The sequence below is a fragment of the Arvicola amphibius genome, chromosome 2, assembly GCF_903992535.2.
Source record: "Arvicola amphibius chromosome 2, mArvAmp1.2, whole genome shotgun sequence".
Lineage (NCBI taxonomy): Eukaryota > Metazoa > Chordata > Mammalia > Rodentia > Cricetidae > Arvicola > Arvicola amphibius.
In genome coordinates this window covers 183,628,875-183,753,466 of record NC_052048.2, presented here as the reverse complement: position 1 = coordinate 183,753,466, position 124,592 = coordinate 183,628,875, and the positions used below count along the sequence as shown (strand labels likewise).

At 40.8% G+C, this 124,592-nt stretch overlaps 1 protein-coding gene across 1 annotated transcript; it reads left to right on the top strand.

The window, feature by feature from the left end:
- The first annotated feature begins 20,098 nt into the window (after positions 1-20,098).
- Positions 20,099-107,802, top strand: Ptn (pleiotrophin). Its single transcript, XM_038320183.1, has 5 exons — positions 20,099-20,395; positions 87,292-87,408; positions 88,300-88,473; positions 91,034-91,195; positions 107,061-107,802. The coding sequence occupies exons 2-5, from the start codon at positions 87,294-87,296 to the stop codon at positions 107,114-107,116; spliced, it is 507 nt and encodes a 168-aa protein (XP_038176111.1). The 5' UTR covers positions 20,099-20,395; positions 87,292-87,293; the 3' UTR covers positions 107,117-107,802.
- The last annotated feature ends 16,790 nt before the right edge of the window (positions 107,803-124,592 follow it).

Below are 124,592 nucleotides of genomic sequence, written 5' to 3'. Positions count from 1 at the left end.
AGATCTCTTAAAAATGAAATTAATGGTTGTGAGCTTCCATGGGTGTTGGGAATAGAATAGAACCTAACTCCTCTAAAAGATCAGCTAGTGTTTTTCACACTGAACCTTCTCTATAGCTCTAGTTTTCAAATGTTTCAACAGATTTTGCTTGAATTTGCCTTACAGATACATGAATCTGTTCCTTTCTTAATATAACTTTGATTGGTGCTTTTTTTTCTGACTTGTTATTTAAATTAGGCAGAGAATATGTCAACATTCTCATTATACTATTCTTTGAAGATGAAACAAAAATTAGTACACATAAGGAAATTTGGGGGCAAAGGTTGCAGGACGGGAGTATAAAATTAGAGGTAGGAAACCAGTGGTACACAAATAAAAACAACAGCAGAATAATTGTAAATCACTGGAAGTAGGGGAGCAATTAAGATACCACTGACCCTCTGTCTGAGTCAGTGTTCTATTGCTGTGAAGAGACACCATGACACAATTCTTATAGAAGAAAGCTTTTAACTAGGGCTTGCTCTGGTTTCAGAGGTTTAGTCCATTATCAGCAAGGTGGAAAGCATGAGAGCACACAGACAACATGGTGCTGGAGAGATAACTGAAAATTCTACAGCTCAGTCTGCAGGAAGGAAGCAGGAAGAGAGAGACTCTGGGTCTAGCTTGGGCTTTTGAACCCGAAAGCCCACCCCCTCGGTGACACACTTCCTTCAACAAGGCCATACCTTCTAATTCCTCTCTTGTAGCATCACTTCCTAATGACCAAACATTGAAATATGGGAGCTGATAGGAGCCATTCTTATCCAAACCACCACACCTTCTCACACCTACAAGCAGAGAGCCAAACGCAAGCAAGCACAGGGAAGAATATTGCCAATATATTAAAACAAAACCCCAGAAAAACTAAAAACATTGAAACTTTAGCTCTTGAACACAGAAAAACATCTCTCTGAAAGTGGCCGTTTGTCATAAAGATTATTAAAAGAAGTGCATGTGTGATGAGTGAGAGAATACAGGGCAATTGGTATGAAAACAAAAGTGAATCTGTGAGCTTTGAGCCAAACTAGAAATAACCAAAATAGTTTGTTTAACACACACATGGATTCTCTCTCTCTCTCTCTCTCTCTCTCTCTCTCTCTCTCATCTCTTCTACCTCTCCTCTCCTCTCCTCTCTCTCGCCCTCTCTCTCGCTCTCATTCTCTTTCTCTCTCCAGTTCACTTTGATATGATAGATCACCAAAGAGTGGTTGCCTCCCTAACTTGGTGTGTTGGATGGTGTTTTTGTCAATTTGACAGAAGTTAAAACCACTTGGGAAGAGGGAACCTCAACTGAGAAAATACCTCCACCATTTTGACCTGTAAGCAAGGCTGTGGGGCATTTCCTTGGATTAATGTTTGGATGTGAGAGGGTGTGGCCCAGTGTAGGTGTCCCACTCCTGGGTTGTTGTTCTAGATTATTTATTAAAATACATTTGAAGTGCCACTACATTTCTTCTTTTTGTCTAAAAAATAAAAAAGGCTATAACTAATATAAGAAAACTATATACAATAAAGCACAATGGCTAATAAAATGTATACAGGTAATAAAATACATCAATAATGTCTAGTTCATTTTGCATTTGCAAATTCAGAGAAAATATTTCATATCTATCCTATCATGGTGAGTCCAAAGTCTTAGACCTAATTTACTTTCTATCATAACTTGCTTTCTGTGTCTAGTAAACTATAACTATAAGCTATCTAATCTTCAACTCCCTCGGAGACCCAAGAAGGAAAATAATATTAACTGAATATGGCAGGAAGTGCACACAAGTGACTTCCAAAAATGTGAGTAGTGACAGAAACAGCTGGCTACCTGGACCATCAACCGAAAGTTTCTCTGCAACATTGGGGCATCCATCTTGGCTTTTCAGGCCTAGCATACAAAAGTAAAACCAATGTAAAACATTGAAAACTAATAGTTGCTTTTTCAAAGTAGATTCAATCATCTACCTTTTTATTTTATCTACATCCTCTATCTTAGCATATTTATATCCCTTTTTTCCTTTTATTCTCTCTCTCTCTCTCTCTCTCTTTCTCTCTCTCTCTCTCTCTCTCTCTCTCTCTTTGTTTTTTAAGACAGAATTTCTCAGTAGCTATGGAGCCCATCCTTGAACTTACTCTGTAAACCAGGTTGACCTTGAACTCACAGAGATCTGCCTGCTTCTGCCTTGTAAGTGCTGGGATTAAAGGTTTGTGCCACCACCGCCTGGCCTTTAAAAAAAAAAAAACAAAAAAAACAAAAAACAAGAACCTTGAATCTAATTTTCTTTGTTTAGCTTCTTTTTCTGACCATTGTCCATAACAATCTGTAACCAATATGTTAAACAAAGAAAACATTCATAATCCACTTTTTGGGAATGTGGGCATAGTTTTCTAGGCTACTCGTTGCTGATTGGGGGCACTGATATTATTATGGGGACCCAAAGAAAATTTAGGATTATGGTCACGTCCTTACTGGAGTATTCTGTGTGGCTGGATCATTTCATCCAGCAGTCTTGAAGCTGTTCTGGATGTAGAACTCAGAGGAAACTGCAACATATGTACTCTGAATCATTGGATCATCTGGGTCATCTGTTCCCATTGGAGATTTTTCAGAGGGGTCTTCCTTGATCAAACCTTATTTTTCTTAACCAACAATGAATCCACAGACTCTCATTTCCTGTGGAAACAAAAGTAAAATTTCTCCAAAGTAACATATCTTTTGACTTAATTTTTGAAGTCAAGGCATTTTGAGCAAACCTATTTTTCTTTTTTTTTCTTTTTTTTTTGTTTTTTTTTTCAAGACAGGGTTTCCCTGTAGTTTCTAGAGCCTGTCCTGGAACTAGCTCTTGTAGACCAGGCTGGCCTCGAACTCAGAGATCTGCCTGCCTCTGCCTCCCGAGTGCTGGGATTAAAGGCGTGTGCCACCACCGCCTGGCAAACCTATTTTTCTTAATCCAGAATGAATCCACAGCCTCTCACTTCCTATGGAAACAAAAGAAAAACCTCTTTTCCAAAGTAACATACCTTTTTGAATTAAATTTTGAAGTCAAGGCATTTTCAAAATATATAAATTGGGTTAAAACAGCAGCCTCAATAATCAAATGTCTTTTTGCAGCTGTTGCTACTTCCTCAGCAGTCAAACAATTCAAAGACAACACAATAACATACAGTATCCAGATTCTCTGTGTATTTTCCATCTTTACATGGAAACTAAGCTGGGGCACATGGGAGCTGGGAGCTTTAGTTTTTCTCCTGAACCCAGGTAGCTAGGTTTGGGTTCTGATTCCTAGAAAATAGCATTTTTGTGAATTTGTGTCACAAATGTTGGGTGCACTAGATTATATAAGAAAGCAGACTGGCTGGGTGATGGTGGCACATTCCTTTAATCCCAGCTCTCGGGAGGCAGAGGCAGGCGGATCTCTGTGAGTTCTAGGCCAACCTGTTCTACAAGAACTGGTTCCAGGATAAGCTCCAAGCTACAGAGAAACTCTGTCTCTCACACACAGAAAGAAAGAAAGAAAGAAAGAAAGAAAGAAAGAAAGAAAGAAAGAAAGAAAGAAAGAAAGAAAGAAAGAAAGAGTCTGATAAAGCCACAGGGAGTAACCCAACAAGCAGTTTTCCTCTGTGGTTTCTGTACCCATTCCTTGGCCAGGTTTCCTGCCCTGACTTCTCTTCATGACTGACAACAAACCATAAGCTGACACAAATCCTTTCCTGCCTTAAGTTGTTTTTGGTCAGTCTTGTATCACAACAACAGAAAGCCAAACTATGACAGTAGGGAAGTAATTAAAAGTCAACCTTTAGCAAAGTTTCTTATTTTTACTCCATTTAAAAGGGCCAACAGCAGTTTAAGGATGGTTTTATTACACTGTTGAGAGCTTCTAACAGGAAAAGGAGCTGATCTAGAAACATTGTGAGTGGACTACTAATTGGCCCACAGTTTTTGAATCATTCATTGAACTTACACATAAAGTGGAATCTTTAGCTGCCAGTTTGTGCTGTGGTATAGTTCTGTTAACTGTTGCTGGACAACACTTTCTCCACCACTGGGATCTTTCACAGACCCCCAGCTGGAGATTACTAAGGGTGGACTTGTTTCTAATAGTCTACTTTTGCTCCTTAACTCAAAGACCAGTGTTATCATCTGGGAAACTGGAGTGTTATAGACTATTCTTGCTCATATGATACTTTCCCACTAATTGCAAACTCACTGCTACTTCTAATCAGTTCTGTGCACCCTAATCTGGTGTCCCTAAATTCTTGTTTACTTACTTAGACTGCTATATTTCCCACAGGAATTATCTCAGTAAGTACATACTGCATCTTTTATTTTAAGTACAGCACACCAGAGTAGGACATTTTAAAAATGTGTGTGGGTGTGTGCGTGCAGGTGTATTACCGTGTGTGTCGACATGGATATAGGTTATAAGGTAGCTTGATGGAGTTCGTTCTTTCCTTTTACCATGCAGTCAGGTCATCAGTCTTGGCGGCATGTTACTTTACCTGTTGAGCCACCTTGCTAGCCCAGAGTGGAAAATTTTAAAACGAAACTCTGATATATGAGGCTTCACAGCTTTAAACTTGTTATGACGCTAACCATACTGTAGAGACAACATCCTCAATGATGCTGGCAAGGCCACAGAGCTGATCCATGTTCATCTATTCAAATCCACTTCCTACAATTTCTTTCTAAGGAAGCTATGCAAACAATGGAGCATCTGTATATAGAGGTCTAGTGTACACTGTTTCAGTTTTGATTTCTCTTTTGCATATATGCTGAGATAAAACAGGATCTATTTGAGCATATATATGTACACACATGCATGCTTTATATGTATATCTGTACTTAACTCTTCAACCCAACCTTTTGATTCTTTTATTATTCATTTCATTTTTTTTCAAATTGCATCATTTCCCCCTTTCCTCTCCTCACACTAATCCTTTCCATGTACCAGCTCCCTTGGTTCACTCTTAAAATCATGAAATCATGGCCTCGTTTTTTTTTTTATGCTGTTGTTTATTTGTTTTTTTTTGTTGTTGTTGTTGTTGTCCTAGCTGTCCTGGAACTCACTCTGTGACAAGGCTGGTCTTAAACTAACAGAGATCCACCTGCCTCTGCCTCCCATGTGTTGATATTAAAGACATGTGCAAAATCATGGCTTCTTTAATAACATATGTGCACATACATGCTTCCTTAATCTATAAATATAACATTTTCAGTCTATTTAGTGTTACTTATATATCTATGATTTTAGGGCTGGCCACATAACCAGTTGTGAAGACTCAAGTCTGGGGAAGACTGTCTCTCGTGCTCTGCTCTCAGCATTCTGCAGTTGCCTATAGCTTTTGATCTGTACATCAGGACACATGAGGTTTTCATGCTATCATGTCTTTTGACATACGTCATACCTTAGATAGCCATATTGTTGAGCTATCATGTGTGACTCTTCCCAGTCATTTCTAGAAGACACATCCTCACAGCGATTTTTCTGTCCCTTTGGAACTTACAATCTTTCTTCTCCCTCTTCTATGACATTCCCTGACTCTCAGGTGCAGTACTTGGGCTTGAGATGGATTAATTTGGGGCTGGCTGCTCTACAATCACTTGTTCTCTGCATTTTGACCAGTTGTGGTTTTCTGTAATGGTCTCCATCTCTTGCAAAGGGAGGTTTCCTTGATGAGGGGTGAGAACTACACTTACTTGTATGTATAAGGATAGATATTTACAGTGCAGTTGGGGATTATGCTTGTTTAGTAAAGTGATGGTTTTAGGTTCTCCTCTAAGATCCATGACCTCACTAGTCCTAGGTGGTTGACTAGGTTTCTACTACTCGGCAGAATCTCTCTCCTGTGAGATGGCCTTTAGGCCAGATAGAGAGCTGATGGGAGTGCTGCTATTGTACCGTAGCATTCTCGTGCCTTGCCATTTGTAATTGTAGTTCATAGGTCTCACAACTGACTAGTGATACTGGTTGCGTTCCTGTCTTGGAAATTTTCATAGCACCTTCTGGTAGGATGGAAAGCCTAAGACCTGGTACTGTGAAAGCTCATCTTCAGGAAGGAGGCTTCATCTTGAGTCCAGAGTACCTGGTGCCTTCAGAAATAGGCATTTAACCTGGGAGACAACCAGGAACAGCAACAAAGGCCTGCATTGTTTGTGGAGTCTCTTGGTTATGGTGTTTTTGTTAGACAGTCTTTGACTCTGGCAGAACAGTATCAGCCCAAGTGGCATAACTTCATTTAAGCTATCTATATGTATAAATGGGTATGCATATATATGTATTTGTATGTATGTATATATACATATATATATATATATATATACTTAATTTACATATATAATGATTCCTTGGGCTTTTCCAGACATCTGTGGTGTTACTTTACTTTCCTCTCTCTCCTACTGCATTGACCTCCCATCTCCCTCCCTAATTAAATCCTCCCATTTCCCCCTGCAAATCACTTGTGCCCTGCTATTTCTGGGTCTAGTGCTCTCCCTCAAGACTCCCTTTTAAAGTTTCCGATTTCTGTTGCATTTAGAGTTGTCATGACGCTGAACCACAGTGACAGCCACCAAGAACAAGAGCTTTGAGGAACAGCAGTGACACTCAGCGGCTCTCTAACTGGCCTAAAGGTCAGCTCAGCAGGAGGGAAAAGGCTCCTCTACCAGGTTGTATACTCACACCTGAAAGTTGGGAGCTGGAACTCACAGGCAAGGAACCATGTGGTGTTGTCTTCCTAGGTCTGGGGCACCTCACTCAGTATAACATTCCACTGTAGTTATCTTCAGCATTGGTCACAGATGTCAATGTCTACCAGTTCATTAGCAAACTGACAGGAGTGTTAGAAATCTGAGTTCTAAAAACCATGACTATCCACTTAAAGTTTTAAATATGCAAAGCCAGAAAATAGTCTGCCAGATTACATCATGACAAGATCTGAAATCTGCAAACAGAGACTGTGCTTTCACTTTTCCAGCCGCCCAGACCCAAATAATCACACAGAAATAATATTAATTACAACACTGGCCAATGGCTCAGGCATATTTCTAGCTAGCTCTTATGTCTTAAATTAACCCATTTCTATTATTTTATATTTTACCATGAGGCTCGTGGTTTGTTACCTTACATCTTGCTTCTCTGGGAAGCTACATGACATCTCTCTGACTCTACTTTCTTTCCTCCTCTATCTCCTCTTTCTCACCTTGTTATACTCAACCCTGTCATGGGTCAGGGCAGCTTCTTTATTAACCAATGGTAATGAAACATAGTCTCAGCAAACAGAAGGGCATCCCACATTGGAAATCAAAGAATGTTGTGATTTAGATGAGTCCTCTACAGTTCCTGTATTTTTCAGTACTCTAATATTGTGTGCTATACCCAACCTAATTTGTGGAAAGTAAGCCCCTCCCCAAAGTATTCTAAACTAAAATTAGCAAGTTATAAGTTACGTGTATCTCTTTTTAAGAAGAGAGTATGAATGGACACAAGAAGCAACTATTCAGCAGATAACTGATTGGCACTCATGTTCCCACTAAATAATTCAGTGTCTCTAATGGAAGTCAGATCCAATGTCTTCCCAGCGGATGAGCGTTATCCAGTATTCAGCTGGCAGTTCAAGGCTTGTAGAGAATCACAGTGAAGCTTGAAGTAAAAAATAAAATATTTTAATGGTGCTCATATTCTCCTGGGGGCTATCCTGACATGAAGTTTCTAGCTTCCTGGGCATCTGTCTCTGCCATGAAGAGATAGGGAGAGGGAGAGAATGAGTGAAAATCAATATTCAAATGTGAAACAGTCAGAAAGTTCAACAAGGGGCACCGGTATTAACAGGTTTGTGTATGTGGTTAGCCTTTCAGAAGTCCCTGGTCTGAAGAGGACAGAAGATGTACTAAGTAAACAACTCATTATGAACCAAATGACCAGGTTTGCTGAGCTCAAAAGGAGCTCACTCAATCTAAGGGAGAATATTCATGTGAGACCATCTAGAGACTTCAGCAACAGAATGAACTGTTGCATAAAGTGCTGTGTTGTTCTCTGCCTTCCCCTCTCTCATTCAAAACAGGAAGAGAATATTGATTTCCTCGTCTTGGCCACCAGCCCCACCTCTTCTCACCATAAGTACTGAGATGAATGAGAGTGAGTATCTCAAAGCACTAAGCAATCTTCAAGAGAGTACCGCCTTATAAATTAAAAAGAGAAAAAAAAGAAAGAAAAGCTGTATTATTATGGGGTAGAAATGTCAGAGAGAAAGTTGGAGCTCTTATCAAAGGCTGTTGGTGCCCCAACATTTGCTGTCAGCCCTGAAAAGGTGGCTGTGAAGCTCATTGTATCCAGTCCTGGTTGGCCTTGGGCCCAGCATACAGTGGGATTTCTGGCCAATGGCCCCTTACAGTGGAAAGGCTGGCGCCTGGCCCAGGGATTAGAGAACTTTCATTTCTTTGTCTCATTGATATTAGTCACAGAATCTCCCTTTTCATGCACAACCCAAACCCATGTGGGGTGGGGGATAGAAGCAGAAATTGCTGCAAACTCTGAGCGCTTGAGTTCCCTAGGACTAAGGAAATTGTCCATTTCTAACTCGCTTATACAACATCTGTATCTATTTTGTTATGCACATTACCAGGAAATGGATAGTATGGAGTGTCCTTGAAAGAAAAATTGCTTTATAGACGTAAGAAACTATAAGTTAACCTTGAATAAACAAAGAAGTCAGTATATTTGGCCCCTTTCCCCTTCTCTGCTTGCCTTCCAATTTCCTCTTTTTCACATTCTTCTTCTTAATAAATTAATAACTATCCTGAAATTTCACCTCAAAAAATTATTTGGTGAAAAAAATTTGTGGACACATTTTCTTCAGTCCCTCTGTGTGTGTGTGTGTGTGTGTGTGTGTGTGTGTGCAGTCTTTTCAAAAGACCACATGTAATACACAGTTGAGAGAGTTCTTGATCCCTTGCACTGCAGAATCCATCCATGTAATGACATCCTAGATTCATATTTTGTTCAAATCTTGGAGAATGTTGTGCTTAGTATCATAGGATAAGGTTTGGTTTCAAATAATAATATGGTCTTAAACAGTCATCTCTAGTGGAAACTAGAAATCCTATCCAAAATCAAATTGGGACAACACTAGCCAGCAACTGATTTGAAAATAAATCACAGAGCTCCAGCATACCATAACCAAAGGACTAAGTTTTTTATTTATTTGCCTAATTCACCTAAATATGCTTTGGTACAAGAAAAAAATTAATGACTTAGAGTAGGTCAAAACTCAGTACATATCATAATCTTGCCTGTTTTCATTATATTGCAAACTTGCTTTTAGTGTGTAGAATCAGTTAACGTGGGCATGGCATTTTATGGCACCAGTGGAGAAGTAGAAGAAATCAAATAAGAACACGCAGATAAAAACCAGTTGCCTCGATGATAAGTTCCCACTGTCCTTAGACGATTCCAGCTCAGCTTCTTTTGAAGTGGGGAGAATGGTGACCATCCTTACAGGGGTCATGATGTGTTCTGTGCTGAATGACAAATATATGGTGGAAACTTTGAGGATTTCCATTATGCTGGTAGACAGAGTTGCTCCTGCACCTGATCCAGCATGGCAGGGTTGACAATCAAAGAAAAAAAACTGCATTCTTGTGGATACATCTTCTCTAAAGACTTCAAAACTCCTACAATTACGAAATGTCCAATTCCCATATCAGTGGCAAGGTAAAAATTGCTAGTCTCCTATGTCAGATGAAAATGAAGGCCAAGAGTCATTGGTCTTCTACCCAAAGTCGGAGCATGTTCCAGCAGCAGAGCAAGGCAACCGACTGCTTGTTTTTGGCCCCTTATTCTATGTCTGCATTTCTTCCAATTGACAGCTGTTTGTTTAAGTCAAAAATTATTGATCTTGAGGAGAAGCGGCACTGTATTGAGGCAGCTCTATGGAGCTGGGTCATCTATGCCACAGTGAGTCAGGAGTTTGTCTGAAGGCAGTGTTTAGGTCTGGAAAGATCTATGACTACAGAAAGCAGCAAGAACCAAGGAGGCCTGAAAAGCATGCTGTGTTCACAGGCCACAGGGAATTGCAACCAGTTTTGACAGATATAATACACTGGGAGCTGGAAAGAAATAGGCACATTAGGAACGGCCAAATTTTAGATGCTGCTTTCCAAATGCATTTTCCTGAAGCTATAGAAGCTTAGATTCACACGCGGAAGGCTGGCAGGATAGCAGCCACTTCTTGCATTTTCATCCTTTGAGGCTGTCTCTATGTTTTATACATTTGCCAAATCTGTCTTTCTAAATGTGATTTGCGACAAGTCCGTCTGGAGTTTGTAGTGTTCCCGGGTCTTTACGGCACCAGTGGTAAAGGCAATTTCAGGACCCACTGCAAAGTGGGCTTCATGATAATCACAGTTCACACCTTCATCGGCACTCTCTGTTTGGATGGCGCCAGTCTCCTTTTGCTTTTCCTAAGCTCCAGTGTGGATGGCTCCCCTGCCCCACTTTTTAACCGATGAAGCATTCTTTGGCTTGAACTCCTAAGCATTTGTTAGTAATGCTACTTGTGTAATCTGGTAGCCAATAGGGCCCGTAATTCAGCTAGTCCTGGGACACAGTCTGAAGTCTGACAGTCAGGTACCCGTAGACTTGATATGTGTGCTTGGTTGACTTTTGTCAACCTGATGGAGGTCCATATCACTTCGGAGGAGAAAATTTTATTTGGTTTGATTTTGATTTTTTTTTCCTTTTTTATTACTTAAAAAATACCAGTCCAAATACCCACTCTCTCCCCTCCTCCCAGTCCCCTCCCTCTCCCTCTACAGACCCTCCCCCTCCCCCTCCAACCCTAAGGGAGTGCCATGCACCCCACCCTGTGGAAAGTTTAAGGCCCTCCCTACTACATCTAGGTTGAGCAAGGTTTACATCCAAAGAGAATAGGATCCCATGAAGCCGGTATCTGCAGAAGAGACACATCCCAATGTCACTATCAGTGGCCCCTCAGCCTGCACCAGCTGTCAACCCCCTTTAGGGGGGCTTGGTTCTTCCCATGTTCATTCACTTCCAGTCCAGTTGGAGTTGGTTGTCTACCATTAGCTCAAGCAGACTGTCTCAGTGGATGACCCCCTCATGGTCTTGAATTCCTTGCTCATACTCTCACTCCCTCCACGCTTCAACTGGATCTTTGGAGTTCAGGCCAGTGCTCCGGTGTGGGTCATTGCCTCTGTGGAGGAGAAAATTGTAATTGAGAAAACATTTCCATCGGATTGGCCTGTGGCAGTTCTGTAGAGCATTTTCTTGATTACTGACTGATGTGAGAGGACTCAGTCCACTGCAGTCATTGCTACACCTGGGTCAGTGGTAGTGGGTAGTATAAGAAGGCAGGTTGGGCTGGATGGTGGTTTCGCACACCTTTAATCCCAGCACTCGGGAGGCAGAGGCAGGTGGATCTCTATGAGTTCGAGGCCGGCCTGGTGTACAAGAGCTAAAGAGCTACTTCCAGGACAGGCTCTAAAGCTACAGAAAAACTCTGTCTCAACAAACCAAGAAAAAAAAAGACAGGTTGGAAAAGCTGTATTGCCTCCACGGCCTCTAGTTCACAGGGAATCCTCTGCTTCAGTTCCTGACTGCAGGTTCCTGTGCGCTTTCCTCAGGAAAAGACTGTAATACATACACTGAAATCAACCCTTTTCTCTTCCAAGTTGGTTTTGGTGAGCATTTTACCACAGCAACAAAATGGAAAAGTAGGGTAACCCTCTTCCTGCTTGACTCTCAATTCACTAGCTGTTTAATGTTAGACATGAAAATCCAGTGTTTGAAAGGAATAAATAAGAGTGAATTGTTAGCTACTTTGGAGAGCCATAGAACACAGTTTTTAAAAAGGAGAATGTAAGTCCGTAAAATGAATTAACATCAAAGAATAACAAATGAAAGAACTCCAACACTTAGCTCAGGCAATGCGACGTGAGTGTTTGCTTGGGCCTTCCAGCTGGGACTGAGGAGAAATGATTCAAAATTAGCAAAAAGTCCACTGAAGTGGTGGCTACATAGGACGTTTGTCAAAAGTCATCAAGCTGTGAAGTTAAAATAGAGTCGTTTGGATCTTAAAGGACATGTCTCTTGATAATGTGTATTTTCATATGCAGTCCTCACTTAATGCAGTATTTGACCCAGAATTTAATGTGATAATTAAAAAAACAAAACAAACAAAAAAGAAAAAAACAACCTCTTTATTATACTTAACCATGTATAATCAAATGAATCTATTTTAACTTTTCAGCTTGATGACATTTTGACAAATGTCCTATGTAGCCACCACATCAATAGACTATTTGCTATTCTAATCATTTCTCTTCAGTTCCAACCAGCAGCCCCAAGAAAATACTTGTGTCTATTTTAGCCACTTAGGTTGAATTTTCTTCTTGTGGAATATCAGACATTACAGTCACATTGCATGTGTTAAGTGTTGAAATTCTTTCATTACATTCTTAAAATTAATTCATTTTGTTGCATGTGTTAGCTGTTTACTGTAGAGTAATATTTAACGGATCTATTGCATTTTCATGATACATTCATCAGCTTCTTGTTTTGAGCTCTGATGAATAAAGATGCTACGGACATTTATACACAAATCTTTCCATGGGACCTATTTTTCTCTTGAGCAGCTACCTAACAGTGTAGAGTCTCATGTATCTAGAAAAGCCTGACGACATGCTAGAGTCATGCTTAATTTATGAGGAGCTGCCACACCGTCTCTCAGAGTTGGTTATACTGGTTTGGATTCCCACCAACTCTTGGCATTGGCAGTCTTTAAATGTTAGCTCTTTGCTGGCGAGTGCAGTGCTAGCTCGCTGAGGTTTTAGTTTGCATCATTGAGGTTTTAGTTTGCATTTCTGAGAGGTTTCAATAAACTTAAGATTTTTTTTTCAGGCACTTATGGGCAATCATTTATTTTCTTTTTAAAAGTACCAAATTCTTTGTCCCGTTTTTATAGGATTGAATGGCTTCTGATTACCAAATTTTATGAGATATTTTAAAAATTTCAGGTTACAATTTTTGCCACACATGTATTTTGAGAACATTTACTTATGCTTCCAGAATTCCTTTATTTTTAATGGTAGTTTGTAATGTGTAAGGATACTTTGCCTGTATGTATATCCAAGCATTACATGCACATATGATGCCTACAGATTTCAGAAGACATCAGATCCCCTGGAACTGGAGCTACAGATGGGTGTGAGCCACCATGCAGGTGCTGGAAAGGGAACCTGGGTCCTCTGCAAGAGCAACAAGTGCTATTCACCACCCACTCAGCCTCTCCCTAGCACCCCTCATGGTCTATTTTGAATAAATTCTTCTCTCTGGTATCAAATCATCCTTCTTCCCAGATGTGTATCCAGGTCTTTGAGTAGAATTTGTTGCAAATATTTCCCCTCTGTCATCAAACTGTTTATATATATATATATATATATATATATATATATATATATATATACATACATACATACATATATATATACACACACATATATATATACTGCTCATATATATATATATATATTGATTACTTTTCTTCATTGATCTACTTTTATACTAATGATTATTTCAACTTTGTAGCAAGACCAAAGAGTTAATTTTTTTTAATATTTATTCTTATTTTATGTGCTGCATTGGTGTTTTGTCTGCATGTATGTGTGAGGATGCCAGATCCCCTGTAATTATTGTTACAGACAGTTGTGAGCTGCCATGTGGGTGCTAGGGATTGAACCTGGGTCCTCCTGAAGAGCTGTCGGTGCTCTTAACCACTGAGCCATCTCTATAGCCTGATGTAGGTGTGTCTTCTATCTATCTGATGATTTCATTGGATAACTAATAAAGAAACTGCCTGGCCCATCTGATAGACCGGCCCTTAGGTGGGTGGAGTAGACAGAACAGGAAGAAGGAAGTGAGGTAGATGGCTCAGTCAGATGCCACGCCTCTCCTAAGTTAGGCAGACTGCCGTGCCTCTCCTAAAAGAGATGCCAGATGCGATGAAGCCAGCCACCAGGTCAGATGTGCTGAATCTTTCCCGGTAAGACACCATTCGTGGTGTTACAAAGATTATTAGATATGGGTTAGTTAAGATGTGAGTAAGAGGCTGGAAATAATGGGCCAGGCAGTATTTAAAAGAATACAATTTGTGTGTTGTTATTTCGGGGCATAAGCTAGCAGGTGGCCGGGAGCCGGGCAGGATGAAAAGCAGGCCTGCCCGCAGCCCCTCACTACAATAGCCCTGAGTGTGAATCTTTCAATCTTGTTTTAATTTAAATAAACTTTGTCTACTCTATATTCTTTGTCCTTCCATGCACATTTTGGTATTAGTTTATCACTTTCTATTAAAATATACAGTGGGGGCCCAAGAAGATAGCTCAGTTGGAGAATTGGTCGCCACACGAGGATAAAGAAATGAGCAGTTTCTACACTCACATGAAAGCTAGTCATGGTGGCATATAGCGATGTTTTATTTGTGTTTTAATAAATAAAGCTTGCCTGATGATCAGAGTACAAAGCTAACCACACTAGTCAGCCATACAGGCCAGGCAGTAGTGGCACACACCTTTAGTCTTAGCAGACTAACTAGTTAGCCGTAGAAGCTGGGCAGTGGTGGTGCACACCTTTAATACCAGCACTAGAGAGGAATATAAAGCAGGATGAGACAGGAACTCACTCTCTCTTCAGTCTGAAGATTTCCATAGAGGTAAGAGCTCTTTAGTGACTTGGCTGCTTTACTTTTCTTACCTTCAGCTTGAACCCCAATATCTGTCTATGGGTTTTTGGCAAGCACTTGTCACCCCAGTGCTGAGGAAGAAATAGGAGAATCTCTGTTCATTGGCCAAGCCGTCTAACTGAACTGGAAAGCCCCAAGTCCCAATGAAAGATCCTGTCTCCTTAACGATGGTAGGTGACTGTTGAGGAGCAGCCTCTGAGGTTGATGTCTGGCTTCCACCCTCTACGCACACCTGCACACAAACACAAATACGCACATAACACATCCACCCACACACAGAGCACATTCGAATTTTGTTTTGATCGTCTTGAATCTAAGTATGGAAAGATTTTACAGTTTTGCAATCCGAAATCTTTGTTTTGAAGCATGGGAATTCTCTTTTTTTCTTTAAATGTGCTAAAACTGTTCTTATAAATTTTGGGTCTTTGTGGTGTATGAGCTCTGAGCATATTTCCCTAAATTTAGTCCGAAGCATTTACACACACACACACACACACACACACACACACACACGTATGTGTTTCTATATATTTCCTGTATATATATATACACACACACACATATATACATATATACATATGGGCTGCCACATCCTTTAAAGAAGACTGAAGCTTTTTTTCCCCCAGGAACTACCAATGGCTACTAGCTCCTCAGAGATTCTCTACCCCACCTGTGTCAGAGTTTTGCCTGGCTTAATTCCACCATGTACAGATAACTCCAGCTGCTGTGAGTTTGAGTGCAGCAACCATGCTCTGTCCAGAGAGTAGAATTCCACAGCCTTCCTCCCCATTTTTCTCTTCTGACGTTGTGCCTCCTCTTCCGTGATGTTACTTGAACTATGATTGGGTATTTGATACAGATGTCTTGTTTAGGGCTGATTCCCCAGTCTAGAGTTCACAAACTTTGACTGTCTCTTCGTCGACTGTTGCTCACAGCAAAAACCTGCTTCTCTGACCAAGGCTAAGAGTATCCCAGGTCTATGGGTATCCATAAAAATGTTTAGATGGGATTTTGACAGCATAACCACCTAGCAAAATAGCAGCAGCAGGGTCTGGCTTAGGGTCTCTGACCACTGAAGCAATGGGCTTTGACGAGGTTGACAGTACCAAATATGAGATTCCCTACTGTGGATCAGGCCTCAAACCCAACCGGAAAACAGTTAGCTATCCCATAATAGTTCTACTGTTATTGCACCTGTGGGTATGACTTGACTGACAATCTGATATAGTATATGTATGATCCCGAACTATGGAAGACTGTTGTGTTTTCTCCTCCAGCAACTCACAGGGTACCTTCAGGTACTATGAAAGCTAGCCGGTGAGGGGGGGGGGGCGGGGATAAGTTTCCTGATTGTTTTGAGGCTGGTTTCTTTCTCTAAGCCCTGTAGCCAGAGTATGTGGTATCCCAACATTGTTGTTTTACGGTATAGCCATGGTGAATGACAACATCCTATTCGTCTGTGGTTGCTTTGACAATCTGGAACCTCGTGTTGACAGATTTCATCAAGAAGGGCAGGCTAGGGGGGCATGAACTGGAGATACTTAAATTCATCAGGTACGGATATGGCTTAAATATATGAAATATAGAAATATAGTCTAAATATAATCTTTCCTCCTCTTCCTCCTCCTCCTCTTCCTCCTCCTCCTCTTCCTCCTTCTCCTCTTCTTCCTCTTCTCCCTCTTCCTCCTCCTCCTCTTCCTCCTCCTCCTCCTCCTCCTCCTCCTCCTCCTCCTCCTCCTCCTCTTCTTCTTCTTCTTCTTCTTCTTCTTCTTCTTCTTCTTCTTCTTCTTCTTCTTCTTCTTCTTCTTCTAAATCTTTCTTAAGTAGTTAATTCCAGTTGATTAAGTAGTTAAGTATCTTTAGTAGTTAATTTTGTCACAGGCCAAAGTCTGATGCATACAATCTGCTTACCTGGTCTCCTAACCACATGAACAATGCTAGCAAAAAGAAGAGGCAAGAATTGGGAAGGACCTAAGCACACTTGCTAGAATGAATTTCTCTAGATGTGTTCCTGGGATTGCCCTCAAGCTGTGACAGATAGCTTGATGAATTGTTCTTTGCATTCTAGAGAGATGGGAGAACTAGAGAGTGGTGACCAAGAATCCAAACACCCTGCCAAGTAGACAGTAGGAGATGTGTTGCCCAATTTTTCATCTGCTTCCTCCACATTTTCAAAGACCCAGCTAGTGACCCATCTCTTTGTATTTGTCACCGAGGAATCAGTAGCCTCATTTTCAAAACAACCGTGGGCCATGTTATAGTTGTCCTGATTTCAAATCACTTTGCGTTAATTGCTTATTAATCTTGTAACAAGCATGCAGAAGGTCATTAATTTCACCTGGAGAGGTTGAACGGGGCAGAGAAAGCTGCGATAGTAACTGCTGATAGGAGCTTCAGAGAACAAAAGCATTTGGAGTTATTCTAGCAATTGGGGAGTGGGTAGGGGGAAACATTCAGTCAAGGAGTAATTTCAGAACCTCCTGCTGGGGGTTCTGTGTCTACTCTCGCTCTCCTGTGGTGTCTGCACCACAGCTTGGGGACCTTGTGAAACCAGTTGGGATTTTTCATTCTCAGTGGCTCCTGGGTCATTTGGAGTAAAATGCAGTTGCTTGTGGTGGACACAAGATGCTGTGAGCTGACTTGAATACCCAACTCTCTAGCTGGGAGTTCCCACCACTGAGCTCTATCGTTCTGCCAAAACTCCAGCCAGCTCAGATGGTGCCCTTTCTGTTGTGGCTTTGCGTGGAGGCTCTTCAGGCTTCACAGGTCAATTTTCTTCAGTATTGTTTAGGTCATCGCTCAAATTTATATCTCTGAAGTTTTCTTCCCAAATGAGCATTTTCTTTTCATGTCACTAATCGCATCATTTCCCCCCTAATTCTAATTTGTTAATTAAGATCAAATACACATGCTTTCTGGATGTCAACATTTTTAACATTTTTCTTTGTGATTCTATCCAGTTAAACACTTAAAGGCTCCCCAAGGGTAGTCAGGTGAGGGCAATGACTAGAAAGCTGTCATCAGTCTTCCCAGGATATGTAGATTTGAGGGTGGGCATCTCAGGTGCATTAATAGTGCTTTACTCAGGCTTCCGTGAAAATATCGGTTGATTTAAAATGCAGCTTATTGCCTTTTAATAGATTTCTACTTATGGAAAAAGCATACTCTTCACTCTTTTAGATTTTCAAAATATCATGGTAAATAATGGCATTAGCATTTCTCAGCTTCGACCCTACTTACATTTTGGAACAACTTATTTGTGTGTGTTGTTCATATGTTAACACATGCTTACATATGTGTAAACCCACATACATGCTGGTATGCATACATATTTGTATGTTTGCCTGTGGAGGCTTCATTCGATCCCCACTTTATTTCCTAAGACAGGGTGTCTTGCTGAACCCAGAGTTTATGATGTGGTTAGTCTAGCTAATTTCTTTGTTCCAACATCCTTGTTTCTGCCCCCCCACCCAAGTGCTGGGATTATAGGCTAGAAGTTGGGCACCAGGGATCCAGACTCCAGTCTTACATTGGCACAGAAAGCACTTGAGTCACTAAGCCAGAGAGACAGGCCTGTAAGGTGTTAATTAACGTAACCTTATTAACGTAAGGTGTTAATTATGCGTAACATTCTTGACCTCTACTTCCTAGAGGGCTCACTAGATAGAATATGTCATATTTTCCTCCAAATTGTGATAACCGAAAATGTCTCTAGACATTACTGTCTCCTAGAGCTTCTCCCCTTTGAGAACCACAGACACAACTAAGTTTCACGTGTGCCTCTTTAGCAACATGTTATATTTTGAAGTGATAAATGAAACAGAGTTGACATCATGAGAATCCAAAAAAGTGCCATAAAAAAACATGGGTTTACTGAACCGACAGCAGCCTATGCCAAACATAAAGATAAAATTAAGGGGTAGTAAGGAGAAGGACAAGCTTTCTGGAATAGTCTTAGAATTCCATCACTACAGAACAGTAGGAAATATTGAGGCGTGTCTTACAGTAAAGGGACTGACAAAAAACAAATCTTGGGAGTAGTTCATAATGCATCCAGGTGAAGCCTGGGGGAAGCCGGCTGACTGCTCCCTGGTGAAAATGAAGACTAGAAAAGGAAACCGAGTCACTGGGAGTCTGACTTGAGGAAGACGCAGTTTGCGCAAGGAAAGGCAGCTGGAGAATAGTCTGTTAGGGAGATAGACTTGGGTGTGCAAACAAAGTTCTGTTGTTTCCGCCTTTGAAAAAAAAAACAAAACTATAGGAGCCACATAAAACCCTCCTGCAGGGTCACCTCTTTTGTCCCCAGAGGACTCTTGGACATTCGTGCAGTAAGCAGTAAACAGAAGAGCCCCCCCCCATCTTTAAAACAACTTGCCATGAACTAATGGCTCTCATTGTAGGATCTGAGTCGTCCTAAGATATGAGGGTTCAAAGGTCATGGGATCCCATAAGCCTTACTAATTAAGTTGAGTCGAGTGGGTGTAATGTCAGAACTAGGAGAAATTGGAGTCCATTTTACATTTTGAACAAATCTGGGTAAATTTGAGTTTTACTCCTTCATCGTTTTGCAGTAAATTTCGGTATGAGACCTAGCGCTGATGCGTCACTTTATCCTCTTCTTGGTTCAAAGGTCGCAGGAAGCAGGGAAGTTCACCCTCTGAGTGTTACAAACCCCGGAGTTTGAGCCGCACTGATTATCCCATGTTCTTTGCCAAAAGCGTGTCAAAAAATGGGTCTCTAGAGGCATCAAAGAAACCCAAAATCCCCTAAAGGAAAGTGACATTTAATTGGGAATTTTCAGAAATCTGTCATTCCCAGTGACAAGCCAGGAAAGGTTCTTTTCAGGTTAGTGGCTGCAGGTGGGCTGCGGCTGGCGGCCAAAGTTAGCTGGACTCTCTGAGGGGAAAGACTTTGGGGGTTGGAGAGGGAGCAAGGGGCAGCTGCGTTCGCACTTAGCTCCCCCAACCCTCTGAAATTCATGCTTAAAAAAAAAAAAAAAAGAAAAGAAAAGAAAGCGTGGGACCAAAACTGCAGTCTAAAATACCATCGGTTTTCCAATTAAGATACCCGACTTGATAAGTCAAGGTATGGAGCCATAAGAGAAAAAAACCATGGTGCTTGGGAATTCGTTAAAGAAATACCGTGAGGGGTGGATGTTAAGAACAAACAGTTTTATACTCCCTCGTCTTTCCGTGCACATTCGTTTGGGGAAAGACTGCCCCCAGAGTAGCCTGCTTTTCATAAGCTTCCCAATCAGATTTCGGGGGCAAAGCACTCCCCCTCCCTCGCACAGCCTGCTTTTTCTCCCCGCCGGCTCCTCTCAACCCTCCCATTCTCCATTTCCCTCCTTGGCAGGGTGTAATTGAGTCAAGACAGGATCAGGTTCCCCGCCTTCCCGTCCAAAAATCCCGCCAAGGAAGCCCCAGAGCATAAGAAAATCCAAAGTGGAGCGAGGGGAAGAAAGAAAGCACTGAGTCATCCATCCAGAAGTGGGGGAGAGCGCAGCCGCCCAAGCAGGAGCAGCAACCAGCAGTACCTGGAGTCCGCTGCAGAAACCTCGCCCTGCACCGTGCAACAAAGGCAGCCTGCAAGTCAGCGAGGACATCTGCAAGCCAAAGTAAGTGCAAGGCACCCTGTGGATTTCTCCGAAGGGTCTCTGGTGAAGTGTGCCTACCCCCCAGGCCACTTTCCTGGAAATCTGCAGTCCGTGGGGGTTGGAGCTTGAGAGGAGCTGCCTGGAGTCGGCTAATGGGACTGATTTTCAAAACGGACTTGCTCCAGAAGGCAAACTAACCGAGGGAAATTTGGGGGGGGGGGGGGGGGCGAGGCACGGACGAGTTCGGCCAGTGAGGGTGTGCTCGGATGAGAGGCAGGAAAACAGCTTTTGTGTTGTGGAGAGTGCGCGGTATGGGATGGCGTTCCTGCTACCTGCTGGAGCAGGCAAAGCGCGGGAGAGAAGGATACATTTGTGCTCTTTGTAAAACCTGGAGCTTCGGTGGGTGTGTCTGGCCTAGTACAGTAGGAGAGAGAGAGAGAGAGAGAGAGAGAGAGAGAGAGAGAGAGAGAGAGAGAGAGAGAGAGAGAGAGAGAGAGAGAGAGAGAGAGAGCGAGCTCTATCAGGCAGCTCTCATTTTCCTACCTCCACTTCTCAGGTTGCCCAAAAGCTTGCCAACTGCCAACTGCTGCCGCTCTAGGTGTGGTACATGCGCGGCGGCCTGCCCCTCCTGTGTCTGCTGACAGAAGAGCACCCCTCCCTATCCTACCTGCCAGCTCAGGAACGGTTCTAGAAACAGCTCAGTCCAAAGTTTCAAAGACGTGCTTTGGATTCTGCCTTCTCTTGGGAGTGCCAATTATACTAACGAACCGGCACATAAGCACTTACGTTTTCAATTTCATCCAAAGAACCCAGGGATGTGATCGATCAAGACTAGTCTGGCAAATACCCAGAATCTCTGAGGTGATGTTTCAATTAAGTTATCATAATGTATTTCGAGAAGAATGTTTTCACTTCCTTTGTGCACAAAACATAGGCTCTCCTCTCCTCTTACACATGCGTGTGCACACACACACACTTCTATGGAATATGCTGTGGCACGTGAATACAAGAGCACACTTTTGATTATATACAGAGAGCTAACTCATTCCCGTCTTCCCTTTAACAGGGACTTTAGAGGTGTAGGGGCAGAGGGAGGCCCTGGAAATCGAGTGTGTGGCTCCTGAAAGGAGGCAATGAACACTTTGGGGGAGAACAAAGTAAGAAAGTTCTTCTTGTTCAGCATCTTTCCTCCTGGGACTACCAAGGATTTTTTTTTGTCCAGTATTTTTAAGAAAGTGTTTTCATCTCCTCTCTCTCTCTCTCTCTCTCTCTCTCTCTCTCTCTCTCTCTCTCTCTCTCTGTGTGTGTGTGTGTGTGTGTGTGTGTATGTGTGCGTGCATGTGCGAGTGTGTGTATGTGCATGCATGTGTTGGAGGGAAGGGCCTGGGAGGCACTTCAGGAACTACCAAAGCAAAGCTTTTGAACTAGCAGCATAATGGAGCACTTTTATGATCCCAGGCAAATGTGGAGCTGACGAAACAGTGGAGCCCACTTTAGCCCTTTGATCGTCTGGGAATGAATTGTTTCATGGGAATATTAAAAGGTAATGAGAACGAAACAGAAGAGTAGTCGGCCAACACAGAACAGAAGGCTGGTGCTTTCCGGGTTCATTACGTCCGCTTTAAAGTAAATTATGTGCCTTCAAGGCGAAGTCATTAGAAACACTTATAGTCCACTTAAATCCAAGGGAAATTAGGGTGAATGTGGTCCCTCACTCCTCTTTGGGACCTGAGTTATTTCAGACTGCCAACAATGGTTGTTTGTCATTGAAATCAGAGGATGTGGTTTTTAAACCATTTTATTTTAAAGCCCCAATACTTTTCTTTCTAACTATAAGAAACTTTGGAATGTAAATTCTCTGATTAAAATTTAAGTCTTTAGAAGAAGGCAATCTTTCTGCTGCTCACGGACCCAGGTCAAGACAGCTTTCTCACTTGGTGAACTGTCTGCCTAATGCTCGCAGTGCCTTCTTTGCCCTCACCTTGCCTTTATGCCAACTGCAGCTCCTCCAGATTTGAATTCAAGGGTTTTGTTTGTGGCTCAAGCACTTTATGTCCTCAGAGGCAGAGCTGTGAGAGACACAGACCCACAGCCTGCATGATGCCTTAGCCATCTGACTCCTAAATGATATCCCATAGGGGATGAAAGGGAATATATTTGACCACATATTGTATTGCATGTTGTGTGTGCCATGTAACAATATAATATGCAATTGTCTGTCTTCCTGGACTGTTTTTTTTTTTTATAACATTGGAAACCAAAAACAAGTTCATGTAGTCAAACTTTTCATTTTCTTTTTCTTTGTTTTTTGAGATATGGTTTCTCTGTGTCACCCTGGTTGTTCTGGAACTCGTTCTGCAGACCAGGTTGGCCTTGAACTCACAGAGATCTACCTGCCTCTGCCTCCTGAATGTGGGGATTAAAGGCATGAGCCACCACCACCACCTTCTTATTTGGTCTTTACAAACAGCAACATATAATAATATATGATTTTTTCCTTTATTTATTTATTTATTTATTTATTTATTTATTTATTTATTTTTGCGATCCAATGATCTAGTTTGCATTTTAGCAAGACCTGGTCACTAAAAATAGCACAAGACCCCTGAATAATTTGCATATATCAACAAAGTTAATCTTAGAAATCAAATATTTTAGGTTTCAAGTTTTTCCTTTCTCTTGGAGATACTCTGGATTTCTTATGTTAGTGGCATTCCCACTCGGCATTTGTAGTGTGCTGAGTCTATTGCTCCTCAGTGTGTTCCCTGGATCACAGGGTTTGCCTGATCTAGATGGCATGGTGTGAAGACAGCAGTAGGTTGAAGTTAGAATTAAGGTTATAAATGGCAGCTTCTCAAACACTTACATTCTTAATATGGCAACATGGTGACAAGGGGCTTGTCCTCGACCCTTGAACTGATGGTAAGGCACAACTGAGACTACTCAGGACCATAGGATAGAAAGCGTGCTCCACACCCCAGCTCCCCTGACTTACCTTCAGTCTGGTTTACACTGGATCATCCAAGACAGAGCCCTGAGCTGCTTCTGATTGTGCTTTGCAGGTAAAGCTGAGCTGGAGGAGGAATGTTTTCTCCTCTGGAGGTCTGTCGGATGCACAAATGGAAATACTTTTGTGTCCTCTGACACAGGCCACTCTTTCTCCCTGGGAGCAAGGGTGAAAGAACGCACACACCCGGATATTGCCTCTTCTTTGGGAGCTGGGCCTGCTTTTTCCACCCAGGTTCAACTAGCTTGAGGAGAATTTGAGCCCTGGCTTTCCATTCTTGGTGTTCAGGGCCTGTCTGAGTTACCATTTGTTGGGCCATTTTTTTCTAGGTACTATAAGCCAGACTTGTAGATAGCAGTTTGCATGCTGTTGTTACAATCTTTCTACATCAATAACTGTAACCCACCTTTTATGATACTGGGAGGTGCTTTTGGTTAAAGGGTAGCTGTGAGCAAGCACTGTCGGAGGAGATTGTAACTATGGTAATACTTGTGCGTTATGAGGCTCACACTCACCGTGATTCCCCATGGGATAAGGATGCGTAAGAAAAACATAGCATAGTCAATGATTCATGCCTGAGACATTTTGAGTAATAAAATTTAATTTTTCTCGGTGCTTCTTGTGTTTAGAGTCTTGTTATCGTAGTGACTTTTAGGTAAGTTCCCATCTCAAATAGAAAAAGAAAAGGTGGGATTCCTAAGAGTAGAAGCCTTAGATTCTTAAACTCCACAAATAGAACAATTACAACAAAAATTGTCTACTTTGTATTAAGTTTGAACAACACGAGTCCTGGTACTGACCATCGGGCTCTAGTTTCATCAAACACACATCCACATGTGCTAGCCTTTGGTTCACACACCCGTCTGCTAAGCAGGGTTAACTTGTGAGATGCTTTATTAGAAATTCATCTAAAACAAATTTCAAGCAATCATAGTCTAATTTTTTTCTGGTTTTTCGAGACAGGGTTTCTCTGCAGCTTTTAGAGCCTGTCCTGGAGCTAGCTCTTATAGACCAGGCTGGTCTCGAACTCACAGAGATCCGCCTGCCTCTGCCTCCTGAGTGCTGGGATTAAAGTTGTGCGCCACCACCGCCCGGCCAACCACAGTCTATTATACCACAACCTGACTCTGGGGAAAGCAATGTTTTAAAGCCATAGGTGATTTCATCCCGTGGCAAATTGCCTTTCTTTGTGCTTAGCACACACCAGCATTGTCAGCTAGCCCCGTCCTCTTCTGATACCCTCTCTTGTGATCCCCATGATGCATCAGTAGGCCACTTTCCCCCCAACCTCTTTGGATACTTTGCCTTCTCTTTGATCCCCTCACCCCCTGGTCAGTTTCCAAAATGTGGACATTTAAAGTTTTCTCTCTCTTCTCTCCTCTGCTTCTCCCTTCATCTCTACTTCTAAATGCTGATCCAACTTCACGATGTCCTTGACCCATTCCCCAGGCCTCACAACAAGCATTCTGTGTTGCTGCTGATACCCTCTGGCTTCCAGAAGGAATACCTCCAAATCTACGGGTCCGCCCGCATCCCACTCCACCTCCTGTCCTTTACATTGCCGTGGCTTCCGGCTCTCGACTGCTTCTAGCATGGAGAGAGGATTCCTGCTCTTCTAGAGCAGCTCAATGTGCTCTTTTCATCACAACTCGAGTCTAGCTGTGAGGCCACTGCTTCTCAGAATTTCAAAAGTCTACTTGCCCCCTGTATTTCTGTAACAATTTATTCATGTAGGCTGAATAGGGTGTGCTTAGTGGAAGCAATAGGGCTTCTTTCAAGAATGTATCTGTGGGCTAGAAAGTTGGCTCCTAGGAGGTCAAGAGCACAGGCTGCCCTTCCAAAGGTCCTGTGTTCAATTCCCAGCAACCACATGGTGGCTCACGACCATCTACAATGAGATCTGGTGCCCTCTCTGGCCTGCAGGCAGAACACTGTATACATATTTTTTTTTTTTAAAAAAAAAATGTATCTGCAACAGAACAAATATCTTAAACTCCCTAGTTTAGAGTTTTTTCCACGTATGACCATCTCTCCTTTTGTTTAATTAATTGAATTTATTTCCCATTATCCTCTCAAATCAGACCTAAAGTCCAATATATATGAGGTCTCAAATAACTGAGAACAGTCCTTTTTTCTTTTTTCTTTTTTCTTTTCTTTTCCTTTTTTTTTTTTTTTTTTTTTTTTTTTTTTTTTTTTTTTTTTTTTTTTTGAGGCAGGGTTTCTATGTAGCTTTGGTGCCTATCCCAGAACTAGCCTCTTGTAGACCAGGCTGGTCTCCAACTCACAACTCCACAACTCACAGAGATCTGCCTGCATCTGCCTCCTTCCCGAGTGCTGAGATTAAAGGCATGTGCCACCACGGCCCGGTTAGTCCTTGTTTTCAGTGTTCATTGGATTAACTTGATGTGTGAGGATTCTGATTTCTGTGGTCCATCCAGAGTTTCTGTGTTAAGAGATAGACTCACACAACCAGATATGATGGGGAGTCTGGAAATGGACAGTATCAAATGCAGGCCTCCCTCTCTGCTGATTCCTTCCCTCTTCTCATCTTTCATGGTCTGTTCTCCAACACTCCCAGCATGACGCTTCCTGCTTCTTCAAAGAATACGCCTTTTTCTTTTCCTAGATTGCTGTCTTATCTCACTAAATGCAGTGCAAAAATTAATCATGCTCAAGGCCTGGGAGATTTGGCAACTGAGATCTCCAAAGATAGTGACTTTTTTTATTAAAATTGTTTATTATTTATTATGTATACAATATTCTGTCTGTATATATGCCTGCAGGCCAGAAGAGGGCACCAGACCCCCATTACAGATGGTTGTGAGCCACCATGTGGTTGCTGGGAATTGAACTCAGGACCTTTGGAAGAGCAGGCAATGCTCTTAACCCCTGAGCCATCTCTCCAGCCCCAAAGATAGTGACTTTTCCCATCCACTTTTGGAGAGCATTTTTCATACAGGGAACTCCTAATCAAAAGCAGAGCCTCCGATTCAGAGGCCGGTATTTGACTCCTGTCCTGTATATTGCCCAGTGTGTACTAATGAATGTGTTACCAGGCTTTTTGAGACTTTTTTTGGGGGGGTGAGGGATCTTGGAGTGGGAGAGGGATGCTGATGACACTCTTTGCTTCCTCTGTGAGTGTAGCTCTCACAAGCTGTAAACCATCCTGCTAAACACGAGCTCATGTTATTAAAACCCACGCAAGCAAATCCTGTCTTTGCCATGTCCCTTATTTGCTGCTGTCATTGTCATTTTCCCAGGACACCTAGAGATTGCTAGAGTCACCAGAAGGTAAGTTTGATTCAGTGAAGTGAGGAGGAGGAAGGATGTGTGACAGAAAACAAGAAAGGGAAATCTGAGTCATAGTCTTAAAAAAAAAAAAATGGGAAGACAATCCCAAAAGAGGCTAAAGTGAACCGGGCATGGTGTCTTGTATTAAATGCTGGGGTTCTGGATCCTTCATAAGAGTCTGGAAGGGCACGCACTAGATTGTCAATTTGTTATTTTCGCCACATTAAGGTCTTTAGAGTTTTTGCACAGCACACGTACACCTAACTTTCATGTTCAGGCCATTTGATAAGGATTTCTCCGGAAGGAAGGTTCTGATGCCCTAATTTTCCTTAGGAACCGTCCATGTCGAAGGACTTCTGGGTGACCACAGTTCTTTGGCCTGGGGATCATACTTTAAGTGACAAGGCGTTTATTTAGGTTCGTGTGACAAATGGCTCTTTTGTCATAATTTTCTGCATATGGCATCCATTGCTTAATAAAACCCATGAGGATCCTTGGGGGAACCTTCTTGCTACATGCAAAACGTGTTTGTGTCTGGCTGTTCGTGGCCAGATGTTTTCAGTGTTTGATTGCGTCTTAGAAGCTTTCCTATGATCTGCTATTGCCTCGGCTGAAGCCCCTGTACTGTCCTAGTGGCCTGGCCGCATGCACAGGGGTTCTCCCGATTGCTGCTTCTGGTGAAGTCCTCTGCAGAGGAAGAAAAGGATTCAAGTGTCATCTCCCAGATTTTCCTTGAAAACTTACTACAAGCATTTGTTAGACTTTGCCCTTATTTTGAAAGTGTATAGAATAGCAGACTTTCTTAGCATTAGTCTCATCTGGATTTGGACATCTAGCACACCATTCTCCTGTTCTCTACTGTATCATAATAGAAGAAGGACAGAAATCATCTTTCTGTGTGACTTCCTAAGACAGTTTCAGATGCCCAGAGAAAAGGCGGCTCAGATTCAAATCGATAGTGACTATAATTTGGTAATAATCCCATGAAACAGAGAAAGTCTTTTAAGATAAAACAAATGGATATTTTCCAAAGACTTCGAACAATGTTTTCAGAATAGCCTACCTCACTCGGGTGCCGAGAATGTGGACAGTGATATGTTCTAGTCATAGGGCTTTGCTTCTGATTGCAAAAGCATTCTTTTAACACAGAGTCTAACATGTAGTGTCTGTATGTGCGCTTAGTGGACAGCTGACCAAGTGTGCCCTATAAGCCATGATTAGAATTTTTGGCCTAAAAATAAGAACACCCTAAAACTCTAGGGAATCGGATTTAAATTTTCACATTTTTTTTTTCTAAAAAAGAAGAAAAGAAACCTTACCATAAAACAAACAACCCAAACTCCGTTCCTATGGGTACTGTAGTTCTTTAGAGGCACTTCGAATGAGGAAGTCTGATGGTTCTGTAGGCAAGAGAGTAGGCAACTCATTAGTTTCAATGCAAAATGCATGCTTAAGTCTTGGAAGAATATCATAAATTCTGTCTTCCTTTTCTCTTTTCTTTCTGCGTTTACCCTAGATATTTAATTATTGAATTGTGTTGGAGAATATGTGAACCATCAAGTAGCACTCAGTGTAGATCAAATTTGTGAGTTGATTAATTTAAACCATATGAAATAAGTTTCTATTATATATCTTTTTTTTTTTCTGAGACATGGTTTACTCTGTAGCTTTGGAGCCTGTCCTGGCACTCGCTCTGTAGAACAGGCTGTTCTCGAACTCACAGAGATCCGCCTGCCCCTGCCTCCTGAGTTCTGGGATTAAAGGTGTGCACCATTACCACCCGGCTTCCACTATATATCTTATCAGGAAAACAGATATACCTAGAGAAATATGTTTATTTCTAGAAGAGCATATTCATGTAGCAGGGTGATCAAATTTTATGACAAAAACTTATATTCTTTGAACAAGTACCATGTATTATCACTCTGATAAACTTGCATGCTTCTGGTATGACTTAAAATAGTTATATGCATAATTGTGTGCCCTTCATTTCTATCAACACTGTAATTGATTCGTGCAATATTTTAATATGTATATATCCATTAACATGTACATTTGTTTCCACCAAATGAGCTAATTAAGATGGAAATTCAATTTGTTTAGCTTGGTAGGGGTAAATTGGAACCGCAAAATTGCTTAGTGAGTTATGGATTCTTATTAAAATGGTGGAAATAGAAAAATTCAAGTCAAAAAATCTGATGTGGTAAACAAGAAGAGTCCCTGTCTTAGACCAGGATACTGTTTTTTAGATGGGAATGAATGATTTTGAAGAATTAGCATGTACCAAATTCATAGTCAAGCTGCATAAACATTGTGTTCCATTTTTACCGGAAGGACCCTTTCCCTGTAGCCAAGACAGAAAGTGGCCCTAGGGAAGATACAGCTGCATGGTCCTTCCCAGGACTCATCTAATTTCTCAGCTGGTCCCTGGAGCCTGGGAAACTTCTGAGCTGCTCCAGGGTTCCAGGGTGGGTCTAGTTCACTGCAGGTGGGTAGGCTCCAAGGCCAGCAGACCTCTTTGATGCCTGTCGCTCCAGGGCTTGGCAGCCTTCAGGGGAGTTATTTATTTGCTCTCTCATTATTTGGAGTGACTAATGGACAATTGGCTCTAGTTGAAAGTGAATTGGATCAAATTGGGATTTGACAACCACACTGTTGATCACAGACAAGGGGTGAAAGTCAAATGCCTTTCTAGTCTAAGCCAGTATTAGGATTCCCACCAACTATATAGCCCCGGTGGTTTCCACTCTTTGTAACAGAGTGTTGTTCTGATGGTGAGGAAAAGATGGTTTCCCTTCTGATATATGATGCCTGTGGATTTGAAGATGGACTTCAAGGCTGTTATAAGTGAATTTGGCTTGGAGATGTAGATCAAAAACAGGCCAGCAGAATAAATGGGTAGATGTGGATTTCTACCAATTTCTTCTTAAACAGACATTTCCCAAGTGTAGCTTGGCTCTGTGGGTTTCTAATGATTCATCCTCTTGCAAGAGGCTAAATGGGAGCCATTGACTTCAAAGACTGCTCAAAAGAAGACACACACAAAGAAAGAAAGAAAGAAAGAAAGAAAGAAAGAAAGAAAGAAAGAAAGAAAGAAAGAAAGAAAGGAAGGAAGAAAGAAAGAAAGAAAAGTGAATTTGAGCAGAGGTCTAAGGGGAACATCCAAGAGTGGGAGAGAGGTCAGCTACAAACCTGTAGAAAGGAACTTTAGAACTCAGAAAAATTCCATTTGAAGAATGTTGAAGGTTCTTCCACATCAGACAAGTGATCTGGAGCGTGCCACTGTGCCCTCTGGGTCTGTCTGCTGTGGTGGTGTTTGTTGGGAAATTGCTCTGGCGCTGGCTTGTTTTGCTCATTTTTCCAATCTCCTGGCTCCAGATACTTCTTGCTATGACAGTCCCATGAAGCCAGGCTCCCACTGGGGAGCAGCCCTGTCCTTTCCTTGATCTTCCCAGAAGGAGTTTTTGAAGACGACGTAGTGTCATCTCTGCCTGTAAGATTCCTGCCTTAATCAGGACACGCACATCCTAGGTGCAAGACTCAGAAGTGGCTCTTGAAGCTGCTCCCCTACTCGTCTTTTTCATCCTTCTGTGTACCCCCTGACCCTCACTAATGGATAATTATGTGAAAGAAGAGTGGGGATCTTCTTCTCTGAGCTGGAGCACTGAGGGGGTCCCCTTCAGCCCAGGGCTCAGATGTACATTAATCTATTACTTTTCTGGCTTTGTTGTATGCCTTAATTTGTATATGCCAAATGTAGTACATAGTGCTATTTTCTTTCTGCTCATAAGTTTATGCTTGGACAGGTTATCAAAAATTCAAATACAAATATGAAAAGCCATATGAAAAGTATGTCTCATTCACCTTTTCATTTCAAGTTGCCTCCTTCCTCATTTGATATAAAAAATCTATACCAAGGCATAGCGACTTTTTGGATTATCATCCACGGACCTTAGGCACCAGCAACTGGAGAGGGATTCACAAAAGAAGATGTGAGTTTTCTTCTTTAGCAAGGAAAATCAGCCTAAGAATTAGAGGCTGTTTATCTCAAACAGGAATGGATGTTGTTGCCCTTGAAACTTGACAGGGGATGGCTTACCTTGATCCTTGGTAGCATTTAAAACAAAATCATACTTTGTTGAGACTATTAGAATATTTGTATGTAGTCTGCATCATAACATGGAAGTTGTACTGGAGAAGTTCTGAACCTAAAATGAGCCCAGAATCCTTGGGATTGGAGAATATATAAAGTTTTTTCAGGATGTACGTGGAGAAAGGGTGAAACTGGTTTATCAGGTACATTTGACTTTTACTGAAATGCAGATGGCAGAAAAACTAAGGAGGGTCATGTGCAGCTGAGGGTCAATCAAGGTCTACACTAGAAAGACAGAGCATAAAAACATGACTTGATGTTTGCTAAAGCCAATTCACAGATCTTGAAATATGTGCCATGACACAGCCCCTAAATGAAATTATTTCCACGTGGAGGTTTCTATATGAAGCACTTTCAGTTGTTAGATTGTCTTGGATACTAGATATTTGTATTTAAGGAAGCCACGCTACTAAGTACAAGTCCCAGTGGCTATGTGTTCTAAAGCTACATTTTGTTATGTCTACCATATGGTTAGCAGCATGTGTTGGACTACTTTCAGTATATCACTGCCTGAGCTAGAATGAAATTGACAGTCTATGCTTGCTATTAGAAAGGCATAGGATCAGCCCTTTATGAAGTTTCTGACTCCCCTATTCACTCATCTCTGGCTGCTTAGGCTGAAAACTGTGGCAAGGATGCTTGTTTTCTTTGCACCTGAGATTTTTCTCTCCTGTTTTATCCTCTGTGCGTAAAGAACAGTCTAGTACCTATGCTGCCCTCACCCAGAGCCCAGCTTCCTACTATTGAGTACAGATAATGGTATCTGGCCTTCACTCTGGCCGCTGCCACCCCTGCTTTCCTTGTTGTGCTCAAAGACACGCGGTCATAAATAGAGATGTAGGCGTTGGGCCCACCACTACCTTTGAGGCATTGCTCCTTGGCACTTCTGTGGCAGGAGTGGATTTTGTCCCTTACCACCAGATAATTCTTAACACCTTGACTTTTTTTTTCTTCTGTCTTTGTTCTTTTTTGAGCCCTCTTTAGCAGCAGCAATCACAAGCAGTACTTACTGAGTGATTTCTCTATAGTGGGTGGCACATACTTAGATCTTTGCATTAAGTTCTGGGCTAAATTCTTCCAACAACCCTGTGGGATAAAGACAGTTCCCAAATAAAGGAGCCGAATCTCAGGTCGGCCATTCTGTAGAAGGTGGTCGGGTAAGCAACTGACATTATAGTCTAAGTCCACTTAACACAAAGACATTCGATACCACTCTTTGGCTTCCATCTACCATTTAATGACAGATATTTGAAGTATTTTCGTTCAGTATTCCCTTCTGCTTCATAGCCAGATCCAATAAAAAGGCTCTCACACTGTTAATTTATTTCTAACTCATTAAGGTTTGTAAAACACAGTACTGGATAATGAATGTTGCTGTTAGCCCAGACCTCCCCAATTGCATATTATGGCATCCAGTTTCATGTTTACTTGTTTTCACAAGCATCCATTTGCCTGGCATGGTAGTTTCAACACGACTGTGTTGAAGAGAGGGCTCATCTGGGACTGGTGGTAGGAGCGTGGCTGGGAGCTGCTGTTTGATCCCCTAGCCCGCTATCACCTGACTCAATTGTCGGACTGCTGTATTCCAGCCACAATGCTGTGCTTGTTTGTGTAGAAGAGTCCCTGGCTTTGATTAGCAGCAAGCTACAGAGCAGCTGAACATACAATGGGGACCAAAGGATGGGAAAAAAAAATCCTGCTACAGTTTCCCATTGGAAAGCATTCACTGTCAAGCTTAGACATCTAACAGTGGGGCACGGACGAACAGAGGCTGGGAAAGGTTAGGCGATGGATTCTCCACGCCCTACAGCCTGTTGTGTGCAAAGAGGTCACTCTGTTACAGGAAGCATCGGGGCTCTATCCCTCCAAATGTCTTTTATGGTTTGGGTTGGAGACTATTATTAATGAGGTTGGAAGAAGGGCGAAGCGTGGAGGGCTGGCGACTGGCAGGAAACCCCAGGACGACAGGAAAGAGGGCAGAGGCATTGAAAATGATATACCCTCCACAATGGGCAGGGCTACACAGCTAATGGCATCATTAATCCGACAGCATGGAAGAGCGGAAGAGCCAGAGCCTTATTTCAATCAATAGAACAAGGAAGTGGGAACTATCTGTAAATTGAGATTTACTTTTTGGCTGAAGCATAAAAACGACACACATATATAAGGCTCCATGTGATAGTTTGGTACACAGACGCCGTGTGCAATGTTGAAATCAGGTTAAACATACTTAGCTCTTCAAATACCTCTTCTTTATGGTGGAAACATTCAAGTTCCCTTATCCTCAGTTTTGAAACATATAGATAGCACATTGTTGTGCTCAGTTCTCACCGCATTGGGCAGGAGCATGTCAGAATGGACAGTGGGAGGATTTATCTCACATCACAGGTAAAGTCAGTGGTTTCTAGATACAAATGACAGTTGCATTTTCATTCCTGCCATGGAATTAAATCTTAAATCTACCATAAGCACCCCTTTCTTCTAGAAGCTATATAACCAAGTATCTGTTTGAAGAACAGAGCTCGGGGGTTATCCTGAAAAGAATGCTTCAGTAAAAAAGATTTTCAACATTCAGAATATTTGTCCAAGCTATTGTCCCTGTTACAAGATCTCACCTGTTACTGTACTCTGTGGCTTCTTAGTGGAGACCTCATAAGAGAAAAGGAACATTTGTAATTAGGAAGTAAAAGCCTAAAGCCATTTAATGAAGGTTTTCAGAGGAGGAAGATCCACCTTCTCTGCAAGAGAAGGGAAGCTGAAGCAGGGGCAATATTTCAAACCAAAAGCAGAGTTGAATCATACACAACATAAAGTCGGGGGCAGAGGAAGGAAATGGCACCAAGTGCTATGATTTGGCTGTGAAATGTCTCCTAGAGACTTGTACGTTTGAACACTTGGTCCTTGGCTGGTGGGACTGTTTGGAGAGATTGTGGGGCCTTTAGGCTCAGGGGTGGGAATAGGCCACTTGATGTGGGCTTTTGAGAGTCAGAGGGGAATTGGGGGGGCAATGTTGAAAAATAACAGCATGGCCTTTTCAGTGCAGGCTAAGCTTGGGTGAGATGTCAAGGAAGCACTGAATGTGCCTTCCAAGGGAAGACACTTGGTCAAAGTCACAGGGAAGACTGTTCCTGGAGAAGGTACAGTGGAGGCGGAGCAGACACGTAGCTTACGGATGGCAGTGATTCGGGCATCACCTTCCAAACCGCTGACTTTGCAGACTTTGGAAATATTGTTCCCATATCAGGCCCTTGCCTAACTTTCATATTTTCCATTAAAACTGTCTTTATTGCCCTGGTGAAAAGGATTACTTCCTATTTTGTCCCAAAACCCGCGCTTTGGGTTTTATGTTTTTCTATTTAGCATGACCCTCCTTCCAGAGCCTCATGAAGACAGAAAAGAAAGGAAAGAAAAAAGAAGAAACAAAAGCCTCCTCGAAATAAACGCAAGAGCCAGACGACTTCCCTCCCCTCTCTCCCTCCCTCTGTCTCCTTCTCCCTCCCTCCCCCTCCCTCTCTCCATCCTTTTCTATCCTTCCCTTCCTCCCTTCTATGTATTAAGTATATAATCAGGCTCTATGTTAAGTATCAGGAATAGTGGCATAAATATATTGATTCCCAAGCCGGGTGGTGGTGGCGCACGCCTTTAATCCCAGCACTCGGGAGGCAGAGGCAGGCGGATCTCTGAGTTCGAGGCCAGCCTGGTCTACAAGAGCTAGTTCCAGGACACGGTCTAGAAACTACAGGGAAACCCTGCCTTGAAAAAAAAAAAAACCCAAAAAACAAAAACAAAAAAAATATTGATTCCCAATCCCCAGATTATATAATCTAGTCATAGGTCAGCAGGTTGCATATCAATAATTCATCAGTGTTATGGTCTAGATATGCATATTGAAGCATATAAGAAAGATATTTAAATTAATAGTATGGATCAAAGCAGGCTTCCAGAAGAAAGTATCTTTTGACTTGTGATTAAAGAATACTGGAGTGGGCATATTTAAGGTAGAAATGGTGTTGTGAACGCTTAATTCATTCTTTTCCGGAAGCTGTTATTTTAATGGATCCTCCCCACTTAACTTGTCTTTTAAGGTTAATGTTTTTCATGATCTCAATTGCTTGTATGAGTGAGCGGACAATGGGATGAATGGCCAAGGCCTGGGTGTCAGTGGTGAGTTAGGATGTATTCTTTCGCCAGGCACTGTAAAATAAAAAAATCTGAAGTGTAAGTACCCCGAGGGAATGTTAGCAAGCGAGAGGTGAATCCAGATGAGATGTGAAGTCAATCAACCTGGGAATTCTAGTGCTATCATTGGAAAAGGGAATCTGTAGGGAAGGTCCATTTGAAGAAGCAGGGAATATTCCTGGTTTAAGGAAGGATGATCACTGGAACTGAGCAAGAGGAGCTGGGCACAGGCTTCCCAAATGTTTCTGAAGTTGTTTCTGAAGTTGTTGTTGTTTTTTTTTTTTTTTTTTTTTTTTTTTTTGGTTTTTCGAGACAGGGTTTCCCTGTAGTTTCTAGACCCTGTCCTGGAACTAGCTCTTGTAGACCAGGCTGGCCTTGAACTCAGAGATCCACCTGCCTCTGCCTCCCGAGTGCTGGGATTAAAGGCGTGCGCCACCACCGCCCGACCTCATCGGTGTTCTTAATGCCTGGGAGTTTCAGGAGGAACCAGCCTCAGACTTGCAACCCCTGGTTGGTGGTAGTCTGGCTGCCAACTATATTCTGACTTCTCAAAGTCATAACTGCAACTTCTTCTTTAGAAGCTCCAGTAACATACTCTGTAATAAAACCACGCTAATGATATTTACTTTCTGGAAGATGTGTTGTATGATGTTGCTTTTCATGTAGGGGTCCCTTGGATCCATGAACTTTTAAGAAAACCCTACAGTCAGGTCTTGATGTTAGATGAATATGAAATCTTCTAGAAAAAAAAAAAAAAAACAGGCGAGATAGGAAAGTCATCTGTCATTCCAGTTCCCACCCTTCAAGTGCTCACTCATGGAGATTTTCATCTCCCCTTCATTTTCCTGTGTCAGAGGAATTTTCTTCTGCTGGTCATGGGCAGAGTCATTACTTCCGCAACCAGCGTGGGAAAGAGAGTCAGGTAATTCAGTCCCGGAATGACAGTGAAAGCCAGACAGTTAGGATCAGTAAGTACTTACAACAATATGTGCGATAAACACTGTTTGGGGCTCTAGTCAAAGGCAGAGGTAGCCCTGATGCTCTTGGGTGAAGGGCTCCTGTTTGGGGAGGATTTTCAACAACACAGTCCCTGTTTTGTGGTATACTTTGGCTCCTCTGCACGCCCTGTGGGGAACCCAAGATGTTCCCTTACTTTCCCCCCCTTTCTTCATCTCTTTCCAGGTTCTTCCCTCTCCGTGAGAGCAGGAAGACAGGGACACAGATCGATTTTATTTTCCTTCCTTAAAATTTATTTGTCCAGTTTGGCTAAATGGGAAGAAAGCTCAGGAAGTAAAAATTGTCTGGATTCCAAGCCTCAAGTTAATCGTGATTCAGGAGGGGCAGGAAGTGTCCTGGGGAACCAGATTAGACAAGGCATTTTGTATGGAAGCCATTTAGCTTGAAATCTGTTATATTTAGTGTGATTGCGGATGAAAGCCCTTAGTCCACAATTTCTGGTCCAAGAGGGTAGAATAATAGATTTCATTGAAGGCTTGCCCCCTCTTTGGTTTCTTTGAATAAGGTAACTTCCTCCAGAGCGAGTATACTAGAGTCTGATTGTGAGTCTTCTATCTATAGTGACCCCCCCCCCCCTTGATATTTTAAAGAGAAGTTTAAACTTTGTTTAGACTTTCCTTTGATGAAAGTCACAGCTAATAAATACACGATGTGGCCGTTGGGAAAATTGCTTTTCCTACATCTTACCTCATTATCCTCCTTGGCAGTTTCTGTGTGACGTGCTTGATTATGGTTGTCTTCACTATGCATTAGAATAGTGAGGTTCTGAGAAGGCAAGAAGGCCATGCCGAGCAAGTGTGAAAAAGGGAGTGTGGCAGTTCTCTCACCTGCTTCTTAGGCCCTTCTGGGAGTCATTATGATAGGCTGTAGAGAGGGTGTGGCTCAAAATATTGCTGACATAGTTCATTACCATTCTTACTTTAAAAGATTTATTTTGTGTGTGTGTGTGTGTGTGCATGGGTGCGTGTGTGTGCATGTGTAGGCAGAAGACAACTCTGTGGAGCTAGTTTTCTCTTCCTACCTGTACCTGGGATCCAGGGATTGAACTTGAATCATCGAGTTTGCATTACCTAGTAGCAAACACCTTAACCACTGAGCCACCTTCCTGGCCCCAAAGCACTGTTTTGTAAAGAGCAGTTTAGCTGGGCATGGTGGCATTGCCTTTGATCCCAGCACTCAGGAGGCAGAGGCAAAGGCAAGACAAATCTCTGTGAGCTGGAGGCTAGCCTGGGCTATATAGTGAGGTCCAGGATAGTCAGGGCTATGTAGAGAGACCACGTCTCATAAACAAACAAAAAAAGCAAATAAAACAACCACAAAAGACCATAATAATCTCCAAAAAAAGAAAGAAAGAAAAAAAGAAAGGAAAAAAGAAAAAAAGGAAGGAAGGAAGGAAGGAAGAAAGAAGGAAAGAAGAAAGAAAGAAAGAAAGAAAGAAAGAAAGAAAGAAAGAAAGAAAGAGCAGCTTGCTTAAATTAAGATCTCCTGGCTGGACTGAAGAGATGGCTCAGTGGTTAACAGCATTGCCTGCTCTTCCAAAGGTCCTGAGTTCAATTCCGGCAACCACATGGTGGCTCACAACCATCTGTAATGAGGTCCTGTGTCCTCTTCTGGCTTGCAGGCATACATACAGACAGAATATTGTATACATAATAAATAAATAAATTAAATTAAAAAAATCTCCTGGAATATATCACTATAGAATCAATTTTACTAAAAGTAAGGGCTTAAGAATATTCATTTTAAAATGATTTATCTTATTTTTGAAATTATAATATAATTATACCCTTTTTCCTTTCCTCTCTCTAAACCTCATCTAACCCTTCTTTGCTCTCTTTCAAATTCATGGAGTCTTTTTTTCATTGTTGTTATGTGAAAATACTTGTGCTTATCGTTGAAAGATAATTCTTCTATAGCAACATTTGGGAACCTGTTGTAGGAATGCACATTATATGTTCGACATATACTCATATTTAAAATAGGGCCTATTACAGTATGAACCATGTTTCAGAATGGCGTGAAGGAGACCACAGGTCTAGATTAGACTTCACCTAGCTTTCCAAGCCTCTTTGTCTTCTCTGGTGACCTTATGGAGCCAGGTGAGACTTCCAGGTCACTTGAAGCTCTTTGATTCCCAGCCAAGCTCTTGCATCAGGTGTGCTGATTCTCCTTTTCCTGGCCCCTAGAATTCCCCTCTGTGTCTAAAACAGAGGGTCTCAACTGTGGCCCCCCGCTGTGATGCTGGGCCACCTAGGAGCTCATTAGAAATTCAGATTCTCGGATAGCACCCCAGTCTCTGAAGGTGGGACCAGAAAGCCTTGTTTTGGTTAGTCCTCATGGCGTTCATTTGTGAGAAGATTAAAAACTGGTAGTTTAAACCCTTGATCCTGCCTAGTTAATGCCAGTGTCTATCCATTGCTGCCCAGTTTGCCATCCTAATTCTAAGCTGCATATGTGAGTGAAGGCTGTTGCTGTGTATACTAGGGAATAGAAGAAAGTTCATCTTTCCTCCCTAAAAGTCACTTCCAAGCCTCAGAACCAATTTTCCTTGTTTCTAAAGTGGCTTAGCTTATCCCGCATATAAAGGGATAAGGGTCACTTGGAAACTTTGACAGAGAAGTGAAATTTTTAGTTAAGGGGAAGTCTTCACTTTGCTTGGATCCATTACACGGCTGAATTAATCGACACTAGTTGTCTAACAACATAGCTCATACTTGAGTGTATGAACTAAAGGTAACACGCACATTTCCCTAAATATGCTTTGCAGTCACTGGCCAATCACATCCTTCCATTATCCATTCACATTGACCACCATGCATCATTTATTCACGTTACGCCCAGACCCCACGGCATGTAGCGGGCTTGTCTTCCTACCTCCCAGTAATACACTGACGAGGCATCTTTTCAGAAACTGGTAATCCGAAGACGCTGGCCAACAGAAAGAGAAGTGCAGACAAAAAGGGGGAAGAAATTTAACGGGAGGTGGAACTCAAATCATAAATGGAGTAAGATTAAGTGTGAGAACATGGGCACTGTTGTCTGTCTGAGAGACCCTCTGTGTGCAGCAAGCACACTTCACAAAGACAGAAGACAAACTAATCCTTGTAAATGTGGAACGCAGGCCTGACAAAAGGAGACGCTTTTCCCAATGGGACTGAAGCTAGCAGCAAAAATCACTTTAATGGGATTTTAGGTCCATTAAACAGTGAAATGTTAGAAGCTGATCCAAGCCTGGAAAGGTGTCTGACAGTTTTCCAAGGAAAGAAAAAGCAACTGTTACATGCTACAAATTTTCCCACAAGAGCAAGAAAGTAATCTACTCTGATCAATCTTGTTAAATTTTCCCAAACCTTCAAATCTCACTGCTCTTGTTTTATGACAGCAGGGTAAATAAATACTAGTTTTTTCTATATCTTAGTTTCTCTATCCTTTTACAGGTAGTAGCAAGAGGGATTTTAGTGATCAGATATAATTTTTAATAGGCCACAGATCAGTTGTAATTTCCCCAGTTGATTTCCATAGTGTCTGGTTGAATCTCACCTCTACTGTCCCTTGTAACCTTGTATATTAACAGCTTCCTGCGGTGGATCTGTTCTTATGCCACTCCTGAAAAGAAGCAGATTGAGTTAGGTTTTATAGTTTTAAAATAGAGTTCAGAGGCCACGAGCAGAACATGTCCATCCATTTAATCTACCCGCAGGCTATTTATGGAATATGCTCTTCCAAGCCTCAAGAACACATGGTTAGAAACATGGAAGGTGCCCGCCTTCATTTTCTGTACATGAAAGGCAAGTGTGCACAGGACTGGCCAGCATGAAGGACCATGGAGAAGAGAAAAGAACGAAGAAACAGAGGGCTGGTGTATGTGAGGGAGAGAAGAGGGTGAGGAACGAGGGTATGGAGAGGTTCCTCAGTCCCAGCCCAACATGTTCCCATTTCTGGGATGAAAACAAAACAAAACAAACAAACCTACAAGTGTTAATTTTATATTATTTCAACATGGAAGCTTAAACTTCTTATTTTGGATTTTTATTAAAATGTTTTTATAACGAAGAAATATCTGTTAATATTCAACATATCATTCTATTTATTCTACTCACCTATGACTTATTTTCAGTAAAACTTTAAAAATGATTAATTTATAACTAGAATATTAAAATTATGATAACTAATAACTTAAGCATTAAAGCAGTCTTTTAGTATTGTCATTTTCATATATTTAAATATAGATTCCTATGTTTTTGTACTAAAAGATATGGTTATAGTTCCACTAAGATGTCAATATTAGACATAATTGAGATGAGAAAAGAATTGTTTTGATTTTGATAAAATAGATAAAGGTCACTCATACAGTAGTCAATGTGCAAGAATACAGCATTGGTACAGATAAATTTTCAATTCATATGCAGGATATCTGTTATCCCTAACTATCTGAGAAGTCAGCATCCATGATGAACACCATGATGAACACTAGTAATGTCTGCAGAAATTTCACCCCTGCTGGTCATTAATTTTATAATTAGCAGCTGGAGATGAGCGGAGACAATGATTTACCATTCTGGGTGATTATATATGGAATAGGACCTCCGAGGAAGTAAAATATATGTCTTTTCCATAAAAAAACAAAAACAGTTTGAAAACCACAGAGAAACCCAATCCGTATTTGATTGAGAAGATGTTATTCTTATAAAGCAAACATCTCTCTGACTCCTAGCCAAGAGCAGGTAGAAAGCTTGCCCTTAAGAGAGTTTGCTAAATGGTATTAACCTCCAAGTTTGGGGCTGACAGCAGGAGGTGACCTCGAAGTTGCTTTGCTTGTTTAGCTGTGCTTAGCTGTGCATGGGTTATATAATTCACTACCATGGAGAGCAGGGTAGCGTAATAGACACTATAGCAAGCGGGTCCTAACAGATGTTCATTAGCCTGGGTGCCCTGAATGGGACACCTGTGGGCACAAAATACATTGTGGGACGAACACTCATTAGAAGATGAGCACATGCGGTCCACCTCATAGCAGGGAATGTTCCCCAAGCCCGGCTTGCTCTGCAAGAAGAATGACCACCTTGGGGTATATGGGGAGGATAACAAGGTGCGCAATGGGCTGGCTCCACGGTGAGCTGTGTGGTCAGACAAAGCAGAGAGCTGGTTTGTGAAAGGCAATGGCTGTTAGGATTGCAATTCAGTCGACAAGCGAATGTCAGAGCACCAGCAGAAAGTGTAGAAGGCAAAGTTGAAAATGAAGGCAAGCCTACAGAGAAGTTTGTTTCTTTTTCTCTATGCCGTGTCCACTGTCATATTTCCCAACAATGCTGGCCCTCTTCTATCTGAAAACCTTTGAAGATGCCCCCTGCCTTTTAGTACTTCTCTCAGCCATTGACTTAAGTTTGATACTGAGCATGCATTCCTCACCTCTGCAATAATACAATGCACTATGTTTTTGGCCATGCAAAAACTCAGCAGTGCTGCTTCATAGGAGTGCGGGAAGGTGCGGTTACAGCTGCAGCACAGCAGATCGAGTAGTTAGAGAATGGACTGCTCATTCACAACGCGACGCTGAGCTGTGCTGCTTCATCCTGAGATGTCAGAGCCACCCTCTTCTCGCTGTGCCTTTTATTGTTTCCAAATGGTTTAGGGGAAGGAGTTCATTGTAGCGTGCAGGCAAGTTTCAGTGAAAAACGAGGAGAAAGAGAAAAGGTAAGATTGTTTCGTATTGTTTTTCATCTTGCTACGGTATAAACCGTCGCAATACAATCGAAGCTGCTGAGTGTTTGGTTAAATATTGATGTATTACATTTATGTTTTCCACAGCAGCAGGAACATCACAGGCATATGCAGACCATGGCAAAGGATCGTACGGCTAAGAAAGCTGTAGGCCATTGCTTTTTGTTTTTGAAATGTCATGGGACACAGACATGAGGACTCTTAGGTAGTGAAGTGTGTTTAGTTGCGGTAGACCAGGGAGCTCAGTGGTTCAGAAGGTGGACTCAACAGTGCCTAGACTTACCATTCCATTTGACCCTTGGATGTCACAGAATCCACTATTTAAATGCTGCCGTGAATGTTGGCAAATGTCCTCACAGTGGGGAGCAGGCCACATGCCTGGCCTATTTGGGCGAATGGCAACAGGTCTTGCCTGCAGCCTTCCCCTCCCCTCAGTCCCAATCACCAGCTCTTGGCAACGTCCTTATTCTCATCCATGCAGATGTGAATATCCTTTGTGGACACCAGGAGACAGTGTGAGCGACAGTCAGGTTCTGATGAAACAGCAACGCAACCCCTTCCCCCAGGGGAGAAATTCTGGATTTTCTAATTCAGTTGCTACAACTAGAGGGTGGAAAAGTCAAATATATATACATACATACACACACATGTATATATATGCATACACATATACATATATATGCATGCACATATATGTGGCTATATAGATATAGATGATATAGATATTGAACAGAGAAGGGCAAGCATGAAGGTACAGAGGTCTTGGGAAAATGACTGAGACATTTGCTTCCAGTTCTTTATTCATCTTGATTCAATGTCTTATTTTTAGCTTCCCCCCCCAAAGATCTAAGTAATGCTATCTCTGGAGTCTTGACAACCAATGCCAGGGAATCAGGGTCTCTCTCTGTAATGCTGAACATCTGGGGGCAGAAGTTCTGATAAATATTTCATATATATGATTCGGTTGTTCCCACAGGAACTTAGGAAAGCGTGGAGATTAATGACCCCCGTGTCAGAGATGCGCACACTGACACTTAGGGGTGTTAAGGACACCGCAGGTCTTAAAATACAACCTCCACTGAGAAAATATTCATGCTGCTCTAGAAGCCATGTGGTAGCCCTTTACATGAAGTCAGAAGGAAAAGAGAGCTCAGTTATATAATTGGGGTGAGCTGGTGAATGAAAAACCAGTGGCTGGGGAGTGTAAGAGCAATTCTATAGGAATATCAAAAGGGGAGGCCTTATACCTGCAGTTAAAATGCCAGACAGCAAGCAAACAAGGAAACTTGGGTGCTCATTGGGGACGGGTCACCTCTCTTTGTTAGCATCTTAACCTGCTTTTATGATGATGGACTTTATCTTACCTGAAACATGATTGCTCTGTTTTACAAGGAATTCAAGGGTTTGGTTTTGTTTAACTTTAGCTCATTTCTCAAAATCTTCAATTAGTTACTAGCAAAGGCCAACGTTGAATTCAAGTTGTCTGTCCCTAAGATCCATGGTACTAATAACTTCATGACAAATGAGTGTCAGCACCCCTGGGAAGGGACGAGTTTCCACCACCCAGAAAAGCCTGTGTTCATTTATCCAGTTGCTTGTTAACTCACCACACACACACACACACACACACACACACACACACACACACACACACGGTCCATCTCTGAAAAGCCTAGGGATGGGAAGTTAAAAGAAGATGAAGAACCCACCATTTGTTGCCTTAAAATGAAAAAAAAAAATAAAAGAAATAAGAAAGAAGAAAAAAAGACGAGCTTGATGTATTTACAAATGTCAACATCTACAGCCACAGAGATAAAATAGTACATGGGAGAACCTGGAGTGTTCTATCTGACTTTCCTATTTTTGGAAATGTCTGGGATTGCTGCCTTAGCATCAGGAATAAAATAAAAGCATGTTACTCAGACACTTTGAACCTTTCTCACTTCCTTCAGCCACCCACTGATTTCCTTAAGGAAGGGTCCGGCTCATCAGGAATTTCTTTACACACTGCAGGTCCCTTCACCTGTAACTGCTTGAGTTCCCAGGGCACTGATTCATGCCGATCTCGTGCACGTGTTCTGTGGTAACCAGGGTCTCACTTCGTTCATTTCCTTTCGGCAAAGGGTGTAATTTATTTGATGCAAGGACTTTATTTCTTAAAAAAAAAAAATACTTTAGAAACTTTACTTTAAAAACTTTGCAAATAAAATAAACATCGCACACCAAAATTAACCAGATCTAAGTTGTATATACTCCTCAGAGGCCTTCGGTACTGTTAGGCTAGCCGTTCTGAAACTGTGGGGCTTCACAGTGGACTCTATACTCTCAAGAGTTTATTCCATTTCGCCAATAGCACCCGTCACCACTGTCTGGTTGACATACTGCATGTCCTACGTGTAATTGTTTTTACTATATTTAATTACGATTTTCTTTCAAGAAGACTGTGAAATCCACAGATAAAGAGAAAACAAAATGAAGGCACTAGCTACCTGCTCGTGCCTGTATCGATGTGGGACTGCAATATTTTGTGGTTTCTAAAATAAAGAGCAAGTAAGTAAAGTTTCTAAGTTTCCGGGATTTCTCCAATTGGAGCCCCTAGGTATGTGAGCAGGTGGCCTGAGATATGGGGATTACGACTTCTGAGATTTCCATGCTACCCATATGCTCACACCCACTGCCCAGCTAGGACAGTTTGAAAAAGAAATTTGGATTTAGAAATATCCGGACATTTAAAAAAAAATTCTTATTAAGATTTAAATCACAAAGTCCATGGAGTAGAAACAAACAAAAACAAACAAACAAAGTCATATTCTGATTTCTGCGTCGAGGAGACCAAGGGACAGAATAATGAATGTCTGGAGGTCTGGAGGCTAGAAGAGGAGGCAAAGCCAAGCCGGAGAATGCACACCTAGCTTCTGCGTTCCCTGCTTCTCCAGGTCTCTGCTCACCCTGCCTCTCAGTCTTCGAGGAGTCACTGACACCCTTAGAACAACTGTAGAGTATGAATCTGCTTCTGATTAAGATTGCCGTGCATGTATAGAAATGGGGGTGGAGAGAGAGAGAGAGAGAGAGAGAGAGAGAGAGAGAGAGAGAGAGAGAGAGAGAGAGAGAGAGAGCATCAACCTGAGAGCAGTCCCACATCCAACAGAGAGGCTCGGCTTGGGGACAGACAAAGCAGCTAATTGTGAGCAGTTCCACTAAGGGGCCTGGGAAACTCAAGCACAGAGGGGTGGCTGTGACCCATTTGGCACTAGCGGGGCTGGCCCTGCATATTTCAGCATCCTAGATGGTCAAACACCTGGGGTTTCTCATGAGTGCAGCCCTGTTCTTGGAGATTTATGACATTTACCAGATTTGGCAGCCGGCTAATCTGCAGGAAAGGTAATTCTTTAAGTGGTCCAGTGTGCAAGGCAGGGCTCCCCAGGAGGGCTCCGGTCCCCCTGCTTAGTTCCATTCAAAGCTTGGACAGTTTGGCCACAATGAAAGCGCTGTCTGATGCTGGGGAGTTGGCTCTGGGGGTCAAGTGCTTGCTGTGCAAGCATGAGGGCCTGAGTTTGAAATACCAGCTTGTTAAGTGTAAAAGGCACTGCTGTGATCCCACCACTATGCACAGATGCACAGAGCACATGGGCATCACACACACAAGCAGAGAGAGAGAGAGAGAGAGAGAGAGAGAGAGAGAGAGAGAGTTTTCTTTTTGTATTTCTTTCTGGTGCCTTATTTATTTATTTATTTATTTATTATGTATACAATATTCTGTCTGTGTGTTTGCCTGCAGGCCAGAAGAGGGCATCAGATCTTATTTCAGATGGTTGCAAGCCACCTTGTGGTTGCTGGGAATTGAATTTAGGACCTTTGGAAGAGCAGGCAATGCTCTTAACCACTGAGCCATCTCTCCAGCCCCCGAGAGTATGTTCTTGCTGTCCTTTGATACCTTACCTTGGTCATTTCTGAAGCAACCTTCTCTTGTTTGAAAGACAGACATGTAACTGTTATTAACGAAAGGAGACCTTCATTTGTCTTAGTAAAATTCTCTTTAGTGATGTCATGTAACACATGTGATCATGAAAAAAATGTTTTGCTGAATTTCTTAGATATTTTTATTTGTCCACAAATGGGCTTTCTTAGATTTATGTTCCATTAAAATTTAGGGTGGTCCCGTCTTCCAAATCTCAGGGCAGAAACGGAAGCACATGTGCTGTCCTGACACAGCAGTGATGAGAAGACAGCGAAGCTGAGGCAGTCCGGACTCAGAGCTTCCAGAAAGTGCAGCTTTGGGGGATGGAAGCTTGTGGTGTGGAATAAGAATGTCAGAATTAACTACCTTTAAAACAGGATTGTAAGTTGATTGGTTGTCCCGGAGACTCACTGGCTCCATTCTGTAGACTCCTCTGCTCTGAAGAGGTCTCTTGGGGAGGGGGGATACAGCAATGAGGGGGAGGTCCTTCATGTGCTTGTTTTCTTTGTTGCCTGACTGTGGTAGGCTGGAAGTAAAGGGAACCAAAAGGAAACTCAAAGGAGCTTAGAGATTTCACACTTCTCTCTCAGTCTGGATTCAGTTAGCATGGCCTTTCTAAGCACCAAGATCTTCTGTCCAAACAGATCCCCACCCTGCTCATGAGGATTTGTTGAAACTAAATTTACTGTCTATTGTTGTAATTTTGCAACACACACACACACACACACACACACACACACGCACGCATACACACACGCACACGCACACGCACGCGCACGCGCACGCGCATGCACATGCACACGCACACTCACACACACACACACACACACATACACATACACACACACACACACACACACACACTCACTCCTTGATTTTCGGCATTTTTAACCCCAAGTTACAAGTGATGGAGAGCCCTCTCTCTGGTGACTACCTTGGTTTTCTTCTGTGACTTGAGAGGTATTTCTCTTCATCTTGTCACTTTCTTCTGTTAGGGTTCCATTGTTCTCCCACCCTTCGCTCCCCTCCATAATGGCCAAGAACAACTACCATCCACGTCCAAGCACGTGCTTCCTTAGGCTGGTCAGCTCAGCTACCCACAGGTGTGCACACAGGTGTGCATCTGTCTCACCACGATGCCATTTCCTTGCACAGTTATCAGCATCCTCTCTTCTGGTGTCAAATGGTTTTTCACTAGGTTTCCAAGTCAAAAGAACAGCAGACTGAGAGTCGGATTCCTGATCCACGCTATCAACATTTCTATCAGCAGCAGCCAAGAAATCAATCTTATTATTCTAACAGAGGATGAGCATATATTATAGTTAGCAATGTGCCAAGTTTTCAGTTACACACAGGACAAACACGACCACTACCACTATTGAGGAATCACAAAGTAGCATAGAGAAGGATGGGCTTGGATCTGAGAGAGCTTGCTCTGACTTTTAAGCTTATTCAACATCCCAAGACAGGCCATTCTTACAGCTCTCTTTACTTCACCACATACACCTTCAAATGTGCTACAAAGATTCTGTACATGTCTGGGTTCTATGGAAAGCAGGCATGGCAGTGGAGACTCTCGTTCACCTCTGCCAGGTGCCCCGGGGCCTATGAAACGTACCACAACAAACACGGAATGCAGTAATGAGCCGTGATATATTGCTGAATCTGCTTTAGTTAACAGAATGCTTGTGCACAGCCTGCTGCAGGAAAGCTGGTCCTGGGATTGTGTTATTTAGGGCATTATGTGACCTCCTGAACATTTTGGTTGTGATTCACGACTTTAAGCTGAGCTTCCATAGATGGTTTGTTTTTTTTTTTTTTTTTCTGTTCTAATGAGATTTCTTCATCCTGCTCAGACTGTGGAATAACACGACACCAGATAAAAATAAAGTAACAGCTAAAATAAGCTATCATTTCCCCCCTGCTTTCCAAATGTGCTTCCTTGGCTTCGGCTCCTAACCCAGCAGCCAACTGAAAGGGGCTTGGTAATAAGCAGCAGCTCAGGCTCAGCCCGTAGTGACAATACAGAGGGCGGATTCTATCCCAAGAGGGTGCAGAGTCTTCCTGGATTCCCAGTGGGCTAAACAAAGAGCTCTCACCCCAGCAAACAGGCGATCGGTAGCACATCAGACCTTACAACTGTTTTGGCCAGGGAGAAAATCTTGTCTCACTAATGATCAGAATTGTTAACGCAGATAGGAGCTGAAATCTATTTTACCCTTTGACAGTTAAGAGAAATTTGGCCGAGAGCAGAATTTTATAAGGGAAAGAGTGAGTACAGACCCACTTTTAAAAACTGCTTACAGAAATGTCCCCTGTAGATAGTTCCATCCTTGAGGATTTGAGTAGAGGACGGAATTGTTCCTAGAATTGGTGAAAATGTTGAAGAAATGTGTTCTAGCCTCACTGTCTAGGGCAGCTCCCAGGGAATGCATTGAAGAGCTGGGTCACACTGGAAGGACTGCGTGTCCCATCGGCAAAAGGCTCCCTTCAGGCGAGATGACACTTTGTCATGCATGGGAAGGAAGGCATCTCTGGGTGCATTGCAAGGCTATGGACAGAAATGCTACCTACAGACCGGGTGGCCCCGACACAGCTCCCATTAACTGCCTTGGTCCTCTCAGCACTGGGTTCTCCAAGTCTTATCGGTACATCTGAGCAGGTACTTTCACCACCATCTCCTCCCAGATAGTTTGGGAAATATGGTCCTATGGTCTTTACATTTTTTTTCTTCTCCCTGTTGCACTTCGCTTTTCACATGCTGCTTTCTGGAAGAGAGCTGGGATGCCTGAGCAGCCACTGCCAGGCGCGACTCCCCTACTCCTGGGACACAATACCGTCTAGAAACAACCTGAGAAACTGGCTCACAGTTTAAGGGTGTGATTCACCATGATGGGGAAGCCATGGCAGCAAGAGCTTGAGGGGACTGGTCACATTCCTTCAGCTGTGTTCAGGAAGCAGAGAGCAATAGATGCCATTGCTTGGCTCATGGTCCTCCTTTCTGTGGGCATCCTCTGCCCACATTTAATTCGGGTCTCTCAACCGCAGTTAACTAGATAATTTATCATAGTTACACCGAGTGACTTGATTCCTAGGTGATTTTAGATGCAGCCAAATTGGCAGACAACATTAACCATCACACCTAGTTGCCTCGGGGAGGCAGAAGTCTAAAGGTTATCAGAAAAAAATGTGTTTCTGGAGACGTGTGGGGACTGTGGCCTGCCAAGATGGTTGGGTGTCTGCAAGATGGGTGAGGGGACGGGAGCCAAATGAAATAAAAAAGAAAGGTTTTCCAAAGTATAGTAGTGAAGTTCCTCAAAGCATTTTTACAACATATCAAATATTACTGTAGGATTGTTTTCCACGCCAATCCCATGTAAGAAGTTAAAAATAATTAATTTGCTTTAGTGGCAATGTCTACTAATTCTGACTTTATCCATTTCATGTATTTTATACATTTGTCTTTATATTAAGTTGTTTTAAATAAGAAAATAACTATTCCAAAGTCAAGATTAATTTTTATTAAATAAAATGGAAGTTTCTAGCCTTCTGCTTGAAATATTTGGTTTTCACTTAGACTGGATGTTAAAAATGTATCCAGTGATTCATACCTTGTATTTTTTTTAATTAAATATGTGGGTGGGAGAAATGATACATAAACAGCCACAAATTTCCAAAAGGTTGGTATTTAAAATAGATTTGAGATAAGGAAGCTTGGCTCAGCAGCTTAACCACCACTAAGCCTCAGGCCAGAAGGCAGAGGAATGTGTGAGCCACCCAGAAAAACATCAGCACAAGCAAACTCCTTTGTGAATCCCTCCATTCTCGTGGTGGCAACCTTCCCATTTGTTTATCCCTTTCTTTTAACCTTGCTCTTTGTTCTATATAGAAAAGCAGTGGGGAACCTCTAAACAAAACTCAAAGCCACAAATGGGACTCCCTAATAGAGGGGAACGGGGTTATTTGGCTACACACCTTAATTTACAGGTATTTTCATTGGAGAATGGTGCAACAGAACTGTTGACTGTCGACCACCAAAGAGACAACATCTTACTTTATGACGCGGAGTAAACGCTTCCCATGTTTGATGTCTGGCAGGGTTTGTAGATCCCTTAGTCCTTCATCTGTGTTACCTGTTGCTTCTTTTTCCCCCTATGTGGGGGACGGCTACAAACTTAAATATTTAGAAATCATTTTGACAGTATGGTCATTTAGTAAACAGCAATAGCAGATTCCCCTGGAGCCCATGATCTTCTTAGTCATGGGCTTCTTTCCAGTTTACAGTACCAGGCAGGAGTCCCTTCCCTGGAGTAGGCCTCCTTTCCAGTCAGAAAACAGCTGGTCACCAGTAGGCACATGGTGCCTGACCAGGGCCATATTGCAGCATGCAGGATCTTACATTGGATAAGACCATTGATGGTTTCCGCCCTCAGCAACAGTGCTATTTTAAAACAAGATCCCTTTCTCTTTGTGTGATAATGACAGGAAACCTTCTCCCAGGTATCCCAGGCCTCCAAGTTGCATGAACCCGTATAGTAAAAAACTCCATTTTGTTCTCTGTTCCTGGCTCCATTTCAGTGTTTATTTTTGTATATCCCCCCCACCCCCTCCCCAGTCCTAACTTAATGTGGCTTTTTAAATGGACAAGTTATGGAAACCTTTTGGCTCCAGCATTGACACGATCTTCTTTTGAGCCAGTCAGGTGTCAGAATACCGGTGTCAGGATGAGGCATTGTGTTTAGAGCCCTTCCGTGGGGTACACTTTCTTAGGCTTGAAGTCCTTAGAACACTGTTTATGTTTCGGGACACTCACTGAGAGTCATTGTGTTGGAGAGAGATAAGAGATGAATCGGAGTCATGATAAAATGATCCTATGTTTGATCATCATCTGCCTTCCACAAAAGACCTCACAGTCACCCCATCTTAGTGTGGTAGACGCTAACTGTGACTAGATCAGCCCAATGTGGTATATATCATGCTCTGATTATATATTTTTTAAACCTTCTTGATCTCCAAATCCCAGCCCCTGGAAGCAGCCTGGTATAAGCTCCCATGGGAAAGGAATGAAACAGATGATCAGTCCTTTGAGAAGCTTTGGGGGGGTCTAGGTCAGGTGATCTGAGGAAGTTCTCACTACTGGTGTGATATATGTGATACATGTGGGTGTGGATACATGTGTGTTTTGCTTTATGTGTGCACGCTTCTGTGCACAGCTGTATGAAACAGCAAGGTTGGTTCCGTGCTGTCTTTTGCTCTTTGCCAATGGTTTCTTTTACTTTTCTTCTCTTGAGCAGCTAAGGGGAAAAGATAATATAACCTTGGAAAGAGAGTGGTTATTGCCCGATGAGACTGAAATTCATGGCTTTTAAATAGTAATAAATTTTGGAGCTTCCAGAGCTCTGAAGGACTCAGGGCATAAAATTCATGACAATAAACAACGAATTGGCTCTGTAAGAGGTAGCTCTTCCTCCCGGTGGATGAGATAAAATTTTTTATAACAGTAGGAACAGCAGGTCAGAGGGAGAAAAATTACAAAGGCATCGCTGGGTCCCAGAGTAAGAGCCCTACAACACCCCTTGGGATAAAAGAGAACAGACTGTATAATACTAGGGGCTTTAGATTCAGTGGTTAGGTGAAGCTGCCTCCTACTGCCAAGGACACAGCAACAGCCTCCCACCCCAACACACAGCTGTCCACATAGAGCAGCCAGGGTAGGGGAGTTTTGCAGGAGATGAGGAGAGACGTTCATGAGCACGCTCTGTCCCTTACTTTGCTGTTCATAAGTGGCTTTAGGCTCTTTTTATTGGGAAACAGTGCTGTGCATGGGGCATACTCGTGTATACTTTGAGGACTAACTGCAGGGTAACAAGCCATGGCACATAGAAAGCACCAAGTGTATTTAGTCTGGGTTCTTAATCATGCAAGAAGAAATTTTAATATGTTGCTTCTAGTCAGAAACGAGAGGAAAAAGAAAAAAAAACTTTTGAAAAAAAAAGCTATCAGTATAATTAAGTAAGCTTTCCATCCAGGTGTTCTTGGAAAGGTCTTCCCTACGTTTGTTCAGTGATTTTTCTCAAACACAAAAGTACTCAATGAGCCAGGTACCCATTGAATCTAAGGATGCATTTATTGCTACATTATGAATAAAGACCTTTCCTGTTCCCCAAGGAAACATATCTGAGGAATTATGGGGCTCTTCGAAATTACACCCCAGAGGTTCAGTCTGAGACAAAGCCAACAAGGAGGGATAAGATCAGGAAAGAACTCTCACAGGGCTGAGATTCTCCATACGGAAGGTATTTAAAAACGAAACTGCACCAAAGCTCAACGTTTAAGTTTGACATTCCAAATTGCTGGCTCAGGGGCCATTGAGACTTAGCTGAATTTCAGGTTGTCATCTGAGAGCTGACTGCTTGTGACAAGCATGGAAAACTACAATCAGTCATTGTGGGTTTTTATTACTAGTGTTTGTCAGACCTGTGTTTTCATATGAGGAGTTGAAGGCCCCAGACAGCAAGATGCTTCATCCAAAACTTTGTGCTAGTGACTGGCAAGGCAGAACTAATGGTGGATCTTCCCACTTCTCAGTTTTGAGACTTTACCCCCCCTCCCATGTTCCTGGGACTGATATGTCTGCTTATCACTGGGACATTCTGTTCACAAATATGGTCTTGTGAAACTGTAAGCCAGATTTCATTTCAAGGAGGTATTGAGATATCTGAACAGCCAAGGAGTTGTGGAGCCAAGAAAAGCTAAGTATCTATCAAGAAAAATGTAAATAAATCGTGCATGCATTTCCAAATTTTCTGGAAGACAAAAAGTCAGCTACTTTTGTTATCCTTGGTCCAGATTTTCCTGCTTCTATTAAAATAAATAAATAAATAAATAAAAAGCAAGCTAAGCTGTATTGGCTTTGGCATTGTTTTCAAAGGGCCTCTTTCACTTCCTAGAAGATCTCATTTATTCCCAGCTCTCCCTGCTCCCAGGGGATGGGAAACTCAGCCAGGGCATCTGATTTATGTAATTAGCCTTTCCTGAGTACGGATGGCTTCTCACTCCCACATGAAGTGAGGTGAAGTTGAGGAAAAACACTCCTCCTTTATTTTGCATTATCCCCTCCCTGCGAACGCCAGCTCTTGTTCCGAAGCAGAATTGCCATGGAAAGCAAGGATTCTGCCATCCCTGTCAGAGCTTTCAGTGAGGAAGACTTAGAACCCATCTATTTCATAAGAATGAACGATGAGGATGCCTTTGGTAATGTTCTCACCCAAATCCCCATTTAAATACGGCAAGGGAGGGACAAAGGCTAGTGTTTCAGGAAGGGCAGATTTAAGAGAGATCAGCTATGGAAATCAGCACTGGCTCACATGTCCAGGACCTAATGAGAATCTGGCAGAGGCCCAATAGGAATTGAGTCTACTTGGCTGTGCATTTGAGCCCCCATTTTGGTGTTGTTCCTGGGAATCCCTAGAGCAGAAGGAAGGAGCCGAGGAAGCAGTATAGACAGGGGTAACCACAAGTCTTGGCTATATGTTCATCTCAGGCTCCTTCTTAGCGTGGGACAATGGACAGAGCCTCTGATGGCTCCTTCTGTGGTGCATTCTTCCACAACGCATGGCTCTGTCCCCTTTTGTAATGCTCGTGGTGTCCAGTTTCCCTGCCCCTGGCCGAGATAAGTATATGTGTACCCAAGAATTCAGTGAGGTCTCTACTTGAGTTCAGCTTCTGTGAATTTCCAAAGTTGATTGTCAGCCTCTTTATCCCCCCCCCCAATCAGAATCCATCACCTCCTTCATTTATATTCTTATGCTTGAAATCTGACAGTTCTAGAAAAATGCAGTCAGAGAAGTGTCAAGGGAGATGAAGGGGGAAGAAAGGGAATGTGCAAACAGACATTTAGGACCAGTGCCAAATTTCTTGCTAAATAATTTTAGAATTCTCTGTGAACGTGGCTGGAATGTGTCAGTGAGGAAGCAGGAGGACATGTTTCCTGCGAGCATAATCCCTACCCGCCCACCATGATATAAGTGCTGTCTTTTTGGTGCGGGAGAATCGACTGAGAAGTGGTAAAAATAGCTTCTTGCTGTAACGCACTTTATCTGGAGCCCGTGGCAACTGTGTTGACTTACAAAGAAGGAAAAACTCTTTAGAGCATTTAAGATTTTTGGAGGTAGCACTCATATGATAAAACAAAACAAATCAAATCAGGACAAGAATGGGCTTTTAGATGCATAATGAATGTGTTAAGGGATATCTATATCACGTGGAGGAAGAAGAGGAATCATAGTCATACCTGAACAATTAATTATTGGATTCTCCCTAGGTTTGAGTGCCATCTGATTTAATGCTGGAGTCTTCACCCCAATTCCAACACTCTTCCACTGAAATGAAATACTTTGTCTTTTTGTCGGGCCCTGTGCTCTCAGCAAGCCGTTTATCTGGACAGCCAGATTTGGGTGACTTTCTCCTGTTATCTTTGGGTTCAAGGCATACTGAAATGTTCAGCCATGCTGGGTGCCAGTCAGATTGCTCTAGCTACTGTAACTGACTTTTGGATGTGTAGAAGTGTTTCTTCGTAGCAATTTTGGACTTTCTCTGCTTCCAGCCCTGACTCTCTCAGCAGGTACCTCCTCCATCCAGGGTCTGCCAGCTCATACCAGATTCCCTGACTTTTCCTTCGATGTCTCCTTAAAATATGATTCCTTTTTTTTTTAAAGGGGGGGTGGGAGGTGCACCGAATCCCAAACTTTCACGTCTGAAACTGCTGTCTCCTTATAGATATTCCCCCTGGGGAAATCTGTGATACAGCTTTTTATCTTGAGTTTTGGCTTTTGAGAATTTGCAGCTTGCACTCCTCGCTAACCTCCTTACTCCTTTGCCTCTCTTTCCCTGACATTCCTTCTCTTTTTTGCCATCCTTTAGCTTGCTTTTCAGCCAACAGACCATTCTTCTGCATCTCCTGCTTATTGATGAATGAGATTCATTCATCTTTCTCTCTCTCTTTGGGGGGTGGGGTGAGGTGGTCTGTGAATAGCTATAGACTCTGCCTGCTCCCATTTTTCCACTTCGCTATTCACTTCCATGGAGACAGAACTGCAGGGTGGGAGGCACTGGGGTCAAAGGTCAAGAGTGATCACCTTTTGAATTCAAGCCTCTGATTTCCACTAGGGATAACATATTGTAACCCAAAGAAACAGGGCAAATACTTGCCCCTCCAAAGGCAAACTACAAAGGGAGGGAGGGGGAAAAGGAGGAAAAGATCAGAGAAAAGGGGAGGACTCCAAAGCCAGGGTCAGGTCCTATTCTCTGCCGTGGTTTCAGATGGTCTCTGAAGACTTTATATGGGAGCATTGTGCTTGAAAGCACTCTATCTTCTCAGAGGCCGGATTTGGCGAATATTGTTCAGTCCATGTGCACAAGTAAAGCCTTCCTTCTGGAGACAACTTTATTTAAAGCGATGTACGTGGTAAACTGTTGTTCAATGTTAAAGCTATCTTGTGAGACAGGCTTATGCTGTGTGAGATTCTTCATCACTTCTTAGTGAGTTTATAAGACTCAGCGGGATGCAGCCCTCTGGGCATAATATATTTGCATTTGAGACTGCTGGTTTTGTGTCTCCTGGTTAAAATGCAAGAAATTCTATTAAAATAATCAGAGAATGGAATGTACTTGCTTTTGACTTGTATGTGCTATTTTAATATCATTTTGGCAAGGAATGAATTAATATCAAGATCAAATATAGTTTTTCTAAATAATTTCGAAGCACTTGGTCTCCATTTTATTTTTCTTTCTATCCATAGTACAATGGCCTACAGTGTCTCACAAGTGCATGTAGAATGAATGATGAATAAGATATATTTAGAACTTTCTTATAGGCATCTTAAGTGCTCTCTCTATTTGGGGGAGTTATTTCATACCTTAGAAATAATCCCACTACAAATTCTTTGTGAAAGATAACCCAAGTAACTTTTGTACACCCCAGAGTCTACTGCAATATTTTCATGGGATTTCTTATTTTATTTGGGGAAAGATTTTAATTCTAACAATAAAACAACAATCTGATTCCTTCCTTAAAATGTAAGGTCCAGGCTAAGTCTGTAATGAAATAGAAGGATGGTACCCCAGCAGCTGTTTTAAAGTCAAGTAGCTCATTAGAATTGTCCCGGAAACAGAATTTTTTCTTCATGGACTCTGCAATAGCGAACCTCAGTACGAGTGATTTAAGAAACTGCAGCCACGGGACAGACAAAGTAAAGAGGGAATAAATCTTGTAAATAAACTCTTCAAGTCAAAAGCGTTTATTAGAACCAGAGCCACTTCCAACAAAATATCTCCATAGCAAAAACAACAACATACAGTGTGGTGTTATGAAACAAAGTCATTTCCATGCCCCCTGCAGCTGGCCCATAGAAACACTGCCTTATTGACATTATTACAATAAATACAATGCAATGAATAGGCACAGACATCAAGTACTTTTTCACCAATGCCATACAAGCAGTAGTTATTGTTTCAGGAAGGATCTAACTGCATCTTTTATTTAAAGAGTTGGAAAAGCAGAGCGGAGTGGATACAAGTTGAGCTATTCTGAGCTATTTCTGCAAAGGGTAGGCCACCATTAAATAACAACTCCTCTATCCTAAGGCCCTCCAAACAACACAATGAGATCATTATAACAGGAGTCCCTTAGAATTATAGAGGCACCAACCAGGTTAAGTACGAATTGGGGAGCGATATTATATTCTGCTTTCCCAGAGTCTTGATAATGACGGCAACAACATTGTTGGACACATCTTTAAGAAATGTTAACCTAGGCTAGACAGGAGGGGGCTGATGGTCCAGGCAGGTGTCAGCAGGTGTTCTGTCTAAGTTAGTGTCAAGTTCAATTTCTTCACCTCTGCTTCCGATTGCCTTGTTTCCCTTTGTCACTTCTAACTTTCTGTATTTTTCTCCCATTGAATTGCACCTGATTGTTAAACCTCTTCATTTTGACTTGAAAAGCAACAGACGTTTTTCCTTTTTTTGCAGTTAAACACCATGTTTCTTCAAAGACACATCCCAGCAGTCTAGCAACTAAGAATCAGGGGACGTGGTTTGTTGCCCTTGCATGGTTTCTCATTATCTGTGTCAACGTCATGATGGCATTCAGCTTCTTTGAGGATGAGGTTTTGCCTCAAGAAAATGAGAATGATACCAATCAGCTTGCTTGTATCAGAACGCTTGGGGTCAAATATGAAAATGCGCGTACCCTCTGGTTGCTTATGTAAACCACAAAGTATAATTTCTTATACTGAGTTCTCTTATGTCTCCCTGACATTTATAGTTTCCAAACAACGTGATACCTGTTTTCAACCCAGGTGTAGTGATGCATGCCTGAAGCATGAAAAGATCAGCAGTTTATGGTCAGACTCAGTTGTGTAGTGGATGCAAGGCCAGCGTGGCTTATATGAGAACTTGTCTCAAAACCTAGAACAGAAAAATAAAACAGCAAAAGAATATAATTCTTTTCTTTAAAAGAATGGTTTAAAGTTTAATTTAAAATGTAACTATAACACAGCCAACAAACTACAAGAGTACACACACACATACACACAGACACACACAGACACACATGCATACACTTTATAATTATTTCCCTGAATTTCTTCCAATTTCCATACAGGCGAAAAGAGCTTTGTTGCTATCTCTGCCTTGTTAGAACTTAGTTCTCAACTCTTAACACATATTTGTTCATTATGACATGAAGTTTAAAAGAAAGCTGAGCAAAGCATACCTCTGTTGAGTTTTAGTGTAACTATCTATCTCTACAGCTATGTGCTTACCTAGCTTCTATCTACTGAGAAAAGGGAGCCACATTGCTCACACGGGGCTAGCAGCTACCTCATCTCTAACTTTCGCTTTGGGGCACATTATTTAGAAGTCTTTCTACAAAAAGCCACAGGTACTCCATGACCGGATCTTAAAGCTTAGATTCACTGGAGAGGGTTTTGAAATTGTGTTTATGGGGCACTAATTTGGGGGTTTTCGTGGTCTATTTAATAAGCAGTACTCTTTACTCAGGGGCCACCGTGGTTCTCCAGCTTTTTCATCAGCTCGAGGAAATGTCAGCTGACCCTTTCTGAGGGCTGATTCTCAGGCAGGGAGTGGATCACATAGTGTGCTCCTGTGATGCCCCTTCCCTCCCATGGAGTAACCATGGAAACCAGGAGTCAGAGCAGATTCTCCACTAAAAATAAAGGTTGCAGATGTGATGTCTACACACCAGGGCATAGCTGTGGTCACACTGACAAATTTCTCCTTCCACTTTGGAGATAATTGCTTACCCTGTTTGGTGATCTCTTGAGAGATGTGTGTGTGTGTGTGTGTGTGTGTGTGTGTATGTGTGTGTGTGTGTGTATGTGTTATTCAAGTAGTTTGCTAGATGTGCTATGCTTTTATGGTTTACATTTTAAATTAATCTTTAAACCGTTCTTTTCATGCATATGGAGAACACAGGTTGACTAACTGACATCCTTTGCTGAGATCACTAGCCTGTCTAGCCAGGAAGTTCCGGGGACCAGTTTGCATCTGCCCACTCCTAACCCTGTCGCAGAGTTTAGATGTGAAACTGCACCCAGCAGGCACTGTGCTGTCTGGGCATCTCCCCTTCATCCAGCATACTGCCTTTCTGTGTCCTTTGTGTGATGGGCCACAGTGTAACTGTGGGCAATTCTGGTATTGTTTCTTATAACCCTTCTATAATAAGATGATCTCTTAAAAACTCGGCTCCTCTGTTTGTGATTGAGCTTTGACATTTACCTCCTAAAGGGCTTCTGATAAAGATTAGATAAAGTAGAAGCATACAAGCAAATATTTAGTATTAATACAGCAGCCAAGAGAAAAAGAAAACCAAAAATAACAACCAAAATTCAGCGAATGGCAGCTCATATTGAGAATATAGTTGAAGGTTTTCTTATAGTTTAAAAGCAGGTAGAGTTGGTACTGAACGCCTACACTGAATAGTGTTGGGGCTACTAAAGAATGGAGAGAGCTGAATCTACAGTTGATGAACAGTGTTCTGGCTGGGAGCCCTTACATGAAGGCAGTGCATCCCCATTGAAGAAGCATGCAGGAAAGTTCCAAAGAACTTTCCATTAACCCCAGGGTCAGGGAGCTCCTGTCTACACTCAGAGTTTAATAAGACCCCCTTTTAGATGTTCCTAATTTCTTCTTAGCAGTCTGAAGCTCAAGCCTTCCCTTGGATTTGAACCTAGGAGGTAGCATTTGGCCAGTCTGGTGCTCCTAACTACACTTCCAGCCTTGACATTTCCTTGATTTCCAGGAAACAGTACTGATCCTGCCTCCTGACTTTGCTCACTGGCTGAGTTCTAGATAAGGAACATTAACAAGTCTTCTTTTGTTCTGTCCTTTCTTAAATTCCTTCCAGAGAACTCAAGCCCCTGCAGGGAGGTGAAGAAGTTGGTTACTTCCTACTAGACTAGGTAGGAAAGCCTTCACAGTTGAAGGCCACCAAGCTAAAAAGGAGGCAGGGTGACCCTGGCAACAATCTTTGCTCAATACAGTGTGCTGAGTCCCCACCCCCCCCCGAAGTTGTTTCTAATTCCTTTGGGGGCAGGGTTGCGGGATGGGGCACAGTGTGTCTCACAGGGCCAACCATAGATTTTGAAACTTCAGTTATATAAAAATTAATTATATAACATATTATAATATATAACTAATATATAATATATATTATACTAATAATATATAATTAATTATATTATATTAATTATATAACTCCTTAATTACCAACATTTTCATATCAAAACCTCTGTAAGAATCAGAAAATTTGGGGGAAAAAGTCTCACATTTAAAATCTTAAAGTAAATGGCTGGGGCATATTCTTCTGGTTAATGGCTAATCAGAGGCGCGGTAAACTTTTTAATAGTTCAAGTTAATATTTGGCTAAGTTAGAAAAAAATCTAAAGCCTCTTTTGCCATCTAATAAATATAGAGTTGAGGATTAGTTCAATCCAAATTTAATCAAAAATTGGATTAGGCCAAATTGCAGGATTTTGGAAAGTCATGATTACAAACAATGTTTTTCTGATGATGGATTCTTAGGTCTTCTTAAAGCTGCCTGTACTGTGTCTTCCTTATCTCTGCTGCTAGTCCTCGCTTTAGGCATTTCCTGCTGCGATTCTCTATCGTGGATGCTTGAGCTGGTTCTCTGTCCTCCACAGCGCGAGCTTGTCATATGGAGGAAATGGGAGACTGAATCTCAGAGCAAGCTGGTGAGGGCACAGGTGATATTTACCCTACCCCAGCCCTTCTAGCCTTGCCTTTCCATAGGGCTTAGCTCCACTCAGCTTATTCTGATGCATCCTAAGCTCTAGTTGCTCCCCTTCTCTGTGCTTCTCTGAGTATCAGGAGGCAGAAAACAAGAGCAGGTTCCTTTGCCATCTGGCTTCTGTTTGGCCTTGGCCAGTGAAAGGGATAACAAAAGTTGGAAATAGATAACTCTGAGCTGTTATTTAGCGGTCAGCGTTTCTAAGCTCCAAGGTTGTGCTACAGGCTGCTCTCTCCTCATGCATCCTCTGTCGCTTCTCTCAATGCTCTGCTTCCACCTTAGACTTAAAGGCCATCAGACCTTTTGCTGTTGCTCCGCTCAGTCCACTCACATATCTCTTTCCAGTGGCACTTCCTCCTTTCCAGGTGGTTTTGAGCGATATGTCAACCCAAAGCTCACCAATGACTCCATTGGAACCCACCACCTGCTCTCTGTCAAGACCCTTCTCCATAAGCTACCATTATCCAGGAAACTTTCAGTCGATTCAGACATTCAGACCAATGTTCATTCACTTCTCTTAAAAAGCTGTTGCACTTTGGTCACCTCCCCTGTGCAACACTCATGACTTTGCATCCCACAAAGCCTTCGGAAAGCCAAGCCGAAATATGCACACCGAGGGAGGGGATGGTGGATTCTTGGGGTGTGGGCACTGAACTCCACTGTTCCGTGATGAACTCATTTCAACAAAAGACTTTACTCTTTGTCATTTTTCTATCTGACTGTATCTCATGGAAGCTTCCTGAAGTCAAGGAACTTCTTTCCATTCTGTGTCCTTTCCTGAGGTATGTACTTCTTTTTACATTGGGAAATATCTGTGCTGGTAGAAATGCTGCCTTGGGACACTTTTCGTATGCTCTGTACATTTTAGATAGCAGAGAAACTGCTCAACTTCCCATGCTATAGCAACCTTCCAGTAGAACAAAAGTAGGCTGTCCCAGGGCCTCTGGTCTGCATTGGTTCTCAGTGTCTGATGGAGGCCAGCAATGTCGGGATCCTCAGATAATCAGGAGAATAATCATGTCTCTGTGATTCCATGGTATGCCATTGTGCGCTACACGGTGTGGTGCCTGGTATTGCTCAGCCAGAGGCTACACAGAGTCTCTCTGTTCAGCATCCACAAGGTCCCTCCCCGTCAATGTCACCAGAGAAGCACTGGAGCAACCAGCTGCAGCACAGGCAAGGTGAGGGCTTTGCTTTCAATCACTGGTGGCTTGATGACTCTTATAACGGATTGTTCATTGGAAAAGCAGTCGATATCAAGATAATCCTTCGGTATCAGACAACCGAGAGAGATGTGAAGTGATAAGCCAAAGTGTCCCCACGCTTTCACATATTTCTCCTATGTGTGAACATATCTAGAAATTCCTGTGTTGATTCTCCTTCTTTGTCAGCCTTATGGTGGTTTTTCATTAGTTTTAAATTTCTCTTTGAGCTGTTATTGGTGTTAGAATTTCCCCGGAATTATGGAATTTTGATAATTTTCTCCATTTTTTGGTGGCTGATGGAAGTAGTTGTCATAGTGATTACTACAAATGGCAACGACAACAAGGGCCACAGCAGGCCGTGGGTGCACATGTTGATCTCAGCAACACAGTATTACCTGAAGCAGATCAGTTTTGTATTTCTCTCTAAGGAGATAGTAATTCTGCAGGATTTCTCTCTCTCTCTCTCTCTTTTTTTCCCTCTTCATGTTTCAGTAAGTGAGGACTCTGTGGCCGGAGGGATCTGTCTTTCTGCTTAACCTCTGCCATCTCTCCATAACATCATGGTACCTATGCTTGTAGCTCAAGAGACAAGTGACCCCTCTAGAACAGAAAAGAAGGGATAGCAGAGAAGCTGAGGTGGCATAAATTCCCCAAATCCCTTCATCCATTTGCACCATAGTGTTTTTGTTTTTGTTTTTGTTTTGTTTTGTTTTGTTTTGAGTAGGCAAAGCCCCCTTCCGTGTGGTGCAACACCAGCTGACTGGAAAAAGATTACACAGACAACATAATTCCCACATGTGTCTTGTTGTTTCTTGTAATCACACCCAAAAAGAACAGGCAGAGTTAATTTTAATAGTGTGTTATAATGATATATTTCATCATGAATTTGATATATAAAATAATGTATTTAATACACCACTTTAGAGTTACAAATGATAGCTGCAGACGACACTCATAATCCAGTGATAGCCTATAACTATTTCATCTTTGATCCTAATTCAGGCATTCAGAAGAGTACTGATTGGCTCCTTTCATGATCCCATTCAAGTTTAAACTTCTTAAAACATAAGGAAATACAAATGAGATAATAGGGAATCATGTGTATAACAGTATCTTTGGAAGTTGGGTTGATTACCTCATGTCTCGGTTCAGACTTGGTACATTTTAAGTGTTGACAGTCACATAGGTCTAGTGGTCATTTTATTACACAGCAAGTGCTAAGTGATGAGCCAGGCTACTTTGACATATATATATATATATATATATATATATAAAAAATATTCCTTATATTTGATATATTTGATAGATTTATATTGTATATATAAATTCCTCAAATCTATCTATCATCTATCTATCTATCTATCTATCTATCTATCTATCTATCTATCTATCTATCTATCTATCATCTATCTCTCTATTTCATAGTACTTGTGTGAAAGGCCAAGTTTCATAGAGGAATGAAAATTTGAATTTTATCTCTTTGTATTTAAGCTCCATTGAAGTATAAACTGAATGTACTCACCTCTTCACTATGGCTGATCCTTGAATAAATGAGTCCATTATTGATTGAATAAGTAACTGGATTGGGGGTATTTTCTGCATTCTCTTTTGTGCTTTCTAAATCCACATCTGGTGTGTACTTCACCTCAGTTTTCACTACTCACTTTTGTGGACTTCCTAGCTACAAGTGGCCAGGGACTACCTTGTGAGACAAGAGTTATCTAGATTGTTAGGTTGCGAGGCTAACATAAACATCAGCATGAATCACCAGCTGGATATCCCAGGGAAATTTCTTTTTTATTGCTTGCCAAATCCTCTAGAAGATGTTATAAATGTGTTTTTTTTTTCCTTTGCCACTATTCCTATACCTAGAAGCACTAAGAAGGGAAAGTCAAACACCATCAATAATGGACTTTTCAGTAATTACAACTTGGCCAGCTTTCTGATGGCTGGGGTAGGTAACAGGGAAACGCACAAATAGGCCAAATGCTCTTGATGGGGCATGAGATGTCCCAGTGGGAAACAAGAGATCCTGAGTTGGCATTTAGTGAAACACTTGACTGCCAAGCGAAGTAGCCAGCTATTAACTTTACAAAGGAAAGTCATACTCAGGAACAGGCCTGGCAGACACTGTGATTCCAAAGGAACCATACCCAACCCAACAGGAGAGGGCAAAGAATGGCACAGCCCGTGGACCTGAGAGTAGGCTTAGATTCAATTGGAGCAATGGCTCTCAATCCTCCCAATGTGATCACTTAATACAATTTCCTTAATACAGTTCCTCAGGTTCTGGTGACCCCCAACCAAAACATTATTTTCATTGCTGCCCCACAACTGTGAATTTGCAACTGTTATGAATCACAATGTAAATATCTGTGCTTTCTGATGGTTTTAGGTGACCCCTGTGAAAGGGTCCGTTGACCCCAAAAGGGGTTGCAACACATAGGTTGAGAAATGCTGGGTTGGAGGAAGAGCTACCTCCTAAAATTTTGTACAGGATATCTTCATGGACTCAACAGTTCTCCCAAGAACCTAAGAAGATTGGGCTCAACATTACAGCTAAAGTGAACAGAAACTACCTTCACTCTGCTATGGAAACCAACACAACCACCATGACGAGACAGATGTACCGCTAATCCAAGAAGCCTTTTTATGACTCCTTTAATGTCTACTTGCATTTGGCTTCTTCATAGGGAAGTTAAAGAAAACAAAACCAAAAAGCAGCCAACCAAACAAAAACAGAAGTCAGTATCACCTGTAAGTGTGCAAGTGTATATTCAGGGACAGGATTATGTTGTACGTGGAATTTGGTTGATATACCTTACATGGTATGCCAGAACTTTTCCTTTAGTATCTTAGCGCAAACTGTAGGCATTTTGTTATTTTTCTTGTCAATGCTGAAAGTTTTTGAACAATATAGTTGTAAGTAACATTATTAGAATTAATTCAATAAGATTCAGTGTTTTGCCCTTTCTCACCATTGTCTCATATCTGTAATAAACTGGTCCATTAAAAAGTCAGATCAGACAGAGCACAAAAGGTCTTTAAGGTAGTGAAACCATGCCATGTGATAATAGAATGGAGGATACATATTACCATGAATTTGTCCATATCTTTCTACAATACGACACCAAGAATGAATCTCACTCTAAAGTGTGAACAATGGGTGATAATGGTGTGGGGATGTAGGCTCATGGTTTGCAACAAATGAATCTTTGTAGTGAGGGATATGGATAACGGAGGACGCTATGTATGGGGAGTTGGAGGGGATGTATGTGGCATTTCTGTGTTTTCTTCTCAGTTTTGCTGTGAACCTGAGCTTGTCCTAAGGAAATCCTGTAAAATAATGAGCAAGGACAGGCAATCACTCAACCATATGACCATATGCCTGATCCTGCATTTGGGAGAATCATACAAACCTTTACCTCCCGAGATAACATATTTTTTTCTCAGCACTCCTCCACAACTATTTCCATGCAGATAGACTAGCATCTTAAAGATGTCTGTTGGGAACTTTATTAGTCACATGATGTTGGCTTATAAATGTACGTAGGGATGGTTCTCCTCTGATTCCTCTTCAGTTGTTACACCAGTTATGCAGGGAAGATGCTCACACCAGCACAAATGCACACAAGTTCCCCCTCTCCACTCCATCTATTCATGGATACTTTTCCTCTCACTTGTCCTGCAACTCCATCTTCTGCTGGGTCCATCACAGCACCTGTACGGTCTGAACTATTTGCAAGACCAGACAAAACCCTCAGACAGGAAAGCAGCCTTGCAGGAGGTGGAAACAGCCTTGGAGATACTGGTAGAACCAGCAAGGCTCCTGGTATGAAGTTGCCACTGACAGGCTTGACCTAACTATGAGGCTAAAACATTCTTACTCAGGAGTTGGTGCAGTGGGGAAGATAGAGCTGACCTATGGATATGGGATGCATCTACTTGGTAGGAATATTCTAGACTGTCAGCCTGACAATTCAGCCCAGCAAGTCCCACAATTCATAATGTCCTCATCATTTACTGTTCGCTAGTCCACCTAATTGTAGATATTTATGCTGATGTGTTTTATGTGAATTTCTTCCTTGTGCCTCATTTTTGTTTCTCAAGGACATTTTTGCTTATTATTTTGTATCAAGGATATTTACATGTGTACTTTTTGTTTAATGCTATTATAATTTTGATTCAAGTACTGATGATTGACCTTCTTAGTTTTCTTTGGCTTTTTCAAATTGCACGTACATGTTAGAATCACCTTATCACATTCCAAAAAGAATAGAGAATGGCATACAATTACTAAGTAGTTTTGAGAGTCATTCATGGTCTTGAGTATGTTGACTTACGCATATGAGTAGGGGTAAAGATAACATTTGCATTTTCCTTGTTTTTTCCAACAATATTTCATTTATTTCTTTATAGAATGTTGGAATAATGTTCATTAATTTTACGCCAATATATTGAATTTTGTGATAAATGGTTTCAGGGATTCATTTCATTTCATTTGATAATGGAATATTAAGCTACTTTATATGTTGATATCTTGTTCAGTACACCTCAGATGCTGTCACTGGTTCTGACAGGACTTTGGCAAGATTTTGATATTTTTTATTCAGAATATCGTAAGTCTTCAAAAATAACTGCTACTTTATTTCTTCTTTTATTCTTGTCATTTTTAATGTTATTGAATTCAGTATAAATTAGTGTTTCAAATTAAATCTATGGACCTGAACATTAATTTTTCCTTCCAAGTAGTTGGGAAAAGCCTATTTTATTTTATAGAAACCTTGGGTAAGTAAAACTCCAAAATACCCCAGTATTTCCTACTCCATCCTCACATAGACCTTCTTCCAGGTTTCTTATCAGACACTAATCCTGCTTAAAGCTTAGCATAGCAATAGGTACTTGCCATTAAGGGTTATTAAATTTTTCACATGATTTTTATTTTTTCCATTTTTCCATCAGTGCAGTAAAAGAAATGTTTTTAAGCTTTGCACTATTAAAAAAAACTCACTTGGTTATTAAAAAAGCATAAATCAAGACATTAAACGGAAGTGTGGGAAGAGATTTCATGGTTTGTTACATTTTGAGAAGAGCAATGCAAGATGGAATTGTAAATGACATATCTGTCAAAATGAGTAAGTGTGCATGTAAGTTCAGGACTGAAATAATTGAATTATTTTGACAGGATTAGACCAAAGGACTCCTTCCTTTCTTTTTGTGACTTTAAATGGATCTTGTTATTTCACATTTTGATGAATAGTTTTTGTTGTTTTGGAAGATGATTACACTGTATCAGAATCACCACCCACAGGCTCTAAAACGAACAGTCTCCTAAATAGAACAGTCCCCACCCATGACAGCAGACAGAAGTAAGAACGTTCATATTTACTGAACTGTTCAGGGCAGACAGAGGTTTCTCTGGCTTGTTGGGAATCCCACCTTTGGTCTTTAGACCTGAAGGATGGAAGAGAGTGAACAACATAGAGGTGGTGCTTCAGCACATAGCCTGAGTAAGGAGGCTAGATTTTTAAGTATGTCAAAGGAATCCCAACAGTTTTTATCTCACTACCTTTGGCTAGAAATTGAAAGGTGGCCATGGCTGGAGAGACTGGCATTTTCACACTCCTCCAGAGAAAACAGAGGGGGACAATCTACCTCAGCTTTCTTCAGGCAGAGTTTTGGAAAAAATGGCATCTATACTTATCATAGAGAAAACGAGGGTTTCCTGTGTCTTTCTTCAGCTCAAATAAAACCTGATCAAGTCTGGAGTGTTGTTAGGGACATTAATTAGCACTTGCTATTGAAGTCCAATAGGTGGTCAGGAATATCAAGAGAGCTGTGGCTTTGGCTGATGAACTGAAGATGTAGGATGCAGAGATGCCCAGCTGTGTTACTAAGACCCGTATGGAGTAGGGGTATTTAACCTTCAACCTTCACAAAGAGTCTTAGACATTTAATAGTAGCCCCATTTCCTTGCTATAGGACCTAAGGACAGTTTCAGCCAGGCTACTGTACAAAATAAAATCAATTTCAGTGTTATTTTATTGATAATCAATGTTTTATATTAGAGAATAAAATTTGTGCTAAAGAGAGGAATCAGTGATTAAGAGCACTTGCTGCTCTTCCAGAGGACCTGGGTTCGATTCCCAGCACCCACTCACCTATTTGTAACTCATTTTCCAGGAGATTCTACATCTTTTTCTGGTCTCTGTGGGCACCAGGCATGCACTGTAAGGGACACAGACAAATATCACCAATCATATGCATAAAGTTTAAAAAAATAAGATATTTTAAAAGTATTCTTTAAAATGCAGAAAATTTATAAAAGTCCTCAAAGGCAAACAAAATGCTCCACATTTCAAGGATAATGCCAAGCAAAAAATAAATATGATACATGTGCATGAATGTGTAGACCTTTCTAGCAAAATGTGTTGTATTACATTGATGGAATTCATAAATTCTCATTTTGATAAACATGAACTATAGTATGATGTGAATAAGTATAGATTGCATTTTAATAGCTATATGGAATTCCACCTTACAAATGTTTTAATTAATTCCTTATTGGCAGTAGGAAAATTTTCATAATATTCCTTTGATCATTTTTGAGTTTGTTTCAACATCAGTTTAAATTTTTTAAGGGAATCTTTAAAGTCTTCTATATTTTGTAAGTGGTAGTAATGTTTGACATGGGGATGAAATAGCTATTCCAAGTATTTCAATTATATTTTCTATTATAGTGTATATATTATTTTCTAATAAATAGTTATTTTTGTATTGAAATAGGCAGAGAGAAAGAAAGAGGAACATAATTCCATGTATTGTCAAGGCATTGTCAGCTTTGCAAGTAAAATGTGATTTTTTAAGAGAAATTAAAAGATCTTAATTGTCATGTCCAGCTCACCCCATCTCTCTGCAAATCCTTGGGGCTGTTCTTGGCCATTCATGCACTTAGGTCTTATGCCAGCAGTTCTCAACCTGTGGGTCGTTATGTCCTTAGGGGGTCTCATATCAAATATCCTACATATCAGATGTTTACATTACAATTCCTAACAGTAGCAAAATTATAGTTCTGAAATAGCAACAAAATAATTTTATGGTAGAGGGTCATTACAACACGAGGAACTGTATTAAAGGGTTGCAGCAGTAGGAAGGTTGAGAACCACTGTCTTACACTGTCAGGAGAGATGATAACATTTGGTTTTCTACTGCACTGAGTTATAACAAGGCTCAAGTGGTGAACACATGTAGAAGCACATTGAACACACTGAAGCAGTATATCCTTATTAACCAGATTACCGTTGTTTTCCTAGAGGGTCACATGATCTGATGGCCAGAGCAATTTAATGGAGCTGCCATTGATTTCTCCCTCATTAGTATCATCAGGCAGTCTGCTTGCAGAAACTTCATTAAACCCTAATCTTGGCTTAATACTGTTGTTCTGTGAATATATTTTGAGACCCTCCTTTTCTGCTATTACTGTGTAATCAATTACTATGAAAGTTGGTTGCTTAAAGCAAACGCCCCTTTATTAGCTTACATTTCTGTAGGTTAGACATTTAGTCAAGAGTTGGTTGGGTTCTTGGCTTGGGCTTTGGTTGTTGTGGTTTCTGGAGATTATAGGGAATAATCTTTTTTCTAGATCAATCAGTTCTTGTCACCAAAGCAAAACACCAGAGGAAAACAGTTTAAGGGGAAAATGGTTGATTTTGATGCAGTCTTTTAGAATTTTTAGTTCATAGTGAGCTAGGTCTTAGCTGCAGTTCTGTGATGGGGTTGAATATCATGGCAGTAGGAGAACGTGACAGAGGAGGCTGCCCACCTCAGGGACAAAGGAAAAGTAAAGGTAGAGATGAAGAAAACAGGGCAAGATGCACCTTTCAAAGGCTGAACTCAAGACTTACTTCCATAAAGTAGGGCTCGCCTCCCAATAGTCCATTCTGTTATGAATTAAATGGGTTAGTCTTTTGATAAAGTTAACACCATAAGCCCCCAGTCACTGGTCTCTATTGCCAGCTGCTGGGCCCAGGCATGAAGCATAAGCCTATGGAGATTTGTCACATTCAAACAATAACACTAATATCTCAGACTGGCTGGTATTGAGTTTATTGAAGATGTTGATTGAGGACCTTTTTTCCCACTGACTCTCACCTGGAGGACATCAATAGAAATAGGTAGATAGGTAGGTAGATAGATAGAGCACATTTCTTGGTTCCCCCCTTTATATTTCAGCCTGTGGCCAAATGCCTCTCATGTTTTGAATTTTGAGTTACCCTGTTGTTGGTCACAAGATTCAGATGGAACAACTTCTTGAGTTTGAGTCAGATCCACTCAGATCTTCTTACCTCATTTAAAACGGAAAGATTTGGGACCCTGACTCTGACTGTGAATAACCTACAGCAGCTCTTATGTTAGTGGCTTACTAAATGGTGGAGGAAGATTAAGTGTTTGGAGAGACAGATTCTATGTACTACCTACTTGGAAGTCAGGGTGCTTCACTTCCCGTGACTCACAGCCCTGCTTGTTCCCTCTGAAGAAAAGAGATCATCTTGTATAGAAGTCACCCAGATGCTCAAGCTCCGAATTCTAATTCTATTATAATCACTCTGTCCCCTCCCTGATTAGTCTTCAGAGTACAGGCTTAAGAAACAGCTAAGCCAGCTTCAGAACTGGATTTTACCACCCACTGTATGAGCTGAGCAATGAGTGTAACTGGTTAACTCTTTTCTTTCTATAAAAAGGTGATACATTACCTGTCTTGTAAGCTTTTCGTAGTTGTTAAAAAATCATTATATTTTCAGTCCCGGGGCAGCACCTGCCTATACTGCAAAAGCACATAGTAATCTTTGTGTTGTTGTCAAGGGGAGGCTCATGTTATTATCAGATTTACCTTATTTTCTGCTGTTGACCTTTTAAATAACTCACAGCCCAGCTGACAGGCTAACTTTTTATTACTTTGCTGAAAATTACATTAAAGAATATATTACATATTGTTTTAGTTTTCTTGGCCACTGAGAGGTCTAAAGTTTCCAAATTCTACAGGAAGGCTTTGCTTCCTCCAAATAAGCAGCACCTTCCTTATTAGTGCAGATATGTATTTTTGGTTATTATGTTTCAGCACTAAATTTTGAACCACTTCTTTCTTCAGATAAAATCAAAAGAGTATATTTGAAAAGGAAGGTGTATGCTTTTTAAATGGCACGTTCCTAGAACATGGTCAGATGTCTTTGAAGGCAGTAACAGTAATTACAGATCATGTTTAACAATACAAAAGAAGCTGCTAGTACCACCATGTTCCATGTCACCTGCAACAACCTAGGTAAAAGATGAGTTTGATGCCCAGCCGGGATTCTCGGGTTTCTTCTGGGGGAATAGTCTATTGGGAAGAAAAGGCATTAATAAGGCTTGTTTTTTCACAAAATTGCCGAGAGTCAATACATCTAACAAATTGCTTTCTCATTACAACAATCAATTTCTTAGTTATTAAGTGACAACTCAGTTATCAAGACACATTTCAAAGACTTCTCTTTGATCAATCATTATGTTCTAAATTTTACCAACCTCTAATCTCTGTCCTGCTTTAAAGGATCCAATTTACACTATGGAGATGAGAGTTTCCAACTATGCAAACGTCCTCTAATGTCATCCTGGCATAACAGGCAGAAAGGTCAGGTTCTGACTTCAATTATGTTTAAAAGAAATAGCTTCACATAATCAACCCAACCTTCCAGAAAAGATAAACAATTGACATCAATTGTCATATGTACCTTTAATAATATGGAAAATACTAAAAAGGAGAAGCAATTTGATGGACCCTGCCTTTAAAATTGGCTACATTGTAAACATTTTGTGAACATGGATCATGTAACGCTTTTAATTGAATGTAGATTTTCTTTCCCTTACCATAGCTGCTTTACAAGTTAGTATAAAATATTTGTGTGTTACATAAAAATTTAATATATCTGTAAAGCCATTTGAATGATGTTATTAACAACTTCTAATTGATGGGTTAGAAACTTAAGAATCAATTTAAGGTCACTTTTCTTCCTAAACTCTTTGGGGGAAAAACTACACATTCTGTTTTTATCTTAGATCTAGTCTCAGATGACCTAGCAAAAAGGGCCATAGCAATGTCACCCCAACAATAGCTGTAAGATTTGTATTAGTAATTAAGTGTAGGCTATGGGATGTATGGCCTACGGGGTTATTTGTAAGTTACTTTGCACAAGTCCTCTGGAAAAAGCCAGTTCAAAGGAGCACTGTAAGTGGAGGGAATTCTGTATGTGGAAGTCCAAGAAGGCAGGAAGAAAAGTTGCACTAGCCAAGCAACAAATTTTGCTTACCCTTCAGGGAGCAAAAGGTAACTTACTCAATATATTGCTTTGTAAACACCTTAGCAGATTGGGATAAGAATTAACTATTAATTAGGATTCTAGTAAACTCAACTCTCTGTCAGTCTTCACTATTAACTAGCTGTGTATGGTTTAAGTCTTTCGATCTACTACATCTTCAATCTCATAGCTGACTGAATATTAGCAATGCTTATCATGTTTATCTCAGAATTGGGGATTGAGCAGGGTAAAATAAGATCATTTAGTGAAATGAAATAGCTATTGATTATTTGTTTCTATGAAATATGGAGAACCACAATTTTAGAAAGAAAATTAAGTCATATCTATAGTATTTAAGACACATCAGATCCTCCAATTCTTAACACATTAAGAAACTCTTCCTTCAAATACTTGTATTGTCCTTTCTCAAAAGGTTGTAATTGATCTATATTTTCATTCCTCAATGCATTAATTTACATTTATACCAGTGATTTGATTACAAATGGCTTTGTGAAAAAACAAGACTTTTGCTTTTGAAGGGGAGATGGTTCTGTTTTGCTTCTTTTGTGGTAATTTCATTTACTTTCCTACAAATTGAGCATGATATCTTGCTACTATGTCATGATCATCGAGGCGAGACTAAGAATCCTCTTAAAGACTATCTCCAAGGAGGCTGCTGTCAGAGACCCCAGAACTGCAATGGAGCCAAAACTTCAGGAGTCATACACACTGGGGTTGGTGTAGTGAACAGAGAGCTTATGTCGTTGAGTACTAAGGTTTCCAGCAATTTTATTGTAAGTTTGTTTTATTAATGTAGAGTATGGAACTTTCTTGTCTTGTCAATTATACAATGACTCATTAAGTGTTTTTTGATGATCTCAGCTGACACGGGGATGGCAGTATTGTGAAGGTAGTAGATGATTCCTTCAGAACAAAGGGGAGTTTGTCGGGGGTTATTGGAAGTATCTATCATTTTAAAGAATAATTTCCTTTTAATTTTATTCAGATACCAACATCCTTGGGTATGTTATCCATTTTTATTTAAATTTATTACTTACTTGAAAATTGACAGCCAAACTACAGAATTTACACATGTATTCTAATGGTAATGAATAACCTAAGAGTATTAGCCATGTGCTATTGTTGTGTTGGGTTTGTGCAGTCAGTCTTTCAAATTTCATTCATTCATCTATTCAGTGATTGTCAATTACTTAGGTGCTTTCCTGGCAATAGGACTAGAAAGATTACATAGAACGTTGCTTCTTACCTACATCTTGCAAGGTTTATTAGATCCCATTTAAAAAACATTATCTTATGGTTATAAGATCCAGGTTAGTGACTATTACGCCTTTGAATTGAGCTAGAATTAGTACCCGCAGGGTGTATAATCTCTAATCCATTAGAAGGTCCCCTGCTGTCCCAGTCACATCAGACATGTTATAACTGGAACTAATTCTGCATCCCACTATCTTTCATGACTTGGCAGGAGGAAGTCAGCCTCATTCCTCTCTGAAAAGCAGCAAACGAAAGTTTCAGATCCCAGTTCAACGTAAGGAAGAACTTTCCAGCACGTCACACTCCCTAGACATGCCAGCCACTGGGTCGTTCATTTGTTTTGTTTCCACTCACATTTTCCTTTGTGCACACTCAACGTGGGCTCAAGAAAGCCCTTCCCTGCTCCTTGTGAGCTGCTGTAAATAAGTTGATTAGATTTATCAATTGAAATGTGTTTAGTTGCAGAATTTTATAGTTACCTTGTTAGCCTCTGGTTGATTTATTTCAGGTCAAAGCTGTACACCACTCGGAACACTATTACTCTTGATTCTATTGTCAATGTGATTCCAGATTTATTCCAATATCTATTACCTGCACACTGAACAGTACTCTTCTTATGCTGTCATTCTGATTATTAATAGCATTCTTTACAGAACAGATTAATCTCCATTAACCTCATTTATTTCTCTAGATTTGAGTAATCTAAGCTTAATTATAGTTAGTTATATATATGTATAAGTACACACACACACACACACATATATATATATATATATTATGTATATACACACAGACTTAACTGTTACTCCTAGATGTATATGTTGAGAACACTTTTCCAGTTATTTCTGCAAACCAAGATACCCAGAAGCAATGCAGTCTTTGTAATTTAGACATATTCCCACAAAACTAAGGTTTGTTTTGGTATGCATTAACTATTTTGATCACTCTTCACTAATTTTCAATGGTCATTTTATCCCTAAGCGTGATTATTTCTAGGGAGGAAGGGAGGCCAGTAGATGGGAACATTTGATACTTCCAAAGAAAGAGAGAAAAGGACTCAAGCCCTTTCATTAATGTGGAAGCTGCCCTTCTTCAGAGTCTCTGCAAGGGTCAGGATGTAGCTGACTCTCCCATACTATATAAGAGCAGATGGTAATACTCAAATCGGTCCACCACCTCTGCACACAGCAGATCCTTTGGCGAAAGGAGACTAAGTGTGGCTATGTATGGGAGAAAGGAGGGTGGGGAAGTGAGGTCCATGTGACCATGTACGCAGAAGGCAGAAATCTGCTTTCTAGGGAATGGGGTCAGTAATTCGACTCACCATCCTCATTTGTCATGTGTCTAGTTTCTAATGCACCTCAATTCTCTTCAGCATACCTTTCTGAGTTGCCGCTTTTCTCTTCCATTGCTCAAAGCATGAGGAGGAATTCAGAGAATGTAGTTGAGACAGCGGCTGGGGATCCAGCACCCCCACCAAGCTACTGGGACAATCCAAGTTTTAAACTGCATTGCACACTGACTACAGATGTCAGTAGGTCCCTAATGAAGTACGTTTGCCAGGTTTCTAACAAGATCTTCCCCTTTCCCAAAGCAACACTGCATAATCAATGAAGCCTTTCCTTGCATTCTGTCCTTCCTCTCTAGTTCTTTATTTTTTTGTAGTCAATGAGCTCGGCCTTAAATGAAAGCTAGAGTTCTATGAACTGAATCAACTTGAAATAGTAGCTGAAAGGCATGCAAATCAAGAACGGCAAGGTTGAGCTCTTCCGTTCTCGAAGCAGAGGCCAGCTTCAGTCCAAACGGCTCCCTGGGCAACAGCTCATTTATTCTAAGGTTTTGTTCCTAGTATGGAACCAGGCATTCATAACCCAGTATTTGTTGGCTAAACCAAGGAAATACACATTTTAGCCTTACCTTGTAGTGCCTCAATACCCAACCGAAACCTTCTGAGTAATATAGGAACTGCCTGGGTAGGCGTTTGCAGCCCTTGTGTGTGGCGGGGGGGGGGGGGGGAGGGGGGAGGGAGGGCAGGGCAGAGAAGGGTAGAAGCTCTAATATTTCCTGCTTTATTTTACTAAGCATGGGCCAACTACCAGATGTGATTTTTGGCAGTCTGGACAGCAAGACGGTATCAGTTTAGACAGGGCTTCTTGGATTCTGAGTACTGTGTGTGACACCACTGAGAACATAGTCAATGTGGCATCTGGGAGGTCTCTGTGAACTGTAAAGGTATAAGAAAAAGATTGCCCAGAATCAAGGGGACAAAGTGCCACTAAGAGAGCTCCTGTCACTAAAACTAAAAGCAAAGTTCAAGCCTGTCTTCTCGGAAGCATTCAGGAAAGACATAATGCTTTTACCATAATGAAGGAGAAGAAAGTGCCTTGCTGTTTCTGTCAATGAGTCTAGGAATTGAACATATATGTATCGAGCTCTACAGGATGCTTCATAGGTTCACCAAGATGGCTTAGTGGATAGAGGTGCTTGCGTGCAAGCCTAATAACCTCAGTTCAATCCCTGGGATCAGAGAGACTCACTTCCCAAGAATTTCTCTCTGACTTCTACGTGCTCACCTTGGCTCTCACCTGCTTCATTCATGTGACTTTACATGCACACAGACACAAATGCCATCAATAAATACTTAAAGGAAAATTTTCTCAAAGTTTTCAGTCGAATAAAACAAACTACTAAAAACGTTTCTGTCCAAGTGTAGACCTGTTTATATTTTTTATAGAGAAATAGCTAGTTATTAGGGTGAGTTATTGATTATAGTGTAGGTATGTTTTCACATTCTAAGGGAAACTTTCATTGCTAGCTTGAATAACAACCAAAAATCAAGTTTACCATGCATCTGTATGCATTCTAGAAGAATCTAAATATACCACCTGGATACTTCAGTATCAGCCAGCATGCTCCAGGTAGAACATCCTCATGAGTTACAAAGAGCAACTTTCTTACTCACAGATGGGCACCAAAGGATAGCAGAGGCTTAAAATTCATGGTTAACCAGTCCCACAAAGCTTGTGACACTTTCTAGGAGAGACACAGTCTTGTCTACATGCAATCTACACTTCGCCGTACCCGAGGGTTCCCTAAAGCCCACTCTACCCAGGGGTCTCATAGACAACTGCACTGTCCAGGCTAATGTATCACAGGGCCTTCTGTTCTAGGAGGAATGGGATCAGAGTCTGTCTCCTTCTGATCAGTTCTATCAACCGATCAGATTCCTTTGTAAAATTCTTTTTGCATGGATTGTTTTCCGTAGTTATTTATCATATTTAGTAATAGCAGATGCACAGCCACTCTCCCTCTGCACTGGAGACTGATGCTGCCCGGACAACTCCCTGCCTCACACACATCACTGAGATCAGATCTACAATATGTATTCTTAATCTTTCCCCAGAGTGTGTGGCGCTATTCCTTTTGCTTAGTGGCATGCCGGTGAACTTGAAATTCTGCATGCTGTTTTGTTAATTATGTTTTTAATTGAGTCACTCCGCCTGAATGAGCAAAGTCACCGGATATTAGACATGTTGTCTGAACACAGTAGTTCGTAAAGCCACACTGAATTGTTTCAGAACAACACAAAAGCACAGTAACACTCCTGGCACTAATCCTTTCCGTTTGTAGCCAAGGTTACATGGTTTGGGATACGCTCTTTTACTGAGCTGGGCTGCACAATACAGAGTCAGGTTTGCAGCCAACCGAGGACATTTATTCACGACTTGTTACTAATAGCGATTCTTCATCCAGATTATGATTCGGTTGGTCAATACGTTCCTTTGCTTTTTAATGCTCCCAAATACGAAAGGTCATTCCAATCTCCCATAATGAGACAAGGCCAATAACAAACTAGATTTTTAAAGTCATCAACACTTGATTTTCTTTCTTTTTTTTTTTTTTTTTTTTTTTTTTTTTTTTTTTTTTTTTTGGTTTTTTGAGACAGGGTTTCCCTGTAGTTTCTAGAGCCTGTCCTGGAACTAGCTCTTGTAGACCAGGCTGGCCTCGAACTCAGAGATCTGCCTGCCTCTGCCTCCTGAGTGCTGGGGTTAAAGGCGTGTGCCACCGCCGCCCGGCAACACTTGATTTTCTAAAAGCACTTTTAGATCCGTTTTAGTCATTGCATCAGTCTCCTTTAGACGGCCTAGTCTCTGCTGTGTGCTACTCTCTACCTAACATGGCTAAACATCTTGCAAATACCATCTCTATACATTCATTTTGCGGCCCTCCTGCCTCAAGCTCCCCTCATTTCCTTCCATCTTCATGGAGAAGGTTGAAACTTCTACATTTTTCCAAAACAAGTATGTAAGAATATATGTAAATCAATAAATAAAACATGTCCTAACTCTCCCCCCCCCCCCCGCCTCCATTCTCCTGAACAAGGTGACTACTTGGGTCAGGGTACTCAGAGAGGATGGTTTATTCATTTACTGCGGGGAAACACCCTACTCATTCAATTCTCCTTTCTCCCCACCTTCAGGATATGTAAGAGGACTCTGACTCAAAGTCACTGTTCATTTCTCACATAGCACACGCCCACTTTATATAGAGCTTATGAGCACTAATGGAAGCGTCCAAACTATCACATGTTCTGGCAGCTGCAACTGTGCCATTGAAATGGTTATGTCTGAGAGTTGCATGTTGTTAGGACATGGGTCATATAAAATTAAACGAATGCCCTCGTTTATCAGTCTAATTGGTCTGCTCATAATTACAGTCATCATTGTTGGGCTCATCTCTATGCTGTGTGCTTTGTGCTCATACTTCGGACACTTGCTTTCAAGACTTAGTGTTTGCATAAGTAAGTCCAAGAAGGTTGGAGTAAGTGATGCCTTAGTGATATTAATAAGCCGGATATGTGGCTTTATGAGATGGTACGACTCCAAGGAAATGGCCAGATCTTTTTACATTAGGCCAGTGTGAAGTTATTTAAAATAAAAATGAAGTTCTTTTTTTTTATTAAAAATATAGGAAGAAAAGTAATCAAAGAATAAGAAAAAAAAACATAACCCAAACTATAGAAATCTCCTTTAGGAACCAATTCTCATATATAAAATAGGAAACCACTAAATAACTATTGTTTAGAAAATTCGGAAAGCATAAAAGTAAAAAAAGGGAGGGGTACTGTATTTGCCAACGAGATCTTTGACTTAGAATAAACCAGTCCCAACAAGATTCTGCACTTCCCAAGCACAGTGAGGAAAAAGGAATTAATTTAAAAAAAACCCAGGTTCTTTGGCTTTTAAAAAGGCAAAAATATATCTAAAATTGCATATATTTTAGCTCCACTAGTAGAAAAAAATGCTGTTGTCTGCACATCCCCTGAGATGTGTCCTTATGTTTCTGTATACTTTTACCTGCAGACTTCAGTGTGACTTCCACGGCCAGCACGTGTTATAATTCTACACAGCATGGCCTCTGGATACAAACATATAATTAGCAAACAAGAATAAAGCTTTAGTACAGCCAAAGAGTTTGTTTGTAGAAGAACAAACCCAGGTGTCCAGGTGAGGATGAGAAAACACGCGCGTGCGTGCGTGCGTGCGTGTGTGTGTGTGTGTGTGTGTGTGTGCGTGTGTGTGTGTGTGTGTGGTGTGTGGTGTGTAGATGCATGATCAGTTGTCACAGTGGGTAGCTGGTTGTTTTCCTACCTTATTTATTTATAAGTTTATTTATAAGTTGCATTCTGTTTACCTAAATGTGTTGCTTCCTAAATTGAATAGTCGTGAAAGATCCCGGCATTTTCTTACCAGTTCTTCCTCTTCCATTTCACTGAATTTATAAAACGTGACGATGGCATTCCGGGGTTGCTTGTGATCCGAGTCTCTAAACTGGGCATGGACCAGAGAAAAAACAAGATGATCTTGGCAAAGTCTTCAGAGACGTAAAATTGTTGGGATTCGACTGTCCAAGTTGATAAAATTTGGCCAGGTAGAGAGATTTGGGGGAAGATTTCCCGTCACATGGAGCAGCACAAGCTCGCATTGGCGGGGATCAAAACATTTCAGGGTTAAAGAAGTGTAATATTTCTTTGTGGCTAAAGAAGCATAGATTGGTAAGGTGAGAGAGGCGCTCTCAAGAGAGAAGCTTTAGAGCTGGCCTGGAAAACTTGGTTTCAGATGAAGCTAGAGTAAAAGAAAACCAGAGAGCGGTAGGAGGGTGATTCAGGAGACAGGATAAAGGAGTGTGCATTGCCATTCCGGCCAGGAAACATTGAGTATCCATTACAGGAGAAGCCTGACGACAGAGTCAGCTAAAGACAAACTGGTAGCAGGACTGCAGTGTAACAGAGAAGAATGCAGAGGAGAGAGGTACTGTGGGTCTGCCATGTACCGAGTATTGCTTGACACTCTCAGGAGACAAGAACAAATGTCTGCTACTCCAGACAGGGAGCCAACAACAGATTCACGTAAGAACACCGGCACAGTCAGCTTGGGGAACCAATTAAACTTAATTGGGGTAACTTACAGGAGTATGGGTGAACTGTTACTGACAGGAGCAAAAATGTGTTCAAAGCCAAACCAAAAGTTTTCCCCGTGAAGACAGGAAACCTGCACTGCACTGTGCGGCTTTATAGTCTGCTCAATAAGCGTGAGAGTGTCGTTTCCAGTTTTTTAGATTGACCTGAGCCTCTTCTAAGCAACTGGACTGATTTACTTCATCCAGGCATCTCAGCTTGTTTTGCAGGCTTCTAAGTCAGCACTGCTGGTCTCTCTTTCCTTCAGGTGGCTTGGCTGTCTCAGAGTGTTTCCAGCCGTCCTTACTTGTAGCGCACCACGCCCTTCTGTGCTCTATGCGCTACCATACAGATCATGAACCGGGCAAGGGGCTGGAGATTGAAACACACAAAGACTCACAGACAGAGACACGGGTCATCCCTGAAACAAGAATGCCCCCTTGTTTGTGTACCAGAGCCGCTTATATAGAGATCCTTAACTGGTAACCACGCCCCAGCCAAACCCACCAGAAACCACTCCCCTGCCATCAGGAACTCCTGAGAGTCTCGTGCTCAGAGCAGCTGCAAGCTGTCTCAGAGCAGAGGAAAACAAGTTGTTTACAAGAAATTCAGGATCTGGGGGTTCACTGCTCCCAACACTTACTGCTTATAACGACTTGGTGAGGGCAGAGTTGAGTGTGCCTTGTCAGTTTCAGGGACTTCCTGAAACCTTTTAATTGTTTACTTTATGAGCTTGAGGATTTTCTCTGCAGAATGGACTGTCCTTCCTTTGGAACAGCAGTTCTCAGCCTGTGGGTCATGACTCCTTTGAGAATCACCTATCAGATATCTTGTGCATTGGATATTTGCATTACTATTCATAATAGTAAACTACAGTTATGATGTAGCAATGAAATAATGTTTTGGTAGGGGTCACCACCACATGAGGAACCATATTAAAGGATCGTAGCATTAAGAAGGTCAAGAGTCACTGCTCTGTGCTATTAATTGCTCTTGTTCTTAAATGCAGTAGATAACCATTAAAATGCTTATGAAGAAACTAGAAAATTCTATAACCTTGAAATTAAATTTCTAATTTGTTTTGATTATATAGATTAAAGCAGTAAAGAAATAATGCGGATAATTTGAGCCATTTAACTAGTTTGAGCTACCACTAATTAACAAGTACATCTAGATACCAGTCATGTTCTAAAGGAAATAGCGAATGTTATCAAATATACTCATTTGTCTTGAGTTCTTGTAGAGACTTGTTTTCCCTTCCTTATTCTTGCATGGTTCTGTGTACTTAGAGTTCAATTTGACAGAGACAGCAATTTCAAGAAACTTACACGCTTTGTACAGATTGATAAGGGCCAGAACTGAAAGGCTACATGTTTTTCACCAAAATAGATTTATTAGTATATTACCAAGCCAGAACACATCAGAGAAATCCCTGGGGTATTTTGTCTCAATAAGTACATGGTTGTCCTTTGTTTTTCTTTAGGAAGGTAAATATTACTTAGATGAATATTAAGTTTGTTTGTTTTAATTTTGAATTGTTAAGTTTTTTATGTCTGACTAGTTGTCTACTAGTAAACTAAGTAGTTGATGTTAAACTTAAGAAAACCGAGTGATTCAGAGATTTCAGCAGAGTCAGAAGAACAAGACCAAACAAAGAGGAGACATAAATGCTTAATTACTGAATTCTAGAAGTCATTCTGGGAAGGGCTCTATATCCAGTTGCTAATTTTCAGCTGGACAAGGGAATAGTGATTTCTACCTAAATATATAATTACCAAAATCCAGAATGTGGGGTATATTGATTAAATGGTTTGTATTTTCGAAAAATGTAAAAAAAAAACAAGAACTAGAAGTCAATGGATGGTTATTATGTATGTTAAAAGCAAGCCAAAAAGCATTCAGGTAAGTCTACAACATATTTAAGTAAAACCCTCAAACAATACAAGAAAAGAATGAGCTGTAGCTGGGACAAGGAATATGCAAAGCCTTGCCAAAGCCTCTGTTTTTATAAAGATTCACTCAGATATTCTGTGCCTTTGCATGATTTTCAGTGTCTTATGTTTCATTTTACAAGGTTAAAAAATACTATTTATTTTATTTTTTATTGATTTTATTGAGCTATACATTTTTCTCTGTTCTCCTCCCTGCCTTCCCCTCCTCTTCAGCCCTCTCCTATGGTCCCCATGCTCCCAATTTACTCAGGAGTTCTTGTTTTCCACTACTTCCCATGTAGATTAAATCCATGTATGTAGGGTCCTCATTGTTGTCTGGGTTCTCTGGGATTGTGATTTGTAGGCTGGTTTTCTTTGCTTTATGTTTAAAAACCACTTATGAATGAGTACATGTGATAATTGTCTTTTTGGGTCTGGGTTAGGTCACTCAATATGATGTTTCCTAGCTCCATCCATTTGCCTGCAAATTTCAAGATGTCATTACTTTTCTCTGCTGTGTAGTACTCCATTGTATAAATGTACCACATTTTCCTTATCCATTCTTCAGTAGAGGGGCATTTGCGTTGTTTCCAGGTTCTGGCTATGAGAAACAATGCTGCTATGAACATAGTTGAGCACATGTGGATTGAAAAAGATACTATTTCATAGGCACTAAAGAAAGTAAAGCACAAAATGTCCAGTGTTGTGAATGGATACAGATGCATTTTTAGGCATGCTGATCAGTCTTCCTTATGTTATACTTCTGGAGTGAGCAATGATTGTTTCCAGCCCATTGTCAATGTATTATATATCCAGTGGTTCAAACAGCTATTATTTTATCTTATTTTTTTTTCCATTTTAAGCTATATTTCTGTGACTTTTTCAAGATCAAAGTTTTAGGAGCAACTTTTAAGCACAGGGGCTCTCTTTGTCTTAGCTACTTCAAATAAAAAGATGGAAGAGGATATTTTTTCATGTGGAAGGGCATAGAATATAGTAAACAAAGGTGATTTTTCTCACTTCACACAGTTGAATTGCATTGACATAGTCACTAATTTTCAACGCTGGGCTCAGGACTCAAAGGGTATACTGTGAGTTGTTTCTTGAATTTGTATTATGCTTCCAAAAGTAAAGGCAGAATGAATCTGTGTCCCGAAAAGACTAATGGAGCTTTTTAGCTGATTTTTAATTAAATAATTTCTCTGTCTTGTGACATTTTGCTTTGATATAAAACAAAAATGCCAAGTTTGATGTTTGTTATATTTTTTCAATAAAAAAAATTGTGTTGTCAAACTTTTCAGCACTGAAAAACAGTCCAACGGTTTAAAGAAGCAAAGGTTTCTTTGGCTCACAGTATCAGCTAGTTTAGTCTCTGTTGGCTGACTCCACTGTTTGAGGCCAAGGTGACCCAGAATATTGTAGGAGACATGGCCGTCAAGGACACGCCCTCAGTGACCTGCTGCCTCAGCCAGCCTCCATCTGCTACCTCTGCTGTCTCTAATACTCTGTTCAGATTTATAATTCATCCATGGATTCAATCGCTGATAAAGGCAAAGTCCTTCTAACAGTACGTTAACTTCTTTAAAGCCCGACTTGCTAGATTTGGGGCTCAAGCTTCTAATTCTCAAAGGACACTTTCTATGCAAACCACAGAGTGGTAGAGGTAAGCCAAGCTGAAAAATGTAATTCCTTTTATTCCGTGTTATCTTCATGTCTGCATCCTGTGGATGATATGAGAAATGTCTCTAGCGGTTGTTTTATTATCAGCCCTACAGTTCACTCCCGCTCTTTTGAGAGCAAAACAAGTTCATTGGGTTGTGATGTTCTGATTTTGTTCAAAGAAAAAAATCAGTGGTAGTATTAAAGTTTGAATAAAAAATTCTGCCTCCAGATACTATATTAGCCTTTCTAAATAGGACAAGCAGGGGCAGTTTCCAGGATCCTTGTCTGTATTTACACCAGGTATTGCCATTTTCAAAATCTTAGACCCTACTCCGATATTTTAGAAAGGAGGAATTTCCTACACATTCCAGCCAGCCCTGAAGTGTAACAAGTAAATGCTTTTCCCCAGTTGGTTCCTTTATTTGTCACTGAATTTCAGGCTTCTTTGAGATAACTCAACAGTATGCACTATATTCCAGAATCCATTTGTGGTAGTTTCCAATTTGCTAAATCCAGTGAATTATGTTGTCAGGTCAAATACAATAAAGATGGCAGAAGGTGGTAAGAAATAAAGAAATTCCTCAAAAGAACTCAGCCAATTTAGTAAGTTTTATTCTTCCATTGTGTCTTTTTCTCAGTGTGAAGAATAATTAGCCACTTTCCTAATTGCTCTGTGTGTCTGAGGGGGACTTGTTCTTACGTCTATGTTCGTCTAGTACCCAGCATGTTGGAGAACAAGCAAAATTAAACCTTGCAGAGAAAGCTTGAGCTTTTCTTTGATGCTGAGGATAAATAGGCAAATATTAAGATACCACATACAAGCTGCTATCTGCACACATATATATCACTCAGATATTTATTGGACCAGGGAGGTGCCAGAAAGTTAACTGAGTGTTGTTTGGAGCACTCAAATGGTGTTAAATACTGTTTGGTGCACTTGGGTAATTTTAATCAGTACATTTCTTTCTCTTCTTTTAAAACTTTACTCTTTTTATAGTTCCATAAAAACTGAGATATTAAAATATTGGTTTAATCAGAATGACTTCTGAACTTACCAGGGGCATCACCACCCCATTGCTTACTTGGTCAGGAATTTTTCTTCAAAGTTGTGTTTTCTTTCTGGGAATGCTCAGATTCTCATAGTAATTTACGTCATAACAAGATAGTAAGATAATTTACAAGTGATGGCCGAGTGGCACTGGGGAGGTAGAGACAGGCGGATCTCTGTGAGTTTAAGGCCAGCCTGGTCTACAGAGTGAATGCCAGGTCAGGCTCCAAAGCTACACAAAGAAACCCTATCTCGAAAAACTGAAAAAAAAAAGGGTAATTTGCAGGTAATTTTCACACGTCAAAGCAAAATCTATGTTGAAGTCAAAATTGAAAATCCCGAATGAAAGAGAAATTAACTCTATTAAAATTAACTTTTATGAATTCTCAAGTTTCACCACAGTTCTTAGGGACTTAAAGAAGGTAGTTAGTCAGCCTTTGGAAAAAGCAGGGGTTGTAGTCCTTTATGCCTAATCATTTTAAATTTTATTTGTCCTGGGAAACAGTACACCACATAGTTGCACAGAGGACTCATCTCTGAGAACTCCGACAAGCTTGCAAATCAGTGAGTCTAGGTTGGTTTCCTGCCTAATCACAAGATGAGGACTCACCTCAGGTTTGCCGGGGACATTTCAGAAGACCATCATGAGAATGCAGCCTTAGGAAGAGCAAAGCTGCCAATACTGGATTACAGATGGGAATGGTGCTGAGTAGCTAAGCAGAATTCATCTCTTTTTTTTTATATACTTTATTTTTTAACTGAGCTATACAGTTTTCCCCACTCCTGTTCCTTCATCCCCTCTCTCCTTCCACCCTCCTCTTCTTCACCCCATGCTCCCAATTTACTCAGAAGATCTTGTTTTTTTCTCCTTCCTACTTGTATTCATGTATTTCTTTCTTAGGGTCTTCTTTGTTGTCTAGTTTCTCTGGGATTGTGGATTGTAGGTTAAAAGCCACTTGGAAGTGAGTATATATTTGTCTTTCTAGGTATTCATTATCTCACTTAGTATGTTTTTTTCTAGTTCTGTCCATTTGCTTGCAAATTTCAAGATATCATTTTTTATCACTGAGTAGTATTCCATTATGTAAATGTACCAAATTTTCTTTATCCATTTCCTCAGTCGAAGGGCATCTAGATTGTTTACAGGTCTGGCTATTACAAATAATGCTGCTATGAACATGGTTGAGCAAATATCCTTGTGGTATGATTGAGCATTCTTTGGGTATATGCCTAAGACTGATATTGCTGGGTTTTGAGGTAGATTGATTCCTAGTTTTCTGAGAAACTGCCATACTGAATTCCAAAGCAGCTGTACAAGTTTGCACTCCCACCAGCAATAGAGGAATGTTCCCCTTACTCTACATCCTCTCCAGCATAAGTGGTCATCAATGTTTATGATCTTGGCCATTCTTACAGGTGTAAGATGGAATCTCAGAGTTGTTTTGATTTGCATTTCTCTGATGGTTAAGGATGTTAAGCGTTTCCTTAAGTGTCATTGGCCATTTGAGATTCTTCTGGTGAAAGTTCTCTGTTTAGGTCTGTGCCCCATTTTTACTGGATTATTTGTTATTTTGATGTCTAGTTTCTTGAGTTCTTTGTATATTTTGGAGATTGGCCCTCTGGCTGATGTGGGGTTGCTGAAGATCTTTTCCCATTCTGTAGGCTGCTGTTTTGTTTTGTTGACTGTATTCTTTGCTTCACAGAAGCTTCTCAGTTTCAGGAGGTCCCATTTATTAATTGTTTCTCGCAGTATCTGTGCTATTGGGGTTCTATTTAGGAAGTGGTCTCCTGTGCCAATGCTTCCCACTTTCTCTTCTATGGGGTTCAGTGTGGTTGGTTTTATGTTGAGATCTTTGATCCATTTGGACTTGAGGGTTGTGCATGGCAACAAAGTTCATGTTTTAAACGATAACGTGATAAAAATGTTAAGTTTTGTTTGTAGGTAAAATACGTTTATTCATACTATGGAAACCAGTCAAAGGAAACACGCAACATTAATAAGTGGCAATACTAATGCCATGCAAATTGATACAAACTTAGTAACTGTGGTATCAATTTTTAGATATTTATAAGTTAGAATAGCAAGTTGCATGATAGAGTGATCACCAACGCACAGGTGCGTGCACATGCACACACACACACATTATGCATATGAACACACATGAGTGCACACATACAAAATTAGTCTTGTTCACTGAAGAGATTGTAAAATCATCAAAAACTAATCTCTTGCTAGTTTTGGAGCAAAAGAAAGTAGTACACACTAATAATAACCAAAGATTATTTCTACACTTTCATTTGATCTATGCAACACCACTGACAGCCAAAGGAGGTAAATGACTATCAAGCCAGTTTCTGTAGTCAATGGCTTCCTCAAGGGTGTTTTGTCAACAGGAACATCTTGACAGAAGGTTACCACAAGTGTCTTTAAGTATAACAGGGGTCTTTCTAGTGTTATCTAGGGATTTTGTTTTATATGAAATGAGGGGTATTTCAATTTCTGAGCAAGTATAATCACTGTTCCCCAGGTCTGAGGGTTTAGTAGTTCTTGAGTAAAGTCCATTTATTATAACTTTTTAGTATCATAGCATGCCTGCTCTATTTCTGTGTTTCACTCTAAAAAATAATGGGATGATATTATGTTTGCAACGAACATGGATAGATAAGAATCAGAGATGCTGCTCACTGGCAAATGTATCTAAACGTAAAAAGCCAGTCAGTACATTACTGTGCGCTATCATTTGCCATGGCCACACTGAAGAGCCCTGTGACTGCGGTGCCATGGATGCTTCCAGGAACTTCCAGGCATCCTGAAGATGACTGGAGTTGTTATTACCAAGTGATGAAAGCAGCAAGATGGATTGTAGGAATCTGCTCAAAATCAGTCTTTAAGATTCTCTTGCTTACATTACCCCAGGGGCATACATAACAAATGGCTGTGAAATCAGATACGGTGAGTGGTTGAATATTGTCAATGGCCATCTGACTTATTGCTTTCTGTAAGCGCTGTTGGGGGAAATGATAAAATTCTACTTGCAATAATCAATATAATTGTCCTAAATCCCGGTGTTCCAGAAGTGTCAAGGTGCTTCATCATAGAGCTGGATCTTCATCCTGACTTAGGTTGAAATCACCTTCTTGGCCGGGCGGTGGTGGCGCACGCCTTTAATCCCAGCACTCGGGAGGCAGAGGCAGGCGGATCTCTGAGTTCGAGGCCAGCCTGGTCTACAAGAGCTAGCTCCAGGACAGGCTCTAGAAACTACAGGGAAACCCTGTCTCGAAAAACCAAAAAAAAAGAAAAAAAAAAAAAAAAAAAAAGAAATCACCTTCTTTCTTTTTCTCCTCCTTCCCAGAAATGTTGTCCCAACAGTGCCAGCAGCAACGTCGAAAATTCACAGCTGCCTTCTTGGCATTCATCTTCATCTTGGCAGCTGTGGACAGTGCTGAGGCTGGGAAGAAAGAGAAGCCAGGTAAGCAGTGGAGTCGCAGAGAGGCTCTTCCTCGGATGGTCACCGCGCAGCCCAGCCACCCGCTTCTGGTCCTTCCCACCATTTCTAACTTCCTTTTAATTATTTAGGGAAACCCTACGTGAGAGTTGTTTTATGTCACCTCATTTTACTCCTGAATGCACAAGCCCTTGCATAGTCATGCGTGGGCTGTGATATTGGGGTGTATAATGGAACCATACCACATTTCCATTATGCCTTTCTATGTACAGAACAAAACCAGATCATCAATTCTCAATGAAATTGTTAGTCTGACTGCTAGTACCTCTAATAGACCTTTCCTCTTCATGTTTCAAACTTTTTATAAACTGCTTGGGATTTTTATTTTTACAAAAATATTTTCTTCTTTTTGCAAAATTTAATACTCTCGATGGTTTTCATCAAATATACACAAATCTTCAGATTGCATCTGGCGCAAGTGTGTTAGTTAGCAGTTCATTGCTGCATTCAAACACTTGAGACATGAGATTAAGAGGAAGATGCCTTTATTTCATTTAGGGCTTCAGAGGTGTCGGTCCATCACAGCTCATAGCATGGTGGTCAGGAAGCAGGCGGGAAGGCAATGCCTTCACTGAGAAGCATTTGTTTCTAAAAGGAAATGTTAGAGATTCACTTAGAACAGTCTCCATCTCTCACATGATTTAGTAGTATTAGTTCTGCCCCCCCCACCCCCATGTTTTCTTTCTCTCTCCTCTTCACCATGTGTTGACTTGATTATTGAGAAGACATCTGTCCTATTCCCACTGTCTTCCTGGAAAATGCAGAGAAAGACAAAGCTCATAGACTTCACAGTCGGGTGCTGAGGAGTTCAGAACATTTCTGCATTGGTGATTACTTTCCTGTCCTTCCTTGCAGAGAAAAAGGTGAAAAAATCTGACTGTGGAGAATGGCAGTGGAGTGTGTGTGTCCCCACCAGTGGAGACTGTGGGCTGGGCACCCGCGAGGGCACTCGCACTGGTGCCGAGTGCAAGCAGACCATGAAGACGCAGAGATGTAAGATCCCTTGCAACTGGAAGAAGCAGTTTGGAGGTCAGTCTCACCCGGTGCTCCTATCGCTTTAGTCTACTAGTATGAAAGTCTTTTGGCATATTTCTATCACATTTATTTTCAGAGCCAGTTCATGTTTATGTTAAATACATTATTTTCTTAGACACCAGGTGACCAGAGCTTGCCTCTCAGATTCATCACTAGTAATATTAAGGAGATGGATTTTTGCCTGTCTTTGTTTGTGCTTCTCCTGTACATCATAGGATAATTAGCAACATCCTGTCATCTACCAGTTTTGCTTTGTTTTTTTAACCACAATACAGAAAAACTAGCCAAATGTCGTTTGGTAGTCAAGACTGTTTGTAGTTAAGAATCATTGTTTATACAGGCATAAACCATGCCCTGGTGCCGTCCCAAAAGTGTTCGTGTTTCATCCTCTCCTCCACGTCACTTTCTACTTTCCCTTTTTGGTGTTCTGACATACCTACTTGAGATAAGTTCTCGCAACACTTCCAGCTTTATTTCAGTATTCAATATTTCCATCCTTAACCCATTGCTAAACATTTCCATCTTTAACCATACACATCCATCTACACGCATGTGTGTGTTTTGTATTGTGCAGTGTTCATGTGCACTTGTGTGTTTGTGAGTGCATATATGTGTCCAGGTCACAGTGTGAATACCATAGATTGATGCTCTGTTGCTCTTACCTATATTTTCTGAGGCTCGGTCTCTTGTTGAATCTGGGACTCAGTGATTCCACTAATTGAGGCAGCCAGCTTGCCACAGAGATCCCTGTCTCTGACTCCAGAACACTGGGATTACAGCTGGGTTGCCACATCTGCCCAGCTTTTTATGTGGGTTCTGGGGCCAAGACTCTGATTCTCGTGTGTGTGTGTGTGTGTGTGTGTGTGTGTGTGTGTGTGTGTGAGGCAAGCCTTTTATCCACAGAGTTATCTTCACAGTGTTCCTATGCCAATTTAAAAATCCAAATGGCTTTCTCTTCTGCATCACACACTTTGTGTTTATCCTGACTGCCATGGGTCATAATGACCATAATTTCCTTCCTGTGCCGTACAGAAACACACCGTAGCTGAAATGTGAGTAAAGACAGAGGATGAATGTGTGCGCATGCATGTGGCTCTGACTTCTGTAACTTTGGGGCACGTTTTTATGAATGGCATTAACTACCATGACGGCAATAGAGTTCACATAAATTAGACTTTAACTAGTGTCGGCCACTGCTAACACTCACTTATAAAAAGTTTGCGGGATGTATCTTAACGGATTCATATCGTGAACATCTATTTAAATCTCAAAAATCAATATAGAATCAACACAAGCAAGCAAACAAACAACCCTAACTATCCAGGAAGACAGTGAGTAAATATCGACACACATGTCTTCTGAGGAGACATACAGCAAGGAATAGACACCCGGAAAGATAGTCCACTTCTCTGTCCCATTAAGGGAAGAGAGATTGAAACCCAGGTGACATGTTACTATGTGCCCATCAGAATGGCTGGAGTAGAACATTATGATACCGAATGCCAGTGAAGATGCAGAGATGCTAGGGCCTGTCTTTACTGTCCGTGGAAATGAAGAATGGCACAGCCATCAAAAAAAATTACTTTTCAGAGGTGTTGCTTGCTCTATGTTTGTATGAAATTAAACATGAGTTGCGCTTACCACGTAACTCAGCAGTTTCTTGGGCTTTTTATTCCAGAGGGGGAAAACATTTCACAAAAGCCTTTCTATGAATAAATAACATTGCGTAGGTATGTATACTTGGCCAAATATAGAGGCAGTCCGGGCATCTTTCAGCTTGTGAAGGGATCAATAAACTTTGATATATCTGTGTCATAGAAGATTACTCAGCTGTATAAAAGTAGATACTGTTGATTCACTCAGCTTGAGTTGATCACCAGAAACGCACGCTAAGTAAAGAAATAGCAAATCTCAGAGCCAGAGAGATGCTCAGTTGTTAGGAACACCTGTTGTTCTTGCAGTCACCTGGGTTCATTTCCCACCACCACCGTATGGTGGCTCGCAACCATTAGCTATTCCAGTTCAAGAGGCTTGTACACCATCTTCTAACTTCTGTGGACGCCAGAGTAGCCAAACACACCAGTTTACAGGGCTTAAAATCTCATCTCCAGAATGAAACGAGCTGGAGAGGAGAGTTGTGATTGTAAGGGATGTGGGAGGTAAGAGGACTGTGACTATATATGATGTGACAGTGGGCCCCTTGCACTGGGACTTGCAATGGGTATACATACCCATTGATGGTGCTTATCACATGCATTTACACAGATAGAACTAGACATGTTCATGCATATGAAAATGATGCAATCTGCCTACACTCTTGAAAATGCATCAATTCCCATTTTCCAGGATAGGGCCACAGTTATTGAAAATGCCAAAACTGGAGGGGGGGATTGTGTGAAGAGCTTATGGAATGCCCCTGTACTGTTTCTTATAACTGCCTAGGAATGAATGTGCAATGGCTTAAATCCAAAATCTGGACATCGAAATTGCACCTTTATTATCACCTCAGTAAGCTCTCTTAATGATTTTTCTTTCATCTTGTCATGCTTTGTAGCTGAGTGCAAATACCAGTTCCAGGCCTGGGGAGAATGTGACCTGAATACCGCCCTGAAGACCAGAACTGGAAGTCTGAAACGAGCTCTTCACAACGCCGACTGCCAGAAGACAGTCACCATCTCCAAGCCCTGTGGCAAACTCACCAAGCCCAAGCCTCAAGGTAAGAGACTGCTACTCTGACAGCTTTCATAGACTGGGTGAGGCAGATGAAACCCACATATTCCAGGAGAGAATGTTAGGACAGTGACTGACAAATGCCCACTCACCAGCTCCACAGCATACTCTCCGTAGGTGGTCTCCGAGTTCAAACTGACATTCTCTGTAGATTTGAACACCTCAGGGGTTAGGAACTGAACAGGAATACAGCTGAATACCTCAGCAATACATGCCAGTTAAGATGGCTGTTGCATGGATAGCATCTGTCTCGGTTTTCAAATTGAGACAAGATAAATAAACTCACAGAGTTTGTAATGCAGAGATCTTTCAATCAGGCCTCTCTCAGATTATCTACAATGTAATTTTCACAGACTCAGAAAAGACACGGTACCTGTTCCTTCCCTCCACTACATGAGATGATAGCTTTTATATATCTTGGACTTATTTCAGAGCCTTTACGTGCTTGAGGTGTTTCAGCCTCCACACCCATCCATCACAGAATTTTAAAACTAGGCAGAGTTACTTGTTCCCAGAATGCCAGGCTTTGCATCAATGCTGGAGAGAGTAAAGCAGAACCATATAGCCATGGTTTCATGCAGATGGAAGGCCAGCTGGAGGAAGCCCAGGAGGTGGTAAATCCTTTCATTTCATGGGTAGATGGATTGAATTCTGTCTACTTCAAATCTGTATTTCCAAGTATTACCCCCCGACCCAGTATCTCAGAATGTGACTATGTTTAGAAGTATGGACTTTCAAGAGGTAAGTAAGTTCAAATGAGGTCACAGGAATGGGATCAAATCCAATATGGTCGATGTTCTAATAAGAGGAGATTAGAAAGCAGACACATAGAGGGCCATGTGAGGATGTGGTGGGAGGTGGGGAGTGCCAGCCACAGAGAGAAGTCTCACAAAAAACCAGGTCAGTCCAACACTTTGATCTCAGGCTTCCAGTCCTCAGAATGGTGAGAGAGTACATGCCTATTATGTAAGCAGCCTGGGCCGCGGTGCTTCACGCGGCTCCCACAGACAATTCATGCCGCAAGCTTCAATAAAATCCAAATTAAAATACCCTCTTGACCTCTCCTTGTACTTGACTCTCGAAATACACTTGAAAATTCATCCTGCCGGATTCACTGGAGAAATCCAGATACATGCTGGTGATTAGCCAAAATAAGAAAAAAGAAATCCCCCAGAAACCGAAGACGGCTGGTGCTGTATACTGATGACCCGAGAGGGTTCTTTCCACGTGCTAAGGTTTCCCTTGTGTGATGCAGTTGGCAATGGCAAGGGCTGCCTCCAAGTTCAGGACAGCTAGGTACTCTAGGACCTCAGATGCTGGAGTTAAGGTTTGACTGCCTTCCGGGGGAGAGTCTACCAACTCTCTACCTGTTGCTTGTCTAGACAAGACCAGCTTTAAAAACAAACAAACAAACAAACCAGGAGCCATTTTCAGAAAGGGAGTTCATAGATTCAGTCTTCAGACTGACTTATTTCAAAGTGGTAATTGAACCCAGACCTACAGCATCCATGGAGAATTGCAAGGGAGACAAACATAAGACGTCCCCTATGGTCCAAGCACAGGGATTTTATGCCTGAACTGTTTGCAAGAGCTTTCCGAGGGAGCTGTGAAAATTCCCACTGCCCCAACTTTGTCAGACCTATCAGATTACACCTGACAGTTCTAACAGGATGAATGATCCTTAGAAGATTTTGTTACAGTGTCGAAATTGAAAGTACCCCTGTTTAGTGTGAAATCCATTGACCTGAGAAGATGTGCATACACACATCGTCCCTATGGCAGTGGAGGGAGGGAGATGAAGTTTGATAAATGGGGAGGAGGGATGAGGAGTCTAGGGTGATGGTGAGCTTGGTGAATATAAAAACTGTCAAAGATCTTAATAGTTCACAATTGAAAAAGATCCTTAAGGGCATTCAATAAACACAGTACAAGAAGTTCTCCTTTTAGTTGTACTGTTGGATATTCAGGTTATTTTCCTTTTGTTATTTAGTGACAGCTGATGACTAGATGTGTTTCTCACATTCAACTTTTAATCTGGTGCTAAAAATACTTCAAGTGGATAGACAGTCTATAACATTTATTCATATTAAATAATAAAGGCATGTAATTTATTTTAAATGGATTAGCCTGAGTGAGTCTCATACTTCAAAATAACTTTTAGGCATTGTATAGATCATAGGTCACTCAAATATAATCTTCCCCTTGCATTGAATAGGCCTTTGTTAAAAGTCCAATCCTGTCTATCTAAAACAGTAAATGAGTTATTAATATTATTTCTGGTACTATACATTCTTCTGCACAAAAAATTAAATGTTACCTATAGAAGTTGAGGCAGGGAGATGTGTCAGACTGGAGACTTTCTTTTTAAAATGGGACACACAAGCACATTCTGTGATGTGTCTTTTTTTGTTTAAATGAAATGCAACCAGGGACACTCGGGAGTTGCATGTATTTCCATACTGTTTCTCAAATAACGGTGCCTAGATACTTTCTTCTGCACATCTTCAGCCTTGAGGCAGCTCATTTGCTTCAGGTTGGTGGAAAAGCAGGTGGTACCAAGTGAGAGCCTCCATAGCCATTATCATGTTTGTTCCCCTCCCTCACCTTGTTCTTTGTATTGTGCAAACATTATGTCATAAGGGTCCATGCAACCTTATTAGAGAGGAGACAAATACTGGATGCTGCGCTTGGCCAGTGGTGTATCTCTCAGGAATGACATCGTCAAGATTTGGCAAGCTCTGCATTCATAACTCCCTCTTCTGTCTGCTCATACATTACAGAAACTACATTATTATAAACTAAGCTCTGGAGCTTTGTGAAGTTCTGTGTCAGTGGCTGAATGGGAGATGGTATCTGCCTATCCACACACAGACTTTGTCTCTATGGCTTGTAATCCACAGACCAAGCAATCAGGACATCCTCAGATGGACATGGGAAATATTGCTCCATGCTACCGCCCATCTTGTAAACTCATGAAACTTTTATCATGCGAGGTGTTTTGTTCTGTCTAGACGCATTAAATGGCAGAGCTTCCGGGAAGTTGCCTAGTATCTGATCTAGCCTTTGTGTAACAAATGAATACAGCAATAATTTGATGGCTCAGCCACAGCCATCCTGCCTGGTGTCTAAAAGCATGGCCTGAGGTCTAGCTTTGCTCTTGTCTTCTGGATACATTTTCTTTTCTTTGTTCATACATGAGACCAACCTGAAAGGGACTTTTTAATAGCTTTCAGACTTTCCAAAATAAATAATGTATGATATTGTGGTCTTGAGGAAAACCAACAATCATTAAAACACATTTAATTATTTCAAATACTTGAGTTTCTGAGGTTATAGCTTGATTCTTCATTTTCTCAATTTTTAGTTCTTTCACCAAACACATGGCCAGGCTTAGTTTTAAGATTATGTTGTTTTTGTTTTTTAGAATCTCCTTTTTTTCTTCTTCCTTCCTCATCCCTCCTCTTTCTTCTTTTCTTCATTTATCTGCCAATTTCTTCCTTTCTCTCCCAATTTCGTTTCTTTATCCCCTTCTTTCTTTCTCACCCTTTCTTTCTTCTCCCCTTATTTCTTTCTTCGTTCTTTCTTTCTTCCTTTCTTTCTTTCGTTCTTTCTTTCTTCTTTCTTTCTTTCTTTCTTTCATTTCTTTCTTTTACAGTTTAGTTCAGAAACCCTCAGGTTAATATGAAGACTGTATAATTAAATTTCAGAATGGAACATGGTTGTTGGTATAAACTTTGAATACTCACTGCTAATTTGAAGAAAAACTGGAAAATGTCTTTGAGACTTTACTACTGCGAATAAGGTAAAAGATTAGAGTAGTTGATAAGAAAATAAAAAAACCTATAGTGTCTAGAGTTCCTAACTAAACAATTGCAAAACTGCTAAGTAGCCCACTCAGGCAAAAATTGCGTTAAAATTCATTCCAGTACATTCTGTCAACACAGCCTTTTAAAATGTAGAATGGGTACTTGCTGCTGCTTTGTCAATATTATGCAAATTCCACCTTTCAGGCTAAGCCCACAATCAATGACATAGGATGTCGTCTTAAATCTCTTAAATGTGGATTTCCTACATTTGCCTGTGGGAAACACTCTTAATCCAAAGAGAACGTCAGCATTGTATGCTCAGAAGAGGGGGTAACAAAGAGATATATTTGGTACATTAAGTGGGTATAGTTTTTCTAGGGTCCATCCAGGCAGTGTTGCTCTGAAGACCGGCAGATAAAATCAGAACTTACTTAATTATTGTCAGACTAGCACTGAACAATTAAATATTAAACAAAAATTAATATTAATTAATAAATATATTGGAGACTACAACTTTTATTTGCTTAGGAAAGAAAAGAGTTTTAATCAAGTTTAATTTAATCAGGAAAACCCTGTATTGGCTACTGATTGTAGGTGTATTAAGATCCACACCAGTTGGCTAAGCAGAAGGGAGTTTATTCAAGTGGTATTATATATTTCAAAGACTCTCCAGGAGCCCAGTGGATATGGCCTGGACCGTGCAAGGTCAGTAACAATACAGCCAAAGGCAACAGATCCAGTAAAAATATCCAACTACCCAACAAGGGATTGTTCTAGCAAAAACCCTTCCACTGAAAGTACCCCCTACTCAGTGCATGCAATGCAATGACTCAAAGTCTGAAGATCTGAGTAGCTTGTTTACCAAATCAGATCCTTTTACCTCCCCCACTCTTGTGTGTGTGTGTGTGTGTGTGTGTCTGTCTGTCTGTCTGTCTGTCTGTCTCTGTGTGTGTGTAAGCACCCGATATCTCCAAATTTGGTACCTATTGTGTGTTTCTCATGTACCATTTATACCTCCATATCTCATTTGAACATACTTACTTGATAAATATTAGATCTAACTCAGAATCTTGATGCAAGGGAGTCTGGGAAATATATTTGGCTTTTTAGAGTCTGTCAGCACAGGACAGCCTGCTACAAGAGTCATGATCTAGTATTTAGTGGACTGGTCTTTCAGATTGGGCAGGAGTGTTGCAATGTGTTAGGGCATGTATAATTAGCTGGAACCGTTCTCTTCGTGTAGTAGAGGAGGTATTGCTGCAATTCCAAGAAGACAGCATTGCCTAGAGAGGTTTGATTCAAGACAATGGACATATTTACAACAGAGTTAGGTCTCTTCTTGAAACAATCATTTTTCTCCATGGAGTTAATTGAGCTGTTTTAACAGTGAGGAAAATTAGAGTCCCATTATGCAGATAGTTCTGTAGAAAGAACCAGAGCAAAGACCTCAGGAAATTTCCTGAATCTTATGTTTCAGGGGTCCTTTTAAGTGATTGGGTCACTGGGAAATTAGAAAATGACTGGGATGAACAAGGGTTCTGGGAGGGACCCCCCCATGGTCCTACCACCAGCCTCATCTTTGTGAGCGGTTCAGCCCATGACACAGGCATCATCCTCTAACTAGCACAGACATGCACATGGGGCCTGGGAATGGGGTTTATGTGGGAACTTTAGTGAGCTATGGATTTTCTGAATTCTGTCTTAAATGACAGCTGCTTTTAAAATTAGAAGCATTCGTGGTATCGTGAAGTTCATTTAGGTTCATTTAGAGCTTGCTTAGTTGGCAGGGTGATCATTGACTTTTGAATTTGTACCTGGGGCTTGTCCAAAATGTGCGTGGGATGGTCCACGGCGGGAGCACAAAGTTAGATGTCCTGCAGGTAACTGAAGAAATGAGTGAAGGCTAGTCTGCTAGCTCTGTTCTGTTCTACAGTCGGCTACCAGGTGCTTGTTGAATTTCTCCACTCATGATAATACCCATTCTTCTTCTTCTTCTTCTTTTTTTTTTTTTGCTATTTCTAAAAGTTTTCCATCTCATTGCTCTGTCTGGGACAGCTGCCTAGCTTTCTCTTAGGTTTGATGATTCATCTCTATAGATGAAAAGAATGGCCACAGTCAAAGAGCCAGGCTCCGCTGTGTGCAGTGTGCAGCTTTTGGCAGCTGACTATTGAATGGGAAAATGGGTCAGTAAAGTGATATTCCCAGCATTCTCCATTCTCTTTCCACTAAATAGATTTCTTTTGTTTGTTCTTTTGAAGATAAAAAGAAGTTCCTCAACATTTTCCCCCAATTTGGATGGGGGGGTGTGTTTCTGTCATCCAGCAGGAAGAGACATAGCTGTACTGAGCATACAGACTTTCCTAGGCTCTGGACTTTTAACCATGTGGAGAGATTATATAGGGCAGAGTCCCTGCAGAATGGCTCAGGACCTGCCTCAACCATTGAGACTCTGACTGGAAAAGGGGGGTGCTGATGACTTTTGTTCTTCCATTTGGTCTGTAGGAGAGGCAGCATGGGGTACATGGTAGGACATCCATGCTTCTTGGTCAGCGAGAAGCCCTCTTTCTCAGACTGCACTCAGATTTTCATCTGTTGCTATTCTGCTTGGGGAAATGTTTGATAGCACCTATATTTTTTTCCTACTTATAATATCGTACCCCAAGCAAGATCTGCCTCTGTTCCTTTGGAGTCAGAGTGATGTGTTTTGCCTTCCATACTACTGACAGTAAATACAACAGAGCGTTGTTGTTAAGATGGAATGGAGACACATTGTATATATATATGAAATTCCACCCCAAGATGAAGAATATTACTAATAAAGAAAAATGATAAAGAGTACCATAGGTAATGTGCTTGATAAGTGTGCAAGAAATTTGAGACTATTTTCCTTTTTTCTACATCCTATTGATGTAGGCACTTTCAGTGTTTTTGTTCTGTTTTGTCTTTCTCCCTCCCTCCCTCCCTCCCTCCCTCCCTCCCTCCCTCCCTCCCTTCCTTCCTTTCTTTTTTTTTAAAGCAACTTCCCACACAGTAGGTTAGGCTGGCTTAGAAGTCACGGCATAATAGCTCAGGTTGGTGCTGAATGCACAATTCTCCTGCCTCCCCTTTCTTAACAATAGTATTACATGTGCACAACCACGGCCAATGTTGAGGTAGGTATTCACACCTCTGATAGAAGAAGACCTGTGGTGATTGCAGTAGGAACTAGCCATGAATTACTTGTGCACTTCACAGCTTAGTGTAGTGTATATGCGCTACCAAAAAACAGGCAGAAAGCTCTGAAGTATATCCTGCAATTTATGGTTTCATAGATTGGAAGCCAAAGCTTTAGAGAAGCTGGGCACTCAGGGTAGGAATCCATCCTAACAAGCAGAGTCGTGGACTTGGACACGTGGCTGCAGTCTGAGTCTGGATCTTCTGCATTACATACAGCCTTTGCCCATGTAGATATAGATGTCACGGATCCTATGTAAGGAACTTAACAAGTTCCAGACTCATCGTGAATCTTTATCAGCCTTCAGAAGGATCATTCTTCCTGGAATTTAGCTTGTCTCTGCTCTACACATTGTCCGTGTGCTCTACACCAGTAAAGCCAAGCATCCAAGCTTCAGGAGCTGGGTGAATGGGACCTGGCTGGAGTGAATGGGCACAAGAATGCATGATAAATCCAGTTACACTCCCTTGCCTGGCTCACTGGGGCTTGCTGCTCCTACACTGACTTCCTTTATCTTCTGGGGCCTCGTTGTTAAGGCTCACCAGGAAGAATTTCTTGGTGTTTAGATCTTGTCCTTAGTCAAGAACTTCTCATCCTACTGCCAAGGCAGACTTAAGAACGAGGAACTATAAATATTTGTCGGGCTTACCTCACTCTATGTCTGCATGCATCTCCCTGGGTAAATTCCACACTTTGGAGGCTCATTAGCTGCTCACACAGAGCACAGCTCTATAATAATTAGTGCTAAGGAAGGCAGCACAATCAAACAACATTCGCACTGATTACTTTTTGGGCTGGAGATTCTGGGTTTTCCCTCCCAGGAAGCCTTTGTGATTCTGCTTTCTAATTTCTCAATCAAGAATTAGTTCTTGTGTTTTCTGTAGTTATTATTATATCTCGAGCATCATAATAGTAGTTTATTTATCAGATACTTGTTATATAGCCTTATGCTAATTTATTGGCATAGCTTGTTTCCCTTACAACTAATAGGTGTTTGACCACCTTTTACAGTCTAGGAATTACAATTCATAAAAGTTCACCCTGCCAGTAAATGGCCAAGCTGGAAACAGAGATTGGTATTTGTATACCAAAGACTTCCAGAAGAGTATATGAATTATAAAAATAAAATTGATGATTTGTTTTTGTTTTTTTGTGATAATTTAAAACATCCAGTCATATAAATATATGTGGGGTCATTTACAGATGAGTCCTATTAGACAATTTCTGGCTTAAGTTTCTCTTTATATAGTAATTGCATTGAAGCCAAATGACAGCTTTTAGTTCTGTATTTATCCAACTAAGACCCTACAATAAGGGCACAGTTTTTTAAAGTGAGGACTAGTAGATCAAGTCGCCCTGCCCTACCAGTGGCCTCCCAGACAGAACCAGATCATCTTGATTCCGCTTTGAGCATTGTTGAAGCTCTGGTGCCTCTCTGTGTCAGAGGCACAGCGGTCCGGGGTAACAAGTGCTGTCAAGAGGGACTTGTTCCTGCTCCCAGCAGTCCCGCTCAGTTCTGCACTGATGCAAAGCTGGCGGGAGCCCACAGGGAAATCAAAGCAGACTGTCTGGGGCTCAGGACACAGAGGCAGTGAAAGGAAAGAAAATAAATAAAGCCTTTTTCTATGAATAAGCAATATTCATAGGAAAACTCATCAGAAATCCAAAGTGTTCCTGGGCTCCTGCTTAGGCACACAGGCTAAGTCTGGAGAAAATTTTCACAGATTAAAGTGTTCATAGTATTCAGTCTTAGGAGACTTTCAAAATTTATTTATTTTTCTAAAGAAAAATAGAAGCTCCTTATTTTCTAGCTTTCATTTAGACACACAAGAATAATAAATTCAGCTGCTATGAAAGCTACTGGCAGGTTGTGAAAGACTGAGGGAGATTGGGAAAGACTGATTGGGAAAGACTAGATGACGGTCTAGTACTGACTGTGCTACAGACGGGTACCCGAGTCTCTTCTGCTTGGAAGCCGGAGTACCAGCATGGAGATAAGGGAGCAGGACTAATGCTGTGTGTGTTTGTGTGACCATCATCTAACATAAAATCGGACACAAGTTTTCTAGTGTTAATATTTATAGTCAGATAATGAATGTGACTGTGACATTTTTATTCATGACATTGTACTTTGCTGACTTGACCGCTCATCACTTTCCCCTGTCTCTTTTTCCACCTCTCTGGTCACCTTCCTCTCTCAGACAGTCTCCTTTTTGCTCTCATGTCATGTGTCATACACCTACATGTACAGATCTAGATTCTGCGTATGACAGAATATGTGCAATGGTTCTCATTCCCCCTCTTCTTTATATTTTAAGTGTGCATGTGTGCACATGCGTGTGTGTGCGTGTGCTTGTTGTGGTGGTTGGGGTTGAAGTTGGCTGTCTTCTTCATTAGCTTCTCCACCTTGCCTGTTGAGACGAGATCACTCACTGAACCAGAATCACTGATTTGGCGAGGCTGGCTGGGTAATACCCTCTATGTTTTGCCTGTCTCCCTCTCATTCCTAAGCTGGGGTGAGAGACACACACTGCAGAGCCCATCCTAGCAAAGCTTGTCCTTTTTACATAGACTCTTAGGATTCAAGCTCAAGTCATGCTCATGCCACAAGCATTGATCCACCTTCTCAGCCCCGCCTCTTTGTTCTCAATGCCAATAAGATACATTTAAAACATATTGTCTTCTTCTGTAGGACAAAATAAAAAGGCAAGAACACATGTTTTGACCTTCTAGAGCGGATCTGAAGGACATACATACATGAACTGGTCAGACACAAATTCAGAGATGTATTCGTTCACTAGAGCTGCTGTACACGGCACCCTAGACTCAATTCCTTAACAACACGCATGCCTTGCTGCATGATTCCTGAAGCTACAAGTGAGAGACTGAGGTTTGTGTAGGTTGGTGTCTTCTGCTATCTCTCTCCTTAGCTTGGAAATGGCTATTTTCTTCCAGTGTTCTCAGGTTTCTGAGGATACCAGTCACCAGAGTAGGACGTCACTTTGGCTGAATTACTCCAGATATATCAACCCCACAACATACATGGATTGGGGCTTTAGCATGTACTTGGGGGAACACATTTAACCTCATTTCATTCATGTCTACCATTTTGTGAACCCCCAAGAAAAATTCATATGGAAGTAAACAAGGAACAAATCACAGGGTTATAAAAATCTTCACATCCTGAAGTTCACACTTCTCATCATTTTGTGAATCATCATTTGGTATTTTACTGATGCTGATCATATATTAAAGTGTTATTGGGTATGGAAAACATTAATGAGCTAAGTGGAAATGTGACATTTCTAGCAGATCCCATCAATATAATTGCTTATCATCTATAATATAGCAAATGTTTCTCATTTCAGAAATAATATATTAAATATTTAGATGTCATCCCTGTTGCCTCAGGGTGGAAGATGTCAGCAGGAAAGCCATTGCTGAGTGTAAGATCATGACAGTGGCCAACTGACTCAGGAAAGGGAAGAGATTTTTGCAGAAAAAGAGAAAGCCAAATACTGATTTCTCATCTCTCTGTGTGAAAAAGGGTTAGAATATTAGGATTGTGCAGCTATATTAGTAAACTAATAATAAAACTTGTCCATTTTATACCTTGTATATGCAAGTGTCAAGTCAGTCAGTGACCCTGACATACCAACACATGGCTGTTTTTTTCTTTCATGTCAACTGTACATAGAAAGTACATTATAAAATTGCTGAGAAAGCAAAGAAGACCTCATATGCCCTCCCCCTACCAAACACAAGAAGGAAGTGGGAAAGTGGGAGGGAAAAGAGACTGGGATGCTTGTAGAAAGAAAAATAAACTTGGTTTACATTATTTAGCTGTCATTATTGCCTATTCACTTCATTGATAGCTATTTGTTTATTTATTTACAACAGTTTATTGATAGGTGTGTGAGTTCCTTTGGTAAATACTTTTTAGGGACCTTTGTTAACTTGAATCTATTTGGTTGAAATAAATATTCTACCTGTATTGTACCATTTTATATAATATTTAACATATTATACATTACTATTTTATTGGTTTTTCTAGACTGGGTTTCTCTGTAATTTTGGATTCTGTCCTGGAACTTTCTCTGTAGACCAGTCTGACCATGAATTTACAGAGACCACCTGCCTCTGCCTCCTGAGCACAGGGATTAAAGGCGTGGCCACCACCACCCAGCATGTGTGTATTCATATTGACATAGCATACATAATTAATTATATGACTTATAATAATTTATTATCAATATATTTTAATATTTAGCAATATTTATATTGTATATGTAATTGAAATGGAACTGTGTGGGAATTTAATGAAGGTACCCATTTTGGAGAGTCTGGGCATTTAGAACCTGGATCAATGCAGAGAAAAGAGTCATGCATGAGTCTGCAAAGCTCATTATCAGTTCTGAGGTACTGTGGGAGGAATCAGACACTTCTTGTGAATGAGGTAGCTCATTCCTAAGTGCCAGTGAGTGCCTGAAATAGGTACACAAAGCATAGAAAAGATCTTGATGATAGCTAGCTTTCAGGACACACTTGCACTATAATTTTTCTGTATGGCAGTGATAGGCTCCTATTCCTTTGGCAGATTCCTGCCATTTCTTGAACTATGTCATCAAACAAATGCATAAGAGACTCCTGAGTTCTCAGTGTGCGGCGTGCACTTTTGAGTCTTTTATTTTACCCACTAGAAGGAAAGAACGACTTATTTCTGTTGTTGTCATTGATTTCTCCCTTTGGTTCACTGAATCAAAGCTACTTAACTCAAGCCAAAAAGAAATAAGGGCTGATATTTAACATAATTCTGTCGTAATTTACCTGTTAATTTTCTGCACATACAATAGCCACATGAGATAAAAGAAAACACAGTATGGCTCATAATAAGCCCTCTTCATTCTTCTCATGGCCTGTCTTAGTTAGTGTTCTATTGCTGTGAAGAGACACCATGACCATGGCAACTCCTAAAAAGAAAAGCATTTAATTGGTCCTGGCTTATGGTTTCAGAGGTTCAGTACGTTATCACCATGGAGGGGAGCACATCTGGACTCACAGGCTGCAGGAAGAAAGAGACCCTGGCCTGGCTTGAACATTTGAAACCCCCCCCCCCCCCCCCCCCAAGTGACACACTTCCTCCAACAAGGATGCATCTCCCAGTTCCTGTCTAGTAGTGCCACTCCCTAACGACAAAGCATTCACACATACGAGCCTATGCGGGACATTCCTATTCAAATCGCCACATGACTTTCTTCTTTCCTGCCATTTTTGCTATGAAACTAAGATAAATCTGCCCCCAAATACTCAACCCTTCTACTTATCATGAATGTATCTGTCCTTAAAGTGTTTAAATGGCTGTCGCTTTCTCAGGACCCCCCCCCACCCCGACACCATTTCTCTCATTTCCCTAATTAGAAAATAGTTTAGAAGTTATTCTGCCAACCGCATAGCGGTCGTTCCTAAGGGCCTGTGGCGAGAAGAGGAGATGGCTCACATCCTTTAATTATTCAGCTTTGTGGAGCAAACTGACGTGATAAGATCCCATAGAAACTGCTGATAAGAATTTGGATTAGAATTTACAAGAAGTGTAGTGCAGTACAATACAGATCTGGAGCTTTAAAATGCCCTATTCTATCCAGGAGGTCATCTCTTATTAATCTATACTCAGACAAACATTTTAATGCACCTTAATTGTGAGCAAAAACAACAAAAAGTCATCACAGCAATCCAAATGAACTATAAAGGAAGAACTGTTTAGAAAAATGGGATAATTTATTTTATATCAAGGAATACTACTTGGTCATGTTTCAAGGCTTATACAAGTATCACAGAAAGTAGACTCAACAGATTTTTAAAGATTTATTTATTTTTTATTTTATGTGTATGAGTGTTTTGTCTGCCTGTATGTCTGTGAACCAAGTCAGTGCCTGGTGCCCAGAGAGCTGAGAAGAGGGCATCAGATCCCCTGAACCTGGACTTATAGAGGATGGTTGTGAGTTCTATGTGGGTGTTGGGAGCATAAGCCAGGTCCATTCCAAGAGCAGGAAATACTTGAACCACTGTGCCATCTTTCTAGCACTCAACGGTTTTCAGCACATCCCTAATAAAAGCTATAGGAGGAAATATAAATAGAAGTTATCAATAATCATTTGTTTCCATATTGTAAAATGATGGACAACTTCTGTTAGCATGTAAAATGTTTCTATATTGTCTGCATGAGCTCACACTACATTTAAAAACTGAAAAGTTATTAATATTTCTAAGAATGATAAAATAACCCAGAGGGAAGGATTTTTCATACTGCCTAGTATTTATAAACACTTTTCTTCTTATTAACTCATTTTCCTTATGGATGTTTTCTACTTTATGTCACAGAAATATGTAATGTATTTGCAGTAAATTAGCAAGAAAAATTGGTCCCAAATTCATTAAAACACTGGCATGATCTTCAACATAAGTGTGGGATTAAATATTTTTAAAATTTAAAATGTGCACATAGAACAATCTTGAAAACATTTCTTTCTAAAATTTTTTGTAATACCAGCTTGTTGAAGATGCAGTTTTGTTCCTTCTGCCATTACATGTGAGACTCTCAAGCTGCATCTGGTACATAGTGGTTATGGCATGTATATGTGTTTCTCACTGAAGAAATAAATGTTTGGGAGGCAGTTGGCGTGAAGTGGATCCCAGAGCCCATCATCTCACACAGGATTCCCAGTATCCCTCCATGAGGATGCAGGTTTTATTCTTGCCAATTGGGCAGGAAACAAACGCAGACTGACTGATTTCCCTGACACAGGGCTAATGTGTGTCAGGGAGCGACATGAAGCAGATGTCACTTCAAGTTGGCACTTGCTTTTTAGTAAGTTCTTCACAAAAGTCTTGAGGTTTCTGCCTGAAGAAAATGGGCCTGGGTTGTGCTATGATATGACTCATCCTACCCATTCTTCTCATTTCCTTTGTCTTTCCTATTGGCAGTTGTAGTTTGACTTTCTTTCAGACCGCTGGCTCACAAATAACAACGAAGAGACTTATTATTAATTGTGAAAGCTTAGCCTGTAGCTGGGCTTGTTTGTAACTAGCTCTTATAACCCATATTGTTAAGTCTACGGTGCTGTCACATGACTCGTTAGATCATCTCCATACTGCACATCCTGTAATCCTCTGCATCTCCCTGGTGCATTCCTCAAGTCTAGGTGACTCCTCCTCTTTCTCTCTCTCCCTGGAAATCCCACCTATCCTCTCCTACCTAGCTATTGGCCATTCCATTTTCTTTCACACCAATCACAGCAATGCATCTTCATACAGTGAACAAATATCCCACAACAGGTAGTTGCTACACTTTACAGTAGTTCCTTTGGTTCTTGGAGGCCATCATAACAATGGAGCTTATAATCATAATTCATAGCAAAAGGAGGTGCTTGAAATCTTGCTATTTTGTTAGAAGGTCTCAGTACTTTAGAAACACTTTCCAACGTATTGCAAACACAGTGGCAACTCTAATCCAACAGTGCAAACTTTTACAGAGCAAGGACCATCTTGTATCTGTATCCCAACCATGAACACTCCTCTATGTACTTAGTCATAGGCCAAGGAAAGGATGAGGGTTTGCAAATTCAGGGGGCTGAACACATCAGTGTGTTGCTGTGATGGATGTATGTCTCTATATTGTCTACATGAGCCCGTGTTATGTGTAAAATATCTGGAGCAGGGAACAGAGCAGACATTCCTCCAGCAGTAGCTTTTCCCCTCACATGTCTCACAGTTGCTCATTTCCTGGCAAGCATGTCTGCTTCATAGTCTTAGTCCAGGAGGGAGAAAGTGATGGAGAGCCTGGGGTTTGAGTTAACATTTGGCATGCCATGCCATTTGGCTCTGTTCAGTGTGAACTAAAGTGCTCTACTGTTATACATCAGTGTCTGGGTCCTCCTGACTCTAAATGCTTTGGAGAGTGGCCACTGCATGACCACTATAAAGCCCTTGGCTTCACCAAGTGAAGTTCTGCCCTAGGTCAAGTGGGGACCCTCATGCTCATACCAAACCTTTGTCTTACCTTGGAAAGATACCGAAATGAAACCGGCATTCTCCACAGAGTTAATTCACACTTTGCTCTTAAATGTAAGAAAACATTGTTAACCTTCCAAATGTGACCATCTATGTTCTCTTATCAGTCACAGAGAGATGTAAGAAGATTTAATCGAGAAAGATGGAGCCATTTAGCGCAAATCCTAATGGGCTAATGAGTGGATCTAGTATAAGGCAGGTCGATATTCTCTGTGTGTCTCACCCAATTCTATATGACCCTTTAGACGGACTCCATACCATATGGTCCATTGTTTTCCTATAAAAAGAGCTACCTGAATGTATCAGCAGCTGGAGATCCAGACTAGAAGCACTTAGGAACTGTTTGCTCAGAAGGAAAAAAAAGAATGCTAATGAACATTTTCAGTCGAAGGGACTCTGAGAAGCACTGGAGCTAAACAAGGCTCCTGAAGCCTTCCATCAGGAAGAGATCCGGTTCACTCCCAAGAGAGGCCAGCCTGCTGTATATGTTTTCTAAGCAGGATCCTCAAACAATACTTGACATTCCAAATGGAAGCAAGCAATATGATAACATGCATGTTTAGCGGTACACATAGGTAGGCTGCGTTCTTGCCTATTTTTATAGATATTCCTCTGGCTCTTGTTTGTGCACATGCACACACACTGGCAACTTAAGAAGAGCCAACACCTTGTGTGCTGATCTTGGCCAACTATAAGAAAATTGGCTTCCCTATCACAGATTAGTACCCTGATGCTGTTCTCTTTCTCTCTCTTTTAAATTGCAGCAGAATCAAAGAAGAAGAAAAAGGAAGGCAAGAAGCAGGAGAAGATGCTGGATTAAAAGATGCCACCTTCCGTGGACCAAGAAAACAGGATTAGTTAACTATTACATTTATACCTACTGTAGTCTTTTTATTCAACAGTTATCTGTAGCTTAAGTACACGATAGGAAAAAAAAAGAGAAAAGACTTTTTTTGTAGTAGCTTTTTTTTTTTTTTTAAATGTATGCCATAGAACCACTAGGGGCTTATAATAAAGGACTGTAATACTGTTTAGAAAGTTGAGCTGTACTATGTGATAGGTGGTAGGCAATTGAGGTAAGTTTTTTTTTTTTTTTGATGTTCTGTGATGCTTCACCTTTAAATCTTTTTTCTTTAATTTTTTTTTTTTTTACTTCTCCCACCTTGGGCAGCAATTTAAATGCTACAACCATGTAAACTAGTTCTCTTGCTAGATAGATTTTCACCTAGACTTTTTCTCCCAATTGTGAAACATATATACTAAACAAAGCAGCAATAAAATATAATCATTCTATTGGAGAGAAATACATTGCTTTCTGCCAGTGGATGTTTTCTTTAAAAATTAACAAATTGAGAGAAGGAGAAAGGCCAAACAGTGATGTCGTTCGTGGTGATTTCTGTTTTCTAAAGAAAAGCATTAAGACCTGGAATTCTTTCACTTTGGCAGAAACATTTGTTTTCTTGATGAAATTATTTTTCCATCTGAGGAAAGAGAATCTAGGAAAAATAAATCAAAGTGGTACTGAATAAAAGGTGCTCTGTGTGCAATAATTTCATATTGTAATTCTCTCTTTGTCAGCCTTGTTGTGAAAGTCCATCACACAAGCTAGTTAAAATCCCCATGGGCACAAACGTTACTAAAGTGTTTTTCCTTCTTTCTTCTTTTCTTTTGTGTTTTACTAAGGTGTACAGGCTGAGCACCCCTAAACACCAAATCTGGTATGTGCTAAACACCCAACAGTTTTGTGTACAGACCTGATTTCACACATGAAAAATCCTATCTGTGACCCCAGGGAAGACTCAGAGCTAAAATGCAAGCACACAGAAGTAGTGCACAAACTTGCCTGGGATTGTGTGTTCAAGGTACACAGGAAACAATTCAAGTCAGTATTTAGTGCCAGATCCCATTCCTTAGACACCTCATTGTGTGTAGACAAATTATAAAGTCAAAAAATTCAAACACGATTTCTCTCATTCCAAATATTTGAGATAAAAAGACTCTTGACTGTATCAGTATTGAGTAACTCGTGATGGAATTCAACAAATTTCAATAAAGCTTCAAATTAGTGTTTAGTGCAAGAGAGGAAGGTTCATCTATTGAATGAGTTTGGGATAAGCAGGATACGGATAAAACACAAACAACCTGACAGTTTCCAGAAACAAGAGTTTGCAGTCTGTCCTATACCGCAAATACTACAGAGATTGAGGGTTCCTTCCTCAGTTGACATTAAAGTGTAATCTTGATCAAACAAGCCCAGATTTCTCCCTCTCAGAGAAACAAAGACGCCGGAAAGCTCCAGCCTGTGGTACAAAGTCTTGACAGAGTCATCACCGATCCTAAGATACTCAAATTTGATGAGCAAATATCTGTCTACAAAGATGATTACAACCCCATTTTCACAGACGGTAGCCCTGCACATTGTGGAATAGCCACAAAGTAGCTAATTACACCTGGCTGTGACAGGCAGCCAGAGGCATCCACAGCTAAGCCTTGCAGGCCATCTTATCCAAGATTCCACCTGAGCTTGGGAAGCTGAAAAGTCCGTTTCAGCCCTAAGTCAAAGCCAGCTGCCAGTGGGGAATTTAACAAGGATGAACTCGTAAGCATCTTAAGTATTGGTGCTTAATAAAATCAGAGTGCCGCGTAAAGCCCAACTGACAGAAACACGGATAGGAAATGTCCTTTTATTGCCGGCCTTAATAGAAAAAGGTACTCATGGGGATGGATGGACGCGGGGATAGAAACGCAGTGTCTCAAGCGGGGTTTTGACGGCGTATTACCAAAGGGCGGAGTGATGAAAGACTCTGCAGCCACATTTGTTAGACTCCAGACTAACACAGGCAGTCATCAGCATGCAAGCAAAGCAGTCGGCCATGAGTCAATGATGAATTAAGGTGAACTAGCCCAGAATCTCCCAAGGGAAAGGCAACCCTGTAAATAACAGTGATGTCCTCCGTTAGCCACAGGACAAGACAGGAATCTAAGTAGGTGGGGTTCTCTCTGCCATGTCAACTACGACTCTCGGCATATTTATAACAGCTCCCCAATTCACTGCAAGAAGAAAATGGGGTCACAATCTCAATCACCCTCACACCTGGTGTGACATTCAACTCTCCTTAAGTGTTGAGAACTTCCAACATCTTAAGATGTTAAGTGCACAGAAGCACTGAACTGGTGGAAGGAACAGTTAAAGGAACCAATGGTGTTCACAAAGAAGAAAATAGCAGACTACCACTCACTGGATACAGTGTCGAGAACGTGCCCTCTCCTCAAGTGTCCCCATTTTGATCAATGACATTTCAGTGTTCATTGTTCCTGAAAGATGGGAAGAGAGAGGTAAGGAAACCAACTTCATCTCCTCAAACTCTTAAAGTGATTTCCATCCTGTATTTGGGAAGACACAATGCAGCCTTGCCTGAACCCTGGTAAAACTACGACTTCCCATGGCACAGAGAGGCTCCCTGCTCAGTGTGTTGCACAGATTCTCCATTCTCCAACTTTCCAGGTGATCCTGAAGATTTGATACTGTTACCCCCCGGGTGTGAAGAGAGTCACTCTAAAAACAGGAATGCCTTCACATCTTGTTATCTCTGTTGGAGAGGAGCGTAACAGCGAATTTATTTCTGAGCATTTCCCAAGGAAAAAAATAAGTAAAATAGTGGATGGAAAGGCATAGGTCTCAGCTGTACCTCTAGAATTAAGCTTTTGGCACCTGTTAGGTTCTCTCTCTCTCTCTCTCTCTCTCTCTCTCTCTCTCTCTCTCTCTCTTTCTGTCCTTTTCCACTGCCCTCCTTCCCTCCCCTCCCTTCCTCTTTTTTCATACACAGGAGAAACAAAGGTTGTCTTTGGTTACATTGTGACCCCTTGAAATGTCCTCTTGATACACTGCTCCTCAGAGTATGACAGGTGATGTGTGGTAGGCCTGTAGCTGAAACAGAGGATTCTCTCAGATGTAAACGCATTACTTTGAGTCTTCTATTGGGGCTTACCTTGAATTCCCCACAGCAAGATTCCTGGTACTTACATGTCCGTGCATCACCGGACAAGTGTGAGACCTGCGCATAGCGAGCAAGGCTCGACCTTTCCACGAGGAAACTGTTTGAACCGTCATTGAAAATACAAGTAAACAGGGAAGATGGGACGCTCCAAGTGCTGCACAGGTTGACATTAAAGCACAAAAGAGTTGAAATATAACAAGCTACCTTTCTAATGTCAGGGATATAAAATATCTAATCTATTATTTGCTATAGGACAAATGTCACAAATCCCAGGTCTTGTGGGCTCATGAAAATTAACTGTGAAAAAATGAACACAAACTTGAACGTAAGATCAACAATTGTTCGTATATTGTTATTTTCATTCCCAAGAATGGTATTACCAGAAGAGATGGTGGACATTAATCTTATTTTCAGGGGCTCAGAATTATTGGACCCCTGTTTCAAAATTGCCAACATCACAAATTGAGTATTATGTCTAAGTATGTAGTACTGGACCGCATTCTAGAGAGAAAGAGAAACATCATGGCAATCAAGTAAAGGGCACAGATAGATGTGCTATCTGTCTGTCTGTCTGTCTGTCTGTCTGTCTATCTCTATCTATCTATCATCTATCTATCTATCATCTATCTATCTATCTATCTGTCTGTCTGTCTGTCTGTCTGTCTGTCTGTCTGTCTGTCTATCTGTCTATCTGTCTATCTGTCTATCTGTCTATCTATCTATCTATGTACCTACTTATCAATTATCTATCATGGTGCTCACCAAGTCAAGTAAGTTCTACCTAATGATAATGAATTAGTATTATTCAAAAACACTCTTTGGAAAAAATATAGACAGTTTGTGTATGAGGAGAACATATCAGTGAAATATTGAGAATTCATATAGTAAGAAGTAAAGGTTTGCAAAAGAATTATCTAATTTGTCCTATGGAGGAGAACTCTTTAGATCTCTTAACTCTGGGCACATGTGATAGATTAGGTCTGTTGAGTGCTGTCAGGCTGCCCTCATTTCCCACAAACATCTTTCGATTTGCACATCTTTCTCCCATGGTGTACCATATGCCGGGAGTATGTGTTCTGTCCAAATTGTGAACTCATATCAGCTTGATTTTAGAAATGTTTTAGACAATTGTAGTATATAGAGGTTGAGGGATTGGCAACCTCTTGAATCACACTGTGAAACAAAGTGTTGCATTCTCCATGCCCCATGAAATGAAGGGCTATTTTTAACAAGCAAAGGGAAACTTTCATTGTGTGACCTCTCCTTTGGGTTAGGAGGTGAGCTATCTCAGCAAACAGCTTGCCTTCCCTTGGCCTGAGAAATGGATGTTCTTTTTTTCCTGCTCAGCTGAAGAGGCTTGTATTAATCTAAGCCTTTGTGGTTTTTCCAGAATTCTAGATTTCAAGTAGTCTAGATTAAGAGAGAAAAGGCTAAAATTGCATTTATTACTAGTTTATATTAGAAGTTTACCAATCTTATAATCAGGATCAAAAGAGAGATAATAAAATATCTATTTTGAGCTATTAGAAGGAAACAGGGCTGGGTTCATGCTGCCACCCTAATCTATCCTCTGATGTTTGAGTCCTTCCCTCTACATTAAAAGATGTCTAACAAGATAAATCAATTGCTTTGAGTGGCATTTGACCAGGATTTCCAATCATTTAATAAAGAAACTTAACCTTAGGTGGGAAGTTGAATTCACATTTTCCGATAAGCACATCCCAGTCAAGAAATCTAACCAAATTCAAAATGAGATTATTTTCTTTTAAGAAGTGTGCTTCCAAAGTCTTTTTGAGCAAATAAGAATCTTGGTTAACTGTACAGAGTAATTCCTGAAAATCTTCTTGGGCGTGTTTCTGCTTCTAAGCATGGATCGTACATTTCTCCCCATAGGCTACCCTAACTTATATTCATTAATAATTCATGCATTCAGTTGTTCTTCATCATTATGACATGTTCAGCACTGTTACAGATGTTGGGAGTTCTACAAAGAACCAAATGACATCTTGGTGTTCAGGAAATTGATACTCCCGTGGGGGAAAGGCACACTGGATGATGCTGCACAGCATAAAATGGATGTGTCAAAGTGTGGTCATGTCATGTCATGATTTTCCCCATTGTTCCATGAGACATTGTGCCATATGATGCTAATCTGAGTCACATTCATGTGACTTATTACCGAAAGAGACAGACTATTGAAGTCTGGTACTGGACGTGTAGGTGGTTTCAGTACTTCATATTTTCCAGACATCATTTTCTCCAGACATATTTTCCAGACATGATTTTCCATCAAGAGGACCAGTCTTTTTACATGGTCTCACAAAGCACTCAAAAGTTCAAAACTGAAAACCACCAAGCCTTCATAGGTCTCAACCCAGGATCTGACCATCTTTTAAGCCAAAATATAATGGTTAAATGAAAGGACTCAAAAGGGAAGCCCATATTTTAAGGACAGAACTATATAAGAAAGTTAATCTAGAGTCATAGGCTACTGGGGGAAAATTCGGGGATGAAGTGGAGATATATATATATATATATATATATATATATATATATATATATATCCTCTCTCTCTCTCTCTCTCTCTCTACATACATACATACATATATATATATATATATATATATATATATATATATATATATATATATGCTACGCCCACGGCTGTCACGCCTGTGTAGCAGAAAAATGCCGCTAAGGTGGAACGATGCTGAAGGGTTGGGGTCTGCGCTCCCAGGAGCTGAGCCCCAGGAGGTTCCCTGGCAATCAGCCACGGTCATGATTCCAGATCAGCAAACTCGCCTTCGCTGGCCCTGGCGCCGTATTGAGCTTTCTGTTTTTTGTTTCTGTATTCTGTGTAGTTTTTTTATCTTGCCAGCAGATCAAGATGTTCTAGGACATTACCGATAATAACCAAACTACTGAGGACATATTGGATTCTGGCTCACTCTCTGGGGGAACTTATGGATCCCCTAGAACAGAAAGAGCTCATGATAGGAGAAGATCAGTAAATGATGAAGGAAAACGTATGGAGTGACGTGAGTTACCATCTATGGAGAGGCTAGCCAGAATGAGAAACCCCTGGTGCATTTTAGATAGGAAAGAAAGGCAGGCTATTCTTGACAATATGAAACCAGCCATTCAATATTGAAGCAAGCCTTGGGAGTGAAATCCTAAAGAATGGTGTCCGGTATTGGCTGCCCTTGGGGCATAGACAAGCTTCTCGATTAGCTGACTATGAGGGATATGCACAATTTCTTTCATAATTATGATAGTCTTTATTTATACAAGACAAGGATCATTCTCTTCAGGAACAGCTTCGAGACAGGGAAGCACAGTATGGGAATAGATGGGTTAATGTTGATGGACAAAGACTGTTGTAGTATACTTTGAACTTTATGAATAGGCTTGTTAGATCCCAACACCCATGGTGTCTCCTGCATAAGGAGGTACTAAAAAGTATATCTACACAGGTGCAGAGAACTGATTAGGCATATTTGGTCACTAGATGATATGAAGAAAGGGTTAGAAAGAGGGAAGGCCATGATAGCGATAATGAGACAGAAATTCTCTATTCATAAGATGTAACCACTTGTCTGAGATTTAAGCTCCCAAGGACAGGATTTCTTTTTCCAAGGATGCTTTATGTCTAACACCTGTCCCTGATAATGTGATTAAGAGAAGCCTTCACACTGTGCCAACCGATGACGCATGACTTTCTGGTTTGTTCTTTGTTTGAATGCTATATAGTGAAAGCATGAATTTAGTAAAATTGCAGCAGCATATTCAACCTTATTGAGTATGTCTGTCTGTACTATATATATATATATATATATATATTAGAGTAAATAGAGAAGAAGAAGGCAGACTCGCTAGTCAAGGGAACAGCCTAGAGAGGTGACCTTGAGACAGAATTGAGCAAAGACAAAGGGCAGTCAGCGCAAAAGTTCTTAGATGGGGGTTTCCAGAAAATTTTAGGAGAAGTGAGGAATCAGTAGATGAAGCCATGTAAGCAAAAGGAGAAGGTCCAAGAGGTTAGAAAACAAGGATAAGGAGCTGTGTACCAATGACATCCAAGACTGAAAGAGTCATTTGGTTCTCTTGTGAGGGACCCCATTTCCCCAAGCAAAGGAAACAGAAGATGAACAAGGGACAGAGACTTCGAAGTTGGAATTTGCTTGAGGGTTTCAAATGCTTAATTATAAACCTGGTAAGTATCTCATGCCCAATAGTTTCATCAAAACTCATATAAAATAGGTGGAGAACACCCTCAGTTGACCTAGTCTAATTTAATAAGCTGCATGATACATTTCTCAATTTGATTCATTAATCAATGTTGCATGGCAACTAGTCAAAAGAGATCCTTATGTATGGTCACAGGAAGGCTCTGAAGGTAAAAACATTAGCATTAAATGTATAATTCTTTCATATTCTTTGTTTGGGAAAAAATGTATTTTATTTGTAGAGATCAAATTAAAAACCACAATCCATTATTCACAAAGTATGAGGTTGTTCAAGTTGATACATCTCTAAGCCTTGTGTCCATGGCCTACAATATTAAAAATAAATATTGTTCTAAGTACTTTGTAGGATTATTTTAAAATATGGATATAAAAATAAATTTAAAATATAAAATATGTAAGAAGATGGTATTATTTAATCAATTAATTACTGGGGCCCTAATTCTTTTTTATGATTAATAGAATGGTTATTTATTTAAAGGGGAAAAACTTATAGATCACCGTCCCAGACAACAGCCCTCTGTGCAATCAGGAAGGGAGCCTAGTTGCCAGAAGCGGATCCGGAAGCCAGAGAGAGAGCGGAGGGAAGTGGCCGCATTTTTAAAAAGAGAGACCATGCCCCAATGGGCTGGTATCTAGCGGCTATTGGCTGAAGGAGCAGAAGGAGCTCCCGCAACACCTCCCCATTTTGTTTAAGTTAGAGAGTTATAAACCTACTATGAAATTATATACAATAAGCACAAATATCCTATTCCAACTAGCTTAAGTCTTGTATAATAAATAACTTGGCCAAGTCATGAGAGGAAAGTAACTACATTTATATAGTCTTCAACCCCATCAAAGATCTGAGAAGGAAAATAATGTTACCTGAGTAATTAGGAAGTACATTCAAACAATTTCTAAAACATGCAACAAATCACAGAGACAACTAGCCACCTGGACAATCACCCAAAGTCTCAGTAACCCAGACATCCCAGAATTCTCCAGTATATATTACTAGTCTAAGAGTAATGTTGATCTCAATTTTTATGATCTTAGCACAATAATAAATTCTCCATACTCTAGTGGTCCCTGGAGGTCTGTAAGCATCAGATTCTGCAAAAGTCAGTATTCGTTAGTCACAGATAATAAAAACTTCTATTTTAAAGCTGTGTGTGTGTGAGAGAGAGAGGGAAAATTTTTCTTATAACTTTATTCAGCAGCTCAGGGAGCTGAGTTATAGAAGGCTAGAGGAATGAGAATGCTGAAAGATGCAGGACCAAATATATTAATAACTCTTCATTAGTTCCAATCAATTTAACTCTTAGTGTGGAATGCTCTTTAGTAAGGGTCAAATGGTTCCTTTATTGTCAAAGCTTGTGGTCTTCTTATTGACGGCCTAACAGAATCACACGGAAATGAAGGGAAAGGATTCTCCAAAGAGGGATTCACTTCTCAGAAACACAAAGGGAATGTCAGAATGCATTAAAATGATATGCAATTTAATTGAAATATTAAGATTTTAAAAAGAAATTCTAGAAGTTATGCATTTGCAGGGGTTCCAACTATATACAAGTTGAATGCAAAGAAAGGAGGTTGTTGGGCAATGAAGAGTCATCTCTAGTTTCAGGAGAATCCCAAGTAAATGACAGCATTTACACAGACTGAATTTTAGTTTGCCACCTGGAAGTGGCTTATACCGTCAGCTTGATCAATGAAATAGTTAAAGTGGCAATTAATTTAGCAAATCATGGAAATTTTCCAACTGAGAAATAATGAAGGTCATCTGCATCTGCCTCCTATTTGCTTCTGGCTGCCCAATTATTTTCTCTCTTGATTTTTCCCTCTTCTATTATTGCTGCCATACTGCTTTCTTCTCATCCCAAGAGATCCGACTTCACAATAACCTGGTACCTCATGCATCAGAGACCTGGTGTCATAGAGAGTGACGACTTCCCGAATAGGGGAATGGATGCTCTCACCTAACCAGGGAGGTTCCCTGCCCACGTCCCCCTCAACAGATCAAGTCCCATTGTAGACTCACTAGTCAATCTCCACTCCGTTATTTAGTACCATCTGATAAAATAAACATTTGGATCACATTTATTTTGTTTCTCTCATATACACATCAAACCCAGGACCAGGAACAAGACCTGGGCTTTGATACCATAGATAAAGTCTTGAGTTTACTTCAAGATTTCACCTGTCCTCACCTAATTAGTTTGTAGTCATCCCGGAAGTGCAGACTAGGATCTGGTTTCCTCTCCCTGACCATCTTCATCAGCACCCGGGCACACCATCACCACCCTACATCCAGCCTTGCTTGAATACCTTGCCAGAGGTGCAGAGCGACGTGGTGCAATCCCATTCTCCAGGCCAGGAGGCCACATTCTGCTTGACTTTACAACTGTGGTTTTCTTGTTCGCTTGTTCAATACGCGTTTTCATTTCTTGCAGGTTCTCCCAAGGTCAGGCCGTCTGAGCTCCATTCAAGTGTTCTCCATGCTGTTATTGGTTCTTCCTTCTGCTCTGGTCTTATCCTCTGCAGCTGTTTTGTCTTCAAACATCTCCTTCCTTTCTTTAGAATCTCTCGTGCACACATAACCTTTGTTTCTAGATGCAACCTTCTAAAGCCAGCCCCCTCTATTTTCAAGTGGGCACTGAGGAAGGGGAGTTCATTTTCATAGAATCAAAATGGATGAAAGAGAGTGAAGAAACAGAGGGAAAAGGACCCGAAGTGTAAAATCTTATTCACTCCTACAGTGTTAGCAATTGCCTTTGGCACCAAGTTCTTGAACCTCCTGGAGAAAATTAATAGATGGGCCAATTTAGAGGCTGTAGAGGCATACAAAAGCATGAAGAAGACTAAAGACAAAAATCTAATGCAAAAAAATATTCCTAATATTTTTTTTGTTTGTTTTTTAAATCTTTTTGACTATCTGGAGTAACTTGTATTCTTAACAGAATACTGCCTATTAAATTCAAAATAGATTTGATTATAAACGACTCCAATTATATTAAAGTACTACTATCATTATACCGAGAAAACAAAATTTTTGTTTAGAAAATCTCTGTCTCATTATTAATAACTCAAGTAAGACGAGTTACCGAGAGTGGCACTGTGTCGTAATGGCACTTGTCTACGGTGGGAGGAAACTGTCACTTCAATCAATGACAAGTCCACAAGTACTGTGCATGCTACTGTGGTTTATCAGTCTTCCTTACAAGGGAGAAAACCGGTGATTTTAGTCCCATGAGTACTGCACGAAAATAAATATGCTTTCTTCTAGCTGAGTCATAGATTCCTGTATCAATGATGAAACAGCCTTGGAACTTTTATTACATTAAATAGCAATTATTAGTTTCATTAGGTTAATGCAATAATTGTAGCCTAGGAGAACAAAATAGACTATATCAAGAGCTACGGACATGAATTAGAGTTACAGTGAAGTGTCTCTTTTCATTTCTTTTATATGAATTTAATAATATAAAAGCATGTAAAGAAATATTTAATAACTCAGGAAAAGTTTCTTGAGGTAATTCATAGTACATTTTTATACTTTCTTCCATGTATTCTTCTTCATGAATACAGATAGAGCAATGCTGAAATATATAGTCTGATTGAACCTGAATAAAAATATCCTATAGAATATTGCCAAGCTATTATATGTAAAAGGTTTCACACGTTAGATATGCATTTATCTCCTATGCTACCCTTTTAAGTATGGGCTCAGAGAGTGTTATATTTATTGTTGACCTAAGAACTAGTCTATTAAATTTAGGACACATCTCACAGCGAAAGAAACAAACCAATAAACAGCAGCAACAATGAAAACCCACTTAGTTTTAATAGATAAACGACCACAGGATCCACTGGACTCAACATAGGAACACTTCCTGGAGGTGTTTAGGCCAACTTAAGATGGAAAAACCTTTCTGAAGAGCAAAGCTAAACTATGAGAACTTGAAGAGTACATTTCTGTAGTGTCGGCATTGTATTCTCGAACAGGTAAGGAACTGGAGTAATAAAGAAAAATGCAAGATTCACAGGTAAATTTCAATTAATGAGTGAACATTTTAGTATAAGCATGTCACAAATGATGTGTGGAACATTCCTATACAAACAAATTATTTGTAGAGAGACGGGAATTTTAACTGTGTGTATCTTGCACTCTGTGTGTCAGTCTTAGGGCATATTGTACGGAGAGAAACAACAGTCTTTATATGGTGCTGTGCTCCAGCGGTGGATGAAAGAATTCACTAGTAAGATTTTTCAGCTGGAAAGAATATAAATTTAACACCTAATAAAGAAGAATATGTTTTGTCTTTTTAGAAGACCATAGAAAACAAGGATTTTTAGAGCTTTGTAAAAAGTCTGGAGAGTTCCAATCAGAGGTTAAGGGAAAACAACATCAATCATAGGGGAGTAGTCAATCTGAAGACCCAAAACTCCTGAGGTGATCTTGCTGTCCTGTGAGTCCAGGGACACACTATTGCCAAAGGCCACCGGGTCACCAGGAACCCACTGCTTGAAGGGTAAGGATAAGCCTCAATAAGGAATTCAATGAGCGCTGATCTTTAAAAGTCAACTCCCAGGAACTTCAATTACCTTAGCAATCATGAGAGCTGAGGGATGGCCCAATAGACTGACTGGACTGTCAGAGAATTTAGAAATAGTTCATAGAACCCTTAGATGAGTTATCCTAGTTAGATACAAAATAGAACAGTGGACAAAGCAACTGGTAACTGTGACCCTGGATATTTACATCTAGGAAAAAGTGGAGATGGAAGGAGAGCCTGGTGTTTGTCCCCTAAAAGAGCTACAATTTGCTGCTCAGGTTTTAATTCCAAGCTATATATATTTACAATCAAATTACTGGAAAGATGTTGAATTCAATAAAGGGAAAGTCCTTGACACAGTATGGCAATGAAATATGACAGTGGTCCCTTTGGCCCTTCCTCAAGTGTGTCTCTGGACATTTGCTGGATACTGTGTACTGGAGAAAGGATACCTACTGTGTGGAGACAAAGCCAAATGCCATCAAGACTGTCTGCAGAAGTGGAGGTATGCAGGAGCAAGTAAGAAATGTGCCCTAGATAACATCCAGGTCACAGATGGTCAATCCCATCTGCAGACCCTGTCATCCCCAAATAGTCTAAGTTCCAGAATGTTTAATTGGAATGGGTATGGTTAGTAGTTTGAGTATCTGCCAGGCTGGGCCATTGGTTGAAAGAAAAAGCTATCAGAAGAACCCTTGAAGTTACCATCCCAGGGAGATCAATATGTTTAATTAAAAAAGTGAAGGACCCCTTGGAGTTGAGTTGGTGATGGAGACCACCAACGCAAACCCAATGCACACTGCAAAAGTCTCCATATCAAGAAGCTGTGCAAGTCCTGGCATCATTGACAGGGCAGGTTAATGATGCCTCTGCTATTGATTTGGCAAGTATATTTTTTATTAATTAGACAAAGAATTACAGTATATATTTTTGTTTTTTGTGCTTTGCCTTGTTATACACATTATGCATATATATATTATATATACACATATGTACAAATATACACACATATACAAATCATATGTACATCACATACTATATACTTACATATCATATACTACATATTACATATAGCACACATTACATATATAATACAGATCCAAGTATAGCACATATTATATATAAAATGTTTATTTTGATATACCATTAATACATCATATTAAAATATAAAAATGCACTTAGAGCTTGGATACATTAACAAATATGTTTTAAGAAGAGATTGCTTTCTAAAAGTGGTCATAAAATCAGTGTCCCAGAGGATACATGTAAAGTCCATTTAAAAAAAACAGTGGCTCTTAGATTAGAAGGAATAAGAGTCCTTTCGCAAAGCTTTCAAACCCAGATGAAACTTAGATACTAGGAGTTGGGAGAGAAAAAGAGGCAGTGTGATGGAGAGTCTTGGTTGTCATCTTCCTAGAACTAAAAACACCTGCAACAAGGTGTATCTCTTCTGACTTTCTAAAATGTTCAGCTGAAGAGGCAAGTCCCCACCCTGAAAATGATCAATACCACACGATGGACTGAGGTACCAGACTAGAAAAGTCAAAGCACTGAGAACCAAGAACCCACATCCATCCCCATCTGCTCCCCAATCACAGACTTAGAGTAACTAGCTGCTTTAGCCTCCTGCTGCAGTGAGACTCCGCCTCTTGTTAAATTGTAAACTAAAGTAACCCCTTCCTTCCTACAGTTGCATTCATCAGGAATTTGATCACAGCAACAAGAAAGGTAACTAACCCAAATGACTAACATCAGAGCTGGGAGCTAAGAATGAGAAAGGATGGTTGACACAGGGGAAGAGGGACATCAGCTACCCACAGGGCAATCTAAGTGTGAGCATGTTTAGAGAGGGGTATTTGTATTTCTATTGTCTGGCTCGACATTACCAACCTCAAGGCTACTCTTGTCATGTTTAGGTCTCCAGATAGGAAGAAAAACAATGCCATGTTACTGTCAGCAGCAAATGTTGTAGAATATATTTTAAAATGTGCTAATAGTTGATTATGTTGTGGAATATTTGTTTAATGATGCAATGATGTGTTGCATTCTTTATGTTTTATTTGTTTAACCCTGTGAAGCTGTGTTACTTTGCCTGCCTAAAGCACCTGATTGGTCTAATAAAGAACAGAATGGCCAATAGCTAGGCAGGAGAAAGAATAGGTGGGGTTAGCAGAGAGAATAAATAGGAGGAGAAATCTGAGAAGAGAAGATCAAGAGTGAGAAAAGAAGGGGCCAGCCATGAAAGCACACAACTAGACACAGAATAAGAAGGAAAGAAAAAGATATACAAAAATAGAGAAAGGTAAAAGCCCAGAGGCAAAAGGTAGAAAAGCTGGCAAGAAAAAAGTCAAGCTAAGGCTGGGCATTCATAAGAAAGAATAAGCCTCTGTGTAATTTATTTGGGAGCTGGGTGGCAGGCTCCCTAAGAGAAAAAGTGAAAAGAGCCAAAAAGGTTGAAAACAAAACAACAATCAACTGAGCCCCAAATCAAGTTACTTTCATCTCTACGAATTAATTCACAGAGACTACGACTTTAAATTTCAGCTCTACAGCATGCTTAATGTGAGTCCACTCTGTCATGGTTGGCTAAAATTATTATGCTAATTCATTCTTTGTGCCAACTGGGGATCTGTGAGCCAAAAAAACACTAGCCGGTGTCATGTTGCCCAGTGAGACAATTTCTAGTGTACAGCCTGACCTTCCCAAGTGATACTTCTGTAGTTTGTACCTGTTTCCAAAATTCCTCCAGTTGATATCAGGTCATTAAAACTCACAGAGTAGAGAGTGTTCTGAATTGAATTAGTTAAAGCTCATCTGCTTTACAGTCACACGGCTCATTTTCACAGTAATATGCGGTTCTTTACTTTGATACCCATTGCGATGGATAGAACTAAACCCAAGGGAGGAGGAGGCACAGCAAAATTAAACCACCAGGAAACCTCATTCCCATCCGGGGGACAGTGAAAGAAACTCTAACAACCTCTTGAAAGAATCCTCTCTTCACATTGTATGAGATTTGTGGGAAGAGAATGCTGTTAAGGTGGTAACGGGAAGGGAGAGTTTCTATTCATCAAGGCAAAGCTCCAAAACTGGAACGAACAGCAGGCCTTCCGGTATTGTGGAGCCCACAGAAACCAGGTGCACGAAGCAAGAGTCATCTTGAAATACCTGACTATGCTTTTGCTGACTACAGGACACGCTTGAGAAGATAGATTTTAGAGGCCAGAGATGGAAAGCCTGTAGAAAAAAAAAAAGATCTTTTCTTTCACCTTGTTGTATAGCAGAAACATCTTATATGACTCTCTGATACACATTAGCTTCAGTTAGTATTACTAAGAAATAAAATGGGCAATGTATACACAAGAGACTTGGTGCTTCTATCAGTATTTTGATTAGTTGGATAGAATTCGCATAAAGTGAATTTATCCTCTGGATTTTCTAGACAAACTCTTGACATTTTTCCTATGCAAGAAATAAAATTGAGTTGTATTCCTTACGATGTATTTTCTTTCTCCTTGAATAGCATTCTGACATATTGTCAAATGATTAGGCCACCCACCCCTCTACTTTGGACTGTCTCAAAGAACAAAGGGTGACCTCTGTTGCCGGCTTTGCTCAGGCTGCAGCAATAAATTATCATAGGTCTTGGTGCCCTACACAATACACGTCCATTTCTGACAGTCGAACAGCCTAAAATCAAGGTTCCAGGGAGGTCTGCTACGCTGTTAATCTTCTCCTGCAACTGCCTTTTAATTTCCATTGCTGGCTGGTTTCAATTCCATGGCCCTGTCATTAGGACATGTACCCTCTTACCTGACACAGCTGGGCCTTGTGCCACTGCATTCCTAGTTCAGTTAACTGATTACTCTGCTTGGTAATTCAATCATTTTAGTTGTTCCTGTGTTCAGCAAACCCAGATCTTTCTACCTATGCAGACTAAGCGGGCCTTCATTAGGCTATCCCCTCGTTAGCACCTTGGAAAGCAAGTGTTCGATACTCCAAGCCTCTGCCGGTGAGACTGTTCCTGCCACACCACTGATTGTGCTGTGCCTCTCACTGAGGTGCTCAGGCTTTTCTTGTCTTGGGTAATTTCATGCTACTGTGTCACCCTCAGCACCATTATTCTCACAGAAAGTAGGCAATCCACTTTGCTGGGAACAATTCCAGACAGCCAACCTTTCTATAGAGAAAATGGATTTCGGGCCTCGGCCTTCCTCTTGACTATGTTTCAGAAATCCTGAAAGGACTATGCATTGGCCTAGTCTAAATCCGTGCAGTAGCTGTGAAGTTCAATTCTTAAGAGTTCAGGCTTAAAGATCAATTTAATCTAATATTACCATTCATTCATTCGTATATTTATTCATGTATTTTTTGTTTACATACTGTATGCCAGGCACTCTTCTCAATCTTGGGGTAGAGCATTAAACAAAGTAGATAAAATGTTTTTGAAGAACTTACATATCAAGGGACACATAAAATTCCTAGTGTCAGCTAAGCCACATGCAGTTTCTAAACCGGTGGTGAGAATTTACAATCATTCAGAAATTCAATCATTTTCGTAGGCTTTAATGGTAAATAATCTTTGGGAAGCTTCCCAAATTGATCACATATGTATCTAGTCACAGTGGTGGTAGCTTGACAAAATAGAGCAGGGACCCTGAGCACCAAGCCAGGTGAAGGGAAGTTTTACAGGATGGGCAGGAGAAATAACTTAGCAGTTAAGAGAGATCTCAGCGCTCACATGGGCAGCTCACAATCTCATGGATCTCCAGTCCAGGGGACCCAAAGCCATCTTCTGGCCCCTACAAGCACGCATGTGTACAATGCCTTCACACATAAATCTGTTTTTGAAAGTAAAACATGAAACCAATAAATGGCCTTTTATATGGAAATTAATTTCTTATTAGCAATAGGCAAGTGGAAACCTTTGAATAAAGACCATTTTGCAGTGAAAGAGTCTGTGACTCTCTTTTCTCCATTGCTTTATTTCTAACATACAACATAGGTTGAGCACACATGAAGGGGAAAGAGCAGCTGTATGTGAATATTTAAGTGAAGTGGTAACTTAATTAACTCTCTTAAATTTTAATTCTTTCATGAAATGCAGCACCAATCTTCTCTAGGGACTCACCATTCACCAGCCCACCAAAGTTTTCTGGTTACGAATGCATTCTAATGTCCTGTTTTCACCCTAGAACAGCATGTTTACTTCAAACAATGCGTTATCACTACAAAAATAAAAGCGGTGCATTTAAGTAGCGGTGGGAAGAACCTCTTGGGGCTCCAGTAGAGAGTGCACCTAATATGTATTGATTTTGTAACTGCTTACACAGCAAATGCCGCCAGAAGAGTCAGATCATGCTTCGAATTTTACATCATTTAGATAAATGGCTATCTGTGCCCTAGACCTCACATTCCATTGACTGCCATTTGTGCACTGATTATCACATTGAGCATGCTGCCCTCTGGTCCATCAATACAGTTCTAGACTATGACAGGGTGTGGTGCTCCTCCGACTA

Bases quoted from the DNA above. Each gene is read 5' to 3' on its own strand.
- Ptn (XM_038320183.1), top strand. From the start codon at position 87,294: ATGTTGTCCCAACAGTGCCAGCAGCAACGTCGAAAATTCACAGCTGCC. The intron at 87,409-88,299 runs GTAAGCAGTGGA...CCTTCCTTGCAG, and splicing joins TGGGAAGAAAGAGAAGCCAG to AGAAAAAGGTGAAAAAATCT. The intron at 91,196-107,060 runs GTAAGAGACTGC...TTTAAATTGCAG, and splicing joins CACCAAGCCCAAGCCTCAAG to CAGAATCAAAGAAGAAGAAA.